We start from the raw sequence: 110,469 nt of genomic DNA on the forward strand, positions 1-110,469 counted from the left end.
CAGCCTGGCCGACATGGTGAAACCCTGTCTCTACTAAAAATACAAAAGTGAGCCAGGTGTGGTGGTGGGTGCCTGTAATCCCAGCTACTCAGCAGGCTGACAGAGGAGAATCGCTTGAACCTGGGAGGCAGAGGTTGTAGTGAGCGAGATTGCGCCATTGTACTCCAGCCTGGGCAACAAAAGCAAAACTCCGACTCAAAACAAACAAAAAAACACCCCAGTTTGCTTCTGTCTCTGCCCCTTACTTTATGGAAACTGCTTTATTCGGCATCACCAGTAATGTCCCGTTGCTAAATCCAGTAGTTGATCGGTCACTTGGCACAGTTGGCCATTCATCCCATCCTGGGCTTTCCTGACATCACCTGTTCTAGTTTTCTTTCTCGCTTCTCTCAGTAGGTTCCCTAAGGCCCACTTCTCATGCCGACATTCTTGTCCTAATCGCATGACCTCAGATGGTCTCTATACCATTGACCTCAGAATCCATTACTCCAGCGCCGACCTCACCCAAGAGCTCTGGACTCATTTCCAATCCATGCCTTGATGTCTCCACGTGGACCTCAACTGGTGATCAGGCTTTGGCTCTTGCCAATGAAATGCAAGGGGAAATGACATCACATGCCTGTTCTTCCCTTTTCCATATAAATGGGTGACCAGCAATGTTCCAAGTGGAGGCTGCTCCAACCGCCTGGGTCCCAGGGAGAAAATGGCATGAGGTGCAGCCACAGCTGACCTGCAACAGACATGTGGCAGGAGTGAGAAATGTTTGCTGTATTAAGCAACTGAGATTTGGGGGGTTTTGTTACCACAGCATAACCTAGCCTATCCTGACTACTTTATGTGCCTCACAGGATTGTAAGATCTCATAGGTCATAGGGGAAACTGCTCTAAATTGTATGCAAGGGGCCAGGTGCAGTGGCTCACGCCTGTTATCCCAGCACTTTGGGAGGCCGAGGTGGGTGGATCACCTGAGGTTGGGAGTTCAAGACCAGCCTGGCCAACATGGTGAAACCCCGTCTCTACTAAAAAACACACACACACACACACACACACACACACACACACACAAAAACTAGGCGTGGTGGCACACGTCTGTAATTCCAGCTACTCAGGAGGCTGAGGCAGGAGAATCGTTTGAACCCCGGAGGTGGAGGCTGCAGTCTGCTGAGATCGTGCTACTGCACTCCAGCCTGGGAGAGGGCAAAACTCCATCTTAAAAAAAAAAAAAAAAATTATATGCACGAAGAGGGGCCCAGCACAGGCCATAGAGTGGGGAAGACAGGACTTGCTGGAAATACAGTGAGCTTCTGTCTCCAAAAAAAAAAAAAAAAAAAAATTAGATTAATTTTTTTTAACTTTACATTTTAAAAATTTTAATTATTAGGTTTAACCTCAAATTTTTTTTTTTTTTTTTTTTGAGACAGGGTCTTGCTCTGGCTTGGTGGTTAAATATTTTGAATTTCATCCCTGGGGCTTAGGGTTGCCCCAAGCAACCTGTTTACTGAAAGAAGCCTGAAATATACATTGAATTTTTTTTTCTTTTTAGACAGAGTCTCGCTTTGTCGCCCAGGCTGGACTGCAGTGGCATGATCTCGGCTCACTGCAACCTCTGCTTCCCAGGTTCGAGCAATTCTCCTACCTCAGCCTCCTGAGTAGCGAGAATTACAGGCGTGCGCCACCACGCCTGGCTAATTTTTGTATTTTTTGATACAGAGTTTTGCTACTGTTGCCCAGGCTGGAGTGCAATGGCACGATCCCGGCTCACTGCAACCTCTGCTTCCTGGGTTCAAGCGATTCTCCTGCCTCAGCCTCCCAGGTAGCTGGGATTACAGGTGCCTGCCACCACACCCAGGTAATTTTTGTATTTCTAGTAGAGATGAGGTTTCACCATGTTGGCCAGGCTGGTCTTGAACTCCTGACCTCAGGTGATCTGCCCGCCTTGGCCTCCCAAAGTGCTGGGGTTACAGGCATGAGCCACAGCGCCTGGCCCTAGTTTTTTATATCTTAAAAATTAGGCCTATGTCTAATCCAAAAAAAGTGTTTTTAGATTAAATTAGCTAGGCGTGGTGGCATGTGCCTGTAGTCCCAGCTACTCAGGAGGCTGAAGTAGGAGGATCACTTGAGCTCAGGAATTTGAGGCTGCAGTGAGCTATGACGGCATCACTGTACTCCAGCCTGGGCAACAGAATGAGACCCTGTCTCAAAAACATACATAGAGAACAGTGTGATCTCTGAAGAAGTTCAACACAGCCTGTTTTTCTCTAGCACTAGAACAAATGGCTTTGCTTTGGTTGAATACCAAAGTAATTGACGTGTTGAAGGACCCCTTTTATAAGAAAAATCTGTGTCTTTCAACAGCAAACACATTCAGCATGGTAAGATGCTGTTTACCGAATCAGTTTCCTCTTCCACTTACGCCCACAACTAATCTGTGTCCCAGCTTCCCTTGTCCTTAGACACTGCCGTGTGACCGAGTTGTAGCCAATGGAATGGAAGTGGAAGTAATAAGTGCTAATTTCCTGTCTTTCCATAAAAACTTGGCTCCCACAACCTCCATACACATCATCTGCCTACATAATGCAAACAAGCCGGGCAGTCCCAGGAGCCACGTGTTGAAAATGGCAGAATCACAGAACAGGAGATGCCCGAATTCCTGAATCACCACTTGCAGGAGAGCTGTCTCCCAGTCGGCAGCATCTGATTAAGATTTAATATGAGTTAGAAATAAAATAATGTTCTTTCTTTTTTTTTTGAGACAGAGTCTTGCTCTGCCTCCAGGCTGGAGTGCAGTGGCACGATCTCGGCTCACTGCAAATTCCGCCTCCTGGTTCAAGTGATTCTCCTGCCTCGGCCTCCCGAGTAGCTGGGACTACAGGCGTGCACCACCCCACCCAGTTAATTTTTGTATTTTTTGTAGAAATGAGGTTTCACCATGTTGGCCAGGCTGGTCTCGAACTCCTGACCTCAGGTGATCCCCCACCTCGGCCTCCCAAAATGCTGGGATTATAGGTGTGAGCCACCACGCCTGGCCAACTCTTTAACTCTTTTGTAGCAATGGGGACTTGCTATGTTACCCAGGCTAGTCTCAAGCTCCTGACCTCAAGTAATCCTCCTGTTTCAGCCTCCCAAAGTGCTGGGATTACAGGCGTGTGCCACCACAACCAGTCTAGAAATAAACTATCATGTTTGAGGCACTACACATCTTGAAGTTTGTTACAGTAGTTAGGGTTATTTTTAATCACAGAAGGAGAGCCTTGAAGACTGAGACTGCCTAGAGGAACAGCAAATGTACAGGTACTGATCTCCTGCCCTCCGAGGCGCAGTCATTGAGTGGAACAAACAAATGAAACTTCTTACACAGTGGCGTGGTGATCATTCATTTATTCTGAAGGCATATAGCTGAATTCCAGAAGGCTATTACTGCACATATAACGTGACTCCACTATGTTCCCTAGATCAAATATAGATACTCCAGGGCCCAGGTCAGCTCAGCCTTTCCCCACTCCCCACCTCCAGATCAAGGGCTCTGCAGGTTCTTCCTGAGCCCAGGCCAGCCACTGGACATGGAACGCAGGCACCAGACTGACTGCGAGCCACGTCCCTGTAGGCCAAGGGGACTTAGAAGCCCTCCTGTGAGTCTTCAGTGCTACCCTACAAGCCTCAGGATGCTCGGGTGCAGATTCTTTTAGACTGCCCGTGCTCACACTCTCCTCCCCAACTCTCTTTTTTAAGATCACATATGGCCGGGTGCAATGGCTCACGCCTACAATCCCACCACTTTAGGAGGCCGAGGCGGGTGGATTACCTGAAGTCAGGAGTTCGAGACCAGCCTGGCCAACATGGAGAAACCCCATCTCTACTAAAAATACTAAATTAGCCGGGCGCGGTGGCGGGTGCCTGTAATCCCAGCTACTCAGGAGGCTGAGGAAGGAGAATTGCTTGAACCCCAGGGGCAGAGATTGTAGTGAGCCGAGATTGCACCACTTTACTCCAGCCTGGGCTAAAGAGTGAAACTTCTGTCTCAAAAAAAAAAAAAAAAAAAAAAAAAAATCACATATGGCCAGGCATGGTGGTTCATGCCTGTAATTGCAGCACTTTGGGAGGTTGAGGTGGGAGGATCACTTGAGCCCAGGAATTCAAGACCAACCCGGGCAACATAAGGATACCCCATCTCTACAAAAAAATACAAAAATAGTTAGATGGGGGTGGTGGTGCCGCCTGTAGTCCCAGCTACTCAAGAGGCTGAGGCTGGAGGATCACTTGAGCCCAGGAGGTGGATGTTGTGATGAGCCGAGATGGAGCTACTGCACTGCAACCTGGGTGACAGAGTGAGACCTTGTCTCAAAACAAAACAACTCAATGTAGCTGGATTTACACAGTCAGCCTTCTGATGTCACTGTAAATGGTTAGAGCCAAGGAGCCTAGGAGCCAGCCAGGGACATGGGAGTCAGGCAGGCCAAGGGCTCTGTCCTCTGGGGCTGGAGAGAGAGGACCCACCAGGCTGGAGGAAGAGCCAACAGGAAGGAGAAAGGGCTGCAGGGCAGGCACAGGGACAGCCCCTGACCCAGTCTCCTACCTTGACTGCAGCAGGCCAGGTAGTGGGGTGCCCACAGCTGGAAACGCACCTCAGTGTTTTGTTTTTTGTTCTTTTGAGACAGAGACTCATCTGTCGCCAGGCTGGAGTGCAGTAGCACAATCTTGGTTCACTGCAACCTCTGCCTCCTGGGTTCAGGCAATTTTCCTGTCTCAGCCTCCCGAGTAGCTGGAACTACAGTAGGCGCGTGCCACCACACCCAGGTAATTTTTAGTAGAGACAGGGTTTCACCGTGTTAGCCAGGATGGTCTCTATCTCCTGACCTCGTGATCTGCCCACCTTGGCCTCCCAAAGTGCTGGGATTACAGGCGTGAGCCACCACACCCACCGCACCTCAGTTTTGTGCACCAATAGCTTCTTCAAGCACAGGTCTGTCCCTGCCACTGTCCTGCTTTAAGCCCCTCAACGTTCATCCTATACGTGTCCCCCAAAAAGCGCGAGATGATTTACCGCAGCACCATTCACAGTGGCAGGACCAGGTTAAACTGAATTTTTTTTTTTTTTTTTGAGACAGAGTCTCACTCTGTCACCTAGGCTGGAGTGCAGTGGTGCGATCTCAGCTCACTGCAACCTCTGCCTCCCGGGTTCAAGCGATCCTCCTGCCTCAGCCTCCCGAGTAGCTGGGATTACAGGCGCCTGCCACCACGCCTGGCCTTCTATGCAACCATTCAGAAGCCCGCTGGTGTGAAAGTACTGCGTACAATTAAGTGTTCAGGTACAGGCTCTGGAACCAGACTGGCCAGGCTGCCACCTCTCGGGGCCTGTTTCCTCTCTGGGGAATGAGAACAGTAACAGGGCTGTCGTATTGTGTGCAACTGTACAATTGTGAGATAAGATAATGCACGCAAATAGCACTTAGAGCAGGGTAGCTTGTGTTAGCAGAACAGCACATACATAAAATGAATGTTAAGATATGGAAATGGGCTAGACACAGTGGCTCACACCTGTAATTCTAGCGCTTTGAGAAGCCAAAGCAGGAGGATCACTTGAGGCCAGGAGTTTGAGACCAACCTGTGCAACACAGTGATACCCCCATCTCTACAGAAAAAAATAAAAATTAGCCGGGCATGGTGGTGCATGCCTGTAGTCCCAGCTGTTCAGTAGGCTGAGGCAGGAGGACTGCTTGAGCCTGAGAGGGCGAGGCTGCAGTGAGCTATGATCATGCCACTGCACTCCAGCCCAGGTGACAGAGAGAGACCCTGTCTCCACAATAAAATTTTAAAAAGTCCTCTGGGCTCCTAGGCCGCCCCAGCTGGCTTCTGCGTCGCCTCTCACCAGCTCTCCCAGCCCCCAACCCCCACTCCCCCAACCTCCCTGGAGCACTTGGTGCTCCAGGCCCTGTGACCTAGATCTGTTTCTTTTTTTTTCCCCACCTTGACTGGAGCAGGCCAGGTTGGCAGGGATGGTGGGGGTGCCTGATGCGCTTGAAACACACCTGCTTTGTGCACAATTTTTTTTTTTTTTTTTTAGACGGAGTCTCGCTCTGTCGCTGGGCTAGAGTACAGTGGCATGATCTTGGCTTACTGCAACCTCCACCTCCTGGGTTCAAGCAATTCTCCCACCTCAGCTTCCTGCGTAGCTGGGACTACAGGCGTGCACCACCACACCTGGCTAATTTTTGTATTTTTTGTAGAGATGGGGTTTCAGCATGTTGGCCAGGATAGTCTTTAACTCCTGACCTCAAGTGATCCACCCCCTTGGGCTCCCAAAGTTCTGGGATTACAGGTGTGAGCCACTGTGCCCGGCCTAGATCTGTTCCAATTTCTGATGTCACTGTAAATGGTTAGAACCAAGGAGCCCAGGAGCCAGTCAGGGATGTGGGACCCAGGCCGACCAAGGGCTCCGTGCTCTGGGGCTGGAGAGTGCTCAGAGGACCCACCATGCCGGAAGAAGAGCTGACAGGAAGGAGAAAGAGGTGCAGAGCCCAGGGGCCTCTCTGGCCTCCCTGACTTCCCATGCCATTCCCTCAGCTAAGAACCAATCTCCTCTGCACTAACCGTTTCCTCTCCAATCCCTACCAGCCTTCTACATGGGATACCCAGCCCCTTCACCAAACCCTAAATCAGGTCCTAGGTGTCTTCTACTCCCACCCCCAACGAGCGCTTTCCTATGTTATTGTAGAGGAAGCCAGCTGCCCAGTACCCAGTGAATCCCCTGGGCCTAGCACAGGAGTTGAGGCTCAGTACATGTCTGGTAAATTTCTGCTCTCCTGGACACGGGGGCCTCTTGAGCCACTTGGCTAAGCTATCATGCAGATAGAATGAGTAACATCTGCAAAGAACCCGCAGCACAGAGTCTGGCATATGGTACAGTAGTTTAAAAACCACAGATGGCAGGGGATAGATGCCCAGAACAGTGCCTAGTATATGATAGGAGCCCATAAAAAGAGGGAACAGTGTTTCTCAACATTACTGGAAGAATTCCCCGGCATTCAAGCTGCAGGTTTCTGGGCCCATCCCTAGAGCTTCTAACTCTGAAGGTTGGCTGCAGGGTCCAAGAAGTTGCATTTATTTTATTTTTTGAGACATCTTGTTTTGTCGTCCAGGCCAGAGTACAGTAGCATGATCATGGCTCACTGCAGCCTTGACTTCCCAGGCTCATTCAATCCTTTCACTGCAGCCTCCCCAGTAGCTGGGACTAAGGCACACACCACCACACTTGGCTAATTTTTGTATTTTTTTTTTGTAGAGACGGGGTCCTGCCATGTGACCCAGGCTGGTCTTGAACTCCTGGGCTCAAGTGATCTTCCCACCTCAGCCTCCCAAAGTGCTGGGATTACAGGCCAGGCGTGAGCCTCCAAGACGGGCCAAAGTTGCTTTTTTTTTTTTTGAGACTGCCTGGCTCTGCCTCCCAGGCTGGAGTGGCACCATTATGGATCACTGCAACCTCTCCCTCCTGCCTCCCAGGCTCAAGCCATCCTCCCACCTCAGCCTCCTGAGTAGCTGGGACCACAGGTATGTGCCACCACATCTGGCTAATTTTTGTTATTTTTTGTAGAGATGGGGTTTCACCACGTTGGTCAGGCTGGCCTCGAACTCCTGTACTAAATCCACCCAACCTTGGCCTTCCAAAATGCTGGGATTACAGGCATGAGCCACCACACCTGGCTTGAATTTGCATTTTAAAGAAATATCCAGCCAGGCTTGGTGGCTCATGCCTGTAATCCCAGCACTTTGGGAGGCTAAGGTGGGAGGATCACTTGAGGTCAGGAGTTTGGGGCTGCAGTGAGCTATGATTGCACCACTGCACTCCAGCTTGGACGACAGAGTAGGACTCTGTCTCTAAAAAAAAAAAAAAAAAGAAAGAAAGAAAAAAAGAGAAATAGAAATATACCACAGGTGGTCTAAGGACCACACTATGAGAAACCAACTCATTGACAGACGAGTATTTATTAAGCAGCTACTATATGCCAGGTTCAAGTTGGTCTTACTCTAGGGATAGAGAAGAGAACAAGAAAAGTCTGTGCCTTCATGGAGTTTACATTCTAGTGAGGGTAGAAAATATCAAGAATAGAAATACATGTAGACAGTCAGTGACATCAAACAAGTGGGCGGTGGGGACACCACATGAGCATGGGTGGCAGGAGGGCCTCTCTGTGAGGTCACTGTGGCTAGACGGAGAAGCCAGCCAGCAAACTGGAGGAAAAGCACCCAGACGGACGTCCTTCCCTAAGCTCCCTCAACCCAGGCCCTGAGCCAAGAATATCTGAAAGGAAAGCAAGTCAAATAGTGAAGTCCCGCCAGGACCAGGGTAGGCAGGACAGAGGAGCCGGTGACAGGGAAGGCTGTGGATGGCTTCTTCCCTCCTGGGCATGGTGCCCCAAGCTTGCTCTAGCTGGGGACGGAGGTCTGACTCCCGCCTTTCAGGAAACCTGGCCCTCGCACCACCTCCCTCACTCAAGCGTCCCTAGCATCTCGGACCCCAGGACTGAGCAGGCAGGGTGTGACACTGCCCGGTCCTGGCACCCCAGGAGCACCGCCTGTATGGATGGGGCCTCCCGCGTATCCTCCCTGATTTGAGGCCCGGGTCCTCGGGATCCCAGAGAACGTGACGTCACCGAAGAGAGGCTGACCCCCATCCCAGCAGGTAGAACAACACATGAGGAAGGTGTGAGACTGGGACCTCCTAGCAGGGGGTGGGGAGCTGTGTGGCACAGCAAGACTCCCAGGGCAGGTGGGCAGCAGGACCCGGGGCTCCAGCGTCACTTCTTCTTGGTGCGGTCTGCTGCGTCCAGGGCAGCCATGTTGCGGGCGGCCGTGATCAGGTGGATGACGCTGATGAGCGACTTCAGCAAGGCGATGGGGGCAGTGACCCAGAGGCCCATCCGGAACAGTCCCACAGAGCCAACTGCAGGAAGGCAGCAGGGAAGTTTGGGGCCCGAAGGAGGGGGCCTCCATCTCCCTGGGCAGGCCAGATCCCCCTCCCATCCTCCTGCCCAGCCCCCTCATCTCCTACCTAAAGGTCCCTCAGAGAAATGGAACAGGTAGAGGAGGCAGTAGAAGAGCTCATTCCCAGCACACAAGGTGAACAGAGCAGGCTGCACACACAGCAAACAGGCCACATTAGCAAGAGGCAGGCGCGTGCCACCCCCTGCCCCCCCAGCACTAATGAAGGCACAATCTCGGCATATTACTTCTCTTATTTTTTTTTCTTTTTTACAGACAGGGTCTCGCTCTCTCATCCAGGTTGGAATGCAGTAGTATGATCATAGCACTGCAGCCTCAAAACTCCTGGTCTCAGCCAGGCGTGTGGCTCATGCCTGGAGTCCCAGCACTTTGGGAGGCTGAGACAGGCGGATCACCTGAGGTCAGGAGTTTGGGACCAGCCTGGCCAACATGGCGAAACCCCTCTCTACTAAAAATACAAAAATTAGCCGAGTGTGGTGGCACGCGCCGGTAGTCCCAGCCACTCAGGTGGCTGAGGCACAAGAATCACTTGAACCCAGCAGGCAGAGGTTGCAGTGAGCCGATAACCCGCCACTGAACTCCAGCCTGGGTGACAGAGCAGGACTCTGTCTCAAAAAAATAAATAAATAAATAAATAAACCCTTGGTCTCACGCAATCCTTCCACCTTAGCCTCCTAAGTAGAGACTACAGGCGTGTACCACTGTGCCTGGCTAAGCTAATTCAAGATTTTGTGTGTGTGTGTGGAAACAGTCTCACTTTGTTGCCCAGGCTGGTCTCAAACTCCTGGCCTCAAGCAATCCTCCCACCTCAGCCTCCCAAAGCGCTGGGATTACAGGCATGAGCCACCATGCCCAGCCATTATCTTTTTAAAAATCCTTCCAGAGGCTGCCTGTGTTCCTGGAATCAAGTCCACACTCCAGCCCTGCAGACCTCTCTGGCTTATCTCCCTTCCCGCTTTCAGTCCCTTCTCTTTGCAGGCCTCATTCCCACTTGTTCCCTGGAGTAATTCACACAGGCTTTCCCCACCAATCCTCCTCCTCCACACCTCAGCTTACAGGCCCCTCCTCCTGGAGTGACTGGGCAGGCCCTGCTCTGTGCCCTCGCCTTCTCCTAGGCTAGGACCAGGATTCAGCCCAGGGCTTCCCACAGCCAAGAGCCTGAGGGGTGGGGTGTGCAGGAAATGCTTACCCTCGAGGTGTAGTAGATCCGAAGCACCGGATTCCCGGACAAGTCGATCATCTTGTGACTCTCACTGCCTCGGACCACAGAACTTGGGGAGAAAACAGGGGAACCCACGAGGTTTCATGACCACTACCATGCATCCAATCCTCATGTTAACACCTATTGTACAGATGGAAAACTGGGCACGGCTAAGGACCAGTATCCTGCCGAAAGCCACTGTTACCTATTTGGGGGCAGAGTCAGGATTCAAATGCCACATTTGAAAGCTCCCATGCCCCTTCCTATAAGCTGTCACCTATTTGGAATCCTAGAATACCCAGCCAGAAGAGTCCTAAGAATTGCTTAATGCAACTGTAAACATGACTGAAGCTTTAAAGAGAGGCAGGTTTGCCTGGGGTCTTTCTACAAAGCAGAGCTAAAAAGGAGCCCTTCCAGGATGCCTAGTGCCATCCCAGACACCCTTCCATCTAGGCTCAGCCCACCCCACTGTAGTGTCTCCAAGTGGCCCAGGCCCCCAGAATGGCAGCAGACCTGTGGAGGTGCAGCCAGTGACTGGCCACATCCAAACTCATGCTGATTTGGAAGAACAGCGTGGCTCCAGGGTACAGCAGGGCCAGGTTGACCAACAGGCACATGGTGGAGCAGCGGTCCGTCAGCATGTCCAGCATGGCCCCAAACCGGGTTCCTGGAAGATTAGGTGGGCAAGGGCTGTTATGGCGCAGTGGATGCAGGACAGGTGCCCATATTTGGTTTATCACTCTGATGCAGGGTGTAAACCAAGACTGGAAGTGTCCGCCTGCCTGGGGAGGAACACAGGCTGGAAAACAGGCTGTGTGTGAGGTCAGTGGGCAAAGGTCACCATGGCATGAACTGAGAAAGGCATGAGAGTGGAGGGAACAGGGTAGGAGGAGAGGAAAGCTATGTCTGCAACTCATCAACCCCAGAACCAAGACTCCAGGGCTACATAGAGACTTGATGCCTCAGGGGAAGCCTTACAGTTGGGTCTGGAGAACAGATTAAAAAATTAGTCAACCCTCCAAAAGCCATCACCCTTCCCTCTCCATCCTCCCTCTAAGCATGCCTTCTGGAACCCCAACTGCTTATGCAGGGCACACAGTAGGCCTCCAGTAAACACCTGTTGACTACACTGTTTTGTTTTGTTTTTTTTTCCGAGACAGAGTCTTGCTCTGTCGCCCAGGCTGGAGTGCAATGGCGCAATCTCGGCTCACTGCAACCTCCGCCTCCCGGGTTCAAGCAATTCTCCTGCCTTAGCCTCCCGAGTAGCTGGGATTACAGGCACGCGTCACCAAGCCCGCTAATTTTTGTATTTTTAGTAGAGACAGGGTTTCACCATGTTGGCCAGGCTGGTCTCGAACTCCTGAACTCGTGATCCACCCACCTCGGCCTCCCAAAGTGCTGGGATTACAGGCGTGAGCCACCGCCCCTGGCCTGAATGGACTTGTATTCAGAGAGACCTCCAGCAGCGCCACCGCCATGTCATGTCTTCCTAATCCACACCTCTCAAAAGCAGTGAGTTCTCAAGAGCTAGCTTAAATTCCTTTTGCTACAAAATCAGTCCATTCTTGCTGGGCGCGGCACTTTGGGAGCAAGGCAGGAGGATCGCTTGAGGCTAGGAGCTGGGCACCAATCTGGGCGACACTGCAAGGCCCAGTCTCTACAAAAATTTAAAAATTAGCCGGGTGTGGTGGCACGCTCCTGTAGTCCCAGCTAGTCAGGAGGCTGAGGTGGGAGGATTACTTGAGCCCAGAAGATGGGGGCTGCAGTGAGCCATGATCGCGCCACTGCACTCCAGCCTAAGTGACAGAGCGAAGACTCTGTCTCAAAAACAAAAAACAAAACACAAAACAAAAAACCCCAGGCCATCCTGTTCTGCTTTTTCCAGAGACGGGAATGACAGCCCTCTGACTCTGAGGTCCCGAGGAGGCAGGGGAAGGGAGGAGGGGATTGTTGAACCCCAAGGCTGGCTGAGAGGGGTGTCTGTCACCTTGATTAAGAGCGCGAGCAGCGTGTCCATCGAAAGCGTCCAGCAGGCCGCTGAGCAGGTAGAAGGAGGAGGCCGTGAGGGGGCAGCAGGGCATGAAGTAGAAAGAAATGATGGCGAAGACAATCCGGGCATAACCTTGGAACGGGACGCGGGGAGACAGGGCAGGATCAGGGAGCCCGCCAAGGCCCCTCGCCCTCTCGTTCGGCCCGGGGCCGCGGGCAGCACTCACCGATGAGGTTGGGCACGAACAGGAAGATATTTTCGTCTGGCATCGCGGCGCCTCCCTTGCTGCCCCGGGCCTGCTCTGGAGATGCCAGTGCTGTCCCAGCCCCGCCGCGCGGCCTCAGCCTCCGGCCTGGCGCATCGGCCGCACCACCTGCGCCCTGGACTCCGCCGCCCCAACCTGGCCCCAGATGCTGAAGCCCGCAGCCGTCGGGAGCATGGACCGGCCCCGAGGTGCGCAGGACGCAGGGGGCGCGCGCAGCCCGCCCTTCCTACCCGCAACCTCCCTCGCCTCTGCCAGCCCCGCAGGCGCTCCGGGCCTCCAGCTGCGGTCGCCGCTGCTCCAGCTGCGCGCGGCTTCCGGGAACCTCCTCCTCCGCGCCCGTCGTTGCAAAATTGGAGAAAGGAAAAAGTGGCTTAAAAAAATAGTTGCGGCCCCTTTAAGGCCTGTCGGCTTCCTTTCCCTTTTCCTCCCTCCGCCCCTCTCCCTTGGCTCGTACCAAAGCGCAGAGGAGGAGAGGGAGGAAGGAACCATTAACGTCAAGCAAAGTTAGAAACCGAAAAGGAAAGGGTAAAAGAGAAGACCGAATAAAAATCTCTGCTTTCCTTTTGTGGAGAGTATGACTTCCTGGAGGCAAAGATAAGGCGATAAAATTCCTCCTCCTGAGTCTTTGCGTCCCGAAGAGGCCAGGAGATTTGGTGCAGTCCTCACTTTACTCCCCGCCCCCTAAGTCTCCAGCCGCCTTTGCTCTCGCAGGCTCCAGGCGGCTAGAGAGGCTTCAGAGCACCCTGCAGATGGGTTGCTTCTCGCGTGCCCCTTGTGATGGGAGGATTAGGTCGCAGGCTCCACCCTACGTCATCCTCCCAAGCTTCTCAAGCGTCTGGCGCTTGGGGTCACTGCCCCCAAGGAGGCACCTGGAGGGGTACGGAGGGGAGGCTGGAGGAGCAAACGGGGCGCGCTAGGAAATTTTTCTGTCTTTAGTTCTAGAACCCCTGATCTCCTAGCAACGAGGCTGCGGAACCTCTGCAGACTCCAAGGGTTTTATAGCGTCCGGTAGCGACACGGAGCCGGCTCCCCCTTTTCCAGCCTTCCTCCCCATCTCCCATTCCCCGTCCCCCACGACCTATACCAGAGGTCCTTAGGCCTCCACGTCTCTCCTTTTGCCGAGTAGCCCAAGGTTTCCACCCATCTGCCAGGTCTGGGGCGTCAAGTCGGCTGCCTTGGCTTGGGAAGGTGCTTGGGAGGGAAGAAGGAAGGAGAGGCCCACCAGGCGAAGGGGTGAGGGGTAGGGGGTTGCGGGAGTTCCCTCTCACTCCCGAAGATATAAAACAACCTTTATTATTATTATTATTTTTCTTGTGAGAGGGAATGAGGCAGCGGGATGTTTCCTCTAAAGGCCTTGTTTAAACCTGGGTCCGGGGAATGGTGGTGGGCTGGGTTCTGGGGGAAAGCGGCCTGGTTTCTCAGGTCAACTCAGGCTTCGACTGTTCCCAGGGGGATGGCGTCCACTCCGATGGGGAATGAGGGGGAGAAGAAGAGCAGCTGGCCATCTCAAGCTGCACCCTCCTTGAGAGGAGGTCCGGTGAGCACTGCAGGGAACCCTAGAGGTGGGAATGTAATGAAGTGAAGGCCTCCCAGGCAGAGGCACACCGTGCCAGGTCTGAGCCACAAGCCCTGAGACTCTAGCCTCAACCCTGAGTCCTGAAGCCCCGACTCATAGCTCTCAGCACTAGGCCCTGACTCTAAACCCCCACCAAACCCCCCTCCCCCAGGTCCAGAGCTTTCTAGCTAAATCTCAAGGCCCAGTCCTTCAGGAGCAAGCTCCTCGGACCCACAGACCCCAGCCTGGGAACTCCCACAGCCAGCACTCCCATGTGGGAGCTCCCAGGCTGAACCCCTCCGGCTTTTCCTTTCCCAGGCTTCGTTATCTCGTTCTGAGGAATACCTGTCCCGGATCAGTGCAGAACTCATGAAGGAGGCTTTGTGCACTGCTTGCTGCCACTTGAACCCTGTGCCCATCAAAAACAAGCAGTCACAAGACCAAGCGACTCAGATATCCAAACGCGGTAACCCCCTGCCTCAGGACCACCGTGTCTAGAGAACCGCTGCCCCCACTATGCCTGGTTACAGTCCCTGACCCTTCCCACCCCTAGCTGAACTCTCCAGGTGTCTGTGCCCATCTCATCCATCTCACAGCCAGCCCTAGGACCTGTGAAGTGCCCCTCTCACCCGCTAACCCAGTACCCACTCCTCACTGCTGGCCGAGAATCCCCTTAACCCCGTCTGCCCTGGCCGCATCTCTTCTGGCCACGGGGATAGTCCTTTCTCTGACTAGGTCCTCTACTTCCAGCATTCTTCACCAAGACCTGAGGCACAGACACCTGGTGAGTGAGGCTTCAAGGGAGATGCTCTTTGTCCTGGGAGAGAGGTGAGGAACCTGGAGGGGAGAGAGTGAGGGTTTCACAATATCCCAGCAGGGTAGGGGAATTTTTGAACCGTGCACTTCCATTCTATTCTGCCCTGATCCTCAAATTCTGAATTCTCAGCCCTCTCCCCTCTCTTCCACCATCTCCTGCTCCGACAGAAACCGTACCTGCAGCAAGGCATACCTCCTGCCAACTCCTGGTGAAAAGGTACATGCAGGGTCCATGGCTGCCAAGGCTATTCGATATTAACCAAACCTTTTGAGTTTGCACTATATGTTGGTCCCTGTCTTAGGAGCTTGGGACACTGAAATGAATGGTACAGTCTCAGCCCTTGAAGAGTTCACAGTTCAGTGTGGGGACAGACAAGGAAATGGCCAATTATAATACAGTCTGGATAAGTTTCCATAATAGAAATGGACACAGTGGGATAGTACTCTTATCCCAGCCTCAATTGGACAGGAAGGACAGGAACCATGGAGCTTCTTTTTTTTTTTTTTGAGACGGAGTCTTGCTCTGTTGCCCAGGCTGGAGTGCAGTGGTGTGATCTCGGCTCACTGCAAGCTCCGCCTCCTGGGTTCACGCCATTCTCCTGCCTCAGCCTCCCGAGTAGCTGGGACTACAGGCACCCGCCACCACACCCGACTAATTTTTTTGTATTTTTAGTAGAGACGGGGTTTCACCGTGTTAGCCAGGATGGTCTTGATCTCCTGACCTCATGATCCGCCCGCCTTGGCCTCCCATAGTGTTGGGATTACAGGCTTTGGAGCTTCTTGAAGGAGGTAGCGCCTAAAGAAATAATTTTCCACCAGGTGCAGTGGCTCACACCTGTAATCCCAGCATTTTGGGAGGCTGAGGTGGGCTGATCACTTCAGGGCAGGAGTTTGAGACCAGCCTGGTCAACATGGTGACAGAGGTTGCAGTGAGCTGAGATCATACCACTGCACTCCAACCTGGGCGACAGTGAGACCATCTCAAAAAAAAAAAAAAAAGAAAGAAATAATTTTCCAGGTTAAAAAAAAAAAAGAGGTTAGTAGGAGTCTTTCAAGCAGTTGGGGTTGCATGAACAAAGGCAAAGAGCAGTCTTCGCAGAGCCAGTGTGAGCATCTGTGTGTATTTAGGGCAGGGAGAAGCAGTTTAGCAGCTGGAGTCTACAGGCAAGGTAAGAGGGGACTCAAGAGACTTTATGTGCCTTGTTTAGAGCCTTACACACTTTCCTGGCTGGGTGTGGTCGCTTATGCCTGTAATCCCAGCACTTTGGGAAGCTGAAGCAGGAGGATCGCTTGCATCCAGGAGTTTGAGACCGAGACCAGCCTGGGCAACATGGTGATACCCCAGGCATGATGGCATGTGCCTGTGATCCCAGTTACTTGGGAGGTGGGAGGATCGCTTGAGCCCAGGAGTTCAAGAATAGCCTGGGCAACATAGAGAGACCCCATCTCTATAAAAAGTTAAAAAAATTAGCCAGGTGTGGTGGCACGAACCTGTGGTCTCAGCTACTTGAGAGGCAGAGGCCAGAGGATCACTTGAGCCTAGGAGGTTGAGGCTGCAGTGAACTATGTTCATGCCACCGCATTCCAGCCTGGGTGACAGTGCAAGACCCTGTCTCAAAAAGAAAAATTTTAAAAAAAGAAAAGAAAGAAAGAAATAGTAGGAGGAGCTGGGTGCGGTGGCTCATACCTGTAATCCCAGCATTTGGGAGGCCAAAGCGGGTGGATCATGAGGTCAGGAGTTCAAGATCAGCCTGGCCAACATAGTGAAACCTTGTCTTAACTAAAAATACAAAAGTTAGGTCAGGCGCGGTGGCTCACACCTGTAATCTCAGCACTTTGGGAGGCCCAGGCGGGCAGATCACCTGAGGTCAGGAGTTTGAGACCAGCCTGGCCAACATGGGGAAACCCTGTCTCTACTAAAAATACAAAAATTAGCCAGGTTGGTGGTATGCACCTCTAATCCCAGCTACTCAGGAGGCTGAGGCAGGAGAATCGCTTGAACCCAGGAGTTGGAGGTTGCAGTGAGCCGAGATCACACCACTGCACTCCAGCCTGGGCTGCAGAGCAAGACTCTTTCTCAAAAAAAAAAAAAACACACCAAAAATTAGCCAGGCATTGTGTCGCGCACCTGTAATCCCAGCTACTTGAGAAGCTGAGGCAGAGACTCGATTGAACCCGGGAGGTGGAGGTTGCAGTGAGTTGAGATTGCACCACTGCACTCCAGCCTGGGCCACAGATCGAGACTCTGTCTCCAAAAAATTAAATAAATAAAAATTAAGCACTTACTATGTGCCAGCACTGCTCGAGGGGCTGGGGTGTTGCAGTGAACGAAACAGAGTTCCTGCTATCAAGAGGTTTAAAAAATTAGCCGGGTATGGTGGTGCACAGCTGTGGTCCCAGCTACTCGGGAGGCCGAGGTGGGAGGATCATTGGAGCCCAGGTTGAGGCTGCAGGAAGATATGATTACACCACTGCACTCTAGCCTGGCTGACAGAGGGAGACCTGTCTCGAGAAAAATAAAAAAGACATGAGCCTTGGGTCTAAAGAGTGAAAAGGCTCTGTCTCTTTTATGGAGCTCTTCCTAACAGTCAGTTTGGAAGATGAGCCCACCCCTCTTTGATGCTCTTGGCTTCTCATGCCTCCCCCTTTTTGTCCCTAGAACATGCCTCAAAACTACTCTTTTGCCACTCGTTAACCACTTCCGTTTGTGGGGACCTCCTGGTCATGAGCAGCATCATCCCAAAGCCTTCAAAGTGTTCTGGATTCATCACAGGACCCTCCAGCCTCAGCCAGCAAGGATACCACCAGGAATGAAAGTGCTTTAATAAAGAGACAGGGTGTGCATTGCTCATGTGTGGTTTCTCTGGGGTAGAGAAGCAGGACGGGGGGCTTTTATTTTTTTTTTTCTAGATGTGGGTGCTGGATGTGGGCATACGATTGGAGTGTTTAGTTTTTAAAAAAATTTTTTGTGGCCAGGCGCGGTGGCTCACGCCTGTAATCCCATCACAGATCATGAGCTGAGGATATCAAGACCATCCTGGCCAACACGGTGAAACCCTGTCTGTACTAAAAATACAAAAAATTAGCCGGGCATGGTGGCACGTGCCTGTAGTCCCAGCTACTCGGGAGGCTGTGGCAGGAGAATCACTTGAACCTGGGAGGCGGAGGTTACAGTGAGCTGAGATCGCACCACTGCACTCCAGCCTGGGCGACAGAACGAGACTCCGTCTCAAAATTTTTTTTTTTTTTTGTGGAGACGGCGTCTCACTGTGTTGCCCAGACTAGTCTTGAACTCCTGGCCTCAAATGATCCTCCTGCCTCGGCTTCCCAAAGTGCTGGGATTACTGGTGTGAACCACCGCACCCGGCCTGTTGACACAGATGAGCTCGTGGGTCCAAATCCAGCCTCCTGGCCACACACCAGCACCTTAAGGTCTAGGTCTGTGGCATCTGGCAGGACTCCTCTTGCTTCTGAGGAGCCACCTCTGCCACCACCATTGGGGATGGGGACACTGAGCTATGGCCTTGCCCCTCTGAGCTTTGGGCTTCATGCCTGTGAGAACATATCACACTCATTACTAGCCAGAAAGCAGTGCAGTAGGCTTTGCAGTAGGCTAAATTCATTTTAGCATTTAGCATTTGCATTGCTAAATGCAAACTGCACAAAGTTTGGCCATTTATTGGAGCCTCCTGTGGAAGTCAATTCTCATCTCTGAGCCTTAGTTTCCTTATCTGAAAAAATGGATTAATAAATGATCCCTGTCCCATAGGGTCCTTTAGAGAGTTAAAAGACATAATTGAGTCAGGCATGGTGGCTCATGCCTGTAATCCCAGAGACACACCGGACAGTATGGCAGGAGGATCACTTGAGGACAGGAGTTCAAGACCAGTTTGGGTAACAGAGTAAACCCCCACCTCTAAAAAGGTAAACAAGTTAGCCAGGTGTGGTGGAGCACACCTGTAGTCCCAGCTGCTCAGGAGGCTAAGGCTGGAGGATCACTTGAGCCCAGGAGGTTGAGGCTGCAGTGAACTATGATGGTGCCACTGTACTCCAGCCTACACTACAGAGACACCGTCTCTAAAGAAAAAAACATAGGCCGGGCATGGTGACTCATGCCTGTAATCCCAGCACTTGGGAGGCTGAGGCGGGCGGATCACTTGAGGTCAGGAGTTCGAGACCAGCCTAGCCAACATAGTGAAACCCCATCTCTAATAAAATAAAAAAATTAACCGGGTGTGATGGCAGACTCCTGTAATCCCAGTTACTGGGGAGGCTGAGGCAGGAGAATCACTTGAACCCAGTAGGCAGAGGTTGCAATGAGCTGAGATTGCACCACTACACTCCAGCCTGGGTGACAGAGTAAGACTCAGTCACAAAAAAAAAAAAAAAAAAAGACAAAAAACCAACATAATGCATACAAAGTGCTTGCTATTATTGAGATCAGTTTGCCTCACATTCTCCTAAAAGTCCACCCCTTTCTGAATATTTCAGCATCCTTTCAAGTATCCTAAAAATGTTTAATTGCATTTAAATATAAAATTTTATTTTATTTTATTTGGGACGGAGTCTGGCTCTGTCGCCCAGGCTGGAGTGCAGTGGCGCAATCTCGGCTCACTGCCAGCTCCGCCTCCTGGGTTCACGCCATTCTCCTGCCTCAGCCTCCCAAGTAGCTGGGATTACAGGCGCCCGCCACTACGCCCAGCTAATTTTTTGTATTTTTAGTAGAGAAGGGGTTTCACCATGTTAGCCAGGATGGTCTCGATCTCCTGACCTCGTAATCCGCCTGCCTCGGCCTCCCAAAGTGCTGGGATTACAGGCGTGAGCCACCGCGCCTGGCTTAAATATAAAATTTTAATTAGGCCAGGCAAGGTGGCTCACACCTGTAATCCCAGCACTTTGGGAGGCCCAGGCAGGCAGATCACCTGAGGTCAGGAGTTCGAGACCAGCCTGGCCAACATGGCAAAACCCGGTCTCTACTAAAAATACAAAAATTAGCCAGGCATGGGTGCCTGTAATCCTAGCTACTCGAGAGGCTGAGGCAGGAGAATGGCTTGAACCCAGGAGGTGGAGGTTGCAGTGAGCCAAGATCACGCCATTGCACTGCAGCCTGAGTGACAAGAGTGAAAAAAAAAAAAAAAAAAAAAGATAAAGTGGAAAAGGACACCCCCAAGGATATAAAACAAGTTCAAATTGGTAGATGGGTCACAGCAGATACGCCTAAAATACTAAAAAGATTGGGGTGGGGGGAAGAAATGGTGTACTTGAATGGATACAAAAATTCTCCAAAGGGGGGTGAATTTTAGGCAAACTGGTCATAAGACAAATTGAAAAGCCAGGCTTGGTGGCTCATGCCTGTAATCCCAGAACTTTGGGAAGTTGAGGAAGGAGGATTGCTTGAGGCCAGGTGTTCGAGACCAGCCCGGGCAGCGTAACAAGATCTCATTTCTACAAAAAATTTAAAGATTAGGCAGGCACCATGGCTTGCACCTGTAGTCCCAGCTACTCAGGATGCTGAGGCGGGAGGATCCCTTGAACCTACGAGTTTGAGGTTGCAGTGAGCTGTGATGGCACCACTGCACTCCAGCCTGGCCGGCAGAGCCAGGCCCTGTCTCTAAAAAGAAAGAAATTGAAAGCTGTTTGCCTCCTGCCCAGCAGCGAGAGAAGACGGGTGGCTCCTGTCAGTTCTCTCCCATCTGGAAGAGGCCCACAAGGTCAAGGAAGGCCTGGTGGAGAGGTCACTGCGTCCTGGAGTGAGGCTGGTTGCAGGGAGGGCTTCACAGAGGCTGAGACTAAAGCCAGGCTTTTTTACCTCAGGCCAGGCCCCCGGACACTGCCCTCCTCCCATTTTCGCATTTCCCTTTTTTTTTTTTTTCTTCAAATTGTTCCCCTTTCCCCAGCCCTCTCTCCAGAGAAGTGGTCCAGTGCTCGGTGACCACCTCCCCACACTCCACCGGCCCAATTACAAGTGGTGATTTTCTGTTTATTGCTCAAAAACAAGAATTCAGAAGCAAAGGTGGAGAGACTGTGGGTTGGGGAGATGGCAGGAAGGGGGCAAGGCCTTGTCCCAGCTCTCCCCTTTGTCCTTCTTCTGACCCTCCTGGCCGGAGTCAGGCCTAGGGCCAGGGCATCTGGGAGGGGGGCACCTTCGTGGCCAAGGGAACAGTAGAGCTATCGGGGGCAGTCCTTGAGGGGTGCCCTGGGCAGGAGGGGCTGCAAGATTTGCAGGGAGGCAGAGTTCCCCTCCCAGAATCCAAAAGCCGGTAGGGCGGGGGGCAGGCCCCTCGTTTGGCAACTGGGAAGAGGAGGCTTTGGGCAGCAGGATGCTGGTTTATTTACTGTAGGATCTCCAGGGCCATCAAAGCCCCCTCGTGGGATAGGGAGACTATTTACACAGCCAGGGAGGAGGGCAGCCAGGAGGCAGAGACCGGGTCCCGTATTTGCCTCTGCCCGAATGAGGAGGGGAGGGGCGTCCTGGGTCCTGCAGCTGTAGTCTTGGGGTTCAGATGGAAACTTCATATTCCCGCGTATCCTGAAGACAGAGAGATCAGGTCAGTTGTTGGAGTCTGATAGGGGTGGAAGAGGCAGCCGAATGGGAGGAGGGGCAACGATCCTGGGTTTTAAAGTAACATTGACCTCTGGGGGCTGGGGGGCCAGTGAATGTGTTTGGTTCATCCTACAGTGTCGTAAAATGACACAAAAATCTGAATTTCTGGCTTGTCTTGAATAATTGGAAGATCTGCCAATTGTGCCTCAGTTTCGACTATGGGGTAGAGCCGTATTCTTGAGATGGGGCACAAGTCCTCCACTTAGCCACAGTCCTCACCACTCCCTATTGTATACACATGGCTTGCTGTGCTCATTGACATGGCCTCTGGGGGCAGCTGAGTTTGAAATTCCCAAGACAGAGATTCCAGAGACCTTGCGAGAAGGTTATGGAGTCCTGGGAGAGCCAAGTGGTGGCTCTTCAGGGGCAGGCGAGGTGCTTACCCCAGCTTCATACAGCGGGTTGCTGAAGTCCGACTCCACGGTGATGGGGCTGTAGGAGTGGGAGCCCGAGAAGCCGAAAAGGGACTTTCCCTGAAGCCTGGGAAAGGGAGAGGACAGAAGAGCTTATCAACAGGTAAGCCGCTGAGCTCCCCTGACCCAGGCTCCAGTGCCAGGCCCGCAAGACGTCTGCCCTGGCCGGCAGTCCCCAAGCAGGCTACTTACTTGGTGTAGTAGATGTAAACGCCACTGCCGAGGACAATGACCAAGCCTAGAGGCAGCAGGATGGCCAGGGCCAGGTTCCCCCCTTCCAGCTGCCGTGATGGATCTGTGGTCTGGGTCACTACAGGAGGAGGAGAGGCCGGTGAGCTGTGGCTGGGCCCGGTCCTGGGCTCTCCCAGCCTCCTGCCCTGGGCCTCAAACCCTGGGCTTCATCCCTCCAAGGCCTGGCCTCCTGCCCCAGCCTCTGCCTTGCCCTCCCGACCTGGCCAGCCTGGGTCTCCACCTGTGCTCTCACTGACCTTCCAGTTTTCGGTTGTCCAGGAGCTCCTCATAGGCAACTGCAGGGAGAGGAGGGGGAGGGGATGGGGTCTGAGCCAGGGAGGGGAGGAGGCTGGGAGGGGCCGGGAGCCCAGTGGGGCTGGGCTGGACAGCCTGGTTCTCTCTGCCCTCTGCTCAACCTCAACTTTCTCTCTCCCTTTGTGGGGAAGAGAGAGGAGTGACCAGCACAGGGCCTTTGTCCTCTTTCTCCAGACCCCTAAAAAGTCAGGGTTCCTGGACAGTCTGAGCCAAACTAGAACTTGTCAGAGATAGGGAAACTGAGGCCTATTCAGAGACAGCAAGGGACTTCCAAGCCAAGGTCCCCTCTACTACACCCCTGAGCCAATCCCATGACCTCACACGACCCAGGGCTTCTGGACACACCCGTGAGGACACGAGGCCACAGGAGGAGAACCGGGAGCTCTGTGGGGTCGCCCATTGGTCTCAAATGTGCTACCTGACTCTCCCAGCCCTGTCACTTCCCGGACACTGGTGTGCCCCTCCTGCCCTGTCTGGCCAGGCACCTTTGCAGAGTGGGGGCTGGCTGGTCCACTGGGAGGGGTGGCCGGGCACACAGGTGATGGTGACCTCGCCGATAAGCTCAAAGCCCTCATAGCAGAAGAAGCGCAGAGACTCGCCCGCCTGGTAGTGGTGCTTGTACAGCGTCTGGTAGCCATTCTCGGGAACCCCTGGGTTCAGGCACGGCTCGTACTTCACTGCGGGGAGCATGCCAGTCACGTGCCAGCTGCACTACTGCGCACGGGGCAGACGGGCTCTCCCAGGGCTACCCAGCCACCCTCCCAGGGTGTGCCCCAGACTCACAGGCGCATTTGGGGACCCTATCGCTCCACTTGGGTGTGCCTGTGTCCCGGCTGTAGCAGGTGAGCATGGCTGCCCCCTCGAGGCTGTACCCTGGCAGGCAGCGGTACTGGACGTGGGAGCCAACGGGGAAGCCGGCGTCCGAGGCGGTGCGGTGCCCATTGGCAATCTCGCCAGGGTCAGCACAAGTCATGACTGGTGGCAGAAGAAAAAGGTCAGGGGGAGCGAGGGCCTTCAAAGATCAGCCTGGGCAACACAGAGAGACCCCATCTCTACAAAAAATTGAAAAATTAGCCAGGAGTGGTGGCGCACTCCTGTGGTTCCAGCTACTCAGGATTTGGAGGCGGGATGATCGCTCGAACCCAGCAGGTCGAGGCTGCAGTGAATGGTGACCGCGCTACTGCACTCCAGCCTGGGTGACAGAGTGAGACCCAGTCTAAAAAAAATAAAAGAAAATCTCCCAGAAGCTTAGGGCTGGGAGAGGCCTGAGCCTCAGGCTGTTTCCTCTGAACACCTCTGCACACACACGCACTTCCCACCAATTCCTCAGAAGGAAGAGAGCATGAATTAGAAAAACTTAAAATGCAGTGCATCTATTTTCAGGCCAGAATGACAGGCTTAATTTTTTTCAAAATTCAACGTATGTTATATTTCAGGCTTCGTTTAGTAAATAGTTTGCTTGGGGAAACCCCAAGCCCCTATCCTGAGGTGAAATTCAAAATATTTAACCACCATACCAGAGCATACTAGCCAAATCCCAGCAGGGTGAGCCCAACATGGCTTGTAGTCTGTGGAACAGCAGCTGCCCTCTTTAGAGGGGGCCCAGCTCTCCTGTCCCCAGTATTCTCATTATGCCCAGCCCAGTTCACTCACATACACTGCCTGCCTTCAGGCATTTGAGTTTACAACCCTGTTGTGAAGGAATCATAATCATAGCCATTTCTTGTATATAAGCCTGAGCTACGTACCCTGCTAAATGTTTTACAAACAAATATAATTCTTTGTGTGTGTGTGCTTGTTTTGTTTTTGTTTTTGTTTTTTTTTTTTTTTTGAGATGGGAGTCTCGCTCTGTCGCCCAGGCTGGAGTGCAGTGGCGCATCTCGGCTCACTGCAACCTCTGCCTTCTGGACTCAAGAGATTCTCCTGCCTCAGCCTCCCAAGTAGCTGCGATTACAGGCATTCGCTACCATGCCCAGCTAATTTTTGTATTTTTAGTATAGACAGGGTTTCGCCATGTTGGCCAGGCTGGTCTCGAACTCGTGACCTCAGGTGATCCACCCACCTCAGCCTCCACCAGTGCTGGGATTACAGGTGTGAGCCACCACGGCTGGCCCCAAATATAATTCTTTGTTTTGGAGACGAGAACTTGCTCTGTCACTCAAGCTGGAGTGCAGTGGTGAGATCACGGCTCACTGCAGCCTCAAACTCCTGGGCTTAAGCAATTCTCGCACCACAGCCTTCTGAGTAGCTGGGACTACAGGCATATACCACCATGCCTGGCTATATTTTTTATTATTTGTAGAGACAGGGTCTCACTATGTTGCCCAGGCTGTTCTCAATCTCCTGGGCTCAAGTGATCCTCCCACCTTGGCCTTCCAAAGCACTGCAATTTCAGATGTGAGCCACCACACCTGGCACAAACATAATATTTAATCCTGATTATCCTGAGAGGCCGATGTCACTGTCATCTCCCTTGGAGCCCAGGGCTCAGGGCGGTCAAAGGACTTGGCCCATGGTCATTCAGCCAGCGAGTGGCAGAGCCAGAATCTACCCAGGGTCACAGCCATGGAGCACTGGACAGGGACTCAGAGATGTGGGTCCTGGCACACCTTCAGGCTCAATCTGCTGCCTTGGGCAGGTTCCCTCCTGAGCCCGAGGCAGCAGGGCCAGCCGAACTCTCAGCCCCATCCAGGCCTGATATCCTGTGAACCCTTCCAGGGGCGGGGAGCTTTGTCCAGCCCAAATCTGGCTACCTGAAGCTTCTCCCCTTGGTCCCACCATTGCTTCCAGATGCCACATGGAACTACAGCCCCATGTCCTTGGGGCTGGCTTCCTAAAATTTGGAGAAAGTAACCAGCTGCCATTCCTTTCTGCTCTTCAATTTTCTTTTTCTTTCTTTCTTTCTTTTTTTTTTGAGATGGAGTATCACTCCCCTGGCGCAGGATGGAATGCAATGGCACAATCTCAGCTTACTGCAACCTCCACCTCCCAGGTTCAAGCGATTCTCCTTCCTCAGCCTCCTGAGTATCTGGGATTACAGGCGTATGCCACCATGCCCAGATTGTTTTTTATTTTTAGTAGAGACGGGGTTTCGCCATGTTGGCCAGGCTGGTCTCGAACTCCAGACCTCAGGTGATCCACCGCACCTGGCCCTTTCTGCTCTTCTAAAAGATACACACTCCCAGCTCCTTTAAATGTCACCTCCTCTGTGAAATCTCCTGCCCCAGCCCTGAGAAAATTAGCCCACTGCTCTCCCCACAGCCCTTCGCCACGCCCAGGGCAGCATGCACCCTGTGAACTTTCCATCTGCGCTTCACAACCTCAGTCCTACTTCGCCGATGGGGAAACCAAGCCTCAGAAATGCTAAGTGCCTCGCCCAAAGTCACCCAGTGATCACCACCCTGCGTATCCCTCCCAGACTGCGAGCTCCATAAGAGTATGGAGGGGCTTGAACCCCCTTCGCCTAACCCCAACCCAGCACGGGGCTTCAATGATGGCATTCAAATAAACCAAGTGCTCTGACAAGCCTTGGTCCTAGCAAAGTGGCTCCCTACAATTTCAACTGAGAGGACTGCGGGATTGGGGCGGGGCGTAGGACAGGAAGGTGGAGCCAAGTGTGGACGCGGGGAGCCCAGTGGGAACCTGGTCGCAGCCCTTTTAGGGGCCAAACTCAGATGCCGCAGAGGAGGGGTCAGGAGGGGACGGGGCGGGGCCATGAGACGAGGAAACAGGGACCGAGCCCAGGTCGGTGCAAGAAAGAGGGATGCAGCCCGGAGAAAATGAGAGGGAGACCCAGAGGGGACAGTTTCGGGGAACCGGGCGGAGGAGTGAGAACTAAAGGGCATGGGGGCAGGCCTTGAAGAAGATCCAGGAAGGACCCCGAGCGAAGGGATGGAACCCAGGAAGCACGGGGGTCGGGACAGGACAGGCCGAGGACCGAGCCCACAGGGAAGGGGCGGGGCCGAGGGGACGCGGGCGGGGCCGGCTCACTCTTTTGGCAGGCGGGCGGCGCGGCGCTCCAAGACAGGTCCCACTGGCAAGTGAGAATGTCGGAGCCTAGCAGCTCGTAGCCAGGCTCGCACTGGTAGGTGAGCACCGTGCCCCGGATCAGGTCCCCGTGGGATGCCGTCCTCCAGCCCCACTCCGGAGGTGGCAGCTCGGGGCACGTGTCGTTCCTCGGGACCTCTGCAGGGTAGGGAAGGCGAGTTTGGAGGCTGCGTTTTAACTGCGGGCTCCCTTCCAGCCTCGGAGGCTTTGCTCTGTGCCCCCTCCCGGGATCTGTCTCTCTCTCTCTCTCTGTTAGAGACAGGGTTTCCTGTCGCCCAGGCTGGATTACAGTGGTACAAGCATAGCTCACTGCAGCCTCAACCTCCTGGCTTCAGACGATCCTCCTGCCTCGGCCTCCCAAGGCCCCGGGATAACAGGCGTGAGCCACCACGACCGGCCACCTCCCGGGATCTCTGGCCTGCCCGACCCCTGCCCATCCCGGGACTCTATCCCTCAGTACCTTTGAAGTGCAATACGAAGCCCTGGCCCAGGCCTGGATTTGGGGGCCCGGGCGGTGCCTGAAACTGCAGTGTGAGGTCGGGCCCAGAGGAGAGAAGGCGGCGGCGCGGTTGAGGTCCCCGCAGCTGGGCCAAGACTCGGGCGCTGGGACCGTCCCCGTCGAACAGCGTCAGCATGTCCCCTTCCCGCACATTCAATCTGCAGGGGGTGAGACCAGGCAATGGGGCGGGGCTGCGACTGGCCCCTCCCATCCAGCTCTGCCCCATCCTCAACTCTGCTCGTTGGTAGCCCCTCCTACTCTTCAGCCCCGCCCATATTCTCCTATCCCAGATCTGGCGCCGCCTCCGTTTTGACCAACCATGGTTTCTCCTATGCTAGTGCATCAGGGTTCCCCTATTCTATGGCTCCTCCCATGTCCTACTACCCAATCCCTAAGCTTTCTCATTACTAACTCCGCCCACTGTCCACTCCCTCCTCCATCACCATGGGATCCACAGCCTAGCCCAACTCCAGCTCTGGCCAATCACAGACCAAATTCGCTACCACCCTACACAACTCTAGGCCCCGCCTGAGTACCTGCTTTGAAGCCACGCCCACTTCAGCTTCTGTGCCATCTCATGACACTCTCATACGAATTCAGCTCACTGGATTCTCCCCAGACCTCCCCAACTTGCTGGTGTTAACGCAACAGTTTGGGTCTGTGTCCGTGGAAATAGCTCCAGGGGAAGCCTCAGAAACCTCCAAAGAGTGAGAGGCACCAGGCCAGAGCCCCTTGTTCACAGTGGCCCCTAAGGAAGGCTGCATTGCCCTATTTATTTGTCCGAGGTTGCCTGGCTAATATGTGATTTGAGCCCAGCTCTCTCACGTCTATCCTGTACCCTTAGTGCACCAGCCTATCCACCGAATTCTGGATAGATACGCAAGAGCCAGACAGGCTCAGAATGCAGGCTACTGCACTGGCATACCACACTTTGCTGAGCCTACACCCGTCGCACCCTCTGCAGGACCCAAACATACATCTCAACTTGGAGCAAGATGCGCTTCTCTTCCTGGACGTGCAGGCCCCACACGCAGTCTTGGCCCGGGCTATAGCTCTGGGGCCAGTCGGGAGAGAGGACCACGCCAGCTGGTTCCGACAGCTCCCCTCCACACATGGCTAGGGAAAAAGGGGTGTCAGGTTCAGGACCCAGGCGGGCATGCTGTCTCCATTTCTCCACAGTCCTCACCACTCGTGATGCGTGCACCACATCACCTCGCTTGTTTCCTATTACCTATGATCCACCTGTTTCTTTTATTCTTTTATTTTATTTATTTATTTATTTTTTAATTTTTTTTGAGACGGAGTCTCTCTGTCCCCCAGGCTGGAGTGCAGTGGCGCGATCTTGGCTCACTGCAAGCTCTGCCTCCCTGGTTCACGCCATTCTCCTGCCTCAGCCTCCCGAGTAGCTGGGACTACAGGCGCTGCCACCACGCCCTATTTTTTTTTTCTTTTTTCTTTTTTTTTTTTTTTTGTATTTTTAGTAGAGACGGGGTTTTACGGTGTTAGCCAGAATGGTCTCGATCTCCTGACCTCGTGATCTGCCCGCCTTGGCCTCCCAAAGTGCTGGGATTACAGGCGTGAGCCACCATGCCCAGCCCCTATTTTTATTTTTTTAGACAGAGTCTCACTCTGTCACCCAGGCTGGAGTGCAGTGGCGCAATCCCGGCTCACTGCAATCTCCACCTTGCAGACTCAAGCGATTCTCCTGCCTCAGCCTCCCAAGTAGCTGGGATTACAGGCATGCACTACCATGCCCGGCTAATTTTTGTATTTTTAGTAGAGACGGGGTTTCACTCTATTGACCAGGCTGGTCTCCAACTCCTGACCTCAGGTGATCTGCCTGCCTGAGCCTCCCAGAGTGTTGGGATTACAGGCGTGAGACACCGCTCCCGGCTTTATCCACCTGTTTCTTTTTTCCTTCTTTCTTTCTTTCCTTTTTTTTTTTTTTTTTTTTTTTGAGACGGAGTTTCACACTTCTTGCCCAGGCTGGAGTGCAGTGCTGCGATCTCGGCTCACCGCAACCTCCGCCTCCCGGGTTCAAGCGATTCTCCTGCCTCAGCCTCCTGAGTAGCTGGGATTACAGGCATGCATCACCACGCCCAGCTAATTTTGTATTTTAAGTAGAGACAGGGTTTCTCCATGTTGATCAGGCTGGTCTCGAACTCCCGACCTCAGGTGATCTGCCCGCCTCAGCCTCCCATAGTGCTGGTATTACAGGCGTGAGCCACCGTGCCCAGCCATGATCTACCTGTTTCTTGCCGCATCTAGGTCCTGTTGTGTTCAATATCCAGTCCTGCTCTTAACAAACCCTGCCCACTCTCCAGCCTGCCCAATCTGTGACTTAACCCAACAGCAGTTCTCGCTCTTGAAGACATTTGGGTTTGTGACCCCTGCATTCAGTAACAAGCCCAGCAGTTATTCAGCTAAGAAAACAGCCTCTGAAGGGACAGGGATTTACCCAAGGCTTGGGTCGATTAAGTCTGGATGTGCAGCCTTCCTTTCTGAATGGCCTTGCTGGGATCCCCAGTTCAGGGGGCAACATGGACTGAAGGACATGCCTGCGACAAGGAAGGCTCACCTTTGCAGGCCGGCTCTGTGTCGTTCCAGTGGGGTTCTGTGGGATCCACACATTCGATGGCATTGGGGGGCCCAGGGGGTTCCAGGGCATATCCTGGGAGGCACGAGAAGGTTGCCAGTGCCCCTGGGCGATACTCAGGGTCCGTAGTAGTGACATTTCCATGTGCCAGGAAGGGGGCGAAGCAGCGATCCTCCTCAAAGGCTGGGAAGGAGTCAGTCATAACAATTAAGCATTAGGACAGGCCTCAAGGGATCTTAAACTGGGGATGTGGGCTGAATTGGGGTGTTGTTTGGCCACTCACTGGGCTTTTTTTTTTTTTTTTTAAACAGTCTTGTGCTGTCGCCCAGGCTGGAGTGCAGTGGTACAACCTTGGCTCACTGCAGCCTCTGACTCCCAGGTTCAAGCAATTCTCATGCCTCAGCCTCCCAGGTAGCTGGGATTGCAGGCGTGCACCACCATGCCCAGCTATTTTTTTTTTTTTTTTTGAGATGGAATTTCACACTTGTTGCCCAGACTGGAGTGCAATGGCACGATCTTGGCTCACCGCAACCTCCGCCTCCTGGGTTCAAGCGATTCTCCTGCCTCAGCTTCCTGAGTAGCTGGGATTATAGGCATGTGCTACTACGCCTGGCTAATTTTTTGTATTTTTAGTAGAGACGGGGTTTCTCCAGGTTGATCAGGCTGGTCTCAAACTCCCGACCTCAGATGATCTGCCTGCCTCGGCCTCCCAAAGTGCTGGGATTACAGGCATGAGCCACAGTGCCTGGCCAATTTTTGTATTCTTAGTAGAGACAGGGGTTTCACCATGTTGGCTAGGCTGGTCTTGAACTCCTGGCCTCGAGTGATCTGCCTGCATCAGCCTCCCAAAATGCTGGGATTACAGACATGAGTCACTGCACCCAGCCTGGGTTTTTTTTTTTGTTTTTTTTTGTTTTTTAGAGACAGGGTCTCACTCTGTTGCCCAGGCTGGAGTGCAGTGGTGTGATCACAGCTCATTGCAGCCTGGATCTTCTAGGCTCAAGCGATCCTCCCACCTCAGCCTCTCTGGTAGCTGGGACTACAAGCATGCACACCCCACCCAGCAGCTCATTTTCTGATTTTTTTTTTTTTTCTGTAGAGATGGAGTTTCACCATGTTACTTAGGCTGGTCTCGAACTCCTGACCTCAGGTGATCCGCTGGCCTCGGCCTCCCAAAGTGCTGGGATTACAGGTATGAGCCATTGCCCTGGCATTGGTGGGTTTTTAAAAACTGCATGCCACTGAGTTTAGCATTCACTCTCCAGACTGTCAAAAAAAGTTCTAACACTCCTCATTCACATATTTATATTGCCTCCCTGGCCTCTGGAGGGAAGCCACTGAGCTAGCCAAATCCCAGCCACCATTCTACAGAGCGGAGGTCCATAGACCAAAAAGCCACTTGCTCCAGGTCACACAAAAGACAATGGCAAAAGCAGGTCTCAAACCCAGATGGTTTGATTCCCAGCCACAGATACTTGGCTCTGGAAACAGCAGAGATAGCGGGTAAGGGGAGGGGTGCGTTCAGAGAACTGGCTGGTGTAGGTGTATTCTCTCCTCAGAAATAACAGTTGGATTCTGATCATCCATGCTGTTGCTGAAACCCAAAATTTCAGCTAATGTAAAAACTACTCAGTTTTTACTTCAAGTCAGCAAAAGTGAACATTTGTAGAGCATTTGAGTTTCTGCCCACCTGATCGGATCTTAGCTGCAAAACTCCCTGTAAGTTAAGATTTAGGTGCCTATGATACCAATGAGGAATTCTTCTTCTTTTTTTTTTTTTGGGATGGAGTTTCGCTCTTGTTGCCCAGGCTGGAGTGCAATGGTGTGATCTCGGCTCACTGCAACCTCTGCCTCCCAGGTTCAAGTGATTCTCCTGCCTCAGCCTCCCGAGTAGCTGGGATTACAGGCACCCACAACCACCCCCGGCTAATTTTTGTATTTTTTTAGTAGAGATGGGGTTTTACCATGTTGGCCAGGCTGGTCTCGAACACCTGACCTCAGGTGATCCACCCGCCTCAGCCTCCCAAAGTGCTGGGATTATAGGCGTGAGCCACCATACCTGGCCTTTTTTTTTTTTTTTTTTTTTTTGAGATTTTTAATTTTATTTTAATATTTTATTTTTTATTTTTTGAGACTGAGTCTCGTTCTGTCGCCCAGGCTGGAGTGCAGTGGCATGATCTCACTTCACTGCAACCTCGGCTTCCCAGGTTCAAGCAATTCTCATGTCTCAGCCTCCTGAGTAGCTGGGATTACAGGCACGTACTACCACACCTGGCTAATTTCTGTGTTTTTAGTAGAAATGGGGCTTTGCCATGGTGCCCAGGCTGGTTTCAAACTCCTGGGCTCAAGTGATCCACCTGCCTCAGCCTCCCAAAATACGGAGATTACAGGCATGAGCCACTGTGCCCGGGTTATTTTATTTATTTTTAAAAATGAGGCCAGATGCAGTGGCTCACACCTGTAATCCCCCCACTTTGGGAGGCTGAGGCAGGTGAATCACCTGATGTCAGGAGTTCGAGACCAGCCTGACCACCATGGTGAAACTCCGTCTCTACTAAAAACACAAAAATTAGCTGGGCGTGGTGGTACATGCCTGTAATCCCAGCTACTCAGGAGGCTGAGGCAGGAGAACCACTTGAACCCGGAAGGCGGAGGTTGCAGTGAGCCGAGATTGCGCCATTGCACTCCAGCCTGGGTGACAAGAGCGAAACTCCATCTCAAAAAAAAAAAAAAGAAAAAAACGAGACAGGGCCTTGCTCTGTCACCTAGGCTGGAGCGTGCAATGGTGGGATCACAACTCACAGCAGCCTTGACCTCCCGAGCTCAAGCGATCCTCCTGCCTCAGCCTCCCAAGCAGCTGGGACCACAAGTGTGCACCACCACACCTGGCTAATTTTTTGTTTTGTTTTGTTTTGTAGAGACAAAGGTCTTGCTATGTTGCCCAGGCTGGTCTCCAACTCCCAGGCTCAAGTGATCCTCCCATCTTAGCCTCCCAAAGTGCTGGGATTACAGGCGTGAGCCACTGTGCCTGGCCACAGTAAAGAATCTTAAACTCATAGAACAGCAGTGGCCTACAACTCTGGAGTCAGGACTCACAACTTGCTATTTTCAGTAAAAAATCTGTGCTGTTTGCACTTTAACACTCCCAGAATCTATCCCGCAATTGATTTTTGCAGATCCACTGTTCTATTTCACTGTTACTTAACCTGCAAGGTATCATGTCCAAATCCTAACCATCCATCACAGCCGAGTGCCAATTCCATTTCTCCCATGATTCATATCAAACACTAGACCCTCCTATCTCTAAGCATTTCATCTTTTTGGTCTCTCTCTTGCTACTGTTTATACAACTCCTCTGTTTCAGCCACAATGAAATTCTGTTTCCCAGACATACCAGGCATTTCCCTACTTGCTGTTTCTCAAAGTTCCTCCCTTTCCTTTTCTTTTCTTCTTTTTTTTTGACAGGGTCTTGCTCTGTTGCCCAAGCTGGAGCGCAGTGGTGCAATCATAGCTCACTGCAACCTCTGGGGTTCAAGTGGGGTTCAAGTGATCCTCCCACCTCAACCTTCCACGTAGCTGGGACTAGAGGTGTGTGCCACCACACCTGGATAATTATTACTTTTTTTTAATTTGTAGACACAGGATCTCACTATGTTGCTCAGACTGGTTCTCAAACTCCTGGCCTCAAGCAATCATCCCACCTTGGCCTCCCAAAGTACTGGGATTAGAGACACGAGTCACCACAACTGGCCTCAATCTTCCTCTTTTAAAATATCCTCTGTTGGCTGGGCAGGGTGGCTCACGCCTGTAATCCTAGCACTTTGAGAGGCCGAGGTGGGAGGATCACTTCAGCTCAGTAGTTGGAGACCAGCCTGGGCAACATAGTGAGATGCCGTCTCTACAAAAAATGTAAAAATTACCCAGGCATGGTGCCGAACGCTTGTGGTCCCAGCTACTAGGGAGGCTGAGGCAGGAGGATCACTTGAGCCCAGGAGGTTGAGGTTGCAGTGAACCATGATCGGGCCACCGCACTATGGCCTGGGCGACAAAGCAAGACCTATTTCAATAATAATAATAATAATAATAATAATAATACCCTCTATCCTTTAAGGCCAAGGTCAAATGCCTCTTCCTCCATGATCACTTCCTTGTTTCTACCCCTTCACATTCATTCCTCTTCTTCTGGTAACAGCATCCCAATTTTAATTTTGGGACGCAGGCCTTCCCCACTCCCAGTCCACTAGGTTAAGTTGGAGCCCACCAGGGAAGGCCACGTGAGGCAGATTAGCCAATCCCAATACTCCCCTCTCCTAGCTCAGTGATTGGCTCAGGCTAAGGCCAACCAGGATCTTAGTCAGGTCAATGAACGCCTCTCCTGGCATTTTTGCTGAGCTCTCCGGAAATATATGAGTGTTCTCTCTGATGAGGTTACTCGGTTGGTGGTATGGGCTGGAGGAGGTGGCTTACGCCTGTAATCCTGGCACTTTGGGAGTCCCACATGGGCGAATCACTTGAGCCCAGGAGTTCAAGACCAGCCTGGGCAACATGGTGAAACCCCGTCTCTACTAAAAACACAAAAATTAGCTGGGCGTGGTGATGCATGCCTGTAATCCCAGCTACTCGGGAGGCTAAGGAATGAGAATCGCTTGAACCTGGAGGAGGGGGGCTGCAGTGAGCTGAGATCGCGCCACTGCACTCCAGCCTGGGCGACAGAGAGGAACTCTGTCTCAAAATAAATAAATAAATAAAAATAAATAAAAATTAAAAACTGTCAGGCGCAGTGGCTCACGCCTGTAATCCCAACACTTTGGGAGGCGGAGGCGGGCAGATCACCTGAAGTCGGGAGTTCCAGACCAGCCTGACCAACGTGGAGAAACCCCATTTTTACTAAAAATACAAAATTAGCTGGGCGTGGTGGTGCATGCCTGTAATCCCAGCTACTCGGGAGGCTGAGGCAGGAAAATCGCTTGAACCCGGGAGGCAGAGGTTGCGGTGAGCCGAGATCACGCCATTGCACCCCAGCCTGGGCAACAAGAGCAAAACTCCGTCTCAAAATAAATAAAGGCCGGGCGCGGTGGCTCGCTCCTGTAATCCCAGCACTTTGGGCGGCCGAGGCAGGCGGATCACAAGGTCAGGAGATCGAGTCCATCCTGGCTAACACGGTGAAACCCCGTCTCTACTAAAAATACAAAAAAATTAGTTGGGCGCGGTGGCGGGTGCCTGTCGTCCCAGCTACTCAGGAGGCTGAGGCAGGAGAATGGCGTGAACCCGGGAGGCAGAGCTTGCAGTGAGCTGAGATCGCGCCACTGCATTCCAGCCTGGGTGACAGAGAGAGACTCGTCTCAAAAAAATAAATAAATAAATAAATAAATAAATAAATAAATAAATAAAATAAAAATTAAGTTGGTGGTATGTAAGTCGGCAGCTATGTCCATCACACAGGGAAAGCCTGCGTGAGAATGAAGCCAGCACAGAGGAAAGAACCGAGATACTGAGATAACTGGTCTCTGGGCTATGTACCTGGATCCAGACATTCATGAAGCTTAAACAGAGAAGACTGCCTGGGGGAAGGAGAAGGGGTCCCTAGAAGAGATCCTTGCAGTTTTGGGGCAGGGAAGCGAGTCACGTTTCAAGAAACCCAGCACGGAGATGAACAGGCATAGAGTTTGTGCTTCCGACTATGCTTGGTGTCAGGAAGAGGGGAAGGTGTGGCGGTTGGGGTCCGGTGGGGGAGTGGGTCACTTACCTTCAAATCGGAGGCTTAACAGCAGGGGATTGGCAGGTGTCTCTGACAGCAGCTCCACGTAGAGGGACTGGGCGTCACTGATGAGACCCCGCTCGGGGACATCGTCCATGTCCGAATCATAGATCACGGGGGATAGGGGGCTGCCCCCTGAGCGCACCATCAGCCTGGGATGGACAGAAACGTGACCAGGAGCTCAATCTCCCTCACAAGCTGCCTCACCCCTTGCCTGCTTTCCTAACTTATTTTTATAGCTGTTATCATCACACATAACTATATGCCACGCACTCTTCTAAGCCCTTACACGTTCTATCTCATTTAATTTTCACAAGAACTCTTGAGTCAGACACTATTATTATCCCTTATTTTATAGATGAGGATATTAGGGCATAGAAAGATCAAGTAACCTGTCCAAGGTCACAGAGCAAGTAGTGGCAGGGCTGAGATACCAAGTTGCTAGGTAAAGGATGATAATGATGATGAAGATAGCAGATGCTTGACCAGGCATGGTGGCTCAGCTCACACCTGTCATCCCAGCACTTTGGGAAGCCAAGACGGGTGGATCACCTGAAGTCAAGGAGTTCAAGACCAGGCTGGCCAACATGGTAAAACCCCATGTTTACTAAAAATACAAAAATTAGCCAGGCATGGTGGTGCATGCCTGTAATCCCAGCTAATCAGGAGGCTGAGGCAGGAGAATCACTTGAACCCGGGAGGCAGAGGTTGCGGTAAGCCAAGACTGCGGCACTGCACTCCAGCCTGGGCAACAAGAGTGAAACTCTGTCTCCAAAAAAAAAAAAAAAGGCTTAGGACTAAACTGTGATGCATATCTCAACCAGGATCCACCCCAGCTGTGTCCAAGTCCCCACTTAGCCTCCCTACTTCCCTGAGGTGGGGACTTCTTTTTTTTTTTTTTTTTGAGACGGAGTCTCATTCTGTCGCCCAGGATGGAGTGCAGTGGTGCGATCTTGGCTCACTGCAAGCTCCACCTCCCGGGTTCACGCCATTCTCCTGCCTCAGCCTCCCGAGTAGCTGGGACTACAGGTGCCCACCACCACGCCCGGCTAATTTTTTTTTTTTTTTTTTTTTGTATTTTTAGTAGAGATGGGGTTTCACCGTGTTAGCCAGGATGGACTCGATCTCCTGACCTTGTGATCCGCCTGCCTCGGCCTCCCAAAGTACTGGGATTACAGGCATGAGCCACCATGCCCGGCCAAGGTGGGGACTTCTGACCCAAGACCCAGACCCTTACCGGTCATTGTCCTCATCCAGCGAGACCCTCTCAAAGTGCAGGTGCAGCCGGCGCCCCTCAGCTGCTTCAATGACCCAACGGCAGGTGAGGTTGGGCCCTACGGCTCCCCCAGGCTCTGGGGACACGATGCGGCCCAGGGTGGCATTGTGGATGGTGCCACCACAGGATGCTGTGGGCAGAGGAGGGGTACGTTAAGGCCAGCCTGAGGTGAACTGTCCTTCTCCTTGGGGCCTCGGCCCGTTTTCAGAACTGTTGCATTCACACGTTTGGCTGGGACCCGGCCCAGGGCTGGCCTCTGTCCCATGGAGTCACTCCAGAGGACGGGACCTTCTCCAGGCATGAGCCAGGAGAGAAACCAGCCCCGGTATGGGAGAACCCCAGGATTGACACCTCCTAGGATGGAGACACCACTAAAATGAAGACTCTCCAGCTGCGGATACTCTAGGATGGGGAGTTACAAGGATCCCTAAAATTCAAAGCCTCAGCTGGGAAATCTTCAGGACAGGACTTTCAGAGTGAAGACACCACGGGATGGGAATCCCAGTAAGAGGCTCTCTAGGATAGAAGCCCTCTGGACGTGAACCCTAAAAATGGCTTCCTCTAGGATGAGGACACTACCCCAGAAGGGACCTCCAGAATGGTGACTTCCAAAATAAAATCTCCAGTGGGACACCCCGAGATGGAGACCACCCAAGGATGGAGAAACCCCAAGGAGAGAGACCCTCCACACAAAGAGCTCTGGCTGCAGACCCCAGGATGGGGACTCCTCAGGGTAAACACCCCTTCAGAATGGGTTTTCCCCAAAGGTGGACACCTGGACACCCCCGAGATAGGACCCTCCCAATGGGGTTCCCAGAACAGATGCCCCACCCACTGTGGCAGGAGACTCACCCATGCAGCTGGGGGTTTCACCGTTCCAGGATGGCCGGGTGCCATTGAGGCAGATGAGGGTCTCCTCTCCCTGCAGCTGGTAGCCCGAATCACAGTGAAAGGTGGCAGTGCCCCCAGGGTGCAGGTCCGTCACACTCACGTCCCCATGGGCCGGCCGGGGAGGGAAGCCACAGCTCAGGAGGTAGGCTGCACCAGACAGACAGCGGGTAGCAGGGCTCACTTTCCCATGCCACCCTGCCGTACTGATCCCCCAGCACTTCCCCCCTCTCCTTTCAGGCCAACCTTCCAGGGGCACACACTGGCTCCATACTGGTGTACATACCGAGAAATAAGAGCTCCTCACACAGGCACCTTGCCTCACGAACAGGAAATTCCAACATCCCTTATCTCCCCCACTCATTGTAATTCACCCTCGTTGGCCCCCATTTTATAGATGAGGTATCTGAGGTTCAAACAAGTTATTCTGGACCCCGCTACTCATTTGTTGTGTGACTTCAGGCAAATCAATGAACTACTCTGAACTTCATCCAGCTCTAATAACAGACAGTATTTGCAGAGCTTGTTCAGCTCCCAAAGTGAGTCCACACAGAGATTTTGAGGTCAGCAGACAAAGATTATGTGACCTGGCTAGGCATGCTGGCTCATGCCTGTAATCCCAGCACTTTTGGAGGCCGAGGCAGGTGGATCACTAAGTCAGGAGTTCGAGACCAGCCTGGCCAACATGGTAAAACCCCGTCTCTAAAAAATACGAAAATTAGCCAGGCGTGGTGGTGGGTGCCTGTAATCCCAGCTACTTGGGAGGCTGAGGCAGGAGAATCACTTGAACCCAGGAGGCAAAGGTTGCAGTGAGCCGAGATCGTCCCATTGCACTCCAGCCTGGGTGACAAGAGCAAAACTCTGTCTCAAAAAAAAAAAAAAGATTATGTGACCTGTTTTGCAGGTGTGAACACTGAGGCTCCAAGTTATTAAATGTCTCTTTTGATTTTTCTTCCCTCCACACACACAGCCTTTCTTCCACCAAGGTGCCCTGTGGTATACCCTCAGCTCCTCAGCTTCCATCCAGAAGAACCACTTGAAACTTCTTTTCTTTTTTTTTTTTTTTTTGAGACAGGGTCTCACTCTGTTGCCCAGGCTGGAGTGCAGTGGTGTGATCATAGCTCACTGGAACCTTGAACTCCTGGCCTCAAGCAATCCTCCTGACCCAGCCTCCCAAGTAGCTGGGACTACAGGTTTGTGCCACCATGCCCCGCTAATTTTTAAATTTTTTGTAGAGATGACATCTCAGTATGTTGCCCAGGCTGGTCTTGAACTCCTGGCCTCAAGCAAACATGAAACTTGTTGAGGAAATTTGACTATTTTGTCTTTATTTTTTTTGTTTTTGTTTTTGTTTTTGAGGAGAAGTCTCACTCTGTTGCCCAGGCTGGAGTGCAATGGCATGCAATCTCGGCTCACTGCAACCTCCGTCTCCTGGGTTCAAGCGATTCTCCTGCCTCAGCCTCCCAAGTAGCTGGGATTACAGGTGTGTGCGACCATGCCTAGCTAATTTTTGTATTTTTAGTAGAGATGGGATTTTACCATGTTGGCCAGGGTGGTCTCGAACTCCTGATCTCTTCAGACCTCCTGACTTCACTTTCACTGGGGGATTCATTTACAGGCCACTGAGTATTAAGATCTTTAAAGACAAAATAGTCTTTAAAGGCACAGTGGCTCACACCTGTAATCCTAGCACTTTGGGAGGCTGAGGCGGGTGGATCACCTGAGGTCAGGAAAAAGACCCAGGCCTTGTCCTCAGGAGTCCATTGTCTACTGAGATGAACATAAGAACAACCTTCTAGAACAAAGTGGTTTCAATAAATGGTAGCTTTGGGAATGGCTGCCCATGCCCAACAGAATCAAGTCTGAATGCTTTAGTTTGACATTCAAGCCCCTTCCACAGTTAAATGCAGCCCAGCACATTCCAGGTTCAGGGTTGATCTCCCAAGACCGATATAGCCTACACAACACAGTTTTGTGACACCTGAATTTTCCACCTCCATATTTTCGCTTGTGCTCTCCCCCTACTTTCTCATCTTTTAAGAGATCAGACTGGGGGGCTTATGTACCACCTCTTCCAGGAAGCCTTCCTGACTCTACATCTCTCCAACAGTTACTTGTTCTCTTACCTATACACAGTCCTGCATGCATGATTTTGTCATCACATTAACCATTGTCTTTTTTTTTTTGAGAGAGTCTCACTCTGTTACCCAGTCTGGAGTGCAGTGGCTTGATCTCAGCTCATTGCAACTTTTACCTCCCGGGTTCAAGTAATTCTCCTCCCTCAGCCTCCCAAGTAGCTGGGGTTATAGGCGTGTGCCATGACTCCTGGCTAATTTTGGTATTTTTATTATTATTTATTTTATTATTATTATTTTTTGAGACGGAGTATTGCTCTGTCACCCAGGCTGGAGTGCAGTGACACAATCTTGGCTCACTGCAACCTCCGTCTCCCAGGTTCAAGCAATTCTCCGGCCTCAGCCTCCTGAGTAGCTGGGATTACAGGCATGTGCCACCATGCCCAGCTAATTTCTGTATTTTTAGTAGAGACGGTGTTTCACCATGTTGGTCAGGCTGGTCTCGAACTCCTGACCTCGTGATCTGCCCGCCTCGGCCTCCCAAAGTGCTGTGATTACAGGCGTGAACCACCGTGCTGGTATTTTCAGTACAGACAGTGTTTCACTATGTTGGCCAGGCTGGTCTTGAACTCCTGACCTCAGGTGATCCACCTACTTTGGCCTCCCAAAGTGCTGGGATTACAGGCGTGAGCCACCATACCTGGCCTAACCACTGTCTACACTGGCCCAAGCCTTATTTATTTTGTGTCCTAAAAGGCTAGTCTATGAGGTCAGGAGTTCCAGACCAGCCTGGCCAATATGGTGAAACCCTGTCTCTAATAAAAATACAAAAAATTAGCTGGGCATGGTGGCACACGCCTATAATCCCAGCCAGCTACTCAGGAGGCTGAGACAGGAGAATTGCTTGAACCAAGGGGGCGGAGGTTGCAGGGAGCTGAGATTGTGCCATTGCACTCCAGCCTGGGCAGCAGAGTGAGACTCTGTCTCAAAAAAAAAAAAAGGGCTAGCCTGGCTGATCAATGGGTGCAGCCAAGAGGCAGCATGGAATGGTGCAAAGACCACTGGATTTGTCATCAGGCAGACCTGAGTTCCAGTTCTAGCTCCAGAACTTACTAACTACATGCCTTTGAGCAGGTGACTTCATCTCTAGGGGCCTCTCACCTATTAAAGGCAATAATAATTCCTATCAGGGAAGATTGGCCTGAAAATTAAATAAAAGAAACACGCAAAGCACCTGGCACATAGAAGCTGCTGAGAAAACGTTAATCACCCACCCCTCAGCCTCAATTAATGAATCACTGGGAGCCAGGGACTCGGGGATCTGTTGTCTGGCTGCAATAAACGTGCAGATGGTTGAGCAATCTACATAACCTTTGAGTCTCTTCCTTCCTTTGAGAGATAGAACTGACAATGGCCACTCTCAGGGTTTCTGTGAGAAGCAAATGAAACTAAGGTTGGTGAAAGGGCTTTGTAATGGGAAAGTTTACTGAACTTGGGGTGGGGGGTGAAGGAGCCTTTGGCTTTTCAGAGAAGCTAATGAGGCCACTCTGGACCAGAGGCCCCAGCTAGTGCAGGTTGGGAAGGGCTGAAACAGGGCCTCGGTCCCAAAGGTACCCAGTGCAGCTGCGAAGTAGGGAAGACTGAGCAATGAAGGCCAATTTGTGCAATAGTCCTGCTTCCCCAAATGTTCCACTTAGCCTAAGGAGTCCTATTTTCAGTGCCCTGGGGAAGTGGCTGCTTAAAGGAGCCAGTGGGGAGCCATATCTTCAGATTTCACAATATCTGAAATCCAGCACTTGGCCCAGGCCCTCCAGGAATGCTCTTGCTCCCCAATAACCAGGTCCCTACTGCCAAATACACGTCCCCCAGCTTGCTGGCCCCCGATGAATAGGCACCTTTGCTATGCACACATGAGCCCCTAAGGCAGGTCCTGAGCAGAGGCCTCAAAAGAGGCTGGAGAGGACGTGAGAACAGGATTCAGGGTGTACCCTGCATGAGGCACACAAGGCATCTGCGATCAGCAGAGCTTTCAAGGAGGGCAGAGTGCATGACACCAGCCAAGGCCATGCGGTGATGTGAAGGGGGCATTGGCCCGACACACAGTTCTGTCTGTCTCCACGAAGCATAGGAAGACAGTGGGGTCTGGAACAGGGCACTGGCTGGGCCCCTTTCCTCATGCACACATGTCTGCTAGAACACACCCTTGTACTGTGGGAAGGTTCCTGCACACACAGGTAAGCATGGATGTACACACATGTGCAGGTCATCTGTCATAGGTCCTAACAAATGCAGTCGTGCGTGAATACAGCCCCCCTTTCCTGCCCCCAGGAGTCAGAAGGATCTTTCTAAGTTGCAAATCTGAGGCTTTCACTTTCCTGCTTAAAACATTTCAGGCCAGGCACCATGGCTCACGCCTGTAATCCCAGCACTTCGGGAGGTCAAGGCAGGAGGATTTCCTGAGGTCGGGAGTTCGAGACCAGCCTGACCAACATGGATAAACCCCATCTCTACTAAAAATACAAAGTTAGCCGGGAGTGGTGGCGCATGCTTGTAATCCCAGCTACTCAGGAGGCTGAGGCAGGAGAATCGCTTGAACCTGGGAGGCAGAGGCTGCGGTGAGCCAAGATTGCGCCATTGCATTCCAGCCTGGGCAACAAGAGCAAAACTCCATCTCAAAAAAATAAATAAATAAATAAATAAATAAATAAAATTCAAATTAGGAAGCCTGGCGTGGTGGCTCATGCCTGTAATCCCAGCACTTTGGGAGGCCAAGGCGGGTGGATCACTTGAGGTCAGGAGTTCGAGACCAGCCTGGCCAATATGGTGAAACCCCATCTCTACTAAAAATACAAAAATTAGCCAGGCGTGGTGGCAGGTGCCTGTAATCCCAGATACTGGGGAGGCTGAGACAGGAGAATCATTTGAAGCTGGGAGGCAGAGGTTGCAGTGAGCTGAGGTCATCACCACTGCACTCCAGCCTGGGCAACAAAGTGAGACTCTGTCTCAAAAAAAAAAAAAAAAAAAAAAAATTCAAATATCTCCCTGTCACACCTGCAGGTTGAAGTAGTCTGGACTGCTTACTGAAGCAGATAAGGCTCTTTATGGTCTGAATCTGACCTGCCTCCCAGCCTGGTCTCTGGCCCATTTCCCCTTCACCCCCTTCTGTGCTTTGAAAGTAATAGCAGTGACTGACAGTTTTGAGCTCTCACTGTGTACCACACACTGTTTGTGTTTTTGTTTGTTTGTTTTTGAGACAGAGTTTCACTTTTGTCACCTAGCCTGGAGTACAATGGCGCAATCTCAGCTCAATGTAACCTCCGCCTCCTGGGTTCAAACAATTCTCTTGCCTCAGCCTCCCAAGTAACTGGGATTACAGGTGCTTGCCATCATGCCTGGCTAATTTTTGTATTTTTAGTAGAGATGGGGTTTCACCATGTTGGCCAGGCTGGTCTTGAACTCCTGACCTCAGGTGATCCACTAGCCTTGGCCTCCCAAAGTGCTGAGATTATAGGCATGAGCCACCACGCCAGGCCACACACTGTTTTAAACACTTGACATGTATTAATTCATTTGATCTTCCCCATAATACCAAGTATTGTGATCCCTATTTTTCAGATGAGATCATGAGGCACAGAAAAGTTAAGTAACTTGTCCCAGGTCACGCAGCTAGGACAATTCTATCTTCCATGCTGAATTCCTTCACCTCGTCTGGGGGTCACGTCTTCTCTCTCTGGGTCTTGGAGTGTGCTTTTTCATCCACTTAGCCATCTGCCTCCCTCCTTCTCTCCCTCCCTCCCACCCTTTCCCTGGCAAATTTATCCTTCAGGTCTCAGCTTAGTCATCATCTCCTCCAAGAAGATGTCCCCATATTCCTTGGGAGAAATTTAGGTCCCTTGGCTATGTGCTGCCCCCGCTGGCGTTTCCGCCATCATATTCCTTATCTCCTTGAATTATAACCATCCTGATTACTCATCTGTCTTCCTACCTAGATTCTGAGCTCGTTGAAGCCAGATTTACACCTGGTTTGTTCATTCCTCCTTCAAGGCTAACACAGGGCCTGGTATGAAGCAAGCACTTGATAAACATTTGTTGGATTCAATGGATGAATTGTCCCTCGGATGTGTGCACAGATCTGTGAGTGTGTGAGATAAGTATGCGTGGGTCTCCTCTGAGGGCCCTGCCCCCCAGGGTCGCAGTCAGGAGGAAAAGCCCCCTTCAGCACCCTGTGCTTCGATGGTTCTTAAAGATGTCCCCTCTATAGGCCGGGCACAGTGGCTCTTGCCTGTAATCCCAGCACTTTGGGAGGCTGAGGCAGGTGGATCACAAAGTCAGGAGATCGAGACCATCCTGGCTAATGCGGTGAAATCCCATCTCTACTAAAAATACAAAAAATTAGCTGGGCATGGTGGCGGGCATCTGTAGTCCCAGCTACTTGAGAGGCTGAGGCAGGAGAATGGCGTGAACCTGGGAGGCAGAGCTTGCAGTGAGCTGAGATCACGCCACTGACCTCCAGTCTGGGCGACAGAGCAAGACTCTGTCTCAATAAAAAAAAAAAAAAAAGATATCCCGTGTATGCAGTATGGCCCCTGCCCTTCCAGCAGCACCCTCAAACTCCTCACCCTGATAGTGGATCCTGAAGCCACCGCCCCTTGGGACCCGTGGGCTCTGGAAATGCAGAAGCAGCCGGTTGGTTGGGCTCCTAAGGACTTGTCCTTCTCCAAGCATGGATGAGTTGGCCAGGAGTCGGGGGGCCAGGCCTGGGGATCCCCCACCAGCCAGCACCAGGAGCTCCTCTTCCTGTGACAAGTTCAGCGTCTGCACCTAGAGAAGCCAGACACAGACCCGCCAGGGCAAGTCAGCCAGGTGTTTGACTTCCAAAGCCCCTGTCCTGTGCCTTTGCCCTGTATGTAGCAGCCCAAAAGGCACCATGCTGCTGCCCAAGTTGTAGAAATCTAAAAGAGTTTTTGAGGTCACTTGAGTCATCAGACAGGTTCTTTGGCTCCCAGGCCAAACCCGTGCACACCCACAGCCCAGAGGAAAAGGCTTGGAAGCTGCACAGTCACATGCTTTGGTCCAGTTACCTGGATCTCAATGCCGTAGCCAGGGTAGACATGGATGCTGTAAGTGCAGTCCAGGAGCCCCAGGGTGCGGCTGGCGGGGCTCCCCAGATCTGGAGACTCCACATACCCTTCGCCCTCGGAGATGTTGTTATTACACAGAACTGAGGAGATACAAATGGCTGGGATGGAAGGAATGCCTGTGCTCTTGCCCTCCCAGCCAAGCAACTCTGAAGGCCTTCATCTCCCTTCTCCTTAGCACTTCTCATCATCTTTTTGTTTTGTTTTGAGACAGGGTCTCGCTCTGTCACCCAGGCTGGAGTGCAGTGGTGCAATCATGGCTCACTGCAGTCTCAAATTCCTGGGCTCAAGTGATCCTCCCTCCTCAGCCTCCCGAGTAGCTGGGCCCACAGGTGCGCATCACCATGCTGAGACAATTTTTAAAACTTTTTGTAGAAATGGGGTCTTGCCACATTTCCCAGGCTGGACTCAAACTCCTGGCCTCAAGCTATCCTCCTGCCTTGGCCTCCCAAATCACTGGGATTACAGCTGTGCGCTGCTGTGCCCCCCTCACCATCTTTTATTTTTTTATTTTTATTTTTTTAAGATGGAGTTTTGCTCTTGTTGCCTAGGCCAGAGTGCAATGGCTGGATCTCAGCTCACCACAACCTCCACCTCCCGGGTTCAAGCAATTCTCCTGCCTCAGCCTTCTGAGTAGCTGGGATTACAGGCATGCGCCACCACGGCTGGCTAATTTCGTATTTTTAGTAGAGACAGGGTTTCTCCATGTTGGTCAGGCTGGTCTCGAACTCCCGACCTCAGGTGATCCGCCCGCCTGGCCTCCCAAAGTGCTGGGATTACAGGCTAGAGCCACCATGCCCGTCACCATCTTTAAGCAATGCTCCCTCTCCCACCTGAGCCAGAACTCCCTTTCCCAGCTGTTATATAGCTGAAACAATTGGAACACTGCCTGGTACATAGTAAGGGTACAGAAATGCTACCTTTGTTATTATTATTCTCCCATCTGTACCCAGGACTCCTTCCACAGTTCCCAGCAGCCTCTCTCCCATCCATCCCCAGCGTGTACCTCTCCGGTCTTCCCACCCCCATCCCCTTGCTGTCGCCTCACCTGGGCTGGTCACCGTAGTGGTAACAGTTGTCGTGGTGATGATGGTGGTCGTTGTCTCCTCCTCTCCTCCCTCAGGCCCAAGGGGAGGCCCTGGGGAGGCAGGGCTGGGTGGGGGTGGGGCTGTGGTTCCTGGGGGCGGGGTCAGCAGTTCTGGCGCGGTGGGGCCTGCCCCCCTGACCCCGTTAGGGGTGACGGCTGTTGTCAGAGGCCCTGTCCCCGGCTCAGTGGCCCGTGGCAGGGAGGGCACTGCGAGAGTCTGGCCGGCCGGAGGGGTGGCTAGCGTGGGGTCCGGATCAGATCCTGGGACAGTGCAGGGAATGTCAGAGCACAGGAGGAGCACATGGAGGACCTTGGGTGGGGAGCAGGGCTGAGGGAAGCTAGGGGTTCCCCTGCCATACCACAAAAGCCTCCCGCACAAGGTACAGCACCCTCTACCTTTCCCTTTCCCACCCCAGCCCCTACCTCCTCCCAAGGCTTCCACAGCCTGAGTCCCCCCTCTTTCTCTTCTGGTCCCTTCTCTCCACCCAGCCCCTTCCACCCTGATACTCCTCTCCCTGAGCCTCTCTCTCTGCCTCCTCACTCAGATCACGTTCTCTCTCTGGTTATCTCCTCTCTCCTCTGTCTCATTCTCTCTGGAACTCTTTATTTCCCCATTTCCCTGTTTAGTATTCTGACTGCACTCTGATTTCATGATTCGAGATCCACTAGTTTTTGTGTTTCATTCTCTCTGTCTCTGTCTTCCACCATTTCTCTGAGTCTGGTTCTCTGAATTTCCATCTCTGTTTCTATGTGTCTGTTTTTCTGTCTGACCGTCGCCTAATCATTCTGTCTCTGTCTCTCTGGTTCTGTCTGTGCCCAGGTTTGACTTTCTCTGACAGTCTCGTTCTGTGTTCCCTGAATCTCACAGGAATGCAGGCTCTTTCCTCTGCAGTCTCTCTCTGCCTGCTCTTCTCTAGCCTGGCTCCCCATCTCCCTGAGCCCATATCCCTCCCTCTGCCTCTAGGCCACTCCTGCCACTCTGGGGGCCTCACCTGGCAGGTAGCCCATCTCTGGGCCCCTCCTCAGCAGGGCCCCATGAAGCAGTTCAGCCAGGGCCTCAGAGGCCACCGTGGGGGTCTCACTTCCAGGCTCTGGCAATATCTCCTCCTCCTTCAGGGGCAGACCTAGGAGGTGAAGTTGTGTGAGCTTCTCCACTTCCCCACACCCCTTCCTTCTCCAGAGAGATATTTTCTAGAACTCTTCCTCCCTCCTCCATCAGCTGGGCCTGCAGAGGCTCAGATGGTCCCAGGCTCGACTGAGGGCCAAGATCGGAGGAGGGGCTCCCAGCTGCCCTCATACTCCCACTCCCACACCTCTTCTCTCCCCTCCCCTCTCCCTTCTCCCTGGGCTGTGTGGGCCTTCATTGAACACCTTAGCTCTTATGGACCCTGGACAGCGCCAGCAAGGCAGAGGGGTCGCCGGTGCTGCTTTCCCTTTCACCTCAGTGGTGATCTCCCCCCAACCCTGGGGCTCTGCAGAGGGTCTGGCCGCACCTCCCAGCCCTTGCTTCCGCAGTGCCTGGCTTTCTCTCTGGGTTTCTGTCTCTGCAGCGTGGCTGTCTTTTCTCTCTCTCTCTCTTCCTCCCCCCGCCCCCGGTCCTCTGCAGTCTCTGCCTCCTTCCCTGGAGTCTGGCTGGGGGTCAGAGTGGGGGACTGAAAATCTGGTCTTTGAGCCCTGCCTCTGCTCATCTGTCTTTGTCCATTCATCCAAGAACATTTGTGTGTACAGCGCCTGGCATCTCTCTCAGCACCTCCATCTCCCACCCAGGTCCCTCCGTGCTTCTGCCGCCTCCGCAGACATCCCCCCAACTTTCCCAGCCCTCCTTCTTGGATCTAGCCCCTGAGACACTGCTAAAAGCTTCTCTCATTCATTTCTCTGCCTTCTCAATATTGAGGGTTAAGGGGCTTCGGGTTCAAGCCTGAAAGCTCTGGCTTGCCCCTTCCCCATCAGCTGTGCCTCTCCCCTCCCCCATGTGCTTGGAAGACCCAGGATGTTAAGAGAAAGGAGGGTGGGGGACCCCGCTGGACGCCTTCCTGGGGCCCACCCCCACAGTCTCATGTCCTTACCCTGGATCCAGGGACAGCTCAGCAGAATTAGGAACAGCAGCTGGGGAGGCGGCGGGTGCTGGGCCCTGGGAGTCCCCATGGCGACTCACCCCGATCTCTCTCCTCTGTGCCTCTCTAAGTAATCTGGCTGCCACCTTTCCTCCGTCTCCGTTTATCTTTCCCTTTAATTCTTTTTTTTTTTTTTTTTTTCCTCGTAGGAGTCAGCAAAGAAAGACAATTTCTCTGCCCCTTGGGAGGGAGGGGCAGAATTGGGCTAGGGGTCGCCTGGAGCCCACCCCCCTTTGCTCAGTCTCCTCTGTCCTCTTCTCCCGGCTCTGTGGTGGAGGGGGCGCGGCTCCGGCTGCAGGGGGTGGGGCCGAGAGGGCCGAAGGGGCCGGGTGGCCTGGGTTACCCTCCTGCTCAGGCGCCTGGGTCCACTGGGCTGTCTGGACCCCAAGCTAGGGGACTGGGGAGGAGAAAGGCAGCTTCTGGGGGTTTAGGGTGGGGTCGAGGATCGAGGGGGTCTCCACTGGGCTCTAGCGGGGCTTGTCGGGGAGGAGAAGGGGTGGGTTGGGGAACTGGGAGAGCCGAAGCTCGGGCACTGGAGCTGCGGGAGGGAGAAGCTGAGAAAGGTATCGAGCCCACGTCAGATCCTGGGGACGGGCGGAGGGAGGGGCCTGGGATTTATTTGACGGGGAGGGAGGAGGAGGAAGTGCAGATGGAGGAGGGAGGGATCATACGAGCCAGGGCCGTAATCCTCACTCCCGCGGCCCCTAGGGGAGGCAAAGGAAACTCTCTGGTCCCAGCAGTAATTAGCCCCCTCCGCCTGCCATTCCAGCACATCTGGAATCTGAATCTCCTCTTCCCAGGGTGCCGAGGGGCTGCATAGCTTGGTTCGCGCCTGCTAGGCCCCCCATTATGCCCCCTGTTCACATTCAGACCTCCCACGGGGCTTCCCTTCCCCTTTTACAGTAGCTCGGGTGGAATGGGCTCTCCCTCCTCCAGGGGAATGGCGAGCTTCCACGATTGTGACAAGTCTCGTGGGTGACGGGCCGGGGTTTGGGGAGGAGAGACAGACCCCTCCTCTTCCATAAACCCTGACCCCGGCCAGCTAACAGGCGGCCTCGGCTCTGATTTTCCCTCCGGAGCGCCCTTTTCAGCACCAGCGGCGCGCGGACAGCTCCCCTCGCCACGCCGGGGCGGGCCCGGCCCGACGCCGCCCGCGATTGGCTGAGACCGCTTTCGGTGTTTGCCGGGCTCGCGGGCTCCCGGGCTGCCTAGGGCCAGCGGGAGTCACAGGCCGACCGACCGACGGACCAGCCGCCCGACGGACTGGCCTCAGCATCCTTGCCCGCAGTCCCGGGCGCCTGCCCAGCCGTGAGTCCTCGCTCGCCCCGCCCCTCAGGCCCCGCCCCTCAGGCCCCGCCCCTCAGGCCCCGCCCGATACGACCCGCCCCTTCTTTCGCATTGCGGGACGGCTGGAGGCTGGCACCGTGGCCCCTGCGCCCCACGTGGCGCCCTTTCCGGGCGGGGGGGGGTGGGGAAGCACATCCAGCGACGACTCTCCCCCCTCCCCCGACCCCCGGCTGATTTGCTGTGCCACTGGGAGGGTTCGGGGGTGGCTGAGCTGAGAGGGCTCCGGGAAGGAGTGACGTCAGGGTGAGTGGGAGCCCAGGAAGGAGCGAGTAGGAGAGAGGGAGCGAGAGCCAGGCAGGACCGCAGGGTCGGGGCTAGTGAGGAGCGAGGGCAAGGAGAGAGCAGTGAGGCCGGAGAGAAAGAAGCTGCCACGGAGGAAGACAGGCTGCGGGTTCCCGGGACTGCAGGTCCAGGCAGGGTAGGAACCGCTGCCCAGGGGAGCTAGGAGGAAGCGGGGAGAGCGAGCGAGCGAAAAGCGGGGGTGGGGAGGAAAGGGGGAAATTGAGGTGGGAGAGAGAAGCAGAGCGAGAGAGAGGAGGCTGCTGGAAGGAGAAAGAAGAGGGTGAGGAGGCGACAGAGGGAGAGGAGGAAGAAGAGGTAGAAGGAGAGAGAAGGGGGAGAGAAAGGAGAGAGGAGGGTTGGAGGTGCATGAAGGAGGGGAGAGGGAGCTTCAGCGTGGAGAGAGGACCGCGGAAGGAGAGAGAGACAGCCCAGAGTGGAATGTGGAAGGGAAACAGTCCAGCGGGGAGCCAGGGGGCAGCCATGGAAGGGACAGGTGGGGAGCTGGGGGGACAGGGGAACTGGGGTCCGGAGGACGCCCCAGGCCTCTTGGCCAGGGCCTCCCTGATCATGCTCCCGTGGCCACTACCCCTGGCCTCCTCGGCCCTCACCTTGCTCTTGGGGGCCCTCACTTCCCTGTTCCTCTGGTACTGCTACCGCCTGGGCTCCCAAGACATGCAGGCCCTAGGGGCTGGGAGCCGAGCTGGGGGTGTTCGTGGTGGGCCTGTGGGATGCTCGGAGGCCGGCGGGCCAAGCCCAGGGGGTCCTGGGGATCCCGGGGAAGGACCTAGGACGGAAGGCCTAGTGAGCCGGCGGCTTCGGGCCTATGCAAGGCGCTACTCCTGGGCTGGGATGGGTAGAGTGAGGCGGGCAGCTCAGGGTGGCCCAGGCCCTGGGAGAGGGCCAGGGGTCCTAGGTATTCAGCGCCCAGGCCTGCTTTTCCTACCAGACCTGCCTTCAGCCCCCTTTGTGCCGCGGGACGCCCAGCGGCACGACGTGGAGCTCCTGGAGAGCAGCTTCCCTGCCATTTTGCGGGACTTCGGGGCTGTGAGCTGGGACTTCTCAGGGACTACCCCTCCGCCTCGGGGCTGGTCCCCACCTCTGGCCCCCGGGTGCTACCAGCTCCTGCTGTACCAAGCAGGCCGGTGCCAACCCAGCAACTGCCGCCGGTGCCCGGGGGCCTATCGGGCACTGAGGGGGCTTCGAAGCTTTATGAGTGCCAACACCTTCGGCAATGCCGGCTTTTCCGTTCTCCTGCCTGGGGCCCGGCTCGAGGGCCGCTGTGGGCCCACCAATGCCCGGGTCAGATGCCATCTGGGTAAGTAGCTGCCGCCTACTGACAACCTCCTTGCCTCGATGATTTCCCCCCCAGACCCTTCTCTCCGCCAGAGCCGTCTGCTGTCTGGTTCTCATTGTGCCTCTCTTCTTCCATGGCTCCCTGTTGCCACCCACAGCAGCATTTCCTCAGCCTCGGTTATCTGCACACCACCTTCATAAGCTTTGCCGTGGTCATTCCCATCTGTACTGCGTTTCTTCACCTTGGCTCTCCCCCCGACCTTTTGTTCTACGTATTTAAAAGAAATATTTATAGCACTATCATCAGTATTACTTGCCCTAAATAGTACTCATAAAAAGCCTGGACAACACAGTGAGACCTTGTCTCTACAAATAATAAAACAATTAGCCGGGCGCGGTGGCCCATGCCTATGGTCCCAGCTACTGGAGAGGGTGAGGTGGGAGGTTCACTGGAGCTCAGCAGTTTGAGGCTGCAGTGAGCTGAGATTGTGCTACTGCACTCCAGCCTGGGTGACAAGAAAGTACTCATAAACACAAGCTGAAATTTAAAAAAGAAAGCTTTCAACAGTCTAGAACATTCTAGTTAAGTGCTCTAGTCTCTCCGATCCTGAAGCCTACACTTTTTTCTTTTTTGAGGAGTCTCGCTCTGTCGCCCAGGCGAGAGTGCAGTGGCACGATCTTGGCTCACTGCAAGCTCCACCTCCCGGGTTCATACCATTCTCCTGCCTCAGCCTCCCGAGTATCTGGGACTACAGGCACCCGCCACTACACCCGGCTAATTTTTTTTTTTTTTTTTTTTTTTGTATTTTTAGTGAAGACGGGGTTTCACCATGTTAGCCAGGATGGTCTCCATCTGCTGACCTCGTGATCCATCCGCCTCAGCCTCCCAAAGTGCTGGGATTACAGGCATGAGCCACCGTGCCTAGCCCTACACTTTCTTTTTTAAAAGGGTTGGTGGGGTGTCAAAGTTACAGTAGCACCAAACTGAGATTTTTTCTTTCTTTTTTTTTTTTTTTTTTTTGAGACAGGGTCTCACTCTGTCACCCAGGCTGGAGTGCAGTGGCACAAACATGGCTCACTACAGCCTTAACCTCCTGAGATCAAAGGATCCTCTCACCTCAGCCTCCTGAGTAGCTGGGACCACAGGTGCCCACCACCATGCTTGGCTGATTTTTTAAAAATTTACGTAGGCCAGGCGCGGTGGCTCACGCCTGTAATCCCAGCACTTTGGGAGGCCGAGGCGGGCGGATCACCTGAGGCTGGGAGTTCGAGACCAGCTGACCAGCATGGAGAAATCCCGTCTCTACTAAAATTACAGAAAATTAGCTGGGTGTGGTGTCGCATGCCTGTAATCCCAGCTACTTGGGAGGCCGAGGCAGGAGAATCACTTGAACTCGGGAGGCAGAGGTTGCAGTGAGCCGAGATCACAACATTGCACTCCAGCCTGGGCAACAAGAGCGAAACTTCATCTCAAAAACAAGAAAAAAAAATTGTGTAAAGACAGGCTGGACCTGAACTCCTGAACTCAAGTGATCCTCCTGCCTTGGCCTCCCAAAGTGCTGAGATTACAGGCGTGAGCCACCGCACCTGGCACTTTTTGATGTCTTAAAGACTGGAAGAAAATGGAAAAGGAAATAATTTTCTGTTATTCCATGCCATGACCTTGTTTTGCCCCCAATCATCTCCTGTGCTGCCAGCTGGATGTGTCCTACACTTCAGGGCACACTAGCCTCAGGATCAGTTCCCAATCCTTCCTCTCTTCCCTCTTTCTGTGCTCTAAATCATGAAAGCCTTCTGGCCAATCCTGACAGATGCCACATGTGCTGTTCTTTTCAACCTAGAATCCCCTTCCCCCGTACCACCTCCTGAAAAACTCCTACTCAGCCTTCAGTACTCAAGTTTTCAAGTGCCACACTTCCTCTGGGTGGGCTTCCTGTTCCCCCATCAGTTGAGTTGGCTGCTCACTTTCCTCACAGCACTCAGCCATGTGGTCCTTGGGCCAGGATCATCTTTAATCTTATACCTCTCAGTGAGACAGCGCCTATCACACAGTAAGCTCTTGAGTCAAACTGTCAGAAAGCCCAGGAGGAAAAGCCATTTCCCCCAGGAAGCCTTCTGTTTTCTCGAAATGAGAGGTTGCTGCCAGGTGCCATGGCTCATCCCTGAAATACCAGCACTTTGGGAGGCCAAAGCAGGAGGATTGCTTGAGGCCAGGAGTTCAAGACCAGCACTGTCTGTATAAGAATACAATACAATACAATACAATACAATACAATAACGGGTCTGGCCAGGTGCAGTGGCTCACACCTGTAATCCCAGCATTTCGGGAGGCTGAGGTAGGCAGATCACTTGAGCTCAGGGGTTCGAGACCAGCCTGGCCAACATGGCGAAACCCCATCTCTACTAAAAATACAAAAATTAGCCAGGCGTGGTGGCAGGCAGCTGTAATCCTAGCTACTCGGGAGGCTGAGGCAGGAGAATTGCTTGAACCTGGGAGGCAGAGGTTGCAGTGAGCCAAGATCATGCCACTGCACTCCAACCTGGCGACAGAGCAAGACTACATCTCCAAAAAAAAAATGAACCCTGCATTGTAGCACATGCCTGTAATCCCAGCAGCTACTCAGGAGGCTGAGACACGAGAATCACTTGAACCTGGGAAGCAGAGTGAGCTGAGATCACACCACTCCACTCCAGCCTGGGTGACAGAGTGAGACTTTGTCTCAAAAAAAAAAAAAAAAAAAAAAAAAGATGGGTCACACTACTCACAGCAGCGTTTCCCTAATCTCCTAGCACTTCCCTCCTCCAGGACTGTATTGTAATTATACTGTGGCCACTTTCTGGAAAGAAAGGAGGACGACCACAAAACCTGGCATTTAAGACACTTAGAGCTAGTTGCTAATTGACTGGCCAGGATGGGCCCCTGGGATGGAGGCAGGAGTGCTGGATGCCCGCGTCTCTTCTTACAGGCCTAAAGATCCCTCCTGGCTGTGAGCTGGTGGTCGGCGGTGAGCCCCAGTGCTGGGCTGAGGGGCACTGTCTACTGGTGGACGACTCTTTTCTACACACAGTGGCTCACAATGGTAACGGGGTGCCCATTCTGCAGGGGGGATGAGGGACTCAGGAGCAAAGGAGCGTTGACTAGAAGGCAGCAGAATCAGGCCCAACGGACTTCCTGTCCTACCACCACCATCTTCCAGCTGCATGACCTTGAACAAGCCACATAACTTCTCCAATGCCCTAGGACCACCACCTTCTTCATCAAGTAACTGCAAGGATTAAATGAGATAATATTACGTGCACAAAAAAGCGGTTACCAGCACAGGACTCTGGGTTCCTGTCCTACCTCTTGCACTTGGGCAAAGGACTTAACCTCCTTATGCCTCTGTTGCTTTGTATAAAATAGGGATAATTATGGTAATACCACAGTTTGTTTTGATGATTAAGAGTTGATACATATCGGCCGGGCATGGTGGCTCACGCCTGTAATCCCAGCACTTTGGGAGGCTGAGGTGGGCGGATCACCTGAGGCCAGGAGTTCAAGACCAGCCTGGCCAACATGGTGAAACCCTATCTCTATTAAAAATACAAAGAAATTACCCGGGTGTGATGATGAGCACCTGAAATCCCAGCTACTAGGGAGACTGAGGCAGGAGAATTGCTTGAACCTGGGAGGCCAAGGTTGCAGTGAGCTGAAATTGCGCCACTGCACTCCAGCCTGGTGACAGAGCAAGACTCCATCTCAGGAAAAAAAAAAAAAAAAAAGATTTGATACATTTAAAGGGTTAGAACAAGGCCTGCCATTTATTTACTGTTTGCTTTTATGGTGTTTGGTGAGTGCTCTGGTGTGCAAGTACCTAATGTCAGCGGCTCTGCTGTTCCTGTCCCATGTGCCCTAGGCTCCCCCGAAGATGGGCCTCGAGTGGTCTTCATCGTGGACCTCTGGCACCCCAACGTGGCAGGGGCTGAGCGCCAGGCCCTCGACTTTGTCTTCGCACCAGACCCTTGATGGAAGGTGCTCCCTTCACACACCCAGGCTGGAGAGACACTGCGCTCAGGGACGGCTTGATGGTAGCCAGGACCTCCTCTCTACTGCGGGGGGTGGGCAGGGGCGGAGGATGGGAACTGGCTAGTGAGCACTGAAATATAAATTCTGAATCCTCTCCTAACTCCTGACTACGTCCTTCGCAGGGAGAGGCTGGGGCAGGGCCTTATGTCTTCTCCTAGTACAACCAAACAGGTACCTTCTTTTTTTTTTTTTTTTTTTTTCGTAGAGTCAGGGTCTTGCTTTGTTGCCCAGGCTGGTCTTGAACTCCTGGGCTCAAGTGATCCTTCTGCCTCAACCTCCTGAGTAGTTGGGATTACATGTGTGAGCCACCACGCCCGGCCAGATACCTCCTAACACAGGCATCTCCCCGTCCCTCTCCCCAGAAGCCAGCACCAGTTTCTCAACTTAACTTTATTTCAATAATTTAATAGAAAATTAAAATAATAAATAATATGAAACAGACTGATAACGCTGAGCTGGGCAGGCCCAGGCCAGTCTAGTACAAAGTTAAGGAGGTAGGGAGGATGGTGGGGAGGAGGGGGCGGACTACCCTGCAGGACGCGGGAGGCGGCTCAGACTGTGGTGATGTCAGGAAGGGCCGCACACTTTGGCATGGACGATGCACTAAAAAAAGAGAAAGGGAATTCTAAATCCCTCTTAACCAGCTGGAGAGGGAAGGATGCAGGGCCAGGGTGGGGACAAGTGTTGGCTTCGGAAGGCTCTGAGTGGTGGGGCCGGAATGTACCATGTTGTTAGCAATGGGGTTGGGATGGGTGGAGAAGGGCCAAAGTGAGCTGTGCCATGCAATGAAGGGACAGAGGAGGACCCACGACTTGGCCAGCAGAGCCGGGGCAAAAGTCTGGGAAGGGGAGGGAAAGAGAGAGGGACTGGGTCCCAAGGCAAGAGGAAGGCAGGGGGAGGGTCAGAGGTCAGTCCTTGAAGACAATTTGTTGGCCATGAGGACGCTCGTCGTGGGTGATATGGCGCCGGACATGGATCCTGCGGACACGGTGCTCTCGGTTCTCTTCATCCTCCCCGCGGCCAGCCCCACCAGCTCCAGCTGCTCCCCCTGTGGCCTCCAGGAGGGCTGGGTCTGGGCCCCGGGGAGTCTCGTAGATGAGGATGTTCAGGGTCTCCTCGAAGATCCGGGCCTCTGGAAATTCCACCTGCAAAAGGCCAGCCGGCCCCAGCTCCTTCCTTCTGGTGCAGTCACGCAGGGCCATCCCCCTGCCTAGGGCCCCTGCACCAACACACCTCCTAGCCCTGCAGTCAGGTCCTTGGGCCTGGCCTGGCCTCTCTGCCACTCTTTTACTCAGCAAAGTCATACTTCAAGGCTCAGCTCTGAAGTCAGGCAGGCAGAATTATTTGTTTTCTCTCCTTCATCTCCTTCCCTGCCTAGTCTCTTGGTATATTTTTTCATTTGACAAATACTGAGTGAGTGCACTGCACCAGGTATTGTTCTAGGCACTGCAAAAATAGCAGTGAACAAAACAAGAGTTCTGTCCTCAGGAGGTTACATTCTAGTGGGAGGACTCAGTCATACACTTAAGAAAATATAAACTAGCCTGGCGCAGTGACTCACGCCTGTAATCCCAGCACTTTGGGAGGCCAAGGTGGGAGGACAGCTTGAGGCCAGGAGTTTGAGTCTAGTCTGGGCAACATGGTGTAACCCCATCTCTACCAAAAATACAAAAAATTAGCTAGGTGTGGTGGCCCACACCTGTGTTCCCAGCTACTTGGGAGACAGAGGAGGGAGGATCACCTGAGCATGGGAGGTGGAGGTTGCAGTGAGCCAAGATTGTACCACTGCACTCCAACCTGGGTGACAGTGAGACCCCATCTCAAAATAAATAAATAAATAAATAAATAAATAAAATAAAATATAAATGCAGTCAAATGATGATGTTTAGGAAACGATATAAGATGGGTGTGGTGTCTCCTGACTGTAATCCCAGCACATTGGGAGGCTAAGGCAGGAGCATCGTTAGAGCCCAGGAGTTCAAGTTCAAAGCCAGCCTGGGCAATGTAGCAAGACCTCATCTATTTAAAAAAAAAAAAAAAAAGAGAAAGAGATACATCAGGAAAAGAGATACATCAGGAAAAGGGGATGTGATAGCCAGAGCCAGGAGTGTTACAACTTTAAGAAGGACTCCAGGGAAGGCCTCACTGAGAAGGTGATATTTGACCAAAGGAGTGGGGGAGGGGACAAGGCACACAGAGCAGAAAGAGCAGCCTGGGGAGGGCCAGGGCCAGCGTGAGAGCTGTGGCTCAGGAGTGCACCCAGTGTCTTACTGGAAGATGAAAAGGGAGGCCAATGCAATTGAGGCAGAGATGAGAGGGAATGGAAAGGGATGAAGTCGAAGAGGTGACTGGGGTGTTCCCTTGTGTGGCCTTGGAAGCATCTAACACAGCTCTTAGCAAACTGTTTTAATTTTTTATTTATTTTTATTTTTATTTTTTATTTTTTCCTGAGACAGAGTCTTGCTCTGTCACCCAGGCTGGAGCACAATAGCGCAATCTCAGCTCACTGCAACCTCCGCTTCCCAAGTTCAAGCGATTTTCCTGCTTCAGCCTCCCGGAGTAGCTGGGATTACAGGCATGTGCCATTATGCCCAGCTAATTTTTGGATTTTTAGTAGAGACAGGGTTTCACCATGTTGTACAGGCTGGTCTCGAACTCCTGACCTCGTGATCTGCCCGCCTCAGCCTCCCAAAGTGCTGGGATTACAGGTGTGAGCCACCATGCCCAGCCTTTTTTTTTTTTTTTTTTTTAATCATTGTTTGTTTGTTTCTAAGACAAGATCTCACTCTGTTGCCTAGGCTGGAGTGCAGTGGTGTGATCATGTATCCCTGCAGCCTCAACCTCCTGGGCTCAAGTGATCCACCCACCTCAGCTTCCTGAGTACCTGGGTGTACCACTATGTCCAGTTAATTTTTTTTTATTTTTTGTAGAGATGGGGTCTTGCTGTGTTGCCCAGGCTGGCCTCAAACTCCTGGACTTAATGGTCCCCTGCCTCAGCCTCCTAAAGTATTGGGATTACAGGTGTGAGCCATGCACTCTAATTATTGGTTTATCTTCCTATCTTCCCAATTAGAGGATGTTTCTTGGAAGCTGGGTCACTGATTCATTCATTCATTCATTCATTCAATAAATGTTTCCTAGCTTCCACTGTGTGAAAAGGGCCCAGCTAATGGGAGATAGGAAAGAAAAAGACATGGCCCTGCCCTCAAGGAACTAACACCTCGCTGCTGATGCAAACCCCCTCCCCTCCACCACACATGATAAAACACTGTCTTTAGCTATGAAGGGAGTGTGACCAACTTCGGGGTTGCTGGATTGAAAGTTCATGAGTGAAGGTGACCCAAAGAAAGTGATAATTAGCTTGAGTCTTAAGATTAAGTACAAGTTCATTAGGCAGATAGAAGGAAAGAATTCCAAGAGGCAACAGTGTGTGCAGAGGTAAGAGGTAAGAAATAGCACAGAGTGCTTAGAGACTTGTGATGACTGTGATGTACCTGAGGCATGTGGCTCATAGTAAGCTCGGAAGGGACCAGATGAGGAAGGGCTTGTATTTTGCTCAGCACTTCATTCCCCTTGATTTCCAGCCCGGTACAGTACTTAGCACAGAGCAGGGACTTGGGGAATATCTTGATGATTGCCACATTAATGACTCAGGATCTACAAACTCAGAGGATGTTCTAAGAGACATCTGATTCTGAGGTTTTAAGAATCTATTTTTGGCAATGGGCCTTTCTGAGTTTCCCTTTTTTTTTTTTTTTAATTAGAGTTGGGGCTCACTCTGTCTCCTAGGATGGAGTGCAGTGGCATGATCATAGCTCCCTGCTGCCTCAAATTCCTGGGCTAGGGCGGGCCCGGTGGCTCACACCTATAATCCAAGCACTTTGGGAGGCCGAGGAGGGCAGATCACTTGAGGTCAGGGGTTCAATACCAGCCTGACCAACATGGTGAAGTCTCTACTGAAGAGACTTCTCTACTACATTTAGTCTCTACTAAAAATACAAAAATTAGCCGGGCATGGAGGCGGGCGCCTGTAGTGCCAGCTACTTGGGATGCTGAGGCAGGAGAATCACTTGAATCTGGGAGGCGGAGGTTAAGTGAGCTGAGATCACACCATTGCACTGCAGCTTGGGCAACAGAGTGAGACTCTGTCTAAAAAAAAAAAAAAAAAATAGGCTGGGGGCAGTGGCTCACGCTTGTAATCCCAGCACTTTGGGAGGCTGAGGTGGGTGGATCACGAGGTCAAGAGATTGAGACCATCCTGGCCAACATGGTGAAACCCCGTTTCTACTAAAAATACAAAAATTAGCTGGGCATGGTGGCACGTGCCTGTAGTCCTAGCTACTGGGGAGGCTGAGGCAGAAGAATCGCTTGAACCTGGGAGGTGGAGGTTGCAGTGAGCGGAGATTGTGCCACTGCACTCCAGCCTGGTGACACAACGAGACTCCATCTCAAATAATAATAATAATAATAATAAATAAATAAATTACTGGGCTCAAGCAATCCTCCTGCCTTAGCTTCCTGAGTAGCTGGGATTACAGGTGCATGCCATCATGTCACCAAGCCACCACACCTGGCTAAATTTTTTGACTTCTTACAGAGGTCAGGTCCCATGATGTTGCCCAAGCTGGTCTCGAACTCCTGGGCTCAAGTGATCCTCCTGCCTTGGCCTCCCAGAGTCCTGGGGTTACAGGCGTAAGCCACTATGCCTCACCCCTTCTGAGTTTCTAATGGCAACTATGGACCTCCTATACAGAAAAATGCATACACCCCCATTTCAGGAGTTGCAAACAGCCTTGAAACCCATCCAACAGGCCTAGGCTAAGCACCCTGCTCTAACCCATGACCCCCATTTCACAGAGAAACAGAGACCCACAGGGATAGGGTGGCTTGCCCACTGTTGTGCACCCCAGACCCCAGGATCTGGCTCCTGCCTCCTGGTGGTGGGCTCCTTCCCCTGCCAACCTGCTTTTGTCCAGGGTCCTGGTCCTGGCCACCCCCAGCCCCCAACGTAGGCTCTGGAGCCCCTCTGACCTTGGTCTGCTTCTTCTCCGTAGCATAGACAATGGAGGTGCAGCACACCTCGGCGATTTTGCGGCCCTGCCCGTAGAAAGACCAGCAGCAGATCTCGTCCCCCAGGACATCCTTGAGGAAGAGTAGCCGCCCGTGGAAGCGCAGGGCCAGCTTGTCGAACAGCTCGATGTTCTTAAGTAGGTTGTCATCTGAAGTGCTGGGGACCAGGGGACCAGGAGGCCTCAGCGCAGTTGGCACCCCTCCCTCTGTACCCCCAGAACACGAGCCTGGATGCATTCCCAGTCCTCTGCTCCTGCCCAGGGCTTTGGTGCTCAACAGAGAGCCTCCTCCACCCCTGGGGCCAGGCTAAACGGGTCTCAGAAGGGAAGCCACATGCGCTGAGCAAATCCCAGCACAGCACAGCACAGCACAGCACAGCAGCTCCAGTGAGGGACCAGGAGCCAGGCCGCCTCCCCGGGGGTCCTGGTGTCCCCATTTTTTAACTGGGTGACACTAGTCAAGTTACTTCACCTCTTGGTGTCCCGACCTCCTCATCTGTAAAATGGAGCTCACAACAGTACTGACCTCAAGGGGGAGGACTCTGCCAGTTCCTAGAAAGAGAGCACTTGGGACAGGCTCGCCACTATCACTTCGTCCTCACCGAAACCCATTTACTGATGACTGAGCTGAAGCTGAGAAGCAGAAAGGACCTGCCTAGAGTGTCAGGGGTAAGAGGCGAAGCCGAATCTGCGAGCAGGCACAGATGTTCTTGTAGGCCCCCCGTGTGGCCGTGGCCCTCGCCTTGGGCAGAAGCAGGGCTGTGCTGCATCCCAGGGTCCCGCCCAGTGCCCCACACCCCGGCGGTCACCTGGTGTAGGAGTACTTGTTGTTACTGCGGTTGTGCAGGAGCTTCACCACGGGCTGGCGGGGGAGAGAGAATGGACGAGAGGGGTGAGGCTGCAGGGAGAGGCCCCCCCAGTGAGCCTCCACCCTGCAGGGCTTGGGGGCCTCACCTTGGAGGTGCTGGCCAGGAGCTGCTGCTCCTCCCGGGGAGATGTCACCGTGGGGATGAGGCACAGCGGGGACAGCGTCTCCCTTTTTTGCTGGGGAAGAAGCGGAAGGTGGTTAACAGCACAACCAAAGGCCACGTACTCCCCCACTTAAAAGCCTTCAAAAGCTGGTTGGGAACAACTCCAGACTCCTCAGTGGTCCGCAGGGCTCTGCAGGCTCCAAGCTCCGCCAACCTCTCTGCCACTCTCCCTTTGCTTGCTGGGCCTTGGTCCCACGGACACCTTGCTGCTTCACACATCCAGCTCGTGCCTGCCCCGGCCACTGGCTGTGCCCCTGCCCGGGATGCTTCTTTGCTCAGCTGTCAGCGTGGCGTGTCCGTCATGCCATTCAGATCGCAGCTCACACAGTGCCTCCTCAGGGCCAGCCAGCCCTCCCCAGGCCCCCTGGCTAAAACAGCCTCCTCTACATCCTGCCTTTTGTGTTATCAGTTTTCTTTTTCTTTTTCTTTTTTTTTTTTTTTTGAGACAGAGTTTCGCTCATTGCCCAGGCTGGAGTGCAATGGCGCAATCTCGGCTCACTGCAACCTCCACCTCCTGGGTTAAAGCAATTCTCCTGCCTCAGCCTCCTGAGTAGCTGGGATTACAGGCATGTGCCACCACACCCAGCTAATTTTGTATTTTTAGTAGAGACGAGGTTTCTCCATGTTGGTTAGGCTGGTCGTGAACTCCCGAACTCAGGTGATCAGCCCGCCTCAGCCTCCCAAAGTGCTGGGATTACAGGCGTAAGCCACCGCACCAGGCCTATCAGTTCATTTTCTACACAGCAGTTAGTGCCTGACTTTTTCTAACTTTTTGTATTTGTTTATGATCTGTCTCTTCCCACCTAGGAATAACTACCTAGTATACAGCTGATGCTCTGTATTTGTTGAATGAATGAACATATTTGTTGAGTGAATGAACTTCATTGGGTGGGATGACGTTGGAGAAAGAAATCTGAAGCAAACCCATGGGCTTCTTTCTCTTCTGTCTTCTAGAATCTTCATGCCAAAATCCCTCTCACTTCTCCCAACCTTGAAAATTCAATGCGCAATTCTAATACAAATTCCAGATTTGTTTTTTGCAGAAACTCATAAGACTCTCTAAAATTAACAGAGAAGAATAAAAGTCTACAATTACTGAGGCCTTTTTTTTTTTTTTTTTTGAGACAGGGTCTTGCTGTCATCCAGGCTGAGTGCAGTGGCATGACCACAGCTTACAGCAGCCTTGACCTCCTGGGCTCAAGCCATCCTCCCAAACTTAGGTCAGTTTTTAAAAATAAGAGCAAAGAGGAAAGGCCGACCCTGCCAGATATTAAGATAGGCTGCAAAGCCACAACAGTGAGAACGGTATCAGTTTGGGCACAGAAACAAAAATACCTGAGAAACACAACAGAGCGATCAGAAACAGACCACTGTGTATATGAGAACTGGTATTTTTAAAAAGACACCACAAATGTGCGAGGGGAATTACGGAGTATGAATTCGTTATCTATCACTGTGTAACAAACTGCCCCCAATTTAGGAGCTTCAATTAACAATATTTATTACTTCTGTTTCTGAGGGTCAGGATCTCAGCAGTGGCTCGGCTGGGTGGCTCTGGCACGGGGTCTCTTCTGAGGCTGTGGCCAAGATGTCAGTGGGGCTGTGGGCATCAAAGGCATGACCGCCCCTAGAGGATGCACTCTGAGAAAGCTTGTTCATGTGGCTGGCAAGTTTGCACTAGCTGCTGGCAGGAAACAACAAATCCCTGCCATGTAGATCTCTCCACAGGGTTGCTTGAGTATCCTCGCAGCATGGCAACTGGCTTCTCCAGAGCAAATAATTCCAGAGAGGGAAAGGTGGAAGCCTCATTGTCTTTTTTATTTTTGAGATGGAGTCTCACTGTGTCGCCCAGGCTGGAGTGCAGTGGCGTGATATCGGCTCACTGCAACCTCCGCCTCCCAGGTTCAAGCGATTTTCCTGCCTCAACCACCCAAGTAGCTGGGATTACCGAGGTGTGCCATCACGCCCAGCTAATTTTTGTATTTTTAGTAGAGACAGGGTTTCACCATGTTGGCCAGGCTGGTCTCAAACTCCCGACCTCAGGTGATCCACGCCTCAGCCTCCCAAAGTGCTGGGATTACAGACGTGAGCCACAGCGCCGGGCCCCTCCATTGTCTTTTATGACCTAGGTCTGTTGGTCCTATCCAGTGAGGAAGGAGATGACACACAGGAACGAGCACCAGGGGACGAGAATCATCAGGCTGCCTTGGTGGCTGGCTCCACAGGCCACCGCTGGCCCTCAGTGATTTCCCCCCTCCCACATGCCAAATATACTCACCACCTTCCAGGATCCCCCATCATCCCATTACAGCATCAGCTCAAAGTACAGAATCTCATCATCTCAGTCAGGTCCAGGTGGGGATGTGGCTCTAGCATGCAGTTCCGTAACTATGGCTCCTTAAGTGCATTTTTTTTTTTTTTGAAATGGAGTCTTGCTCTGTCTCCCAAGCTGAAGTGCAGAGCCACCACCATCTCACCTCACTGAAAACTCTGCCTCCCAGGTTCAAGTGATTCTCCTGCCTCAGCATCCCAAGTAGCTGGGACTACAGGCATGCACCACCATCCCAGCTAATTTTCTTTAGTAGAGACGGGATTTCACCATGTTGGCCAGGCTCGTCTTGAACTCCTGAGCTCAGGTGATCCACTTGCCTTGGCCTCCCAAAGTGTTGGGATTACAGGCGTTAGCCACCGCATCCAGCCCTTAAGTGCATTTCCTATCTGCAGACCTGTGAGCTAAAGAGACAGGTCATCTCCACACTCCCAGTGTGCAGTGGTAGAGGCAGGCACAGGATAACCAATAAGGACATTCTTGCTCAAAAGCAGGGGAAGCCGGGCGTGGTAGCGTGTGCCTGTCATCCCAGCTACTCAGGAGGCCAAGGTGGGAGGATTACTTGAGCCCAGGAGTTCGAGACCGGCCTGGGCAACATAGCAAGACTCTGTCTCAAAAAAAAAAAAAAGTGGGGCAGGGGACAGGAGGCACATATAAGTCACACATATAAGTCACTGGTGTGTGGAAATTCTGTAATCCAGTTGGAGAAATGCTAGGAACTCTTTGATGCCTACTCCTGTTCATGAATGATTCTCCATGGCTCTCCCTGAGTCGTCCCACCTCTTCCATGAAAGATGTTTGCAGCTCCACAGTTTCATCTGCCTGCTTCCTGCCTGTAAAAGTTTGGGTGTGCAAAGCCATCTTGTCCTTTTGCACTGGCTCTGTCCCTTTCAGTCCAAGCTGGCAGTGTCTCTGCCAATATAATTCTCTTCATAACTTATTGGGTATCTTGCATGTCTTAGGGTTCACTACATTAGAAAAAAGCCACACCTAGAAATCTCTGCAAGTGGCCAGGCACAGTGGCTCACGCCTGTAATCCCAGCACTTTGGGAGGCCAAGGCGGGTGGATCACCTGAGGTCAGGAGTTTGAGACTAGCCTGACCAACATGGTGAAACCCCATCTCTACTAAAAATACAAAAATTAGCTGGGCGTGGTGGTGGGCACCTGTAATCGCAGCTACTCAGGAGGCTGAGACAGGAGAATCACTTGAACCCAGGAGGAGGAGGTTGCAGTGAGCTATCTCAAAAAAAAAAAAGAAAAGAAAAAGAAAAAAGAAAATCTTTGCAAGGTAAGCCCTTCTCTACTTTGGGCTTGTGCTGAGATGCTGAAAGACAACACCTTTAACCTTCTCAGAAGCGTGATTATTATTTCATTCGACTGGAAGTCCCCTCTGAGGCATCTTGTTGGTATTTCTGAGGTCTTAACAAAGGACTTTTTCATCACATCCTCAGCTTGACCTTTAGACCACATTTCCCTGTATTTAATGCCTTGTATTTAATCTTTGCACGGAAGCCATTTGTTAATTTTAACATCACTTGTTATCTGGAAAGGCTGGGAATTTTCAAACCCAACAATTTCAGGCTCCTTTTCATTTAAGTGTTTTTTTTCTTTAACTTACTCTCTCCTCTTCAGTTTTACTGTAAGCAGCAAGAAGCCAGGTGGCACCTTCAACATTCTGTCTGGAAAGCTCCTTAGCTAAGACCATCCGTTCCTTAGGTATATTTCCTACCCTCCACACTAATGCAGGAGACAGTGTTGCTAAACTTTCTGCCGCTACACAAGGATCTCCTTTCCATCAGTTTCCAATAGCATTTTCCTAACTGTTCTTCAAGCCCTTATTGCAGCTGTCTTAAAGGTCACTGGACTCTTATTAACAGACTTTCTTACCTTTTTTCTTTTAATTTTTTTAGAGACAAGGTCTCACTATATTGCCCAGGCTGGTCTCGAACTCCTGAACTCAAGTGATCCTCCCACCTTGGCCTCCAAAAGTTATGGTATTACAAGTGTGAGCCACTGTGCCCAGCCAATACTTTTTAACACTCCTTAAGCTTTTACTAACAATCTCCTCAAAGTCCTTCCAGCTTCTTCCCACTTCTCAGTTGTAAAGTTATTTCTACATTTGAGGTTTCTGTTATGGCAGACCCCCATTCCAGAAACCAAAGTCTGTTCTCTGTTACTGGGTAACAAATTACTACAAACTCAGCAGCTTAAAACAACAGTCCAGGTGTGGAGGCTCATGCCTGTAATCTCAGCATTTTGGGAGGTCAAGGCTGGAGGACTGCTTGAGGTCAGGAGTTTGAGACCAGCCTGGCCGACAGAGCAAGACTCTGTCTCTATTTAAAAGTAAATAAATAAAAATAAACATTATCTCACATAGTTTCTGTGGGTCAGGAATTTGGGATGGGCTTAGCTGGGTGGCCCTGGCCCAGAGTCTGTCATGAAGCTGCAGTCTGGATTTTGGCTAGGGCTGCAGTCATCAGAAGGTTTGCCTGGGCCTAGAAGCTCTGGTTCTGAGACAGGTCAACACTACGGCGGGGAGTCTGTGCTTGCTGTTGGCAGGGGCTTCAGTTCCTCACCAAGTGGACCTCTGCTTAGGGATGCCTGAGTGTCCTCACATAGCATTCACATAGAGTGAGTGATCTCAAAGAGAGGCAGAAGCTGTAATGTCTTTTATGACCTAGCTTCAAAGTCACATGCTGTCATTTCTGCAATGTCCTATTGGTCATACACAAGGGTCTCCTTGGTGAGGATCTGAAAAGGTCTGCCCTATTTGGTGTGGGAGGGGACTAAACAAGAGCCTGGAAACCAGGAGGCAAGAACCCCTGGTGGCTGTCTTGGGTGCTGGCTACCTCTGGACTGTTTAATACCTGGCACTGGGAAAACTACCTCACCCTATGGAAGACAAAAATGAGCTAAATCCCTTCACAATCATATTTACAAAAGTGAGTTCCATTTAGATTAAAATACCCATATATGAAAAAAATCCATATTTAAAACTATAGGCCAGGTATATCGGCTCACACCTGTAATCCCAGCACTTTGGGAGGCCGAAGTGGGCAGATCGCTTGAGCTCAGGAGTTTGAGACCAGCCTGACCAACATGGCGAAACCCCCTTTCTACAAAAAATACAAAAATTAGACGGGTGTGGTGGCTCATGCTTGTAATCCCAGCACTTTGGGAGACCAAGGCAGGCGGATCACGAGGTCAGGAGTTCAAGACCAGTCTGGCCAACGTCGTGAAACCCCATCTCTGCTAAAATACAAAAATTAGCCAGGCATGGTGGTGCACGCCTGTAATCCCAGCTACTCAGGAGGTTAGGGCAGGAGAATCGCTTGAACCCGGGAGGCAGAGGTTGCAGTGAGCCGAGATCATGCCATTGCACTCCACTCTGGGCAATAAAGTGAGACTCCATTTAGAAAAATAAAAAATAAAAAATCAGCCAGGTGTCATGGTGCATGCCTGTAATCGCAGCTACTCGGGAGGCTGAGACATGAAAATCGTTTGAACCTGGGAGGTGGAGGTTGCAGTGAGCCGAGATGACACCATTGAACTCTAACCTGGGTGACAGATCAAGACTCTGCCTCAAAAAATAAAAATAAAACTACAAAGCTCACAGGTAATAGAAAATCAGAAAAACATTTTTAAACAAGACCATAAGGATACAGCATTAGGCAAAAAATGGTGAGGAATTGGACTATATCCAAATCAAGAATTTTTCAAGTTGACAATGGAAAGCATGACTTTACAAATAATCTCATGTAATAATGTTGAAGAGAAAAGACTTATAGGTATTCTGTGGCACAAATGTAATTACTGGTTCAGGTAAGGATTATCAATTTGTGTGTCATTGATAGGTAACTGCCTTAATACAGTGGCCAAATAATACCATATGCATTATTTTATAGTTAGCAACAAGGAAATGTAACGATGATAGAGAAATCAAACCACCATCCCCTAGATCCAGGGGCCAATTATGAATGTCATTAATGACGAGTCATATTAACAATATTACGGGTTGCTTGATGTGGCCCAACGTGAAATACATACATAATATTACCTAAAATGTATTCTAAACAAAATGTTTAATATCAGTCATTTTATTTATTTTATTATTTATTCATTTATTTTGAGACAGAGTCTTGCTCTGTTGACCAGGCTGGAGTGCAGTGGTGCAACCTTGACTCACTGCAACCTCTGCCTCCCAGGTTCATATAATTCTTCTGCCTCAGCCTCCTGAGTAACTGGGACTACAGGCACCCACCACCACTCCCAACTAATTTTTGTAATTATTTATTTATTTATTTATTTATTTATTTATTTATTTTTGAGATTCTTGCACTGTCGCCCAGGCTGGAGTGCAGTGGCACGATCTCGGCTCACTGCAACCTCTGCCTCCCAGGTTCAAGCGATTCTCCTGCCTCAGCCTCCTGAGTAGCTGGGATTACAGATGCCCACCACCAGGCCTGGCTAATTTTTTTGTATTTTTAGTAGAGACAGGGTTTCACCATGTTGGCCAGGCTGGTCTTGAACTCCTGACCTTGTGATCCACCTGCCTCAGCCTCCCAAAGTGCTGGGATTACAGGCATGAGCCACCGCACCCGGCATAATTTTTGTATTTTTAATAGAGATGGGGTTTCACCATGCTGACCAGGCTGGTCTCAAACTCCTGACTTCAAGTGATCCACCTGCCTTGGCCTCCCAAAGTGCTGGGATTATAGGCGTGAGCCACCGTGCCCACCCAATATCAGTCATTTAAAATCTACAGTCTGGTTTACAGGAAATTAAGGATAAGGCTGGGTAATAAACCAAACGATACCGGGAGTAAACAACCAGGCAAAGTTGGAAAGCGGGTCATTGTGCAGGACAACTGGCAGTCTCTTTAACAAGCCAGCATTGTGAGGAAAAAGGGACCCCTTGGATTGTAATAAAGTAATGCTTATGGTATTATTTGGCCACTGTATTAAGGCAGTTACCTATCAATGATAATCCTTACCTGAACCAGTAATTACATTCGTGCCATAGAATACCTATAACTCTTATCATCTCTTCAACATTATTACATGAGACTATTTGTAAAGTCATGCTTTCCATTGTCAACTTGCAGATAACCAGATGCAACGTGAAGATCTAGACTGGACCCTGGTTTGATGAACCAGCTGTAAAAACACATTTCTGGAACAACTGGAGAAACCGGAGTATGCCCTGGACTGGATATTAAATAAAAATTTATTGACATGTAAAGATGGCAATTATTAACAACAACAAAAAACAGATTATAAAACATTTCATACAACACAATTGTATTTTGGCAAGCAAACACACACACACACACACACACATACTCTCACACAGGAAACGACCTGGAAGAATATTTGGTGCTTTTATTTTTTAGATTATTTGTGTTTCTGAAATTTCTACAATTAATAAATACTGCTTTAAAATAATCAATGGTTATTTGTAATTTTAAAAAATCAAGGATTTCCATTCAATGCTAGATGCCACAAGCGGGTGACATTCTAAGAAAAAATATTGGCGATATCTACATTGACTAGAAATTTTTATCTAGAACAGACTTTTTCAACTGAAGTTCCTCATTTGAATCTCAAAAACCAGCAAATATGGCCAGGCACAGTGGCTCACGCCTGAATCCCAGCACTTTGGGAGGCCAAGGCAGGTGGATCACTTGAGGTCAGGAGTTCGAGACCAGCCTGGCCAACATGGCGAAACTCCATCTCTACCAAAAATATGATAAAATTAGCCAGGCATTGTAGTGCACACATGTAGTCCCAGCTACCCGGGAAGCTGAGGCAGGAGAATCACTTGAACCCCAGAGAGGGAGGTTGCAGTGAGGCAAGATCGCGCCACTGCACTCCACCCTGGGCGACAGAGCAAGACTCCACCTCAAAAAAAGAAAAACAAAAACAAAAAAACAGCAAATAATTTGAGTGTTTTCTGAACTTTGCTGAGAACAGTAGGTAAATAGTCCCATGCTACAGGCTTAGAGGTTAATTTGTTATGTATAATCCATGCCCTAGGGCATGTATAAGACATACCCATATGCAGTAGGGCTTAATTATCCCTAGGAACTAAACTAAAATATGCAAGGATCTCCTGCTAAGCAACATGAAAAAGAAAAAAGCAGAAAATCTGGTAAAGAACATGAATAAGCAATTCACAGGAAGGGAAACAAAAAAACACTAGTGAGTATATGAAAAGATGCTGAACCTCATTAGTAATCAGAGGCATGCAAATGAAAATGAGATCACGCTACACTCATTGGATTGGCAAAATTAAAAAGCTGGATGATGCCATGTTTTGATGAGGACATGCAGAAATGGAATCTTATGCACTGCTCATTATGAGGATAAAGTATTATAACCATTCGGGAGAGCAATTAGATGATATTTACTAAAACGCCGTTTGCAGGTGTCCTGTTATCCAGCAATTCTACTCCCAGCTACAATGACAGGAGACTGGCACAGAATCAGAAGGGAGCATGTATCAGGATGCTCATGGTGACACAGTTTGTAGGGGCAGGAACTGGAAGGCAATCTAGGTCTCCAACCTCAGGGGAATGTATGAACAAAATATGGTGAATGAACACCGCAGATTTCTCTGCAGCTGTTAGAAGCAAAGAACTAGATGTACTTGGAGCAGCATGAATAGATCTTGAAAAAAAGTGCTGAATTAAAAAAACACAATGCAACAGAAACTGATTCACAGCTTCAATGCCATTTATGGACATTTAAAATGCACACATATGCAGAACAATGCTTTAGCTTTTCGAGCATATGTATCAAAACATTAAAATTGGATGGGTGCCCCTGGGGAAAAGGAAAGTAGGCAGGGGACTGGGAATGAAGGGAAAGAAATAAAACTAAAAGACAAAAGGTTTGCATAGACCAATACTGATGAAGTGCCACACACTGAGGAGTGTGCTGTGCTGTGTGAGGTGCAGAAGGAACCTGGAAAGGAGAGAGCAGGAGTATAGAAAAGTACAGCTCTTGGGAGGCTGAAGGTCAGATAGTCAGGTAGCCTGGGGTCAAATCTGAGCTCTGCTGCTTCCCAGCTCTTTGACCTTGGACACGTCTTCCAAGCTCCCTCGCGTTTCTTTTTATGTCAAACAAGGATACAAGATGTATACACAAGCAGATAGCAGAATTGCTCCTGACACACAGTGGGTACATGATGACATTAGTAAATTTAAAACTACAGGCCGGGTTTTAAAACTTTAGTTTTAACATTAGTAAATTTAAAACTACAGGCCGGTGGCTCACGCCTGTAATCCCAGCACTTTGGGGGGCCAAGGCGGATGGATCACGTGAGGTCAGGAGTTCGACACCAGCCTAGCAAACATGGTGAAACCCGGTCTCTACTAAAAATACAAAAAAGTAGCAAAGCGTGGTGGCAGGCGCCTGTAATTCTAGCTACTTGGGAGGCTGAGGCAGGAGAATTGCTTGAACCTGGGAGGCAGAGGTTGCGGTGAGCCAAGATCACGCCATTGCACTCCAGCCTGGGCGACAGAGAGACTCTGTCTCAAAACAAAACAAAACAAAACAAAATAAAACAAAAATGCTACAGAGCAGGAATGCACTTCCAAGATCTAGTACAATGAATGTTTCTCAAATGCAAGTGGTAATTTATTAATGGGTCATGAAATAAGTAATGGGTCCCAAACAGCATTAAAAAGAAAGATTATCAGAGTACATTTCACTAAAAGTATCTTTTTATAGAACTGTTATTTCAGTTATATATAATGAGTACTAAAATGCATTTTTTCCCTATGGCAGGCAATCAAAAAGTTTGAAAAACATGGATATTGTCCAAAGGAGTTCCACACCTTTGGGCTTCAAGAACCAGTAAGTATTCCCTGAGACAAAAGTTGTTCAGGGAGGCCACCTTTTAATCTATAAAGGGCATTCAAAAAGAAACTTTTATAATCTTCTCTTACTATTGTAACATAAAAGAAAGGATATTTTTAACATTGTAAAAATAGAACAGAATAACAGGCTTTATGTAAAACTCACTACTTTGTACTTATTTTTCTCCCTTCCCTGTCTTTCGGAACCCGAGAACAGAATCCCAGAGGTAGGAATGGACTCACTGAAGGTCACTGAGTCAGCTGTGACAGAGGTGACACAGAACCCTTATGTCCTGGCTTCACTTTCCAAGCTCTGCTCCTCAGAACCCTAAGGGGTCCACAAAAGTGGAGCCCAGCAGGTGGGGTCTCTAGAATCCCCAACCCTGTTTTACTGGGAGTGGCCCTGCTTCTGTGAGATTTCATTTGAATAAAGAATTTCACTGTTTAAAAAAAAAAAAGAATTAGAAAGCCCCTGGGGGGCGGAAGCCATGGGAGAATGCTGCCTCCCAGGATAGGGCCAGATCGCAGAGGTTATTATATTTCAATTTAAATTTAGATGTTTTTCCCTAGTGACATGAGGGAGCTATTTAGGATTTCTGAGCAAGAGAGAGAATAGATCGGGGTTGTGCTGAAAGATAATTACTCAGGTGCGAGTGTAACAGCTGGACTGGCTGCATAGGAACAGTGGGAAGCAGAGAGCAGCTATTTAACCATGGCAAAGGTCCTGGCATGAGGCTGGGGTGGGGGTGCTGCCTGAGGCAGCAGGGATGCAGAAGATGGCACCTCAAATTCTCTGGGGTTATGGCCAGCCAAAGCCAGGCTCTCCAAGCCATACCCCATATCTCCTTTTTTCTGCTCTAATACCTGCTTGGGCAGCTCTCCCAGGAACATAGGCATGGGGACTCCGAAGGCCCTCACCTGCAGCGCCAGCTGGCAGTCCTCAATCAGGCCCTGCACCAGGTAGTAGCGTGCTTCGCCCAGCAGCTCCCCCAGTTCTCTCGTACTCTCCGGCAGTGGCACAGACCCATCCCGCAGGTAATTGAGGATTGTACCAAAGTGACGGCCGCTCCGGTCAATCAGCACCCAACCTAGTGGGGTGGGGAGAGGCAGGGGGAAAGATGGCTTTGCTGCGGGACCTGGAGCTACTAAATTAAAAAAAAAATTTTGTAGAGATGGAGTCTCACTATGTTGCCCAGGCTGGTCTTGAACTCCTGGGCTCAAGTGATCCTCCCATCTCGGCCTCCCAAGTACTTGGATTATAGGTGTGAGCCACCAAACCTGGCCTGAATTATAAGAAAAAAGGATTCCAGCCAGGCGCGGTGGCTCATGCCTATAATCCCAGCACCTTAGGAGGCTGAGGCAGGCAGATCACCTGAGGTCAGGAGTTTGAGACTAGCCTGACCAACACGGAGAAACCCCATCTCTACTAAAAATACAAAATTATTTGGGCTTGGTGGCTCGTGCCAGCTACTCGGGAGGGCGAGGCAGGAGAATCGCTTCTTGAACCCGGGAGGTGGAGTTTGCAGTGAGCCGAGATCGCGCCATTGCACTCCAGCCTGGGTAATAAGAGGGAAACTCCGTCTCAAAACAAAAAAATAAAAAAAGAAAAGTAAAGAAAAGAAGGCCGGGCACGGTGACTGACGCCTGTAATCCCAGCACTTTGGGAGGCCGAGGTGGGCGGATCACCTGAGGTCAGGAGTTCGAGACCAGCCTGACCAACATGGAGAAATCCCGTCTTTACTAAAAACACAAAATTAGCCGGGCACGGTGGCGCATGCCTGTAATCCCAGCTACTCAGGAGGCTGAGGCAGGAGAATTGCTTGAACCTGGGAGGTAGAGGTTGCGGTGAGCCGAGATCGTGCCATTGCACTCCAGCCTGGGCAACAGGAGTGAAACTCCATCTCAAAAAAAAAAAAAAAAAAAAAGAAAAAAAAGAAAAGAAAAGAAAAAGGATTCCAAAGCCACAAAAAAGTCTGAATGCTGATCTGTCTCAAACCTGTGCCACAGCCAAGAAATCTCTTTAAAACATCTCCAGCGAGTTCTCCCTTAAGTTTTTATACATATTCAACCAGATAATTAACTCATCCATATCTGGTCTACAGTCAGAAGGCTCTCACCATGAGAAAGTTCTTGCAGAATTACCTTATCAATAAACTGCTAACCCCCGAAGTTAATTCTCACCATCCTATTTAATTAAAATGTCTACCTCCCCCCGTCCAGTTCACTGCCATTTTAACTTTTATATTCTTCATAGTACTATCAAAAAAAGAAAAAAGAAAGAACTTACTACTATCTGCAATTGCATATGCATATACATTTTGTTTACTTGCTTATTGGTCTTCAGATCTCCCACTTCCCTAAAAAAAGGGAATTTCCATAATTTTGTCAGGTTCATTTACCTATCTCCAGCACTAACTGATATTTTACAAATACTTATTGGACAAATGAATTCTTCCCTTTTTTTTTTTTTTTTTTTTTTTTGAGACAGTCTCTCTCTATCGCCCAGGCTGGAGTGCAGTGGCGCTGTCTCGGCTCACTGCAACCTCCGCCTCCCAGGTTCAAGCGATTCTCCTGTCTCAGCCTCCCGAGTAGCTGGGCTACAGGCGCACACCACCACGCCCGGCTAATTTTTGTATTTTTAGTAGAGACGGGGTTTCGCCATATTGGTCAGGCTGGTCTCGAACTCCAGACCTCAGGTGATCCACCGCCTCGGCCTCCCAAAGTGCTGGGATTAAAGGCGTGAGCCACCGCACCTGGCCGAATTCTTCACCTTTGATACTTGAAGGCAGATCTCCGCCTCCCAAATTTTTATTCTCCTGCTCTCACAGTCCTCGTTAACCCCTCCCTTAAGACTCTCCCACTCCCAAACTCCAAAACTTCAAAGTCTCACTTGGGCACGAAGGGTCCATACTCGAATGCAACACTCCAAGAAGGTAAGGTTCACCTGCCAAGGAGACCTGTCCACCCTCCACTCTGGTGTCCCTGGCAAACCCAAAGCAGCCTCCTTCTGCAATGTGTATATACAGGTGGATTCCTAGAGTGTACAGGGACCTGTGTCAGGGGAACACAGAGGCAGACAAGATCTCCCAGCTCTCCTGGCTGGCTGTGAGCAGTTCTGAAGCAGAGAGGGAAACAAAAGGCTGGGCAGTCGGAAGAAACTGAGGAAGGCTGCCAGGAGTAGTACTGCAGGCAGCAGGGCTGGTTCCCAACTCTTGAGCTGAGGGGTGAAGGGTGGGAGAGGTGGTCATGAGGATTATGAACTGAAACATTCAATCACTTACCACAGCGCCTGGCAGTTAGGGGTTCCGTAAGTGTTGGTTATTGCTGGGGGTAAAGGATTGGGGGAGGAGAAGAGAAATTATGAATGAGAAAGGGGAGGAGATGGGATGTGGGGGCTGGAGGGAGCTGAGAATGAGTTGACTGGACAGTAGCGGGCAGAGAGAAGGGGGCATGAGGAGCCCCGGTGGTGAGAGACTGCGGGGAACGGGAGTTGGGGGTCTGGGGATGGGGGCACGGTAGGGGCGCCGCTCGTACCTCCGGCATCGGTCAGCACCTCCACGCGGCCGCTGAACATGGCTTTGAGCATGGTGTCCTGTCCCGTGAGGGTGCGCAGCGTGGTGTAGTGCAACGAGCCGCCCACGTTCAGCTTCACGTATTTGCTGTTCGGGGTCAGCGGCTTGAGACCGTAGGCGGCGGGGCCAGGCTCGAGACCCGAGAGCTTGGGGGCTTCCAGGGACGGGGCCGCGGCGGCCGCCGGGCCCGAGGCCTCCGCCGACATGCCGGGTAGCAGCGGCGGACGGCGATCCCAGGATCTCTCCGCGCCCTGCGGCCTGCTCCCGAAGACCCTCGGCCGGCCCCCAGGCCTTGGGCCAGACCGCTTGGCGCACACGCCCACTCACCGCAGCTACTCTGCAAGACCGGCCCTCCGCCCCATCTCGCTCGCACCACCCGGAAGCCGGCGCCGGGCAGCTGCGCAGGCGCGGCCCCGCCCCTGAATGGGGGCGGGGCTGCGAGTATGGAGCACGCGCAGTGGCCTTGCTGGGGGGATCCGGTAGAGGTTTGGCGTGTGGCCTGCGGGTTCCCCGGGCAGGTCGACGTGCACTCCTCTCTGGTCTCGAGTCACCAGGACCAGATCGAGGATGCGGCCGACCCCCTGCCCGATGTGGAAAGCGAAGTCTCCGCCTCGTGATTGGGTCTCTGCTGTCAAAGAGCTTCACGAGCTTGAGGGGAAACAGACAGAGAGGTCTGGGCATTGGGCAGTTTCCCGCCTCCCAGCCCCGCGCACTGAACAGACCGTGACCAGAACTGCGAACAAGGCGCGGAGGGAAGCTCTTAAAGGAGGCCAAAGCGGCCGGGCGCTGTGGCTCACACCTGTAACCCCAGCCTGTAAGCCTAGCTACTCGGGAGGCCGAGGCAGAAGGAGCGCTTGAAGCCAGGAGTTGGAAGCTGCAGTAATCCGTGATCGGACCGCCGCACTCTAGCCTGGGCAACATAACGTCCTTTAAAAAAAAAAAAAAAAACAGAGGCCAAAACGGGTAGCAGTGGTGCCCGGGCACCAAGGATGGAAGGCCTCTCTGAGGAGGTGATGCCGAGCTGAAGCTGGGAAGCGGATGTGAGGGAAGAGTTCCAGGCAGAGGGAAGGCAAATGCAGAGATCCTCAGGCAGGAACACTGAACTGTTCTCCGTATTTGAGGAGCTGAGGGCGTGTCAGTGGTGGCCGCAGCAGCTGAGCAAAGGTCTTAGAATCCCAGCCAATGTCGTGGGACCTAGCACCCAATCCGAAAAGAAAGAAGAATAGATAGGAACCCACTGTTGACAAGAAGGTGCACTGAGAAGTGTTTTTATCTGACCCGATCTGCATCCAGTTTAGAAGCCGATACATCAGGGATTTAACAATCTGCCTTAATGTCTAGCAAGGGGGGTTGCTGGAGGGAAAACACAGAGTCAGAGTTCTATCTTCAGCCCTGCCAGCAGGTCCCTGGGAGATGCTAGACGAGTGACTTTTCTCTGGGCGTGGTTGGTGTAAGGGATGCACACGCAGGAGGAAGGTCGGAGTGTAAATGTGTGACGTGGGCCCGTTACTGGGTATAAATGGGCCTGTAGTGACCGGGAGCTCATGTTCTACCAAAGGGGTTGCCAATTTTCTGATTTCGAGTGTGGCGGTGTAAAAGAGAAAAGCAACTGCTGCCAGCTGGGAGCTAGTTTGCACCCTCACTCCAGAAGCCTTGATGTTGCTAGGAGCTGGCCTGGCACCAACAGCGCGGCCATGGTGGTGTCCTGTTGAGCAAAATAATTTCACAAAAAACATCAGACAAGGTCACTCTCTGACTGATGATCTAGAAAAAGACCATTCCATAATAAAGCCTCAATACAGAAACAAGAACATTGTCCAAACCACAAAAATTACCAACACAATCCTCTCTCCCACAGCGTAAGTTACTGCTGCTTTTTTTTTGGTTGTTGTTTTTGTTTGTTTTGTTTTGTTTTGTTTTTGAAATGAAGTCTTGCTCTGTTACCCAGGCTGGAGTGCAGTGATGCAATCTTGGCTCACCGCAACCTCCACCTCCAGGTTCAAGCGATTCTCCTGCCTCAGCTTCCAGAGTATCTGGGATTACAGGCACCCACCATCATGCCCAGATCATTTCTGTATTTTTAGTAGAGACGGGGATTCACCAAGTTGCCCAGGTGAGTCTCGAACTCTTGACCTCCGGTGATATGCCCACCTCGGCCTCCCAAAGTGCTGGGACTACAGGCGTGAGCCACTGCACCTGGCCACTGCTGCGTCTTTACCAAGTACAGTTTTAGCTTGATTCATTCCTCCCATCTTCTAGATAAGAATTATTAAGATAACCAAAAAGAATTATCCCTACTTCCTGATAGCATCCAACCCAGAGCAAATGCCCCCCTTTTTGGACCCGCCTAGGAAGTCCCCTAACGAAAGTTCCAATCCTGTAGTAAGTCCTTTCACACATGTTCTTGCTGAGATGTCCTTGGTGTTCAGCCTCCCTTGTTCAACTACAGGTGCTTCCTGGTGGTCCTTGGTTGGAGGGTACTATCAGAAATGGAGGAGCAACAAAGATTCAGCTGAAGCCCTCACTGCCTGGGACTGGGACCCTTGACTCGTCATTGTATGCACACCTGAAACTGCTTATGTCGCTGAGGTGCCAACCTGCTGATGGTTGGAAGCTAATTGAGTTCTGATATTGTGTTGATACCCTTAAGCATTGGATTTACTTTTTATTTTAATTAATTAATTAATTAATTTTTGAGACGGAGTTTCGCTCTTGTTGCCCAGGCTGAAGTGCAATGGCGCGATCTCGGCTCACCGCAACCTCCGCCTCCTGGGTTCAAGCAATTCTTCTGCCTCAGCCTCTTGAGTAGCTGGGATTACAGGCATGCACCACCACACCTGGCTAATTTTATATTTGTAGTAGAGACAGTTTCTCCATGTTTGTCAGGCTGGTCTCAAACTCCTGACCTCAGGTGATCCACCCGCCTCGGCCTCCCAAAGTGCTAGGATTACAGGTGTGAGCCACCATGCCTGGCCATATTTTTTATTTTTCATTTTTTACTTTTTGAGATAGGGTCTCACTCTGTTGACCAGGCTGGAGTGCAGTGGTACGACTCAGCTCACTGCAACCTCTGCTTCCCAGCTCAAGTGATTCTCCAGTCTCAGCCTCCTGAGTAGCTGGCACTAAAATTAACCAATGCCGGTTAATTTTTTTTTTTTTTTTTTTTTTTTGGCGGGGGACAGAGTCTCGCTCTGTCTCCCAGAGTGGAGTGCAGTGGCGCTATCTCTGCTCCCTGCAAGCTCTGCCTCCCGGGTTCAAGCAATTCTCCTGCCTCAGCCTTCTGAGTAGCTGGGATTACAGGCATGCGCCACCACACCTGGCTAAGTTTTGTATTTTTAGTAAAGATGGGGTTTCGCCATGTTGGTCAGGCTGGTCTCAAACTCCTGACCCCATGATCTGCTCGCCTTGGCCTCCCAAAGTGCTGGGATTACAGGCATGAGCCACCACACCCAGGAATGCCGGTTAAGTTTTATATATATATTTTTTTGTAGAGATAGGGTTTCACTATGTTACCCAGGCTGGTCTCAAACTCCTGAGCTCAAAGCAATCCTCCCACCTTGGTTTCCCAAAGTGCTGGGATTATAGATGTGAGCCACCATGCCCTGCCAAGCATTGGGTTTATTTGGTTTTTCAGTTTTTTTACTCCTGGAATAAGGCCCCCATACTGGATTTTTGGTTATCTGATCAGATATTTATTTTGTCCTTGGTGCAATTGTTTTCTGTCCTTCTACACTCATTCCTATGGTGTTTTCTTGTCTAGTATTTTGAATATTGTTTGTCTATAAGAGGCAAAGTCGATATAAAAAGGATGGATGTAGGCTGGGCGCGGTGGCTCAGGCCTGTAATCCCAGCAACTTTGGGAGGCTGAGGTGGGTGGATCACCTGAGATCAGGAGTTCAAGACCAGCCTGGCCAAAATGGTGAAACCCCGACTACTAAAAATGCAAAAAATTAGCTGGGTGTGGTGGCAGGTGCCTGTAATCCCAGCTACTTGGGAGGCCAAGGCAGGAGAATCGCTTGAACTCGGGAGGCAGAGGTTGCAGTGAGCCGAGTTCGTGCCATGGCACTCCAGCCTGGGCGACAGAGAAAAAAAAAAAAAGTCTCTGTCTCAAAAAAAAAGAAAAGAAAAGAAAAGGATGGATGTGTAGCCTCGGATGTCTAAGGGCATCACAAACCTATTATTGCTGAATCTCTGGTGACTGAACACAACTTATCCCTCTAGGAAGGTAGGGATGCCAACTGTTGAGGGGTTGTGCAACTAGTTAGCATCCGAGAGTCTTATTTGTTATCAGAATTAACCAGAGAAATCACTCCAGCAACCAAGAGCCAGTAAGTGTGTCCTACAACCAGCTCCAGAGACTGTACAATTCGGAAGGTATTCTCAGACTAATGTCCTTTGGGTAAACTTTGCCCAGGTCACCATTTCTTTTTTGTTTTTGTTTTTGTTTTTTGAGACAGAGTTTTACTCTTGTTGCCTGCTGAAGTGCAATAGGACAATCTCAGCTCAGCTGCAACCTCCACCTCCCGGGTTCAAGTGATTCTCATGCCTCAGCCTCCTGAGTAGCTGGGATTACAGGTGCCTGCTACCATGTCCGGCTAATTTTTGTATTTTTGATAGAGACAGGGTTTCACCATGTTGGCCAGGTTAGTCTCGAACTCCTGACCTCAGGTGATCCACCCACCTCTGGCTCCCAAAGTGTTGGGATTACAGGCATGAGCCACCACGCCCGGCCCCAGGTCACCATTTCAAAGCCTTGAAAAGGATTTCTTTGGTTTTGTCTATGTCCTTGCAAACTGCTTTGTTTCATTTCTTCTGCTCAGTATCAGGGGGCTTTCTCTGGCTTCTGATCAGCGATGGTGTTTGGCCACATTCTAGAGATACGAAGTTGTATAAGCACCATTCTTTTAGACCCCAGTCACAACTAAAATTGGGCCAAAGACCTGCTCCCTTCATGTTTTCTCACGATTGCAATAACTTGTACCCATATATCTGTAACTGACACAATTTCACCAGGGACAGTTTGTAATTGCCGTAGCCATTTGGTGGAACTTTTGATAATAACAAGATTTTTCATTTGGGAGGTGCCTCAGAACACAAAGGGAAGAAACCTTTGTGAGATTGTTTGCCTTGTTTGTTAAAAACAAAGATTATTTTGTTTAACATAGGCAATATTTCATTTACCTATTTTGCATATTAATAAATGCTGTCGGCCAGGCACAGTGGCTGACACCTGTAATCCCAGCACTTTGGGAGGCTGAGGCCGGCGAATCACTTGAGGTCAGGAGTTTGAGACCAGCCTGGCCAACATGGTGAAACCCCATCTCTACTAAATATACAAAAATCAGCCAGGCTTGGTGGTGCGTGCCTGTAATCCCAGCTACTTTGGAGGCTGAGGCAGGAGAATTGTTTGAGTCCATGAAGTAGAGGCTACAGTGAACTGAGATCGTGCCATTGTACTCCAGCCTGGGCAACAAGAGCAAAACTCCATCTAAAAAAAAAAGAAGGCCCTCACCAGATGTGGCTGCTTGACTTTGGAATTCCCACCCTCCAGAACTGTAAGAAATAAATTTTTAAAAATAAAGTACCCAGCCCCTCAGGTATTCTATTGCAACACAGAATGGACTAAGACAGTGTTTATATGTCAAAATCTATTTTCCTGTGTTTAAACTGTCTTCCTTCTCCTTGCAGAGGGAATATAACCTTAGCCTTTTGGAGTGATAATTTCATGTTTGTCTGAAGTAGCTTCTTCTCACATTTTCTTTTCTTTTTTTTTTTTCTGTTCAAAGTGCTTTTATTTCTAGGAATTTAGTTTTATTTTTAATTTTTTAATTATTATACTTTAAGTTTTAGGGTACATTTGCACAACGTGCAGGTTTGTTACATATGTATACATGTGCCATGTTGGTGTGCTGCACCCATTAACTCGTTATTTAGCATTAGGTATATCTCCTAATGCTATCCCTCCCCCCTCCCCCCACCCCACAACAGTCCCTGGTGTGTAATGTTTCTCTTTCTGTGTCCATGTGTTCTCATTGTTCAATTCCCACCTATGAGTGAGAACATGCGGTGTTTGGTTTTTTGTCCTTGCCATAGTTTGCTGAGAATGATGGTTTCCAGCTTCATCCATGTCTCTACGAAGGACATGAATTCATCATTTTTTATGGCTGCATAGTATTCCATGGTGTATATGTGCCACATTTTCTTAATCCAGTCTATCATTGTTGGACATTTGGCTTGGTTCCAAGTCTTTGCTATTGTGAATGGTGCCACAATAAACATATGTGTGCATGTGTCTTTATAGCAGCATGATTTATAATCCTTTGGGTATATACCCAGTAATGGAATGGCCGGGTCAAATGGTATTTCTAGTTCTAGATCACTGAGGAATCACCACACCGGCTTCCACAATGGTTGAAGTAGTTTACAGTCCCACCAACAGTGTAAAAGTGTTCCTATTTCTCCACATCCTCTCCAGCACCTGTTGTTTCCTGACTTTTTAATGATTGCCATTCTAACTGGTGTGAGATGGTATCTCATTGTCTTCTCACATTTTCCTGCTGTCCATTTCATTCTCTTTTTCCTCACCTCTCTTGGAAAGCTTTAAAGATTAACTAATCAAAAAATTTTTCAGTTGTATGTGCACAGTCTAGGTAAATCCAGTCCTAAAAGAAATAGAAATGCCTAAAATGCTAAAAGAAACAGAAAATCATATATATATACGTATATACATGTATATCAAGATCAGCCTGGGTAACATGTGAGACCCTGTCTATACAAAAAAAAAATACATGTATATACGTATATATATATAGTGTGTGTACATATAGGCACTAAAAAGTATATTTATGTAATAGCCTTTGCTCTTCCAGTTAGAAGAAAAGATCTATCACGCCTGTAGTCCCAGCACTTTGGGGGGCCGAGGAGGGCGGATCACGAGGTCAGGAGATCGAGACCATCCTGGCTAACACGGTGAAACCCCGTCTCTACTAAAAAAAAAAAACAAAAAAATTAGCCAGGCATGGTGGCGGGTGCCTGTAATCCCGGCTACTCGGGAGGCTGAGGCAGGAGAATCGCTTGAACTCAGGAGGTGGAGGTTGCTGTGAGCCGAGATTTTGCCACTGCACTGCAGCCTGGGCAACAAGAGCAAAAACTCCATCTCAAAAAAAAAAAAAAAAGGTCTTAGTTCCAAGACAAAAGAAGAGCTTTTGGCATGATTCAGTTAAATTTTTTATTCACTCATGTAAAAATGATGCCAGCGTGATATTTTGGTTTGTACAAGAACAGGGTTAATTCTCTTTCTCTCTCTCTCTCTCTCTGAGACAGGGTCCCACTCTGTCACCCCATCTGGACTGCAGTGGCATGATCATGGTTCACTGCAGCCTCAACCTTCTGGGCTCAAGAGATCCTCCTCTCTCAGCCTCCCAAGTAGCTGGGACCCCAGGCACACACCACCATGCCCAGCTAATTTTTTTTTTTTTTTTTTTTTTGTATAGACAGGGTCTCACATGTTACCCAGGCTGATCTTGAGCTCCTGGGCTCAAGCAGTTCTCCCACCTTGGCCTCCCAAAGTGTTGTGATTACAGACATGAACCACTCACTGCTCCTGGCCCTCATGATTTAAGCCTTCTCAATGTATTTATGTTGATCTTATGAGTTAAGTAAATTGTGATGGTTTTCATAAATTGTTTAAATGAAAATTATACACAGGCACTCCTTGTTTTATTACACCTCACTTTATTGCTCTTCACAGATATTGCATTTCTTACAAATTGAAGATGTGTGGCAACCCTGTGTTGAGCAAGTGTTTTTTGTTTGTTTGTTTGTTTGTTTTTGCGATGGAGTCTTGCTCAGGAGGCTGAGGCAGGAGAATAACTTGAATCCAGGAGGCAGAGGTTACAGTGAGCCAAGATCGCATCACTGCACTCCAGTCTGGGCAACAGAGCGAGACTCTGTCTCAAAAGAAAAAAAAAAAACTGGAACAGCCTGATTGCTGATATGGAGAAAGTTTTAGTGGTCTGAATAGATAAAAACAGCCACAACAGCTCTAAATCTCTTCATTACTATGAAGACTGAGAGGGATTAGGAAGCTACAGGAGAAAAATTTGAAGGTAGCAGAGGCTAGTTCATGAGATTTAAGGAAATGAGCCATCTGCAGAACATAAAAGTGCGAGACGAAGCAGCAAGTGCTGTGTAGAAGCTGCAGCAAGTTATCCAGAAGATCTAGTAAGATAATTGATGAAGATGGTTTACTAAACAACAGATTTCCAATGTAGACAAAACAGCCTTCTATTGGAAGAAGATGCCATCTAGGAATTTTATAGCTAGAGAGGAGAAGTCAAAGCTTTGAAGGACAGGTTGACTCTCTTGTCAGGGACTAATGCAGCTGGTCTGGTGACTTTAAGTTGAAGCCAATGCTCATTAACCATTTTGAAAGTCCTAGGGCCCTGAGGAATTATGCTAAATCCATTCTGCCTGTCCCCTATTAATGGAACAAAAAAGCCTGAATGGCCACATGTCTGTTTATGGCATGGTTCATGGAATATTTTAAGCCCACTGTTGAGACCTAGTGCTCAGAAAAAGAGATTCCTTTCAAAATATTATGACAGTTCCTCTGGTCATCCAAGAGCTCTAATGGAGATATACAAGGAAATTAATGCTGTTTTCCTGCCTACTAATGCAGTATCTGTTCTTCAGCCCATAAGCCAAAGAGTAATTTCAATTTTCAAGTCTTCCTGCAGTTGACCCTTGAACATTGTGGGGGTTAGGGGTGCCAACCCCAACACAGTTGAAAATCCATGTATAACTATTTTTCTTTTGTAGAGATAAGGTCTTAATATGTTGCCTGGGCTGGTCTTGTACTCCTGGCCTCAAGCAATCCTCCCACCTCAGCCTTTTTTTTTTTTTGACAGAGCCTCGATCTGTCACCCAGGCTGGAGTGCAGTGGTGTGATCTCAGCTCACTGCAACCTCCGCCTCCTGGGTTCAAGTGCTTCTCTTGCTCCAGCCTCCCAAATAGCTGGGATTACAGGTGTCCGCCACCACACCCAGCTAATTTTAGTATTTTTAATAGAGATGGGGTTTCACCATGTTGGCCAGGCTGGTCTTGAACTCTGACCACAAGTGATCTGCCCACCTCTGCCTTTCAAAGTACTGGGATTACAGGTGTGAGCCACTGCCCCTGGCCTTGGCCTCATATAACTTTTGACTCCCCCCAAACTTAACTACCAATAGCCTACTGTGAACCAGAAGCCTTACCAATAACAGAAACAGTCAATTAACACATACTCTGCATGTTTTATATATTATATACTGTAGTCTTACAACAAAGTAGAGAAAAGAAAATGTTATTAGGAAAATCATAGGAAGAGAAAATATATTTACAGTGCTGTACTGTATTATGTATACCATAAGTTTATGTCGTATGTTTATAAGATGAATCATCTGTCTGAAATGGTGGGCAGCCACAGCTGCAGACCCCAATCCACATTACATATCAAGCAGTTGAACTTTTTTTTGTAGTGTCATGACTTTTCCCTGCTTCTTAGAATCACTTCCAGCATTACTAGTGGCACTTCACGTGGGTCCCATGGTGTTATACAAGGCTTACAGTATTGCACTAAACACAATAAAGAACACAGGAGAACCACAAGAGATCACTTTTTACTATAATACATAATTTACTGGAGAGATAAACTGCTCATGTGGAGATGATTAGCATCACATAGCATTTAAAAAATTATTTTTTCTGCTGCACTTTAAAAAATTCTTTTACTTTTTTTTTTTATTATTATTTTGTTGATGTTGAGATGGAGTCTCGCTCTGTCGCCCAGGCAGGAGTGCAGTGGCATGATCTTGGCTCACTGCAAGCTCCGCCTCCCGGGTTCACGCCATTCTCCTGCCTCAGCCTCCTGAGTAAGCTGGGACTACAGGTGCCCGCCACAACGCCCGGCTAATTTTTTTGTATTTTTTTTAGTAGAAACAGGGTTTCCTCATGTTAGCCAGGATGGTCTCAATCTCCTGACCTCGTGATCCACCCTCCTCAGCCTCCCAAAGTGCTGGGATTACAGGCGTGAGCCACTGTGCCTGGCCTGCTAATTTTTTAATTTTAAATTATTATGGGTATATTAGTCCGTTTTCATATTGCTATGAAGAGATACCTGAGACTCGGTAATTTATAAAGAAAAAGAGGTTTAATAGATTCACAGTTCCACATGTCTGGGGAGGCCTCACCATCATGACAGAAGGCGAAGGAGGAGCAAAGACACGTCTTACATGGTGGCAGGCAAGAGAGTGCGTGCAGGGTAACTGCCCTTTATAAAACCATCAGATCTCATGAGACTTATTCACTATCATGGGAACTGCATGGGACCATCTTGGTTCACTGCAACCTCCACCTCCCAGGTTCAAGCGATTCTTGTGCCTCAGCCTCCCAAGTAGTGGGGATTACAGGTGCCTGCCACCATGCCTGGCTAGTTATTGTATTTTTAGTAGAGATGGGGTTTCACCATGTTGGCCAGGCTAGTCTCAAACTCCTGACCTCAGGTGATCCACTCGCCTTGGCCTCCCAAAGTGCTGGGATTAGAGGTGTTGGCCAAATTTTTCTTGAGTTACAAAAGAAGACCATAGAGAGTCAAAGGTAACAGGATGAAGACAAGGAAGATCAGATAAAGAAAACTTTAATTAAAAGGGTATTAAAGACAATAACAGGCAATATGAATAACAGAACAAAGGGTAGGAAAACGGGTAATGCACAGCCATAGAAATGAACAAAATCATGTCCTTTGCAGCAACATGGATGCAGCTGAAGGCCATTATCCTAAGTGAATTAACACAGAAACAGAAAACCTAATATCATATGTTCTTACTTGTAAGTAGGAGCTAAACATTGAGTACACATGGACATAAAGATGAGAACAATAGAAGCTGGGGATTGCAGAGGGGAGGGAGGGAGGAGAAAGCACTGAAAAACTTGCTATTGTTCCCTACTTGGGCGATGTGATCAGCAGAAGCCCAATCTTCAGCATCACACAACATGCCCTCGTAACCTCTGCATATAAAATTAAATTAAATTGAAAAAAAGGAAAAGGGCCAGGTGTGGTGGCTCACATCTGTGATCCTAGCACTTTGGGAGGCTGAGGCATGAAAATTATTTGAGGCCAGAAGTTCAAGACCAGCCTAGGCAACACAGCAAGACCCTGTCTCTACAAAAAAAAAAAAAAATTTTAAATTGGCTAGGTGTGGTGATGTATGCCTGTATGTCTAACTACTCAAGAGGCTGAGGTGGGAAAAAATTGCTTGAGCCCAGGAGATCGAGGCTACAGAGAGCTATGATCACCACTGCACTCCAAACTGGGCGACAGAGTGAGATGAACCCATCACCCCCCTACCATAAAAAAGCAGAAGAAGAAAGGAAGAAAATAAAAAAGGTACAGAGTAATCAAATAACTAATCTTGTTCTGTTGTATTCCGCAGGAGAAGGTGACATATGTCTTTTCATTTGGAAAATGTGAATCCAAGGATCAACAAACAAGTTTTATTATTGTGTCAGTTACCTGTTAAGATACGTTCCTTGGCCAGGCTTGGTGGTCGACATCTGTGATCTCAGCACTTTGCAAGGCTGAGGTGGGTGGATCACTTGAGACCAGGAGCTCAAGACCAGCCTGGGCAACAAAGGGAGACCTCGCTTCTAAAAAAATTAAAAAGATTAGCCGGGCATTGTGGTGTGCACCTATGGTTCCAGCTACTTAAGAGACTGAAGCAGGAGGATCCTTTGAGCTTGTGAGGTAGAGGCCGCAGTGAGCCTTGATCATGCCATTGCACTCCATCCTAGGCAAAAGAGCAAGACCCCATCTCTTAAAAAATAAATAATACTTTAAATTTTAGAATACATTGCATGAAACTTACCATCTTGGCTTTTTTTTTTTTTTTTTTGAGACAGAGTCCTGCTCTGTTGCCCAGGCTGGAGTGCAGTGGCGTGATATGGGCTCACTGCAAACTCCACTTCCCAGATTCAAGCAATTCTTATGCCTCAGTCTGCTGAGTAGCTGGGACTACAGGCACACATCACCACGCCCAGCTAATTTTTGTATTTTTAGTAGGGATGGGGATTCGCCATGTTGGCCAGGGTGGTCTCGAACTCCCGACCTCAGGTGATCCGCCTGTCTCAGCCTCCCAAAGTGCTAGGATTATAAGCATGAGCGGCTGTACCTGGCCCATCTTGGCAATTTCTTTTTTTGAAGTGGAGTTTTGCTCTTGTTACCAAGGCTGGTGCCAAGTAGCTGGGATTACAGGCGCCTGCCATCATGCCCGGCTAATTTTTGTTTTGTTTTGTTTTGTTTTTGAGATGAAGTTTCGCTCTTGTTGTCTAGGCTGGAGCGCAACGGCATGATCTGGGCTCACTGCAACCTCTGCCTCCCAGGTTCAAGCGATTCTCCTGCCTCAGCCTCCCGAGTAGCTGAGACTACAGGCGCCCGCCACCACACCTGGCTAATTTTTGTATGTTTAGTAGAGACAGGGTTTCACCATGTTGACCAGGCTGGTCTTGAACTTCTGACCTCAGGTGTTCCACCCGCCTCGGCCTCCCAAAGTGCTGGGATTACAGGTGTAAGCCACTGTGCCCGGCCTAATTTTTGTTTTTTTTTTAATAGAGGTGGGGTTTCACCATGTTGGCCAGGCTGGTCTCAACCTCCTGACATCAGGTGATCCACCTGCCTTGGCCTCCCAAAGTGCTGAGATTACAGGCGTGAGCCACTGCACCCAGCCAACATCAACAATTTTATAGAACACCACGATAGAGACAAGGCCACTCTATGACTGTGGTGGATCAGACAAAAACAAGGCCACTGTGTACTCATGATGTCTGAACACAGACAAAAACAAGAACATTGTCCAAACTATTTAGTCCTGCTCCTTTCTCCCACCTTTCAGTTGAAAATTACGGTACTCAGACATAGAATTACCTCTTCCTGGCTGGGTGCGGTGGCTCATGCCTGTAATCCCAGCACTTTGGGAAGCCAAGGCAGGCAGATCACGAGGTCAGGAGATTGAGACCATCCTGGCTAACACAGTGAAACCCCGTCTCTACTAAAAATACAAAAAAATTAGCTGGGTGTGGTGGCGGGCACCTGTAGTCCCAGCTACTCGGGAGGCTGAGGCAGGAGAATGGCATGAACCTGAGAGGCGGAGCTTGCAGTGAGCCAAGATCGCGCTGTTGCACTCCAGCCTGGAGACAGAGCGAGACTCCATCTAAAAAAAAAAAAAAAAAAAAGAATTACCCCTTCCTTCCTGATGCATCCAAACCAGAGCAAACCCTCTTGCCTCAAATCCTCTCCTGAAACATAACACGAGCATAAGTCCTACAATAAGTCTTTTTTTTTTTTTTTTTTTAATTAGACATGTGGGGTTTCACTATGTTGCCCAGGCTGGTCTTGAACTCCTGGGCCTAAGCGATCTTCCTGCCTTGGCATTCCATATTGCTGGGCTTACAGGCGGGAGCCACCATGCCCAGTCTAAGTCATCTTCAACACCTCTTTCTGAGATGCCTTAGAGTTCCCCATATTATGTGGGTCTGCCTCATTGCTATGAGTCCGTAAAACTGACTTTGTTTTTTGTTTTGGGTTTTTTTTTTTTGAGACATGGTCTCATTCTCTTGCCCAGGCTGGAGTACAGTGGTGCCATCATGACCTACTGCAGCCTCAACCTCCCAGCTCAGGTGATTCTCCCACCTCAGCCCCCTTGAGTAGCTAGGACTACAGGCACATGCCACCACACCCCACTAATTTTTTGTATTTTTTGTAGAGATGGAGTTTCATCATGTTGCCCAGGCTAGTCTCAAACCCCTACGTTCAAGCAATCCTCCCACCTTAGCCTCCCAAAGAGCTGGGATTACATGCATGAACCACCACACTCAGTCCCCCAACGTTGTTTTAAAACTTTCTTTTAGGTGTGTTCTTGGTGGCCCTTAACAGAAGGACATTGACACTGGAATCTGGATGTTTGTTTTGGAGACAGGATCTTGCTCTGTCACCCAGGCTGAAGTGCAGTGGCACAATCTTGGCTCACTGCAACCTCTGCCTCCTGGGTTCAAGCGAATCTCGTGCCTCAGCCTCCCAAGTAGCTGGGATTACAGGTGCCTGCCACCACACCTGGCCAATTTTTGTATTTTTAGTAGAGACAGGGATTCACCATATTGGCCAGGCTGGTCTTGAACTCCTGGCCTCATGTGATCCACCCACCTCGGCCTCCCATAGTGCTGGGATTATAGGTGTGAGCCACTGCACCTGGCCTGGATTTTTTTTTTTTTCAGTGAAAGATACTGATTTTTTTTAAGTTGACTCAAAGCAAGTTTTAAACACTCTGTGTCCACTTCATGTTGCTATCACAGAATATCACAGTCTGCATAGTTTAGGAACAATAGACATTTATTTGGCTTATGGTTCTAGAGGCTGTGAAGTCCAAGATACAGGAGCTGCCTCTGATGAGACATCATCACGTGGCAAGAGAGCATGAGAGAGAGAAAGAGGGGACTGAATTTGTTTTTATAACAAACCCATTCCTGAAATAATAGCGTTAATCCATTGACCTAATTGCCTCTTAAGGATCTCACCTCTCAACAGTATTACATCAGGGATTAACTTTCCAACACCTGAGATTTGAGGGACTCATTCAAACCATAGTACTCTGAAATCGGATATATAGGTCTATGGGTGAGATTCCCACTGAGGGTTGCCAGTTTGCAACCTTTCAGTTGAATGGTCTCCCTTCTGGATATCAAGGTTAATACTGCTATGAACAGCTATTATGCACCTAAGTTGAACCAGGGAGAGAACACATCCTTCCGCATGTACTATTTTATTTAATGTTCTTTTCTACTAAGTCATTCAGAACTCTCTGGACTCTCTTCGTGCTGTGTAATTTGCAAGGTTGCCTGCTGCATGTTTGGTTATAAATGAGGTCAAATCCCAATTTTGCAGGAGGACGTGGATGTATGCCCATTCCCTTCACGCTGTGAGCCAGTAGCCATGGGAACTATAATCAAGTACACAATAACTCCCCCATGAACAAATCCTCGGGGAGCAAGCTTCATTTGAATGAAACTGGCTTGACCACAGAGGAATCTGGGGGACTTTCTGAGCTTCGCGGCCTTGTGCCGCCTCCTGACTTTAAGCTGGCTCTGGAGGAGGAGGAAGTGGAGGTATCTCAGGTATGGACCTCTTTCTGGAAGCTGGGACTTGGACCAGGCAAAGAAAGGAGGCAGTAGGGAAAATTCCCCCAGAGAAGGCAGGAGTGGGCCCTGCATACCAGGTCCCCAGGTCTCTGAGAGCTTTACTAGTTCTGGGAGTGTGTGGATCAAGCCTAAAGTCTAGAAGGAATTCTAGCATCACCCAGGGCGTTGGCTGGAATATCTTTAAGGACCCTTCCAGCCCTGGAATCATAGCAGCAAAGGACCCAATTGTATGACAGCTGCTTTGGCCAGTGAAGATGGAAAGACCAGGAAAAGCTTTAGGCTAAGCAATGGAGTTCACACCCCGCTAATTCACCTCCCTTGCGGCATCCCTGACATTTCCCACACAATATGTCCTTCATTCTGTTCTCCAAAAAGCCATTGCCTTCCTCTAACTGACTGAGATGAGCCCTGGAAACCCTGATGCCCACCAGACCCCTGCCTTTCCTCTTCTCTGCTGTTGGCCAAGGTTTCTGCCTCAGTTGCCCTGTCTGACAATACAGTTTCCCTAGGACTGGAGCTAGCCCTGGCATCCCAGAATCCCCAACAGGTGCTAGCCCCTGGAGTCAGGACTGTCTTCCTGTGTCCCTGTGCTTGCTGCAGAATAAACTGATTACTTGTAACTACCATTCTGAATATAGTCACTACCAGGAACCGCTGGCTACCTGTGACATACCATCTAGCATGGTACCACAGCACCTGGCCCAGCATCTTGGGAGGCCAAGGTGGGAGGACTGCTTGAGGGCAGGAGTTTGAGATCAACCTGGGCAACTACACAGTGAGACCCCACCTCTACAAAAAATTTCAAAATTAGCTGAGTGTGATTGCACATGCCTGTAGTCCCAGCTACTTGGGAGGCTGAGGCAGGAGGATGGATTGAGCACAGGAAGTGGAGGCTGCAGTGAGCTATGATTGCACCACTGCACTCCAGCCTGGGAGACAAAGGGAGATTCCGTATGTAAATAAACAAATAAATAAAAAACAAAGGAGATGGATTTTTTCTACAAGAGAGTTACATGCAGGGTGCTAGGTACTATAGGTGGAGACTTGCTGAGGTTCAGTGGGAATGGGAGCTCAATCCTGAGAGTGGGGGAAGGCATTACAGAGGCTGTGACCTTTGAGACTGGTCTTGAAGAAAGATAAAATGCGTACAAGGCAGAAAGAAGGGAGAAAGTTACCCGAAGAGAGAACTGCACCAGCCAAAAATATGGAGGTATGGAGTAGGTAGAATTGTGAGACATTTATGTGACTGGAGTGAAAAATGAGAGATGATGCTGGAAAGGAGAGTTAAGGCCAGGTTTTGAAGGATCTCTTAAAAAAATAATAGGCTGGCGAGATTGTGCCACTGCACTCCAGCCTGGGTGACAGAGCAAGACTCCGTCTCAAAAATAATAATAATAATAGTAATAATAGGCTGGGCACAGTGGCTCACACCTGTAATCCCAGCACTTTGGGAAGCCAAAGCGGGCAGATCACTCAAGATCAGGAATTCGAGACCAGCCTGGCCAACACGGCAAAACCCTGTCTCTACTAAAAATACAAAAATTAGCTGGGCGTGGTGGTGTGCACCTGTAGTCCCAGCTACTAGGGAGGCTGAGGCAGAAGAATTGCTTGAACCCAGGAGGCGAAGGTTGCAGTGAGCAGAGATTCTGCCACTGCACTCCAGCCTGGGTGACAGAGCAAGACTCTGTCTCAAAAAATTAATAATGATAATAATACATTAATTTTGAGATAAGATCTTGCTCTGTCGCCCAGGCTGGAGTGCAGTGGTATAATCACAGTTCACTACAGCCTCAAGCTCCTAGGCTTAAGCGATCCTCCTGCCTCAGCGTCCCAAGGTGCTGGGACTACAACCATATGACACTGACGGAGCAAGAGCACTGTCATCTCGGACAAACACCGCCCCTTTAAGTTCCAGCTCCCTTTCTAGCCTCATGCATTTCAAGGAAATCACTTCTCTTCTAACTACAAGCAGACAGAAAGAGCAGACAGGAAAACACAGATAAGACAGTTTGGGCATAGAGGGAGGTGGGGACAAAGTCTCTTGGGTAACTGCCAAACTTCACCCTCATACAATGGGCCCCAGTAAAACAGTGGGCCTTAGGCCGGGCATGGTGGCTCATGTCTGTAATCCCAGCACTTTGGGAGGCTGAGGTGGGCAGATCACGAGGTCAGGAGTTCGAGACCAGCCTGATCAACACGGTGAAACCCCATCTCTATTAAAAATACAAAAATTAGCCAGGCATGGTGGCGCGCGCCTGTAATCCCAGCTACTCAGGAGGCTGAGGCAGGAGAATCCCTTGAACCTGGGAGGCAGAGGTTGCAGTGAGCCTAGATCACGCCACTGCATTCCAGCCTGGACGACAGAGAAAGATTGTCTCAAAACAAACAAACAAAAAAATAATGGGCCTTAATAAGCACATTTCTTTCCCTTCAGTTGCACTAAGATAGGGAAGTTAAAAGCAGACTCAGGGGATATGCCTGTAGCTGCAGAAAAAAGATAAGCACAACAAAGAGACACAGAAGCAGTCCAAGCCTCTGATAAACTCTCCCACCCTGAATCCTTACAAACTCTTAGTCTGTAAGAGAGGGTGGCTCTGACCTAACTTGGCCAGCGGCCAAGTTTATTATTCAAAATAAACCTGTCCCTGATGACTGTCAAACCACCCTTCATGTTTCTCTCCTCTTTCTTTAATTCTTACAGCCACCACGCCCGGCTAATTTTTTTGAATTTCAGTGGAGGTCTTGCTGTGTTGCCCAGGCTGGACTTGAACTCCTGAGCTCAAGTGATCCTCTCACCTCAGCCTCCCAGTGTTGGGATTGCTGGAGGATCATATCTGTTTCAAAAGGTGGAGCTTTCTGCTGGAGGCAGCAGAGTTCTTCAGGCAAAGCAGCTGAGTCTTGAGGTTGCTCTTTTAGGAAACAAACTCAGGAGGCGCTGTGGAAGATGCATTGAATGGAGGAGGAGGTGGAGGCAGCGAGAAGGGTGAGGAGACACTGCTGAGCCCTGATGAGAGACAAAGAATGTCTGAAGGAAGCAAAGGGAATGGAGAGGAGGGGAAGGCTTTGGGAAGACTGTGATGCATGGATTGCGTGGGATAAGGGCAGAGGGTGGAGTCCAGGCTGACTCAGAGGTTTCTTGCCTGGGAGACTGGGTAGATGATTACACTGTAACCTGAGATGAAGATACAGTAAGAGGAGTTTATATGAAGAAAAAGTAGGCCAGGCGCAGTGGCTCACGCCCATAATCCCAGCACTTTGGGAGGCTGAGGCGTGTGAATCACCTTAGCCCCAGAGTTCCAGATCAGCCTGAGCAACATAGGGAAATCTCGTCTCTACTAAAATTCAAAATAATTAGCCAGGCGTGGTGGTGCAGATCTGTAGTCCCAGCTACTTGGGAGTCTGAGATGGGAGAACCGCTTGGGCCCAGGAGGTCGAGGCTGCAGTGAATCATGACCGTGCTACTGCATTCCAGCTTGGGCGACAGAGCAAGACACTGTCTCAAAAGGAAAAAACAGAAAAAGTAATAAGCTCAGTTTTTAAACAGAAATTGTAGTAAAATACAATGTAAAATTTACCATTTAACCATTTTACAGTGTACAATTCAGTGGCATTAAGTAAATTCACAATGTTTGAAAGCATCACCTTGATCTAGCTCCAAAACATTCTCATCACCCCAAAGGAAACCCCCAAATCCATTAGGCAGTGATTCTCTATTCCCCTGTGTGTCCAGCCCCTGGCAGTCCCTAATCTCCCTGTAGATTTGCCTGTTCTGGACATTTCATATGCATGGAATCACACGATATGTGACTATAGTTTATGGCTGGTCACTTTCACTTAGCACAATGTTTTCTTTCTTTTTTTTTTTTTTTTTTTTGAGACGGAGTCTCGCTCTGTCACCCAGGCTGGAGTGCAGTGGCACGATCTCGGCTCACTGCAAGCTCCGCCTCTCGGGGTTCATGCTATTCTCCTGCCTCAGCAGAGTAGCTGGGACTACAGGCGCCCGCCACCACGCCCGGCTAATTTTTTGTATTTTTAGTAGAGATGGGGTTTCACCGTGTTAGCCAGGATGGTCTCAATCTCCTGACCTCGTGATCCGCCTGCCTCGGCCTCCTAAAGTGCTGGGATTACAGGCGTGAGCCACCGCACCCAGCCAGCACAATGTTTTCAAGGTTCATCCATGTTGTAGTATGTATCAGAATTCTTTTTTTTTGGAGACTCAGAGCCCCATTTTTTTTGGAGACTCAGAGTCTCATTCTATCACCCAGGCTGGAGTGCAGTGGTGCAGTCTTGGCTCACTGCAACCTCTGCCTCCCAGGTTCAAGTGATTCTCCTGCCTCCCGAGTAGCTGGGATAATAGGCAAACGCCACCATACCCAGCTAATTTTTGTATTTTTAGTAGAGAAAGGGTTTCGCCATGTTGGTCAGGCTGGTCTCGAACTCCTGACCTCAAGTGATCTATCCGCCTTGGCCTCCCAAAGTGCCGGGATTATAGGCGTGATCCACCGCGCCTGGCCCCTTACCCATTTTTCAATTGGTCAATTTTCTTTTTCTTACTGAATTGTAAGAGTTATTTCTATGTTTTAGATACAAGTACTTTATCAGATGTAAGATTTGCAAATACTTTTTCCCATTCTGTGAGCTGTCTTTTCACTTTGTGGCTGGTATTCTTTTTTTTTTTTTTTTTTTTTTTGAGACAGAGTCTTGCTCTGTTGCCCAGGCTGGAGTACAGTGGCAGGATCTCGGCTCACTGCGAGCTCCACCTCCTGGGTTCACACCATTCTCCTGCCTCAGCCTCCTGAGTAGCTGGGACTACAGGCGCCCGCCACCATGCCCGGCTAATTTTTTGTATTTTTTTTTAGTACAGATGGGGTTTCACGGTGTTAGCCAGGATGCTCTCTATCTCCTGACCTCGTGATCCACCCTCCTTGGCCTCCCAAAGTGCTGGGATTACAGGCGTGAGCCACTGCGCGCGGCCTTGTGGCTGGTATTCTTTGAAACACAAAACTTTTTATTTTGATGAAGTCCCCTTTATCTATTTTTACTTTTGTTACCTGTGCTTTTGGTATCATATCTAAGAAATCATTGCCAAATACAATATGATGAAGATTTTCCCCTATGTTTTATTCTAGGATTTTTATGGTTTTTGCACTTAAGTTTAGATCTTTGATCCATTTTGAGTTAATTTTTTGTATGTGAGCTAAGCTTTCTATGTGGGGTACAGAAAAGGTCTAACCTCATTATTTTGCATGTTTCCCCCACCCCCTGCCCACCAACATTTGTCAAAAATACGAATCCTTTCCCCCATTGAATAGTCTAAACAACTATTTTCAACAAGGGAACATAGTTGAAAATCAATTGTTGAAAATCAATTAACCATATATGTGAGGATTTATTTCTGGGTTCTCTATTCTACTCCATTTGTTTCTCTATCTACCCTTAGGTCAGTATCACACTGGGTTTTTTCTTTTGTTTGTTTTAACTTTTTAAATTTCTTGTTTTTAATTTTTGTGGGTACATAGTAGGCATATATATTTATAGGGTACAGGAGATACTTTGATAGAGGCATGCAACGCATAATAATCACATCATGATAAATGGGGTATCCATCCCCTCAAGCATTTATCCTTTGTGTTACAAATAACCCAGTTATATTCTTTCAGTTATTTTAAAATATACAATTAAATTATTATTGACTGGCCTGGCGCAGTGGCTCATGCTGTAATCCCAGCACTTTTGGAGGCCGAGATGGGCGGATCATTTGAGGCCAGGAGTTCAAGACCAGCCTGACCAACATGGTGAAACTCCATCTGTACTAAAAAGACAAAAAAAGTTAGCCAGGCCTCAGGCGCCTGTAGTCCCCACTACTCAGGAGGCTGAGACAGGAGAATGGCGTGAACCCAGGAGGCAGAGCTTGCAGTGAGCTGAGATCGTGCCACTGCACTCTAGCCTGGGTGACAGAGCGAGACTCCATCTCAAAAAAAAAAAAAAAAGTTAGCCAGGCCTAGGGGTGCAGGCCCATAGTCCCAGCTACTTGAGAGGCTGAGGCAGGGGAATTGCTTGAACCTGGGAGGCGGAGGTTGCAGCAAGCCAAGATCATGCCACTGCACTCCACCCTGGTTGACAGAGCTAGACTCCGTCTCAAAAAAAAAAAAAAAAAAAAGAATGGCCTGGCGCTGTGGCTCATGCCTGTAATCCCAGCACTTTGGGAGGCCGAGGCGGGCAGATCATGAGATCATGAGTTCGAGACCAGCCTGACCAACATAGGGAAATCCGTCTCTACTAAAAATACAAAAATTAGCCAGGCATGGTGGTACATGCCTGTAGTCCCAGCTACTCAGGAAGCTGAGGCAGGAGAATCGCTTGAACCTGGGAAGCAGAGGTTGCAGTGAGCCAAGATGGCACCACTGTACTCCAGCCTGGGCAACAGAGCAAGACTGTCTCAAAAAAAAAAAAAAAAAAAAAGAAGAATCATATTGCTAAAAAAAATAGTTTTTCATTCTGTCTATATGTCATAAGTGAGATGACTTGAACTCCCTAAGCATATGTGTCCATTATTTCCACCATTAAAATGAATTAAGGTGCTTGGCATGACTGCCTCCTGTTTATTAGTTCTAATAGTTTTTTAGTGGAGTCTATGTTTTTTCTAAATATAAGATCTTATCATCTGCAAACAAGAATAATTTTTACTTCTTCCTTTCCAATTTGGATGCCCTTTGTTTCTTTCTCTTGTCTAATTGTTCTAGCTAGGTCTTCCAGTACTATGCTGAATAACAGTGGTGAAAGTGGGCATCCTTGTCATGTTCCAGATCTTAGAGGAAAGTCTTTCAGGTTTTCCTCATTCAGTATGATACTAGCTGTGGGTCTGTCATATATGGTTTTTATAATGTTGAGGTATGTTTCTTCTATACCCAGTTTTTTGAGGGTTTTTATTATGAAGTGTTGAATTTTATCAAATGCTTTTTCAGCATCAATTGAAATGATCATATGGTTTTTGTCTTTCATTTTGTTGATATGATGTACCACATTAATTGATTTGTGTATGTTGAACCATCCTTGCATCCCTGGGAGAAATTCCACTTCGTCATGATGATCTTTTTTTTTTTTTTTTGAGATGGAGTCTTGCTCTGTCACCTAGGCTAGAGGGCAATGGCACAATCTCAGCTCACTGCAGCCCCTGCCTCCTGAGTTCAAATGATTCTCCTGCCTCAGCCTCCCCAGGAGCTGGGAATACAGGTACATGCCACCACACCCAGCTAATTTTTTTTATTGTAGAGTCAACATTTTGCCATTTACCCAGGCAAAATGAGTAACATTGTGAACTCCTGGGTTAAAGTGATCTTCCTGCCTTAGCCTATAAAAGTATTGGGATTATAGGCATGAGCTACCATGCCCAGCCAAATACTATCTTATTACCCATTATTTTAAACTGATAACTGATGACAACTTTTTTTTTTTTTTTTGAGACGGAGTCTCGCTCTGTTGCATTTTTCAATTGTTTGTTTGAGACGGAGTCTTGCTCTGTCTCCCAGGCTGGAGTGCAGTGGCACGATCTTGGCTCACTGCAAGCTCCGCCTCCCGGGTTCGTGCCATTCTCCTGCCTCAGCCTCCTGAGTAGCTGGGACTACAGGCACCCGCCACCGTGCCCAACTAATTTTTTGTATTTTTAGTAGTGACAGGGTTTCACTGTGTTAGCCAGGATGATCTCGATCTCCTGACCTCGTGATTCCACCCGCCTCGGCCTCCCAAAGTGCTGGGATTACAGGTGTGAGCCACCACGCCCAGCAAACTGATGACAACTTAACACTGGTTGCATAAACAAACAAACAAGCAAAATGAAAAAAAAATAATAAAAACTCTACATTTTAACTTCCTCCCCCCCTGCTTTCTTTTTTTTTTTTGAGATGGAGTCTTGCTCTGTCGCCCAGGATGGAGTGCAGTGGCGCAATCTCAGCTCACTGCAACCTCTGCCTTCCATGGTTCAAGCGATTCTCCTGTCTCAGCCTCCTGAGTAGCTGGGACTACAGGTGCACACCACCACACCTGGCTAATTTTTGTATTTTTAGTAGAGACGGAGTTTCACCATATTGGTTAGGCTTGTCTTGAACTCCAGACCTTGTGATCCACCCGCCTCGGCCTCCCAAAGTGCCGGGATTACAGGCATGAGCCACCGTGTCCAGCCCCCACTGCTTTTTAATGTGGTTCCCTTTATGTCTTATTGTACTATGCCTTGAAATGTTATAGTTATTGTTTTTATATTGGTTCATTGTTTAGCTTTTCTACTTAAGAGTAGTTGGCCAGGCGCGGTGGCTCATGCTTGTAATCCCAGCACTTTGGGAGGCCTAGGTGGGTGGATCACCTGAAGTCGGGAGTTCGAGACCAGCCTGACCAACACAGAGAAACCCTGTCTCTACTAAAAATACAAAATTAGCTGGGTGTGGTGATACATGCCTATAATCCCAGCTACTCGGGAGACTGAGGCAGGAGAATCTCTTGAACCCGGGAGGAGGAGGTTGCAGGGAGTCGAGATCGCACCATTGCACTCCAGCCTGGGCAACAAGAGTGAAACTCCATCTCAAAAAACAAAACAAAACAAAACAAAAACAGATAATGGTAGTTTATATACCAAAATTACAGTGTTATAATACCCTGTATTTTTCTGTGTGCTTGCTATTACCAGTGAATTTTGTACCTTCAAATGATTTCTTATTGCTCATGAACATCCTTTTCTTTCAGATTGAAGAACTCCCCTTAGCATTTCTTGTAGGACAGGTCTGGTGTTGATGAAACCCTTCATTTTCGTTTGTCTGGGCAAGTCTTTATTTATCCTTCATGTTTGAAGAATATTTTTACCAGACATACTATTCTAGGGTAATTTTTTTTTCTTTTAGCACTTTCAATATGTCATGCCATTCTTTCCTGGCCTGTAAGGTTTCCATTGAAAAGTCTGCTGCCAGATGGGAATTGAAGCTCCGTTGTGTGTTTTTTTGTTTGTCGTTTGTTTGTTTGTTTTTTTGAGATGGAGTCTCGCTCTGTCGCCCAGGCTGGAGTGCAGTGGCGCGATCTCAGCTTACTGCAAACTTCACCTCTCAGGTTCAAGCGATTCTCCTGCCTCAGCCTCCTGAGTAACTGGGACTACAGACATGCACCAATACACATGTGTGTGTGTGTGTGTGCGCGTGTGTGTGTATTTTTAGTAGAGACGGGGTTTCACCATGTTGGCCAGGCTGGTCGTGAACTTCTGACCTCAGGTGATCCACCCACCTCAGCTTCCCAAAGTGCTGGGATTACAGGCGTGAGCCACCACGCCTTCTAATGCATTCTTTAGTATGTCAATTGCATTTTCCAACTCTAGAATTTCTGCTTATTTTTAGTTATTTCAATCTCTTTGTTAAATTTATTGATAGAATTCTGAATTCCTTCTCTGTGTTATTGTGAATTTCTTTGAGTTTCCTCAAAACGTCTTTTTTGAATTCTCTGTCTGAAAAGTCCCATCTGTATTTCTCCAGGATTAGTCCCTGGTGGCTTCTTTGGTTCATTTGGTGAGGTCATGTTTTCCTGGATGGTCTTGATGCTTGTCAATGTTCATCAGTGTCTGCACATTGAAGAGTTAGGTATTTATTGTAGCCTTTGCAGTCTGGGCTTGTTTGTGCCCATCTTTTTTGGGAAGGCTTTCCAGGTATCCAAAAAGACTTGAGCTCCAAGCCCAATAACACTGTGGTTCTTGTGGACTCATGTAAGTACCACCTTGGTGGTCCTAGATAAGATCCAGATGAATTCTCTGATTACTAGGCAGAGACTCTTGTTCTCTTTCCTTACTGTCTCCCAAATAAATGGAGTCTCTGTCTCTTTGCTGAGCTTCCTGGAGCTAGGGGTGGGGTGATGCAAGCCTTCTTATGACCACCACCATTAGGACTGTGCTGGGTCATACCTGAAGCCAGCACAGCAGTGGGTCTCAGCCAAGGCCCACTGTAACCACTACCCGAATACCATCTATGTTCACTCAAGGCCCTAGGGCTCTACAATCAGCAGCTGGGGCCACCAGTCTGATTTCTATCTTTCCCTTCAGGGCAGCGAGTTCTCCCAGGTCCTGGGAGGGTCCAGAGATACTGTCTGGGAGCCACGGATTAGAGTCAAAAACCTTAGAAATCTACCTGGTGTTCTATTCTACTGCAGCTAAGCTGGGACTCAAACCACAAGACAAAGTGCCTCCCACTCTACCTTCGCCTTTCCATGGACAGAGGACAGAGGAGCCTCTACCAGTGGCCACTACCACCACTGGCCTGCAGAGAGTTCTGAACACTCACTTAAAGCCCAAGGCCTCTTCAAGTCAACTTGTGGTGAATGCTCTCAGGCCTGGGACTCACCCTTTAGGACAGTGGGTCCCCCTCTGGCCCACAGCAGGTCCAAAAATGTTGTCCAAGAGCTTAGGTCTGGACTCGGGGACCCCAAAAATCTGCTTGGTACCCTACCCCACTATGTCTGAGCTGGTATCTAAGGTGCAAGACAAAGTTCCCTTTACTTTTCTCTCCACTTTTCTCAAGCAGTAGTCTTTCACCAGAGCCACCACAGCTGGTAATGTGCTGGGCCCTACCTGAAGCCAGCACTAACTCAGACTCTTATCCAAGGTCCACAGATACTACCTGGGTATTGCTGTTGGCTATTCAGGGACCAAGGGCTCCTTAGTCAGCAGGTGATAAGCCCTTCCAGGACTGCGTCCTTCCCTTCAGGACAGCAGGCTCCCTTCTGGCCCAGCGCATGTCTAAAAATGTCATCCAGGAGTTAGGGCCTGGAATGAGGGCCTCATGACTGCCTGGTGTTCTATCCTATTGTGGCTGATCTGGTATCCAAGATGCAAGACAAAGTCCTCTTTACTCTTTGCTTTCCTCTCCTCAAACACAAGGAAGGAGTTACTTTCGTTGCTGTGAGCTATGCCGCCTGGGATCGGGGGAAGGGTGGTGCATGCACTCCTTTAGCTGCCCCAACTACTGCCTAGCTAGGTCATGTGCCATCCTAGTCCACTGGCTCTAAGGCCAGCCCAGCACTAGGACTTGCCTAGAAGTTGCAGTCCTTGTATCCTAAAATGCCTTTCAAATTTACCTAGGACCCCAGAGCACTTTAGCCTGCAGTGGCAAGGCTTGCCGCAACTTGAGTTCTGACCACTAGGATGGACAATTCCCCTCTGGTTTGGGCTGATACAAATGCTCCCTCCTTGGGCAGGCACTGGCTGAGTCCAGCATGGCTTTGCTCTCCACTGTGACAGGGCAGCACTGAGTTCACTGGCAAGTCCCTCAGTTCAATGCCAAGTCCCCCAGTCCATGTGCTCTCTCTCCTCCAAGTGCACAGTTTCTCTCTGTGCCATGCAGCTACTGCTAGGTGGGGAGGGGTGGTGTCAGCGATTCAAGACAGTCTTTCCTGCCCAGGCACGGTGGCTCACAGCTGTAATCCCAACACTTTGGGAGGCCAAGGCAGGCGGATCACTTGAGGTCAGGCCAACATGGTGAAATCCCGTCTCACTGAAAATACAAAAACCTGGCGGGCGTGGTGGCACATGCCTGTAGTCCCAGCTACTAGGGAGGCTGAGGCAGGAGAATCGCTTGAACCCGGGAGGCAGAGGTTTCAGTGAGCCGAGACTGCACCATTGCACTCCAGCCTAGGCGACAGACAGAGGGAGACTTCATCTCAAAAAAAAAAAAAAAAAGGCTGTCTTTCCTACCCTCTTCAGTGCCTCTTTCAGTGATATGAAGTTAAAATCAGCTACTGTGACCACTCACCTGATTTTTGGTTCTTATGATGGTTCTGAGGAGGCTTCTATTCTGCCATCTTGCTCTGACCTCCCACTACATCGTGTTTTGTTTGTTTGTTTGTTTTTGACACTCACTCTGTCACCTAGGCCGGAGTGCAGTGGCCAAATCTGGGCTCACTACAACCTCTGTCTCCCAGGTTCAAGCAATTCTCGTGCTTCAGCCTCCTGAGTACCTGGGGTTACAGGCGCTTGCCCCTACTCTGGCTAAATTTTTGTATTTTTAGACGGGGTCTCACCATGTTGCCCAGGATGGTATTGAACTCCTGGCTTCAAGCGATCCTCCCGCCTCAGCCTCCCAAAGTGCTGGGATTACAGGCATGAGCCACCACGCTTGGCCCCCCTACAGTTTTTGTTTGGTTGTTTGTTTGTTTGAGACAGAGTCTAGCTATATCCCCCAGGCTGGAGTGCAGTGGCGAAATCTTGGCTCACTGCAACCTCCACCTCCGGGGTTCAAGCGATTCTCCTGCCTCAGCCTACGGAGTAGCTGGGATTATAAGCACTCGCCACCCAGCTAATTTTTGTATTTTTAGTAGAGATGGGGTTTTGCCATGTTGACCAGGCTGGTCTCCAACTCCTGACCTCAGGTGATCCACCCGCCTTGGCCTCCCAAAGTGCTGGGATTACAGGCGTGAGCCACTGCACCCAGCCCCTACACTGTTTTGATTATGATAGCTTTGTAGTAAGTTTTAAAATCAGGAAATTGAGTCCTTCAACTTTTTTTCAAGACCATTTTGGTATTCAGGGTCCCTTGAGATTCTGTATGAATTTTAGGATGGGTTTTTCTGTTCCACTGCACTCCAGCCTGGGTGACAGAGCGAGACTCCGTCTCAAAAAAAAAAAAAAAAAAAAAAAAACCATCATAGGGATTTGATATGATTTGTTAGGAATTTGCATTGAAACTGCAGATCGCTTTGGGTAGTATTGCCATCTTAACACTATTAAGTCCTTCAATCCATGAATGTGGGATGTTTTCTCTTTTGGGGGTCTTCTTTAATTTATTTCAGCAGTATATTGTAATTTTCAGTGTACAAATCTTTGCGCTCCTTGGTTAAATTTCTAAGTATTTTATTATTTTGATGCTATTGCAAAGGAAATTATTATTTAAATTTCCTTTTCAAATTGTTTGCTGCAAGTGTATAAAATCTGAGTTGATTTTATGTCCTGCAACTTTGCTGAACTTAATTCTAAAATTTTTGTGTGGATTTCTTATGATTTTTCTATATATAATTATATAATCTGTGAAAAGAGATCCTTTTACTTCTTCCTTTCCAATGTGGAAGTCTTTTATTTCTTCTTGGCGAATTGCTTTGCCTAGAACTTCTAGTACTTTGTTGAATAGAAGTGGTGAGAGCAGGCATCCTTGTCTTGTTCCTGGTCTGAGGGTACAAGCTTTTAGTCTTTCCCTGTAGAGTATGATGTTAGCTGTGGTTTACGGCCTTTATCATTTTGAGGACATTCCTGTCTATTTCTAGTTTATTGAGTGTTTTAATCATGAAAGGGGTTTGGCTGGGTGCGGTGGCTCACTCACGCCTATAATCCCAGCACTTTGGGAGGCCGAGGCGGGCAGATCACCTGAGGTCAGAAGTTCAAGACCAGCCTGACCAACATGGAGAAACCCCATCTCTACTGAAATACAAAAAAATTAGCCGGGTGTGGTGGCGCTTCCCTATAATCCCAGCTACTCCAGAGGCTGAGGCAGGAGAATTGTTTGAACCTGGGAGGCAGAGGCTGTGGTGAGCCGAGATCACGCCATTGCACTCCAGCCTGGGCAACAAGAGTGAAACTCCGTCTCAAAATAAATAAATAAATAAATAAAACCATGAAAGGGTGTTCATTTTTTCAAAGCCTTTTCTGCATCAATTGAGATGACCATGTGTTTTCTCCCCGGTTCATTCTATTAATGTGGTGTATTACATTGATTTTTTTCTTTTTTTTAAGAGAGTCTTGCTCTGTCGCCCAGGCTGGAGTGCAGTGGCTTGATCTCAGCTCACTGCAACATCTGCCTCCCAGGTTCAAGTGATTCTCTTGCCTCAGCCTCCCAAGTAACTGGTATTATAGGCGCCTGCCATCATGCATGGCTAATTTTTGTATTTTTAGTAGAGACGGGGTTTCACCATGTTGGCCAGGCTTCTCTCAAACTCCTGACCTCAGGTGGTCTGGCTCCAGGCTTCTCTCAAACTCCTGACCTCAGGTGGTCTGGCTGCCTCGGCCTCCCAAAGTGCTGGGATTACAGGTGTGAGCCACTGCACCCAGCCACACTTTGCATATTTTGAAGTGCATCTATTTACTTAGCATTCATGACTTGAATAATTTCACCAAATGAATAATTTTGGGTAGTTTGAAACTCGTTCTTCCAATTGTTACACCTTGTTTGGTGTTTGTAATAAACACGTAAAGGTAAAAGAAAAAACAGTTTTTCTGTATTCTGCCAATCATACTTTTATATAATAAATCATCCATTTTTTTCCCATTAAAAAAAAGAAAGTTATTGCTTAATGTTACGGAATTTCTGTTTGGAGTGATGAAAAAGTTTTGGAAACAGTAGTGACAGTTGCACAAAATTGTGAATATAATTAATACCACTGAACTGTGCACTTAAAAATAGCTAAAATGGCCAGGTGCAGTGGCTCATGTCTGTAATCCCAGCACTTCCGGAGGCCAAGGCGGGTGGATCACCTGAGGTCAGGAGTTCAAGACCAGCCTGGCCAATACGGTGAAACCTCGTCTCTACTAAAAATACAAAAAATTAGCCAGGTGTAGTGGCAGACACCTGTAATCCCAGTTACTTGGGAGGCTGAGGCAGGAGAATCACTTGAACTCAGGAAGTGGAGGTTGCAGTGAGCCAAGATTGCACCATTGCATTCCAGCCTGGGCAACAGAGCGAGATTCTGTCTCAAAAAAAAAAAAAAAAAAAGCTAAAATGGCAAGTTTTATATTATATATGTTGTTTACCACACACACACACACACACAAATACTAAGAAAAAAATCAGGCAGATCCTCTTCTAACAACACTTACAGTCTATTAAGTGAATCTGGGCATTTTAAAGAAAAAAATAACGATTTTTGGTTACGGAATCAGGATAGTAGTTGCCTATGGACACGGGCAGTGGGGACTGACTAGAAAGGGAAGGGAAGGAAGTTCTTGGAGCTAGAAGTGTTTTATGTCTTGATTGGGGTGTTTAGATAGGCATTACATTTGTCAAAACTCATGAAATTTTATACTTTAAGATCTGTGCATTTCACTCTATGTAAATTTTACCTTAGTAAAAAACAAAACAGGCTGGGCGTGGTGGCTCACGCCTGTAATCCCAGCACTTTGGGAAGCCGAGGTGGGTGGATCACTTGTAGTCAGAAGTACCGAGACCAGCCTAGCAACATGGTGAAACCCCATTTCTACTAAAAATACAAAAGAAATTAGCTGGGTGTGGTGGCAAGCGCCTGTAATCCCAGCTACTTAGGAGGTTGAGGCAGGAGAATCGCTTGAACCTGGGAGCTGGAGGTTGCAGTGAACTGAGATGGACCCACTGCACTCCAGCCTAGGTGACCAAGCGAGACTCCATCTCAAAACAAAACAAAACAAAAAATGTTAGCAACTTCTAATCCCTTGACGGTTTATATATACTGCAGTGATTTTCTCCCACTTCTCACTCACGTGGGATCTTATCATACAGAGGTTTTAAATTTTAAACAAATTTATCAACCTTCTTCATTTATGGTTTCTATATTTGTGTGTCTTGCTTCAGAAAGTATCTCTTATTCCAGGTAATCATATTATCCTATTTTCAAATTCTATTTTGGAATAAATATTTCTTATTCCAGGCAATCATATTATTCTATTTTTTTTCTATATTTTTATTGTTCTTTCCTGTGTGGGACATATAGCTGGTGGGCTAGCTGCAGACCATGGGCAAGTTTGCTAACATTGCTAAGTCTTGGTTTTCTCATCCATAAAATAGGGATAATAATTCGTTTTGTTATTGACATGATTTAATAAAGTAATATTTATTTGTTTATGTATTTATTTTAGAGACAGGGTCTTACTCTGTTACCTAGGCTGAAGTGCAGTGGCAATCTCGGTTCATTGCAGCTCAAGTGATCCTTCTGCCTCAGCCTCCAGAGTGGCTGGGACTACAGGTACTGGGACTACAGGCTGGGACTACAGAGTGGCTGGGCATCCAGCTAACTTAAAAATTTTTTTGGGCTGGGCGCGGTGGTTCATGCCTGCAATCCCAGCACTTTGGGAGGCCGAAGAGGGATTAAGAGGTCAGGAATTCGAGACCAACCTGGCCAAGATGGTGAAACCCCGTCTCTACTGAAAATACAAAAATTAGCCGGGCGTGGTGGCAGGCACCTGCAGTCCCAGCAGGAGGCTGAGGTGGGAGAATCGCTTGAACCCGGGAGGTGGAGGTGGCAGTGAGCCGAGATTGTGCCATTGCACTACAGCCTGGGATACAAGAGTGAAACTCCACCTTAAAAAAAAAAAAAAAAAAAAAAAAAAAAAAAAAAAAAAGCTGGGCACGGTGGCTCACGCCTGTAATCCCAGCACTTTGGGAGGCCGAGGTGGGCAGATCACGAGGTCAGGAGATCGAGACCACCCTGGCTAACACGGTGAAACCCTGTCTCTACTAAAAAATACAAAAAATTAGCTGGGTGTGGTGGCGGGCACCTGTAGTCCCAGCTACTTGGGAGACTGAGGCAGGAGAATGGTGTGAACCCGGGAGGCGGAGCTTGCGGTGAGCAGAGATCATGCCACCGCACTCCAGCCTGGGCAACAGAGCGAGACTCCGTCTCAAAAAAAAATTTTTTTTTGGCCAGGCACGATGTGTCACACCTGTAATCCTAGCACTTAGGGAGGCCAAGGCGGGTGGATCACTTGAGGTCAGGAGTTTGAGACCAGCCTGGCCAACATGGTGAAACCCCGTCTCTACTAAAAACACAAAAATTAGCCAGGGACGGTGGCATGCCTCTGTAATCCCAGCTACTCAGGAGACTGAGGCAGGAGAATCACTTGAACCCAGGAGTTGGAGGTTGCAGCGAGCCGAGATCACACCACTTCACTCCAGTCTGGGCGACAGAGCAAGACTCCATCTCAAAAAAAAAAAGTCTAGATGGGGCCGGGCAGGGTGGCTCACACCTGTAATCCCAGCACTTTGGGAGTCTGAGGCGGGTAGATGGCTTGAGCTCAGGAGTTCGAGACCAGACTGCACAACATGGTGAGACCCCATCTCTACTAAAAATACAAAAAGAAAGAAAAAAAATAGCTTGGCATGGTGGTGCACACTTGTGGTCCCAGCTACTTGGGCGGATGAAGTGGGAGGATTGCTTGAGCATGGTGAGGAGGGAGGTTGCACTGAGCCAAGATTGTGCCACTGCCCTCCAGCCTGGGTGACAGACCAAGACCCTGTCTCAAAAGAAAAGAAACAAAAAAAAGGTGGGGCTCACTGGCTCACACCTGTAATCCCAGCACTTTGGGAAGCTTAAGGTGTATGCATCACTTGAGGTCAGGAGTTCGAGACCAGCCTGGACGACATGGCAAAACCCTGTCTCTACTAAAAATACAAAAAAATTAGCTGGGCCTGGTGACGCACGCCTGTAGTCCCAGCTACTAGGGAGGCTGAGGCAGGACAATTGTTTGAACTCAGGAGGCAGAGGTTGCCGTGAGCTGAGATCGCACCACTGCACTCCAGCCTGGGTAACCAGAGTGAAACTCTGCCTCCAAAAAAAAAAAAAAGAAGAAGAAGAAGAAAAAAGGTTTAGGCAAACATGCACTTTTCCTGTTGCTTTTTTTTTTTTTTGAGATGGAGTTTCGCTCTTGTTGTCCAGGCTGGAGTGCGATGGCGTGATCTCGGCTCACTGCAACCTCCGCCTCCTGGGTTCAAGCGATTCTCCTGCCTCAGCCTCCCAAGTAGCTGAGATTACAGGCATATGCCACCACGCCCGAATAATTTTGTATTTTTAGTAGACATGGGGTTTCTCCATGTTGGTCAGACTAGTCTTGAACTCCCAACCTCAGGTGATCCTCCCGCCTCGGCCTCCCAAAGTGCTGGGGTTACAGGCATGAGCCACTGCACCCAGCCTGAACATGCCAGATTGTAGTTCCAGGAGGCCAGAGATCACGAATACTTTGTCCACCACTATATTCCCAGCCCACAGAATACACAGCCTGGCAGCCAACAGATGCTTATTGAATGAACGAGCCTCAACAGGGCTTTCTCATTCCCACATGCCATGCTGTGGTCAGGCTTAAATCATAACCCAACTTCTGCCACCTAATATATGTATGACCTTGGTTAAATTAAACCAGCAGTCCCCAACCTTTTTGGTACTGGGGACCAGTTTCATGGAAGACAATTTTTCCACCAGGGGAGGAATGGTTTCGGGATGATTCAAGCACATTACATTTATTTTGCACTTTATTTCTATTATTATTACATTATAAGGTATAATAAAATAATTATACAACTCATCATAAAGTAGAATCAGTGGGATCCCTGAGTTTGTTTTCCTGCAACTAGATAGTCCCATCTGATGTTGATGGGAGACAGTGAGAGATCATCAGGCATTAGATTCTCATAAGGAGCAACCTAGATCCCTCGCATGCGCAGTTCACAATAGGATTCATGCTCCTATGATAATCTAATGCCGCTACTGATCTGACAGGAAGCAGAGCTGAGGCGGTAATGCAGGCAATGGGGAGTAGCTGTAAATACAGATGAAGCTTCTCTCACCAGCCATTCACTTCCTGCTGTGTGGCTCAGTTCCTAACAGGTCACAGACTGGTACTGGCCCCACGGCCCAGGGGTTGGGGACCCATGACTTAAACTAAGGGCCAGCTTTCCAGAAGAACATCCACTTTGAGGGCTTGTTGAGTGGATTAAGTCAAAATGTTGGTATACTTGGCTGGTGCGGTGGTTCACACCTGTAATCCCAGCACTTCGGGAGTCTGAGGCGGATGGATCACCTGAGGTCAGGAATTTGAGACCAGCCTGGCCAACATGATGAAACCCCATCTCTACTAAAAATACAAAAAATTAGGTCGGGCGCGGTGGCTCACGCCTATAATGCCAGTACTTTGGGAGGCCAAGGCGGGTGGATCATTTGAGGTCAGGAGTTTGAGATCAGCCTGGCCAATATGGTGAAACCCTGTCTCTACTAATAAATACAAAAATTAGCCAGGTGATAGTGGCGTGCGCCTGTAATCTCAGTTACTCGGGAGGCTGAGGCAGGAGAATCCCTTGAGCCTGAGAGGCAGAGGTTGAGGTGAGCTGAGATTGGGCTGTTGTTGAGTTGTAGGAGTTCTTTATATATTATAGATATTAACCCCTTATAAGATATATGATTTGATATTTCCTCTCATTCTGTTGGTTGCCTTTTCACTGTCCTTTCCTTTTTTTGTTTTTGTTTTTTGTGGGGCAGAGTTTTGATCTTTTGCCCAGGCTGGAATGAAGTGGTGCAATCTCAGCTCACTGCAACCTCCACTCCCCAGGTTCAAGCGATTATCCAGCCTTAGCCTCCGGAGTAGCTGGGATTATAGGCGCCCGGCACCATGCCTGGCTAATTTTGTACTTTTAGTAGAGACGGGGTTTCACCATGTTGGCCAGGCTGGTCTCAAACTCCTGACCTCAGGTGATCCACCCGCCTCGGCCTCCCAAAGTGCTAGGATTACAGGCTTGAGCCACCATGCCCAGCCTGTTGTGTCCTTCGATGCACAGAAAAGACTCTTTTCTCTACTGAATGCCCACAGCACCCTTGTCAAAAATCATTTGACTAGTCAGGGCACAGTGGCTCACGCCTGTAATCCCAGCACTTTGGGAGGCCGAGGTGAGAGGACTGCTTGAGGTCAGGAGTTCGAGACATGCCTGGGCAACATGGCAAATGGCAAAACCCCGTCTCTACACACAATGCAAAAGTTAGCTGGGCATGGTGGGTGGCGTGTGACTACCGGCTGTCTCAACTACCCAGGAGGCTAAGGCGGGAGGATCTCTTGAGCCCAAGACGTCCAGACTGCAGCGAGCTTTGATTGTGCCACTGAACTCCAGCCTGGGTGATGACAGAGCAAGGCTCTGTCAAAAAAAAAAAAAAAAAAAAATCGGCCGGGTGTGGTGGTTCACGCTTGTAATCCCAGCACTTTGGGGGGCCGATGCGGGCAGACCACGAAGTCAAGAGATCAAGACCATCCCGGCCAACATGGTGAAACCTCGTCTCTACTAAAAATACAAAAATTAGCTGGGCGTGGTGGCGCGCGCCTGTAGTCCCAGCTACTCGGAAGGCTGAGGCAGAAGAATCACTTGAATCCGGGAGGCGGAGGTTGCAGTGAATCGAGATCGCGCCACTACACTCCAGCCTGGCGACAGACTGAGACCCCGTCTCAAAAAAAAAAAAAAAAAATCATTGGTATATGCGAAGGTTTTGTGCCACAAACTTTTGTGGCTGTTGATACAAACGACATGACCTCTGCCTTAAGGAAGCCACAGTCGAATTAAATAGATTCCGTTTCAAGTAGCATCTGTCCTGTGTGCTTAGTGGGCACTGGGCCCATGTTTTCCCACATTTTACCCTTTAAGCTTCTGATCCAACCGGTGAGATAGATAGGATGATCCTCTTTAGTAGAGGGGTAAGCTTAGTCCCCTGAGAGCGCGGCTATGGCTTATGCGAGGGTACGGACAGTCAGGATTTGAACCCAAAGTTCCTGGCTCCATGTGTCATGATACCTCCAGTCAGAT

At 49.8% G+C, this 110,469-nt stretch overlaps 5 protein-coding genes and 1 long non-coding RNA gene across 16 annotated transcripts; 3 read left to right on the forward strand and 3 right to left on the reverse strand.

Moving 5' to 3' along the window:
- Nucleotides 1-7,961: 7,961 nt before the first annotated feature.
- On the reverse strand, nt 7,962-13,172 carry CDIPT (CDP-diacylglycerol--inositol 3-phosphatidyltransferase). 4 transcript variants are annotated; one of them, XM_004057459.5, is made up of 6 exons: nt 12,415-13,172; nt 12,186-12,320; nt 10,712-10,865; nt 10,187-10,268; nt 9,047-9,128; nt 7,962-8,938 (listed from the first exon to the last, which is right to left on the reverse strand). In XM_004057459.5, the coding sequence occupies exons 1-6, from the start codon at nt 12,455-12,457 to the stop codon at nt 8,793-8,795; spliced, it is 642 nt and encodes a 213-aa protein (XP_004057507.1). In that variant the 5' UTR covers nt 12,458-13,172; the 3' UTR covers nt 7,962-8,792. The 4 variants fall into 4 exon arrangements, with proteins under 4 accessions (XP_004057507.1, XP_018867312.1, XP_063556201.1 ...); XM_019011767.3 differs by having other exon boundaries at nt 12,186-12,235; nt 12,415-12,890; XM_063700131.1 differs by lacking the exon at nt 12,186-12,320 and having other exon boundaries at nt 12,415-12,897.
- LOC101153579 (uncharacterized) lies at nt 12,496-17,673 on the forward strand. Its single transcript, XM_055365763.2, has 6 exons — nt 12,496-12,819; nt 13,140-13,330; nt 13,903-13,990; nt 14,327-14,474; nt 14,759-14,836; nt 17,484-17,673. Exons 1-5 carry the CDS (start codon nt 12,496-12,498, stop codon nt 14,776-14,778), a joined length of 771 nt encoding a protein of 256 aa, XP_055221738.2. The 3' UTR covers nt 14,779-14,836; nt 17,484-17,673.
- A 3,110-nt stretch (nt 17,674-20,783) lies between these two features.
- SEZ6L2 (seizure related 6 homolog like 2) lies at nt 20,784-48,453 on the reverse strand. 6 transcript variants are annotated; one of them, XM_004057453.4, is made up of 18 exons: nt 47,818-48,451; nt 46,744-46,875; nt 45,713-46,012; nt 44,608-44,747; nt 44,146-44,347; nt 37,416-37,601; nt 36,525-36,693; nt 35,276-35,439; nt 29,512-29,712; nt 27,911-28,049; nt 26,895-27,091; nt 26,378-26,572; nt 23,171-23,362; nt 22,873-23,064; nt 22,330-22,368; nt 22,034-22,151; nt 21,812-21,908; nt 20,784-21,353 (listed from the first exon to the last, which is right to left on the reverse strand). In XM_004057453.4, the coding sequence occupies exons 1-18, from the start codon at nt 47,894-47,896 to the stop codon at nt 21,324-21,326; spliced, it is 2,772 nt and encodes a 923-aa protein (XP_004057501.1). In that variant the 5' UTR covers nt 47,897-48,451; the 3' UTR covers nt 20,784-21,323. The 6 variants fall into 6 exon arrangements, with proteins under 6 accessions (XP_004057501.1, XP_018867314.1, XP_055221730.1 ...); XM_019011769.4 differs by lacking the exon at nt 22,873-23,064 and having other exon boundaries at nt 47,818-48,453; XM_055365755.2 differs by lacking the exon at nt 46,744-46,875 and having other exon boundaries at nt 47,818-48,452.
- A 789-nt stretch (nt 48,454-49,242) lies between these two features.
- ASPHD1 (aspartate beta-hydroxylase domain containing 1) lies at nt 49,243-68,525 on the forward strand. 2 transcript variants are annotated; one of them, XR_008672628.2, is made up of 4 exons: nt 49,243-50,809; nt 53,754-53,867; nt 54,684-54,855; nt 68,388-68,525. XR_008672628.2 is itself a non-coding variant. In XM_004057463.4 (3 exons), the coding sequence occupies exons 1-3, from the start codon at nt 49,861-49,863 to the stop codon at nt 54,791-54,793; spliced, it is 1,173 nt and encodes a 390-aa protein (XP_004057511.2). In that variant the 5' UTR covers nt 49,243-49,860; the 3' UTR covers nt 54,794-54,953. The 2 variants fall into 2 exon arrangements, 1 of the variants encoding a protein (XP_004057511.2); XM_004057463.4 differs by lacking the exon at nt 68,388-68,525 and having other exon boundaries at nt 54,684-54,953.
- KCTD13 (potassium channel tetramerization domain containing 13) lies at nt 55,226-75,209 on the reverse strand. 2 transcript variants are annotated; one of them, XM_019012709.3, is made up of 6 exons: nt 74,679-75,136; nt 72,063-72,232; nt 60,877-60,966; nt 60,732-60,784; nt 59,885-60,080; nt 55,226-55,998 (listed from the first exon to the last, which is right to left on the reverse strand). In XM_019012709.3, exons 1-6 carry the CDS (start codon nt 74,920-74,922, stop codon nt 55,762-55,764), a joined length of 990 nt encoding a protein of 329 aa, XP_018868254.1. In that variant the 5' UTR covers nt 74,923-75,136; the 3' UTR covers nt 55,226-55,761. The 2 variants fall into 2 exon arrangements, with proteins under 2 accessions (XP_018868254.1, XP_055221736.1); XM_055365761.2 differs by lacking the exons at nt 55,226-55,998; nt 59,885-60,080; nt 60,732-60,784; nt 60,877-60,966 and adding an exon at nt 68,492-70,814 and having other exon boundaries at nt 74,679-75,209.
- A 176-nt stretch (nt 75,210-75,385) lies between these two features.
- LOC129527627 (uncharacterized) lies at nt 75,386-81,690 on the forward strand. The gene is made up of 3 exons (XR_008672634.2): nt 75,386-76,575; nt 76,665-76,829; nt 77,166-81,690. It is a non-coding gene; the product is annotated as an uncharacterized lncRNA (long non-coding RNA).
- Nucleotides 81,691-110,469: the final 28,779 nt, after the last annotated feature.

The sequence above is a fragment of the Gorilla gorilla genome, chromosome 18, assembly GCF_029281585.2.
Source record: "Gorilla gorilla gorilla isolate KB3781 chromosome 18, NHGRI_mGorGor1-v2.1_pri, whole genome shotgun sequence".
Classification (NCBI taxonomy): domain Eukaryota; kingdom Metazoa; phylum Chordata; class Mammalia; order Primates; family Hominidae; genus Gorilla; species Gorilla gorilla.

What these genes read in the sequence shown, in the direction of transcription:
- CDIPT (XM_019011766.4), bottom strand. Translation starts at nt 11,115, where the DNA reads ATGAGTTGCAGACATAGCTTTCCTCTCCTCCTACCCTGTTCCCTCCAC. An exon ending in CACTGGCTGCACCTCCACAG is followed by an intron (nt 10,269 to 10,711) that starts GTCTGCTGCCAT and finishes TTTCTCCCCAAG; the next exon opens with TTCTGTGGTCCGAGGCAGTG. An exon ending in TTTCTCTGAGGGACCTTTAG is followed by an intron (nt 8,939 to 9,046) that starts GTAGGAGATGAG and finishes GCCTTCCTGCAG; the next exon opens with TTGGCTCTGTGGGACTGTTC.
- LOC101153579 (XM_055365763.2), top strand. Translation starts at nt 12,496, where the DNA reads ATGCCAGTGCTGTCCCAGCCCCGCCGCGCGGCCTCAGCCTCCGGCCTG. An exon ending in CCAAGGAGGCACCTGGAGGG is followed by an intron (nt 13,331 to 13,902) that starts GTACGGAGGGGA and finishes GACTGTTCCCAG; the next exon opens with GGGGATGGCGTCCACTCCGA. An exon ending in CCTCCTTGAGAGGAGGTCCG is followed by an intron (nt 13,991 to 14,326) that starts GTGAGCACTGCA and finishes TTCCTTTCCCAG; the next exon opens with GCTTCGTTATCTCGTTCTGA.
- SEZ6L2 (XM_004057453.4), bottom strand. Translation starts at nt 47,896, where the DNA reads ATGGGGACTCCCAGGGCCCAGCACCCGCCGCCTCCCCAGCTGCTGTTC. An exon ending in CTGGATGAGGACAATGACCG is followed by an intron (nt 35,440 to 36,524) that starts GTAAGGGTCTGG and finishes TGTCCATCCCAG; the next exon opens with GCTGATGGTGCGCTCAGGGG. An exon ending in ATCTTGCTCCAAGTTGAGAT is followed by an intron (nt 27,092 to 27,910) that starts GTATGTTTGGGT and finishes CACCCCCTGCAG; the next exon opens with ATTGAATGTGCGGGAAGGGG.
- ASPHD1 (XM_004057463.4), top strand. Translation starts at nt 49,861, where the DNA reads ATGAAGGAGGGGAGAGGGAGCTTCAGCGTGGAGAGAGGACCGCGGAAG. An exon ending in CCGGGTCAGATGCCATCTGG is followed by an intron (nt 50,810 to 53,753) that starts GTAAGTAGCTGC and finishes CTCTTCTTACAG; the next exon opens with GCCTAAAGATCCCTCCTGGC. An exon ending in ACACACAGTGGCTCACAATG is followed by an intron (nt 53,868 to 54,683) that starts GTAACGGGGTGC and finishes CATGTGCCCTAG; the next exon opens with GCTCCCCCGAAGATGGGCCT.
- KCTD13 (XM_019012709.3), bottom strand. Translation starts at nt 74,922, where the DNA reads ATGTCGGCGGAGGCCTCGGGCCCGGCGGCCGCCGCGGCCCCGTCCCTG. An exon ending in TCCTGGCCAGCACCTCCAAG is followed by an intron (nt 60,785 to 60,876) that starts GTGAGGCCCCCA and finishes CTCCCCCGCCAG; the next exon opens with CCCGTGGTGAAGCTCCTGCA. An exon ending in AACAAGTACTCCTACACCAG is followed by an intron (nt 60,081 to 60,731) that starts GTGACCGCCGGG and finishes CCTGGTCCCCAG; the next exon opens with CACTTCAGATGACAACCTAC.